Genomic DNA, 139,423 nt, shown 5'->3' on the forward strand with positions numbered 1-139,423 from the left:
ACTTCACAAAGACGTATGCATTAAATTTGGTTACATTACGAAAATGGCCTATTGGTTGAAATAACATTTTTGTTTGCTTCACTCGCTTGTGAAATGTATCAATTGGATGGTTGAAATTCAGCCACCAGGCCTCGCTCCCACCCCCCCCCCCCCCCCATGAAAATATGGAAAATATGCCCATGATTTCAGAGCTCCAATGCACATTTTTATATGGGTAAATGCATAAGAAATTGCATTTTGTTGGGTTAAAAATGCAAATAAATATAAAGGGATTTCATTGTTTGCCCTTGGATGCCATAATACCTGACCACAGTCAACACCGGTGACTGAATAATCTCAGTTAAACCATGTTAAAAAAGGTTTTAAACAATTGAATACAATTAAATCATTACAAACACATGTTTAATTTGTTATCACAACAATGTTATGAAGGAAAGAAGAGATTGTTTTTACTAACAGGACACCTTATATTAATCATCAACTGATACTGATGAGTACATGTGACTCTGTGTAATGTACTGATACATCACATGATAATCAGATCACAAGTGTCATCTACTCATTCATCACATGGGGGAACACACACGTGCCAACATTGTCTCATATTATCACCCTTTGACTGACACACAAAGATCTGAATTGAAAATCAAAGCTCAATTGGTGTGCCAATATTCAATGAATTCTCATACCGTACTCGCATTCTCCCTTTTTTTCCACTCAACTCATTATCTCCTAAATTAGTTTGTGATGAAATTATCCTAACTGCCTCATTTACATCAACAAGAAGCAGGAATTATGCTTGAAAACTCTCATTTCAAGTCTTGCTGAATATACAATACTTTTACAAAATCTCAAATTTTGCTTCAGATAACCATATGTATCTATAATCAAAGATGAGTAGGTTTCAGGCATGTTTTGTATTCAGGGTCTTTCCTTGAATAATGTTAAGTCAACAGAAATAATAGACAAACTTGAAATAAATAGACTGGTAAATAGCGTTCATATTGTAATCTCTTATAATTCATTTTTATTGAGATACATTTGATATAAGGCAACATAGTAAAGAAAATCATGGAATGATATCAGATCGTACACATTGCATAAGAATTATTCTTTTCAATGAAGACGTGTCTTTACTAGCTATGATATACAGTGTGTATCAAAGAAAAGTATACCCAACTTTGGTAGATTCCCAACTGTGTGACCGTGAATTATTATATTTCATTTTACCGAGTAACTAATATTCTGTCCAGTGAACCCTTATTTATAACTACAATAGAGAAGTGAGATTTTACACATCATGAGACAAGAAGTTAAAAGGATGTTAGACCTAATTTAAGGATGTCCCGTGGATATGTAATGAGATTATGTGAAAGCTTAGATACATTGCATCACTTTAAACAATGAAACATGAAGTAGAATTCAACTTTTAAAAGGATCTAAGACCAAATTAATGCATGCATTTGTTGCATCAGCCCAAACTTGGTACAAGGGAATTTTGACTCCACTTTAAAAAAAACCTGGTGCTCAGTCATCCCCGGCAGAAGAATGATGAATAGAGTATCATTAGACAGAAAACAGGTTACCTGTAGTCTTTACCATGAAATACGGTTTATATCACATCAATTATTACTCTTTAAAGGCATCGTTTAACAATGTTAAATCTGAGATGCATGGCCCTATGTGTTATCAGTGTCTGTGATATGGTGTAATATTGAAGCCCTAAAAAAAAAATCGCGCTTCAAAATGATCAAGAAGTGCCTCAAAAAAGTAAAAATCTTTGTGTGACCACTTTTACCATACTCGTTTTCCCCAATAGACTGTAGTGTTATGAAAACGGTTTGGCAAACGGTTTTCAAACTTTGTAATTCCAATTATAAATATCTTCATAATCAGACAGGTGATCGGCTTGTAAAAGTCACTGGGTTCCTGACTGACTTAAAGGTTTATAATTATCATTGCAGCATGAGCTAAATCCAAGATTTTGTTTCAGAATCTGAGACAAAGTTACCAGATCCCTTTAATTATAAGCTACTAAAGTTGGGCATACTTTAAAAGAAATATGTACCGTATATCTTCATATAAATTTACTGTCACATACAGACTTACAAATATATTTGTATATTCTCTTATATTTCATTCAAATTCATTCAATAAATGATTTCAACACAAGTGATTGCTAATTTGAGTTATAACATGCATATAATCGTAAAGGAAATAAATTTGACAATTTTCAGGCACCTTATACTCATAATTATGTACACACTAAATGTTCATATTGATTGCCTTATAGTGTCAAAATATATTTATCTGACATTTGTATTTTGTACCATCTTTCTGAAAATGGTGCTCTTACCGGTACTTCCATCCCCTGACGGTAATACCCTCAGTCTGCAGAAATTTGAGAAATTTCATTCCAGATATTTTTTCATTAGCTTGAGAGTGCATTCAAATTGTCTTAAATGTTAACAGCAGGAATTTTCATCACCACTGCACAAGCTCATAAATGTCATGAACCATGCACTGTGATTAGCTATGCATTCAACTACAGACTGAGAATGTTAAACTTATCAATATCAGCTAAATCATCAACCAGTGTTTGGAACTGAATCATGTAGCTCATAAGTCTTGATGACAAAATTAAACTGTCTCTACAATAAGCCAGTTCACGGTTGCAGTCTGAGCATGAGCAGATAAAGGTCATTGCAGAACAAATTTTGATATGCACGGAGACGAAATACTGGATACGTGCTCATGAAAGTTATGTAATCATTATTCATTAATGCACAATCAGTGCACTCCATGATACACAGGTGGAAGTATTCTTTAAAAAGGGGTAACAAAGGCTATTTATATAACACCTCCATCGCTGTATGAGTGATTATTTCAAAATGTACAAAGTGGGACCTTTTCATGTTTTTGAAGATCTGTGGATATTCGGGGTCATTGCAGTAATGTGCTAACCGTGAACTGGTCTATTAAATGGTGACAGCTTTGCCCACTTGTTTTGCTCACTTGCAAAATCTTAGATATTCACAAAGAAATGGCTTAGAAATAGTAAAACATATTTATACAATAGGAAACTCAATAATACCATGCAGAGCTGTGAGAATCTTCATACCAGGGTTTGTATTACAAAACATATCTACATAAGTAACTAAAACAAGATATAAGATGTCCACATATACAAACAAATGTCTTCAAATTCAATGTATTACAAGTTTAAATCCTTACCCGGTTAATGCAGAAATAAATTAGCCATGTATTGCAGTAAAAATGCTTCTATGTATCTTAAAAAAGGATTAAATATGATTATATATCACATGAAGATGAACTACGATATGTCGTGTATAATATACATCTACAGAATCTATACAAATTGTACATGAATACCTTGTTAACAAATAATGAATTGACATTCATTTTTTAAAATTTTTTACTTTTACTTTCATCTGTTCCATTCAATTGTCAAAAGCAGATTTACAAAATAAAAAAAATCTTGATTTCCCGCAGCGGTATTTCCTTCTTTTTCCCCCAAGAATTCATAATATAACAAGATATCAAAGGAATGGTACTAATGACATTTTGAAGATAGTCTGATAGCAGTCTGATACATGATGAGTAGCTAAATGATATGGTTAGCCACAACTCTATGGGATTCACTTGAAATTACATGTACTTTGTAGCAATTATACATAGGATTCCAGACTTATTCAAACCACAGTATGACAGAATAGAATCCTTGTAACCTACATGTAGTCTTATCGTAAGAAAACACTCATTTCCTTCTTGTTAAACTCTGACAACTTTTTCTTCCAACTTCAGGGATTGTTTTATTGTATGTCAAGCCACAGTAAGAAACCATTTGATTTCAAAGTTTGTAATACACAATGTACAGTACTACCTCTGCAAGAAGCAGAGAAGCACTAGCTTGCTTGCGTGTACAAAGCACTATAACAATAGCGTGCATGCAGCCTAATGGCAGGCTATGAGTTAAGTACATGCACTCACCGAACCTACAACAAATAAATCAATACAATGATAACCAGTATGCTACAACATGCAATCATGGGTGTCTATGTAACAACAAATTAACTCTATTGGTTTTTTGTAGCCACGGATTAAGAAACATTGTCTGATTTTCCTGAATCGTTTATATCTTGACTAACAAAGAATCACATAAATATATCTGTAACATATCTTTAGACTTGAGGCTTGTTCAGATATAGCCTAAAAAGCCACCACCTTTTTTTAAAACGTGTAAATGAATGACAACTGCGTGGAGCATAGAACTTACATGTATTCACCGACCTCTGTGTTATAGGATAGAGAAATGTGAAGTGTATTACACTTTACATCATAAAAACAAAACGCTGTGGCTGAGCCGCGTCATATCTGAACGGCCCTTTAGGAACCTTGAGAGTAGTCCACATAAAAATGACATATAAAAGGCAAAACACTGGTACAAAATATAGAATAATATTTACATCTGAATGTGAGTGTAATGAAGTAGGCAGTTGCTTTTTTAAGGTCCCTATCGGCAAAATATGAAATGTAAAAAGATCATTATGTATGTGAGTTTTTAAAAAGGCCATTGTTTTGATCTTGTAATAGCACATTTGTGAAACATATACATTGTTGGTCCAAAACCAAAAATGGAAACTACTGCATCTTGTCTCCTAATGTCCAAGCTTATCAAATGCTCTCACATTTAGCTGGACTCATGGTTTTGATGCTCACAAAATTTAAGGAAATGAATCCTAATGGGACGCTAGTGCTGTGCTGGGGCGTGAACCCATGGTCACGTGTTATACCACTGGACTAGGACACATCGGTTTGTTTCAACTATACACATGGACAGGCACTCCTTTAATCATAAGATACAGAATTTTCCATTGCAATAAGCATGGACATAACATTACATCCAATCAAATGGAAGGTGGCTTGTTTGATATACAAGACAACTTAATGTTGAGATCAAATTATAATAGTATATAATCTTATCATATAATGTCAATATCTGAACTGTACAAAAATCTCATGAATATTCCCATACTTCTACAATTTAGTAACAGCTACCAACACCTAAATCCTGTTTCTAATCCCATCATATCTTCCAGTTATCTCCATTTCTTCTTTCCTGAAAATATGTTTCTTACTCTATTTTCCCCCTTTTTATCTGCCTTTACATCATGACTGTATTTTTCTTTCATTATCAAAGCACTTTCTAGAAGCTATATTTCTAAATTTTCAAATACGATTTGAGTAATATATAAGTATATGTAAATGTGTCAGTAAAGAATTGAATTGATATCAGACACTGGCAGAAAAAGAAAGAAAGAGAGAAGAATAATTACAAAAAGGAAAAACAATTAAGTGAATTTAGCTTCAAGTTTACTTCATGTCAGGTTGAAATAAGAGGATGTTAAATCTTGCGTAATATAGATGTCATCACTGCAGTTAAGCAAGGCAAGAATGGATACCGTAAGCACCAAATACTGCAGTAACATCAATCATTGTGGTTATATGTGAACGTTAACTCAAAACCATAACAATTAATATATTGCAAATGCCCAAGAAATTGACTACATTAATTATTCAAAAACCAAAACCAAAACCAAAACCAAAAAAATGAAAAAAATGAAAAGGGTTATTATCATTAAATACAACCTTTAAGTGAAGCAGTTTGTTACAATACCACTAAACCCTATTTTATATTTCTTTCTAGAACTGCTGAAATTCATGTTGTTGCGTTAGAAAAAATTATAATTAATAAATAACTAATATGAAAAAGAAGATCTAAAATGTGTGTTCATCTCCAGACTATCTCCCCCAACGGAGACTTAAATCACACACTATAAATTCAGCTACATAGATGCTATCTGCTTTGCTTTGCTCACACAAATTCTTATCATACCTTTTACAGGACTGGGAGACTACTTATGAAGATGTCACTAGTTGGTTATAGCAATTTCACAATAATATTGAGTTGTGTCAACAATGAATGTTTTTAAGCAAAGGATTATAATTATAATCATCAGCATCACTTCCCTTTTAAAATGGTGTGAAATTTGTTCATGTTTAAAATCTATCAAACTCTTATTATCAAGAAATAATTGCACTGAAAATATGTTCATTAGTTAAAGGATGTTGGCTGCTAAGGCAGGATTGTTCCCTGATGTGCACAAATCTAAGAGAGGTGCTTTTATTTGTGTTAATCTGGGGATTGTTCAATATGCGGTTGACCTAAAACTTATACTTTTGTCATCCGCAAGCTTCCTGGTTTCTAGTGATAATCAATTGGCCATACTTGTAATTTGATATGGCTGTCTACTTTAAGGTATTACCATATTATAAATGACAGTTGGTCATGCCAATAGTCCCTTGCATATTGGCAAGTCACATTGGCACACTGCTGCCCAGATGATCACCATGTAAAACACCTAGTTTTAAGCAAATCTCAAAGTTTCCCGACTATTAAACCTTTCAATGTGACCATGTGGAGAAGGAAAATCATGTGCTTTCCCAGTTACATTACCCATAGCATTGGAAGAAATTCATAATAAATGGAAATGATAATAGTGATAATAATACATATATCTTGCTCTCAGCTATTCTCCATTTTCCCCATTATCAGTTCACATAAAGTATAAAACAAATAATATTGCTATGAACTGGTGTAGGGTGAAATCATTGAGTTGTAATACTTGGAGGTAAACATTACATAAACCCCCTTTTACAGTCTGATGTTTGCAATTATGAATAGGAAACAAGCATTTCAGATTTGCAGGTGGGCGGTTTGTATATCTATCTATGACTCAACACCATACTACCAGTGATTTTTAGAACAGGGCATTTTTTCATGAATCATGTTTCACAGTCATTTCCTCTTAAACGGATATTGAATCTCAGTCTTCAGAAAATTCTTCTATATAACTGTGTGTAATCTCCAATACTGTGTTCAACACAAATAAGAATAATAAATAACTTTGACATTCTTTTATCTAAGTTGACATTATCTCAATGTCATTTGTATTTTCTTCAAAAAAATCCTGAAGTTCCATCTAGAATCATCATTTTTTTCTCTCTAATACCCCTTTCAAACTGGCCTGATTTTCATTGGATGCATCCGAACGCATCCGATGAAATGGCCACTATTAATGCTACAGAGGAGAAAAAGCTGATTAAATAGCCGATGAAAAGAAGAGAAATAGGCGATTAAATTCTCATTCTATCGGTGTGACACTGATGAAACAGCTACCGTGAATGCGTTCGGGAGAAAACAGCGATTAAAATGGTCAAAGGTCGCAGTATACGCGCGCTTTATCGTAACCAGCTGTGTTTGTTGACTTATGGTTGAACATGCTGCATGCCAGCTAGATGGGGCGCGGGCTCAATAATTACGTTATAATTCTTCACTTCCGGCAAGGGCTCGCCACAGCGAGTGAATTTCACTGGCAGTATGGAAGTGACAGCAGGAAAAAATGGCGGTTTCACCTTTGTTTATATAAGGAAAATTCAATCTGTATTTTCATTGGTGTGACTCCGATAAAAGCCAGTTTGAAAGCAGTATTAATGTATAAACTTGAGGGGAAATCAGGTCTGTATATAGAGTCTGTCCCCAAGACCATAAAATATCTCGTAAAATAAGTCTTAACTCAGAGTTCATTTCCTTCTAGCCATCCAATACAACAGAATAATAGCATCACTTCTAATTATCAACTTATAATTAGGTACCTTTTGCTGTAATATATGGTATATATCACGCTTCATCTTTCTCTAAACTCATAAAATAATGATAATGCTTTCTCCATCCTCGTTTACGCATCGTCTCATCTGAGAGAGAGAGAAGGGAAGAGAGAAGAAGAGGTTTCCATGAAGATGAGGTGTTTCTATCATCAACTCGATGAGGCGTTACGATTCTTCAACAAGGCCACGTTGTGAGCAAAGCTGGCTGCCTGGTCCCGCATCTGCTCTGTCTTATCCTCCAGTTCACCCAGCTTCTCACCTCGCTCCAGGGCAGCCTGCACAATGGGGATGGGATGGGGTGGGTTAGGGGTACGATGGGGTGGAGGCGGGGTGGAGGCGGGGTGGAGGTGGGGTGGAGGTGGGGTGGAGGTGGGGTGGGATTAAGAATGTCCGGTTTAATAAGGGTGTAAGGGTTTGGTAATGTAAAGCAAGATATAATAATGCATAAATGAGATTATAGAAGGGGAAGATATGTTTCAGATATAGGATTTGATGTATTTGTTAACAAAGCAGAATTATGAAGAAAATATAAGTAAATTGGGTAATGAAAATAGAAAATAAACAATTAATGAAAGAGGAATTGAAATGTTATATTGAAGAGGATAATAGGTATACAAAGATGGAGACAGAGACAGAAAATGACAAATAGTGGAAAAGAAGAACAAAGAATAAAGGAACATATAGATAACATTATAGACAAAAACAAGAGATACTTGTCACAGAAACAGAAAAATGATTACCTTTTTGGATTGCAGATAAGTAAAAAAGAAGAAAAATGATTGCAAAAACATAATACAAATTACATTTACATTCGGTAATGTTAAAGGTGGGATGGAAATTTTCATCAAATGAATGGAGAATTCATCATCAGATCATAATCTAAAGCTACAATCTACATGATAAAAATGCTACATTTGCAATTAAGACAGTCCAGCTCCTCATGGGAATCATTGTCTTTCTACTAAATTGCTAAGTGTTATGCTTATTAGTGCATGTATTATGGATATATTCTAACCATATATGTAACGCATCATATGCCATGGGATATTAGGTCTATAAATGTTTATCAATGTGGATGTTGGGGAAAGAAATAAAAATATAAATTAAATGTAAATATTGTTAATCACATAAATCTAAATGAATTGATAAGCCATAGATTTATAACTTATGACCAAAAATGAGCATGAGAATAAATGATTGAACAGCTTCCTAAATGATAGGGGGTATCCATGGCTGGTTCGCAAACGAGTGGTGAAGTGTAAAACATAAAACAACTATTTTTAGAATTTCTCAAATTGAACTTCATTTTCCAAATGAGCATCAAAAATAATGTCCAAATGTCAAACACCAATTGAATATGTAAGTATTGGCTGAGATATGACCTTTTGAATAAATAGATTTCCTATTTTGCTATTTTGCTATTTTGCTCTGGTTCATAACATTACGAACCAAAGCAAAATAACACTGAGTTCTAGCTATAGGAAATCTATTTATTCAGATGGGCATATCTCAGCCAATACTTAACATCAATTAGTTTTCAACACTTGGACATTATTTTTGATGCTCTTTCAGAAAATGAAGTTCAATTCTAAAAATTAATTTTATGATGTCACAGTTTTGGTACTCTATAGGGGGATTCCATTAAATGTGTTTTAGATATTGATTGTCTCAATTAGAGGAGAAATATCCCTTGATATATGACCATTGCGTGAACAATGTTTCTTTCGGTACCTAAATTACAATGAGAACCAATGAGAACCAATGAAAAGGTATTTTTGTGGGTCATAATATTTCTTTCATATTAGGGGAAGAGGAAAGAACGAAAAACATTTCATATTGCAGGAATGGATCCAGGATTATTTTTAGAAAGGGGAATAAGGTAGGGTGGTGTAAAATATTGTTAATACTCCAGGGAACATGACTTTGGGAATAGTGCCAGAACTAGTAGGAGTGATATATTACATGCAGTACTGCCAGGGCATGAATATTCTGCCCCCTATCCCCATAATGAAAGTGATTTCAAGAATCCCTATGACCCCCCCCACCAAATTGCTCATTGGGCAGGGGGTGGGGTGGAGGAGCAAAAAAAAATCATTAAAAGAACCCAAGGAATATGATATCGGTGGGTTGGGGCATACTGTCAGATTTAAAAATAAATATATATATACCAACCTTCATTCCCCCCCCCCCCATATAATTTCAATGAGGAGGCTGTATGATTTGGTTTACCCCCCCCCCCCCCCCTGCATTGATCTTTGATACCGAGCTACGTATAATTAACTAACATACATGACCCTGTGATTTCCATACAAAATAAGCTAGTAACGATAATCACCACACAATATTGTGCACCACAGTACCCTAAATATTTTGTCGGAATGTCCTGAACAACATACACAGAAACATAAAATTATTTTCTTTCAAGAAAAGAGTAGAAATCAAATAAAGTATTTATAACACAAAGTCTGGTACCTCAAAAGAAATGGGCAGGAGGTAAGGATAGAAACAGAAATAGAGAGGGAAAGAGAGAGTGAGTGAGTGAGAGAGAGAGAAAGGGAGAGAGAGAGAGAGGAAGAGAAAGAGAGAGAGAGGAAGAGAGGATGGAGGGCTTAATATGGCCTACATGTACCTGTCTTGGGTCTGGAAATCCTTGTGAAGACTTATGGCTTGCTTCCTCCTCCTTCTTCTTCTCTAGAGCAGCAAGTTTATCTGTCATTCAAACCACAATAATAATTATAGGTCAATTATATGAATATACTCTACTGCGCTCAATACAAGGTATCATATTTTTACTCTGGCTGAAGCTGAGCTGCCATGATAAGGCGCTAAAGCATTTCAAGGAATCAAATTCCTCTCAGGTATCCATTTACATCACATGGGTTGAGAGTGGTAAAGAAAAATCAATGTCTTGCCAAAGGACATTAGTGCCACGCCGGGACTCGAACCGCTGACCTTGTGATCGACTATCCGGTGACGTATCCACTCGACCATGACACCTCTACCTTATATGAACATGATGCCGAATCAAAATAAGACACAGCATACACATCACACAGTTTGCTTTATTAACATATCTCATATATTAGAAGCAAGATTGTAGTATTTGAGAAATAATTGTTTTAGACAAATGAAATGATATTGATTAAAGAAATATATACATGCAAAATTTGAACTCTAAGGGCAATGTAAGTCAGTAGAAATGCTTTGTGCCAATTTTGTTCTTATTACTGTTTAAATATTTAGGGGCTAATTTTTTAAAATTTTAAGTACGAATAAAAGGATAGTATACATCAATTAAAATTGAAGCACACATACATGTACAAATGTACAAAGTCAATGATAATATATATGTGCATTATCTTCAAGTCTCATGATTGGTGTTCTCTCCTTCTCTCATGTAACCCTAAGTTTTGTCCTCATGCCTTTTAATGGCTGACTCTCCATCATGTGATCTCTATTTCTTTATTTCTTTCTTTCTCTCTCTCTCTCTCTCTCTTCTGCTACTTAGCCCTGATGACACTTTTCCCAATTCTTTTTTTTCAAAGTTAAGCCGTATATTTCTCCCTTTAATTTGTTCTCTCTCATCCCTCTCTTCCTCTGGTAATTTCATTTCATTCTATTTCAATTATTTTCCTGTACCATATGGCATCACTTCCCTTACCCCTCCCTTTCTCCCCCCCCCCCCCCTCTCTCTCTCTCTCTCTCTCTCTCTCTCTCTTTCTCTGTACCATTCGCATCCTGGATGCATATATTATACATGCAATTCTCTTACTGTATGATTTACAAATATGGCATCATTTAATATGGATGTACAAGTATCCATTGTATTTGGCTTGAGGGCGGCTAGTTATCCTAAAAGCAGCTTCACATTACTTACCTCGTGCATATTTTGACTTCATGCGCTCTGAGCTGACCCTTTTGAACTGGCCACTGGGAGATGAAGTCTCATCTGCAAGGCAAATCAGAGAAGGACAATTGGTCAATACATACATCTACATGTTTTGTCATAGATCATCCACAAAATTAAACCTGTCTTAGTGGCTACCATTCTATAAAGACCACCCATCTCCTAGTATGATCACATAGAGTGTCTCCTTTTAGAAATAAATGTGCATTTAGAATATGTGTAGAAAGGGAGAGAGAAAGAGAGATGGTAGGAGGGAAAAGGAGAGAGGGGGTAGTAGAGGAAGAAAGAGAGAAAGGAAGAAAGAGAGAGAGAGGAAGAAAGAGAGAGAGAGAGAGAGAGAGATGGGGGAGGGGGGGGGGGAGAGAAAGAGAATTAAAAGAGCAAGGAAGACACACGTAAAATACCAGAGTGAAATGACCAAACCTAAAAAGTAAAGCAGGGCAGAGAATATAATAAATTTAAAAACATACACAATACACAGGCAAGTGAACTTCTAGACATACATGTATATCATATGTAGTAATGCAAGGCCCAACAGGACACCACTCAACATGGCCCCTAAAAGTTAACTTAAATGGGACCCCTAAATCTGGATTTCTAAAAAAAGGGCCTTTATGCAAATCTGGATCCCTTATTGAAATTAAGTTAGTAATAATAATAATAATAACTATTTCTTATATGGCGCTTTTTCAGGAGGGCCCTATCAAAGCGCCTTACAGATATACTATTACCCCGGTCATCGGATTCAAGGCTTACCCGCACACAATGTATGCACATTCTCCACTCCCTGGGGAGCATTCCAGCCAGGCGTCATTTTTACAAGCGCACACTTGCTAATGATCTAAGCACATTAGCTTTCGCATCCTACCGGGTACCCACTTAACACCTGGGTGGAGAGTGGCAAATGTAGATCAATGTCTTGCCAAAGGACATTAGTGCATACATTTTGGTCAATGAAACTAGCTAGAGAGAAAGCAAGAAAATTGTCGATTCTAAAATATATAAGCCACAAAAAATACAAAAAGAACTCATGTTTTAACTTACAGAAACCCTCATCCACACTTCCAAATGTACATCTAATACAGAGCATTTTCAACCTGACGATACAGCAGCCAAGTTCAAAATAATCACAACAAATTAAGTAAAATTTTTCTACATGTACATGTATGTCCACCCTGTGCTAGCTATTCAATTTATCTACATGTATTTGCATAGAATGTAGATTCATCTACACGCCACAACAACTTTGACTTGAAGGTTCTGGAAGAGAGCCAGTATTGTGCTTAGCAACTGTCAAAGGAGGTACACAGCTGCTTGTTGCTGATTTTTTACTAAAAAACGAAGATTGAGTCACCTTCAAAGTGTACGGTATATTCAGAAAGTGACACCTGAACCACATACATGTACTGGGTATCTCAAATGTGTTCATTCAGGAATTGAAGTCCCATAATCTTCCAACTTTAAACTTCTCCCTGCCTGCATCTCCATAATTCACTTTCTAGAAAAGTGTAGGGTTGCTGGGTCCCTAATCAGAAACTTGTTATACACAATTTTTCTGGACACTTGATGAACATCAATGACAGCCTACATGTCTACATGTACCTACATTACTTCACATTTAAATGAACCTCTTGTTTTCCCCCAAGAGGCTTTACAGGTTGAAAACTTAACCTGTACTACACCCCTGTACATGTATGTACCACTATAGTCTACGGACACTTACTGCAAAAGAAGTTTTAAAGAAGAAAAAAAATTCAGTCAAGTCATTGACTCACTGTTGAATTAGGCCAACTTCCTTATGAACAAACTTGACAATACATTTTCCTGTTTGAAGAAAGAAAGAAAGCCCATTCCAAAATTAAGTGGGTTTTGATAAAAACACAAACTTGAGAGAAATTGATCACTAAAGGTCAGAGTGAAATTCCTGACAAAGCAAGCTGAACAAATTTGAGAATCCAAAGTCACTAAATGATATCACTAATTTAACTTGTCATTTTAACTTGTCATTATAAACTCAGTCAAATCTAATTTCCTTTGTTCTTTAAACTAATATTCTGTCAAAAGAACATTTAAAAGGATGTTGTAAAACAAAATGAACTTGTACATGTATTATATAGCCATATAATATACTGCAATAGATGTTGCATTATTAATGAAATCACAATATAGTACTAACCCATGGTAAGTTTTCAGATGGGAGTTTAGTACTGATTTGAAAAGAATCTGAATGCATAACATTTGATCATCAAGTTCTTTTTAAAAAAAACTTCTTTATCCCCCTTTGATCCATTTTCACAGCTCTACTACTAACATCCAGAATATTTTGATGGAAGTTTCTTAAATTATAATAATAATAATATGTCTTGTTTACCTAGGGTAGGCTCCTCAGTATTCACACTGTTCTCCCTGAGGGCCCTGCAATTATATCATAACCCCAGCTTTAGCCGAGCTACCTTGAAAAGGTGCTCAAGCATTCAATGAATCCCTTCCTACCAGGTATTCATTTACCTCACCTGGGTGGAGTGTGGCAAATGTAGATTAATATCTTGCCAAAAGACATCAGTGCCGAGCTAGCACCTGGAACCATGTGATCCACACTCTACAAAACTATCTTCCTAATTTTATGTTATTCTTATATTAATAAACAAAATGAAAATTAGACTTGTCACATTCCAGGCTTTTTTTTTTCCAGCCCGCAAAATTTGGATTGCTGCAGATTTTGAGTCCCCTAGTCACAAACTTGGAGCTAAATTCCTATTTTTATTTTTGTATTTATTTTTTATTTTATTTGATAGGTCAGAGTTTTGAAGCATGTCTTGAATAATTGAATATAGATCTACCAAACACAATCATCACAGAGTGATGTAATAATGTCTGCTCAAATACAAGAGGGTCAGCCACAATGACCAAATTCTCACTTGTACGTGTATGTATGGTATCTTACAGATGAATATAGAGCTTCAAGTGTTTTTAATTACGGCTCAACAAAATGGAACAAACAGCATTTTGTCTACTCGTATCCAAATGCGATCAGACATTGTTCAGAGACAAAAGTGCCTTGATATTCCACTTTCATATACCGTAATACTTAATTAATTATTCTTTGTATGAAGAGTTGACTGGAAACTATGATATCAAAATGATAAAATGGAATCACCTGATTCACAAACTGGTATATAGTTCCCTTTAACACATAGGTAAATATAAAGCACTATAATGTGCTTGAATCTTTTGGTAATTAATGCATATATACTGTACTCCTTCGATACACAATTGCCATCTGGTCACCATGTTCATGTATCTACATGTATGTATGGCTACATATACACGTAGTATGGTATCTCAAAGTTGATACCAAGAGTAGAATATTAAAGGAGTCGACATGTGAGGCAAAAAGACAAGACAACTAACACCTGCAGGGAGAAGGATACCTGATATACTACGAGCTGATCAAAGTTATGTAATCATTATTCATTGATGCGACAACGGTGCTGGATACTCGATATGATGAAAATGGTGTACAGGTAATCATTATTTATTGATGCACTCACTGTGTATTCTATTATTGTAGATAGAAGCTCATACAAGTTATGCACATAGATGTATGATGCATTCAATGACACACAAGTTCAGGTAACCTTTTCAGTAGGGGAAGCAAAGGCTATATTCATCCATCCCTTTTTGACAGGGATTCTTCTCAATTATTCATTGCATCTAGCTGCGAACTGCATGAACACAGCTCCAAAAGATTAACATACATATATTTATAGAGAAAGAAATAGGGGGGGGGGTGGGTTGTGAACTAAAAAGCAGAAAGGGCAAACTCATTTGTTTTCTCTTCCTTATCAAGCGAGGGGGATTACAATTTGTTCTTAAGCCAAGGACAGATGTAGCTCAGTTGTCATTAATTATTTTTACGGATTCAATAATAATGTACAGTAGATTATCAAAAAAAGTGCCAAACATTAATCAAAATTAAGCCTTCAACAAGGCTTCGCTCTTAACCAACATGAATATTTTAGTTTATCAGAATTTCGGGAATCAAGATAATTCCCATTCTAAAATATGTGTTTCTTAGAGCATTTTAAAGGTAATGTAAGGTTTTGGGAAATTTTGAAAATTGGATGGATAATCATTCTTGAAAATTTGATATATTTGGTGGCCCTTTGGATGTATTACGAGTAAATTTTTGAAAAAAATAGAAACTTATATGTATCTATATAAATTAGAAAATGATAAATTTTGATTATACTGAAAGATAAAAGTATCTCATTTTTCTTAATGTGAACCTTTTTGGGTGAAATTCTTCATATGTTGTAAGTAAAGTGAGAACTTGAGAAGGTATAGTAAACATCATGCAGCCCATACAAACATAGCAATACAAAATACACACTTGTGAGTGCCTGCACACAATTACATACATAGGCCTACATGTTGACAGACATAGAGATGGCTGTGATGGTTACAATATCAACATAATCATAATGTATAAGTAGCCAATCTAAGCTATCCATGAATACAATTATAAAGTATATTTCCTGATGCCTTTAAGCAGTACATAAATTACATGAGAAGCTCTAATTTGCATTCAGAGCAATGAAACGTGATACGACCACCATCGCATACATCACAACCATCGTATAGTGTGCATGTTTACACCGTTTTATTAGCATGCATTTTAAATCATCTCCAGTTTCTAGACTGCCGCATTGTAAATGAGCCAATTATACCCTGGTACACACTACTGTCATCAAGTGTGCTCATTAACAAGGAATAAGAGATCACACAACAACATATGCTTACTCATTATACAGATAGATGATGATCACTAGAAAAGAAGAGAAGATGGCACTTCCAGCGCTCGATACACAAACACCACAGATCAGATATCAAAGGTCCTCCGTGATAATAAACGCCCGACAGGAGATAAAATATGAAGAGAGTACGTGGTAAAGGCGAATAACAGCTAGTGAACATGGGCTGATATAACTGCGGATCGAGTAAGATGTGTGTATCATCACGCCTGATGGGGTGCATGTAATAGGAGCGGGCCTGGTTATTGCTTATTTACTAGAGGAGAACAAGTTCATGCCTGGATGAATGGAAAGCATCATGCCTACCTTCAAAAGGCTCAACAATGAATCTCTCCCTTTCCATTTGAAATATGAATTAACAATGACCATCTAACCTGTTAATCAGTCACACACAGCAATTCATCAAAAACTTTTTTGAACGGGCATGCATGTATGTCTTAATTTGTCTATATCAAAGGTCTTTGTGTTTTTCTCACAAGTTTGACCAAAAAAAGCAAGTTATCTGTTGCAATTAGTTATGACAACTGATCATTTTTAGTAAATTCCAATCAAAAATGAATTATTAATGTGAAATCTGAAGCTATTGCATTTTATTTTAAAATGTGGATCACAAGTGGACCATACAGTGTGTCATGGCATTTTGGATTCATTATGCACTGCATTGAAAACTGTTTTCCCTGAACGGTTCTATGAAGCTCAAGATCAAAGTGTACCTGATACCTCATTTGATTCTGCCGAGATTGTGTTCAACTCAATTGAGAAACCAATGGGACCTGTACTCTTCCCTCCACAGGGTTTTTCCATCTTTTCTTAAACAGTGCAACAATGACAACAAGTTCACTGAATTTAGATTAATTGTTATGTCATTTTATTTTCTATCTAAGGTGGTTAAAGGAGGGGGGGGGGGGGTAAACTGGATGATTATAAGAAATCATTTTTTCCTTGAAAAGTTTTGAAAATAATATGCCTATTATTTACGCACAATGTAAAGCAGCTACATGTACATGCAAGTACATGTATTATAACTTCCACAAAATGTACATGTTCAGTGAACACTGTATCTCTTTCATCAATGAGAAATCACTTGAATATATTTCTTCTTGAGGTTCAGTTTGAATAAGCTCCTGAAAGAATGTGAATTTGTTATATAAAGTAACAAGATCAAGCAAATTTACACAAGTGCCAAGCCCTTCCTTACCACCCCTCACAGCTGAGATGAAATGCAAACATGTTTTATCTACAAAGAAAACAAATAGATTATACTTTGATACCAAGAACACTGAAACCTGTGCTAAATACACACATGTAGTATCTATGTGTATAGTCCTATACAATTAATTACTAAAACTCCAGTTTCTTACAAGTGAATTCCCTACATTAGGCAAGTTGATCCTCTTTAGTCCTTAACACTGCGGCACACTGGTTGCTTGCATCTGACTCCGAACAATTTCATGAAGCTAGCCAAATATGAAGTCAAACAAACAAATGAATAACTTAATAAACAAACAAGTAAAAGATAAACAAACAAGTAAAAGATAAACAAACAAGTAAATAAAAAATCTAAATTCATAAATTGATTTATTAATTAATAAAATAATAAGTGAATACATTAATCAATTAATTAATGCAAGAATAAACACACTGATTAATAGCTTGCTTGGTAGATTGCTAGCCTCTCCCCCCCCCCCCCCCCCCACTCCATCTTGAAAGTACTCATCTACATGTACACATACATGTAGTATTGTAAGTAGTAAAAAGAAAGAATCCTCCCCCTCCTTTTCCTTGAAAGTAAATATGTCATTTTTAACCTCAGAGGAAATGTTTTTCAATGATTAAAGTAAATGTAATTTTATCCTTTGGTGCAAGTATCAAAAACAGGAAGACATTTAAAACAATAGAAGTGTTATTTGTTTCCTTAAAAGATAGTTTCTGTACAGGAAAAAAAATGATGAAAAGCTACCGGACGGTATGCCTCGTACAGTATGAGCACTGCATTGCAGGGCCCCATTGTACTAGTACATGTACAATTGTACATAATAACATAGATTTTCTACAAAAAGAAATCTGTTTATATTGTCTGACATCGAAAGTGAGATATGCTTATATAACAATGACATTTAAAGTACATGTACAAGTGCTCTACATGTACAAAAATTATTGATTAATAATGCACGGCTGTCCTCCTTTTAGCTGCCTGTATGCTCCAGTTAATTAGCTTAATTGGCTCTCTAATTTCTATACAATTACAGTTGTATGTGTGTGACTGTAATATAATACAGTCACAGAGCTTGTACTTCTACTCACGGAGATGTTACTTGTTACTCATTTTAAATGCATGCAATGCCCTATGAGGAAAAAACATCATGCCCCTCAAAACTGAAGATGCTCCTCTTTAATAATCTAAATGTACTCAGTATGGCATTCAACTATCTGCTACTTTGCATATCTTATCATATCTTTTCATATCTGAACTAATAATGTTAAAGGTAATACAAAGTTTTGGTATTGGGTCATGAATTTGGTTCAAATGAACATATTGGAAGCATATGCGATCCTACAATATTCAGTGATCGTTGTAGCGGTTGAAATTGAGTCTTAAGTTATGGAACTGTAAAAAATAAACACTTTATGTTGTATAGCTCCCTCTCAAGGTCAAGATATAAATTAAGCCATAAAACAATGTTTTTGGACTAAAATCGACCAAATGGCTATTTCCGTTTGGAAATAATATACCACATCTACATATTCTGAGATTTTCATGGTCGCAGCTACAACTGTATGGCCGTAAGCGCTATTTGAAATTTATCAAAATTTACCGGGAGCACCGGTAAATTTTGATATTCAATTTTACTCAAAAGCAGAAGTGTTTTAGAGGCTAATTTTTCTAGTGCTTATAATACATCCACAGGGGAATCCAAATATATCAGAATTGTAAAGAATTACTATCCAACCAATTTTCAAAATTTCCCAAAACTTTGTACTACCTTTAACAAGACATGACCTGAAATCAAAGTACATGTACATGACAAAGTGTAGACAGGCTAAAAAACAGTGCATTTTTTCTTTTTTTTTCCTTTCTTTTCTGAGCAAAAATTTTCATGTTTATGCCAATTTGTCGGGGATTGTATATTGCAATGTTTTTGGACTAAAATCGACCAAATGGCTATTTCCGTTTGGAAATAATATACCACATCTACATATTCTGAGATTTTCATGGTCGCAGCTACAGCTGTATGGCCGTAAGCGCTATTTGAAATTTATCAAAATTTACCGGGAGCACCGGTAAATTTTGATATTCAATTTTACTCAAAAGCAGAAGTGTTTTAGAGGCTAATTTTTCTAGTGCTTATAATACATCCACAGGGGAATCCAAATATATCAGAATTGTAAAGAATTACTATCCAACCAATTTTCAAAATTTCCCAAAACTTTGTACTACCTTTAACAAGACATGACCTGAAATCAAAGTACATGTACATGACAAAGTGTAGACAGGCTAAAAAACAGTGCATTTTTTCTTTTTTTTTCCTTTCTTTTCTGAGCAAAAATTTTCATGTTTATGCCAATTTGTCGGGGATTGTATCACAACATGCATTTTGTGCAAAGATTCAATGACACACTTCTAAGAAAAAGTGGTCTAAATCTAGTAATCTCTCTTAAGAAGTGAATCTTTACAAAAGCAAGAATCAAATGCAAAAATTTAAATACCTTTTTCATTCAGGGAGCTCTTCTTGAAATTAAGCAAGTAAAAGTAAGATTAACTCAACATTCTTTTATGAATACTTTTATTTTGTTTTGTTTTGCTTCTTTCAATGAAGTCTTTAGTCTTTTTTTTAACAACAAAATTAATTTCTCAGTCATTTTGAGAAATACCAAGATTTAAGATTGTTGACAAGAAATCTTTAAATATCAAAGATACTGTGGGGATATGTAAATACTTATTTCTTTGGAAATAGGAGCACTATTTTCCACCCTAGTGAGTAATGACTACTGTATTCAGAAGTATTTATTTATTTATTACTTCACAATTTTCTAATTTTGGAAAAGATATACCGGTATGGAAAAGCAATGGGGAATGTGTAATATGTAATAAGGCCTATTTAAGAAAATTTAAGAAAATTCCAGTCGCCAAATGTACATTTATAATGTAATTAATACTGTTAACAGCTAGATTGCCTTTTTGAAGAGCGTCCTGGTCCTGTGCGATCATAAGTTAATACCCTGGGTACTTTGATATAACTTTACGACTGCCCTAAATATATCTACTGGTATACTGATTACCAATCTGTAGGTAAGAACTTAGAAGGCTGGAAACTACATGTACAATTGTGTACATGTATTGCCAAATGCCCTTGTTATTTCTTGCAGTGAGACTGTTTTTGTGAGAAACCATAAAAAAGGTGTTCTGATCAGGGACCACCAAGAATAGAGGGCAAGTCCATCGTGATATTGAGTTAGTTCTCACTAAAGCACAAAAAATAGAGAAAAAACCAAAAGGTCAAATGACTATTGAAGACCCTATTTGTAAAGATAAGAAAGATATGAATTTTTAAAGTTAAACAATGAAACATGAATTGGCAACTCTGATACATCTTCTGAGGTTCTGCCCAATTTAAACGTACCTGTACCTGCATTGTACAAACTTCATAAATGTCCATTTTCTTGGTTATAGAATAGTCTTATATGCGGGTTTTGTGCAACATGTGCAATAATTATATCTAGGGTGGTAAGGGGGCCTGTACAGTGTATGATTGAAAGTTAGAATAATTTATATTTGAAGCTTATCTTTCATATGCAGTAGAGCAACATGGAAACCTGTACATCAAAAGCAAAGCATTTCAATGAGTGGTACATATTAATTAATGAACTTAATTTATCTAAAATAATATACTGCACCAGTAACTGAAGAACTATAGGAAGCAATTCACAAGATAACTCCACACCACGGTCACCACAATTCTTTCAACAAGGTTAAAAATGTACCAATCACCAAAACATGTTTTGCTCTTGATGTAAGGGGTTCCATGTTGCTATACTGTAGTCAAACTATGAGCTTCAAAATAAATTACTTTGCAGTTTAAATACATTCCCTGTGAACTGTAAAATGACTGGTTGAGTACTAAACGTGCACTTACACACTCGCTTAGAATAGGGAGTGCATGCAACCCAAGTCCGAATCGCATTCTGTCCATTCTACGCAAGGTTTTACCTGTATTCTCTATTTTCTTCATACTCCTTCACCGCTTTAACGCCAGGTAAAGTTTGTTGTAGGTCATTTTATACATTCAACCTATAGATATAATTTTTTCTTCTTTAGGTAACTGGTACAATTTAAAGTTTGAGATACATGCACATTGTACATGTATGTAATAGACATGTACCGGAATTCATTTAAAAATAGGTACCAAATACACTTACATGAATATTTGGAGAATTTTGATAGCATCTCATTTTAATCAATGCTATGATTACTGGTACTACATGCACATTTGTAGTCCTATAAATAGTAATATTGTGAAATTGGTACAACCATGCTTTAACTTCCATAGTAGTTAACCTTTTTATGGAACTATAAGTGTTTACTCTGTGTGTAATGTATATCTTAATTATGGTAGCAGGAAGAAAGGGACCCTGCATAAATTCCACAAACTTCCTCTCGTTTCAGATGAGTACATACAGTATGGACATACAGAGTAAATTTAACTAATCCTAGAAACTACCTGAGGATAAGGGGCCTTTACAATATGAGGAGCACAAAGTTTAAAACAAAAATTAACGATTATAGTTTCCTTATGAGTTATCCAATTTTACTCAACTTTTGTTTGCTCTGTTTCTCTTGTTTTTCTGCATCTATTAAGAGCAAATTATTTTGGAATGGACTTACATTGTAGCCTTTAAGGACAAAAATGAAACCTTTCAACACTTTTGAATGAAAACAGTAAAAATATGTCAAAACTGTTTTCCACTACATCTAAATTAAGTTTTTATTTTTTGACAAATCAAGGCCATTAAAGCTTAACAGTAGTTAATCAAAAACACATTTCCACTGCACATGCAGCTAGCTCAAGAAAGTACATCCTTCCACTCGACTGACCGTTTTCTGAGAAAAAGTACATGTACAGCTGCTGTCTTGCTAAGAATGAGCTAGGTATATCATTGAAAGCGATATCAATAAACAAGGCTACCATTTAGATATTAAAGACAGGGATCAGCATAGAGTCAGTTTGTTAAACACCAGACTCTTCCTGCATGATTTGTATCTGGCATACAGCTTGCAGAGGAAACAGATGTACCCTTTTAATAGGCTACTACTTGTTAATGGTTACATTCAGATATGCTTGACATTTGTTTAGTTTTGATTTCAGAAAGAAAAAAAATGCCCAACTGGAGGTGTTTGTGTTAAAGTCTTTGAATGATACAATCATGTACACTACATCCTAGAACCTCATTCCACCGATTCCAGAGACAATAATAATAAAAGTACGCATGCGGAGACATTGGCGCCATTTTAATTTACGAGTAAACAAACCACTGACCTCTAGAGGTCAGTGATTTACGCCAGTGTCAGTGGTTTAAGATAGCGCCCATACAAATATGATGGGGGCGTACAGCGCAGGCAATGACGCAACAATGCATGTGCATTTGAAAACATTGATGACGCAATGTTTACACGCATATTAAAATGGCGTCCTTAACCGTAAAAGGGTGTATTATAATACAGCTGCTGGCTGAGGCCTTTCCACTTTGTGGCATGTTTCTCAAGATATCCTACTTACAACTCTGTTCACACTTGTTTTGTTTAGCCCCGAACTAGCCTTAGCCCTGGACTAACATTTCGGCTTTTCACACACATGGTTTTATTCATTAGGGCATTTTCTGCAGATGCGCACTTGTTCGATCGCATGGTCGAACGGTACAGCAGCAGCACAGTAACCCTGTAAGTTAGAGCTATGATCGAATTGGGGGTTCGGCTCCTGATATCGGTATCAGATCGGCAGATTGGAAGGGAAATCTGATGATTTTGTTTGTTTGAAATCTGCCTCCCAAATTACCAAAATTTGAAAATTTCGAGTATTCTAAGACCTAAATCTCTCATACCTAGGATAATTCTCTCATTTGAAGTTGTTGTAGTCCATTTTTAAAGCTATTTTCATGCCACTTCAGAGATAGCACTTGTGCAAATAACCCCCAAATATGCACAGATCTTTTACACATTAAGACATCCCTCTTTAAGTTTTAGAATCACTGCCAAAGTGATGGAGACAGGTGCTTCATGAATACCGGTACTGTGTTTTTTTGCCCTCTAGTAAAGAATACTTATGCCTTTGCATCATAGAATGTACTACCAGTGCATAAATGAATAATTATTACATAATTTATAAGATCATGTATCAAGCAGTCGTCTCAATGGGGTTTTGCAGGTTTGTACAATTGACCTGTATCTGCCCATGCGCAGCTCCTATCCAAGAAGTGACTTAGTATCTTGAAATAGCTGAACAAAAGATTAAAAATAAAAGCAAAAAAACTGACCAAAGGGACAATCCACAGAAATGAAACCAATGTCAAATGACAAACATGTAAAGTTGCATGAGGTTTTTAGCCTACTTACTGGGACTTGATGAATCAGCTCTTTCTTTGGTATCACCATGGCCTTTTGTCTCCTCTTCCTTCTTCTTACTATGGATCATCTTCTCCATCCCTTTACCAACTTTCTTCTTGGCCTTCTTCATATTCTTTCCTGCTTTTTTCATGAAGTCCTTTGCCTTGGTTTTTTTCTTTCCGGTTGAGAGATCTTGAGTTGATGATCCTGGGGATGATGGCACCAGGTGAGTCTGCGATCCTCCTCCAGACCCAGTGGATGATGGGGCTGCTGATACACTGGGCATCATCCGTAGTATCCTTGCATCCTCACTTTCCTCCTCGCCTAATGAGTGACATGTGTCAGATTCCATTGATTCATTACTACCATAAGCAGACGTCTCACCTCCAGGTGGAATCAACGGAACGTCCACTCCTCGTTCCTCATAGTCCTCTGCTGTCACATGTTTGTGATTGTCCACTGTCGGGCTTGGAGTGGAAGTTCTAGTTTTCTTTTGAGCTGGGAAGGCACTAGTGACTCTTTGGGCTGTTTCTGCAATCTCTGCCAATGTCCTCTTATCCGGAGACGTCTTGGAGCTTGATGTCTCTCCATCTTTTATGGTCTCTGGCGATTTCACACGGGCTGACTGTGGTGGTTTAGTGTACAAAAGTTCAGAAGGTGATTTTCCGGGAGGCGAGGCTGGTTTTGTAGCAGGCGTCTCTTCTTGAATAGTAATAGCACCATAAGATTTCCTGGGACTTGCTGCTGGGGAATCGTTCTTCTTCACGAGTGAATTCGGTTCCTCCTCATTTGGAGGCCTGAAACAGCAGCACAAGCAGCTCATGGTTGGTTATTTCAGCTATGGCCTCTGAGAAATGTCTGAGCTTTGCATGACAGGATCTTGCTTCAACATGCTGGGAGCAACAATCTATATGGTGAAAAAGACAATAGATCAAAGGATGAATCATAAAACCACAAATTACATCTTAATTTTTTGTGATCATGTGTATGGCTGGCATTACTTGAATCCCATGACTATATTGCACAGGAAATAACACGCTGGCTTTTTGACCCTGAATTCTTGCCAACGACATCAAACATTTCCTTCATGTTCATTAGTACTACCAGCATTTAGTAACTACACGTGTGGTGTACAGTGCTGCTAATTCAGTGATTAGCCTACATGTAAGCTAGAGATCAAGGCATGATGAACCATAGGCCTGTCTTCATCAGGCTCCAGATTGCCAAATATCCCGCTATTTCAACTATCCTGATCGCAAATTATCCAGTTAATTTGCGTCTTCATCAGCCCAAAATTGCAATTATTGAGATATTTGGTCGAGATAATCATCCCAAGATATCTTGGGCTAGTTTGCAAAATATCCCGCTATTTATCAAAATATCCCATTATTTGTCCGGTGCATCTTCACCAGCCCGAAGATTTGCACTAGCGTAAATGCTGAGCAAAATATCTCAAGCTAATTTTTCAAGCTTGAGTTTCGAGTTTCGAGGTCGAATCTCGAGCTGATGAAGACGCGATTTGTAACTTCTGGATCATTTCCCAAATCAGAAATAGCAGGCTATTTGGCAATCTCGAGGTGATTGAGACATATACCTCATGAGGCAGAATATGGTTTATGACCTGCATGTAAAATAAAATGACAATTCAATATGGTACATGCAGGTCAATTACATGTAATCACAACCTTACTGACATGATTATTGAAGAAATGGTATGGTCTCTATTGAAATGTTGTCTTTTTTATCAGACCATTTGCACTCTCATAGCTCATTTACCAGGTACATGCAGGTTGATTTGTGATTTAGATCATGCTTTCTTCTTGAAATAGAAAAAGTGCAAGAATTGTGAAGCTTTTTTATATATAGATGTTCTTTCATCATATAGTTATCTGATTTGTATGTGCTTGAGTGCTGCATGTGCGGTTTGTGTCTTCGTCTTTGGGTGTGTGTCAATGGGTCCTTGAGTGTGTATTTTTTGTTTGTTGGTGTTTTGCGAAGTTTGCAAAATCCCCTTTTTGTATAGCTTTCAGCAATCGGATCTAGTTATAGTTATTGGGGGGAGGGGTCGTTTGATTAATTATTTTTTTGAAGGGGAAGGGGCCCACCTCCTGGACATGTGTGCCCATCACCACGAGAATGCCCACTGCCGCTCATCACTTTTTAAACTTTTAACATTTACTATTGGTTTGTAACGTGCACTTTGTAATTTTGTTTGTATGTATCTATTTTTAATATTTTATTTTGTATATCTTTAAATGTAACAAATGTAACAAATGTGCAATTCAGCCTTTGACTGCTAATCATTTGATGAATAAACTCTTTTTGAATCTTGAATCTTGAATCTTGAAAAACTCAGGAACCGACACTTAAAAGTTAATTGTTAGTCAATCTCGGTGTTGAGAAGTTTTTCATAAAGAGTTTTTGATCAATGAATGGTAGGGAGGGTAAATCTGCTTGAGAATAGAGAGTAGAAACTGGGCTGATCTAGATCTTGTGTGTGGAAATCAAAGGTTGCATTAATCATACCACTCAATTCCTGATTCAAAATGAAATTGAAAAGTCTATATACATGTACATGTACATGTATAGAAACAACAATGGACATCATGTTTCCAAATTCCATGTATGCAGTTTCTGCATCTCCCTTTTTTCATAGGATGAAGAGGTTGACACTTGAAATAACCATAAAACAGTGTACATGTACATACTATAGTGACTAGTCCAGGTTTAAACTTGGACTATAGTTAAAACATATTTATGAATACTGGCCAATTGCTTAAACAAGAGGTTTTTTTAAAAGTTGTTTTCGATGTAAATTGACCTCTACAAACTCTGACCTCATCTATTCAGTTCATCTTCTAATTACATACACTCTAATACATAGACAGTACACGCTGAAAATCTCCGCAACAGGATTACAAAATGTTTTTTTGATAACACGCTCTTCACCTTAATCATGAAACCATGTAATCGTGTAGATTTACACGATTGAAGACTGTCGCTCTGAATCGTGTAATCTTGTAATTTAGTGGGATGATTCGACCAGCTGCAACAAACATGTAACCATGTAATCGTGTAATCGTGTAGATTTACATACATGATTGAAGACTGGAGGACCAAATTCAACTGACCGACAGACAGTGATTCAGCCTTTTGTGTGCTTAGTTTCTCTTTGGGGCAGGGGAGTTGAGAACAATGACGAGCTTTTATTAAAAACTTCAATCAAAACATTTAATTACCGACATGATTATGGTTTATTGCGAATTTCATTATGGGCTGTGCCTATTGAAAACAGTGTCATTGTCATGAACTTCGCGATTGATGCCTCACTTGTTCATGCAAAGGCCGATTACATGATATATCCATCGACCTGAATTGAGAAATCATATAATCTTACACGATACATGTTTACACGATTTCAAATTTCGCTTATGACCACAATCACTAAGCCAAACGCCATGCCATCAGAACATATTGTCTATTTGGAACCAGAAGGACATTGACCTCTGGAAAATGCTGAGTTACAGCCCTTGTAACTCAAAACAGATAACATCAAGAAATTTCCTAATCTACTGTGATGTTCCATAAACTTGGGGTTAAACGCAGGTTCTCCTTTCATCCCTTGAAATGTAGGACATCATACCATCTGTCCACATTTCTAAAATACACTGCGCAATCAACAGGGAATAGTTCTTTGTACTTTCATTTCATATGAAAAATTATGTCAGAATTATTTGCATTAACCTTGAAAGAGCCTCAGATGTTGACAATATGTCCATTTTACCTTTTTAGAGTGTACAGATGTTACATGGGCACAATGTACATTGTACATGTAAAAACAAACATTGACTCAAAACAAGGTTAAGCCTAAACTTAATAATTGTTTACTTGCATGATTTGGTTTGCATTTCATCTCAGGAAGGCATAATAAACTCAATACTACATGTAATCTTAAGTTCAGGAGATGGAAATGAGTTCTGAAAAAAACTTGCTTAAATTGTTCATTATGCAGTAAATCGATGGTTTGGATCAGCACAAATAAATGTTTTTTTAAAAATATGCTGGGAATCACATCAAATAAAACCATTAGTTCCACTGAATCACTGATCAACATATGGTCAGGTCTATCAGCTCTTCTTTCTTGTAATATTCATTTGCTCATTACTGAGCAATTTTACAGTTTTACGAAAATTGTTTTGCAAATTTGATCAAACTGAACAGTCAGTGTAAGTCTGGTTTGAATATGTGAATTATGTATTTCATGTTATCACAACTCAAGATTAACTTTAAAACAATGCTGTGTGATTATCACTATTCTCATAAATTAAGATTTACATTACAATAGGTTGTTTATGTCATATTAGCGCTCATTCAATATAGGATTTGCATAGGCTCTAGATCTAGAATTACACAATGTGTTTAGGTAACGAATGGTTACTCTTTTCTTCCTAAAATACAACTACACTATACATGTAAGTATGAAACAAACAGAAACAGTCAAAGTACATCACATAAAAGTTTTTTGATGACAATTACAAACTTTGTGGCATAGAAAGAGTCAATAAAGCTCAAAGCATTCTTATTCTCCTTTTGCTTAAAAACCCCTTCTTTCTTAACAAAATGTAGATGTACTGGTAAGTAGACTTTCAGGGCTTAAATTAATCCAAGACCACCAAGGCCATGGCCGTGGATGCCCCTTTGATTGGCCTCAATGCCCCTCTCATTGGCCTTGGAGATTTTTTGTGCCCTTTCCAATTCTTCCTATTTGTGCTGTAATATAGGAATGTGCCCCACAGAAAAGTGGCCTTGCCCTAAAAATATTGAAATTTAAGGCCTGGACTTTAGATGAAACTGGATGATTATTGATTTATAAAATGCATCAAAAATAAAAATATAGTACTATTGATCAAACTAACGTTGGAATCCAGTAAGACTAACTTATACAATGGTTAACTAACATACCGGTACAAAAATTTAAAATTCCTTTTATATTTTTAATTGCTTAATGAAATGAGTTGTTAAAATTAGTTGTCTTTAATAACAGTAGGCCTAAAGTTAGATGGCTCTTCTCGGTTGCTTTTCTTCATGACCATGCCATGGTAACAAATCTAAATCTACATGATCTAACTGTTAACTGTTACACCTGTAGTTCTTTAAATTTCTCAAAAACACAAGGAATAAAACAAATGTGTCTGTGTCAGACTGTGAGCATTGAAAAAGTCAGTTGTCTAGAAGAATATTACAGCCCACAGGTAAGACTTCTATTTATTAGTAATAGTGTAGACCAAAATATCAGTCTAGGTCCATTGATTTCATGTGGGATTTATATGTAATTGTAAATCTAGATCTATATTCTGCCGAGATGTTTGCCTTCACTGGAGCTTTGTCTAGCATCTCGGACGGGGTCTGCTCGCGATTTATAAGAACCAATATTTTTAACAGACCGCTATTCATTTAGTTATGCGTTATGGCCGGATAGCGGTCCTCATATATTAATGCACAGAGAACTTTAGCTTACAATTAGCGCATGTGCAGATCGTTCATCCGATCTCAGCCTCATTTTCATAAGTTGGCGCCTAGCCTAGCCGACATGGGCCCTTCAGATTGGCTATCGCTGTTTTGTGCGAGGAGCAAGCTTGCGATTTTCAGGGGGGTTTTTTATACCAAAATTATGATGTATTCACTTAAGTATTTCACTTAAGTTTAATTAACCTAACTATTTTTTAAGTTCTCATTTTCGTCATATTTAAGGTACAAACTGGAGATATATTCTGAGATGTTCGTTGATTTTTCTATTTTATGTGTTTGCAATGCTGTGTGTGCGTCAGTTATATGTATGAAGTGCGTCACCTGTTTAAAGCAGGACGTGTCAAAATCTGTGGTGTGACGTACTATTACATATTGATTTTGCCATTGAACTTAAGTTGCACTTATGTTAAGTAGGCCCTTTCTCACTTAAATTCGCTCAATCCGCAAAGTTCTCCGTGTAATGGTCCTTATGGATTAGCGGCCGGTCCTCATCATCTTACTAGTTATGGATACTTACTAGCGAGCTTTACCCTCTTAGTCTTGGACTTGTCTTCATCTTAATCTGGATTTAGATTTAGAACTGGTGTAGCTTGTACAGCATCCAAACTAAACTTAACTTCTTAAGTCAAAAGATGTTTTACTTAGGGTTTTAAATCCTCAAAAGTCAAAAGAGTCAAACTAAAGGCTAAAGCCAAGCCCAAGGCAAAGCCAAAGGCAAGCCAACAAATGTTTCTGTCTAACTTTAGTGTGGACTAGGTCTCGAGTCTATGTCTAGATCTATGGCCATGATAGGCAGACCAAGATACAGAATTTTTAATGTAGGCCACTTGAACAAGGTCTACTTCGACTTGGACGGACGAGACCGCAGCTGGCCACGTACGGTCAGCTCAATTCGCCAAGGCCGACGGCCAGGGGAGCAGGGCCACGGTGGTAGGACTACAGCAGGTAAACCCGCACACATCGATTGCCATGTCAGGGACCGACTACAGCACTGCAGCCTGCAGCCACACAGTCAGGTATTTACAACACTTAAAATAAAGTTGTTAACTTGCAAACAGCAATGATGTCCCAACTATATACAATGTCAAGGTCTTTGCACTTTACAATGATCATATTCATGACAAGCAATTCATTTATTGAAATGATCTTTCTCCTTTTAAATCAAATCAGAAAACTTACCGAAAGAGTTGATCTCGTCTGCATGCACCGCCCACAACCATTTACAAAGTACATGAGCGTAAAAATTGACAAACTCATGAATAATAAGTATAAAACAAACATCAACTTAGATGAATATTCATTTCCGTCAAAACGCTCCAGACAAACTCATGAACTAGATTAACACATTTAAGCAGGCTACACTAGCGCCCAGAATGGATTAGTAATTGAAATACAAGTTATAGGGATGATTTGATATTGACAATCTAGATGAGGATGATACTGAGGATGATAATGATGATGATGATGATGATGATGATGATGATGATGATGGTGATGATGATGATGATGATGATGATAATTATGATGATGATGATGATGATGATGATGATGAGATGATCTTTTGATACAGATTGAAGAGTTGAAATTTTACCTTAATATTCTGATGCTCAGTGATAATTAACATCGTTTTAACTTTGGCCCTAAATAAATGAGTAGAGGCAACATGATTTAAAGGTACTATGTCCGTTTTGCAGCCAACCTCAAATTCTGTCGAACTTTGCAGGAATTATGAATATGTCATGTATGTCCTATCTGTGAAATTTAAACGTTAGCCGTCCTCATATTCATATTATGCAAGGAAACCCGTTTACTTTCTAGACTTTACTGTCAGACTCTATTGAGTGACTGATCGGCTGGCTTTTTTTTCTTCTTTGGTAATAACATACATGAAAAGAATTGTAAAGGGTACATGAGCATTTTTCTACATCAATAACCCACTTCTTGTGATTAAACAGATTGTATCTTTGCGCAGCATAAAACGTATGACCATTCGGTACAATTGTCTGAAAATCAAGACTATTACTTTTGGGCTCTATAGCCCTAAAGTCGATTTGACAACTAATAGTCGTTATTTTCCCACGGGAAGACATTTTCAAGCCCCACCTTTTTTAGGGAAGTTCTAAATTAGCATTATCTTTCAAATGCAGTTGGAATTTCCAAGATCGGTTGAACTTTTTTTTACCCATTTGTTTCACCTAGAGGTCCAGACAACTCGCCACAAAGACAACCCGCCCCAAGACAACCCGCCACAATACCCTGGACATCCCGCCACAATACCCTGGACAACCCGCCACAATACCCTGGACAACTCGCCACAGCCTTTTCGGACAACTCGCCACACTTTTTCCCATCATGATTTCTAGATCTAAAATGAAATGAAATTGTCATTTTTCATGATTTTCGTGCTTTTATAAACACAGTCATTACAAAGAATAAAGAATAAAGTTGATTTCCCTAATTGTAACAATAATATATATTGAAATGAAATTGTCATTTTTCATGATTTTCGTGCTTTTATAAACAGTCATTAAAAAGAATAAAGTTGATTTCCCTTGTAACAATAATATACTTTTGATCTAGAGGTCTATAACAGCTGCATTTTTCTGTCCCAGAATTTTTTTATGGTAGGATACTGGAAGCACTGGCGTACTGATGGGGGGGGGGGGGGGGGGGCAGGTAATATTAGAATGTAAAGATACGCCAAAGATACATAGCAGCATATTCCTACCATTAAAAAGTTTCCTGAGACATGAACTTAAAAATCGTAGTCGTAACTCGTAGTCGTAGTACGCCTGGCTTGGGTTCGTCCAAAATAGATTCTTGTTGCAAGCGCAAGGAAAATCATCTTTATTCTTTAGAACAGCTCTCAAAATACTCACAATTTCCATGTTTCCTGTCATAACTGGGTTTGTAAAAGCACGAAAATCATGAAAAATGACAATTTCATCTAAGATGAGGGATTTTAGATCTAGAAATCATGAGGGGAAAAAAGTGTGGCGAGTTGTCCGAAAAGGCTGTGGCGAGTTGTCCAGGGTATTGTGGCGGGTTGTCCAGGGTATTGTGGCGGGATGTCCAGGGTATTGTGGCGGGTTGTCTTGGGGCGGGTTGTCTTTGTGGCGAGTTGTCCGGGATTCGATTAGATGTATGTGCTCCCCCATTCAAACTCTGGCTACGTGCCTGGATAATAGATTCTCAGATTTGATTTGCCAGTGTTTGTTTTGTGTGACTGCTAAAATATGTATGCTACTATGCTTATCAACTAGGGAACCTACGCCCTTAAGTCATAAATGACAGTAATGAGGATTAATGCCCCACAAAAGGGAACTAATATGGCACATATTATCATACGGTTTTTATCCTGGGGCCTCTCATGCACAGTTACGAGGCCATTGCTTGGCCACTGAACCATGACTGTACTAAGCAGCGGGGGTAGGGTAGGGGGCAGTTCCCACAAATAAAAAAATAAAAATAAAAAAGATGCAATAAATTATCAATAATCCATTGAAGCCCCCCCCCCCCCCCCCCCCCCCCCCCCCCCGGCATAACAAAATCATCTGTACGGCCATGCATTATCGCTCAAGGCACACAGAAGATTTTTTTCTGTTGGGGACCGGGGGGGAATTCAATGAATTATTGATAATTTTATCGCATTTTCTTAAATAGTGTGTGTATTTTTTGTTGATTTGTTTGTTTGTTTTCATTTGTTTTCACCTTGATCAAACCAGGCCAGGGAGCGATCCCCTATCTACTTTCGACCGTCGACTATCGGAAGACTCAGCAGAGCAACTCATGAATATTCACTCATCCGCTCTGGTATGGTACTTATTATTCATGAGACTGTCCATTTTTACGCCAATCGTAACATGTAAGTGTAAACAAGATCAAGAGTCTGGGCTGGCAAATCAAAATCACGTCAAGCTTCAAGTCAAGGTCATCATTCATTCTTTTGCATCAAGCCAAGTTATCAAAGACAAGCTACTTTTTCAAGGACAAGGCAGGTACCGTATTTTGTGATTTTGTGAGACTGTAGTAGTGATTATATTGGTAATGATAAAATCCCATGAATTGACGATGCCATGGCCAACACGAGGGAACATCTCTGTGCAGTTCCGCCGCGGCCGCGGGGCGACTCTGCTCCTTCGCAACTGCCACACTGGTCTGGCGGCGCGGCGACCTTGCGTTTACTTACTTAGTCTTAGATTGGTGGGTTGGCGTCAAATTTGAACTTGGCAGCTGCTAGACCGAATTTTTCTGTCTCTTTCGTTCGTTAGCCTCTGATTTGGGTAGGGTCGGCTCCTCTCTTTAGACTTAGTCTTAGAGACATAGGGTCTGCTGTGCAAACTTTATTGGCTTCATCGAGCCACCACAAACTAGCCACCAAATTTGGACTAAAAATGTAATTTTAATTTAGCAGGCTCATATCTAGACCGAATTTTCCGTCTCTTTCGTTCGTTAGCCTCTTATTGGGGTAGGGTCGGCTCTCTCTTTAGAGACGGAAGCCGTTTATACACATGTCCTTGCTAACGCCACGGCCAGTTCTGGTCGTAGCGTTTTGCCCCCAAAATCCCCCAAAATGTCATTTTACCTCGAGCATGTTATATTGTAAATTAGGCCTAGGCTATAATAAATCAGTTCCACTTACCAACTTGACTGAAATAATCAGTTTAAATAGTCCCTTTTTAGGAAATTATGGGTCAAAATCGGAATCCATGTTGAAAAAGATTTTCAAAATGGATTTCGATTTTGACCCATAATTTCCTAAAAAGGGACTATTAAACTGATTATTTCAGTCAAGTTGGTAAGTGGAACTGATTTATTATAGCCTAGGCCTAATTTACAATATAACATGCTCGAGGTAAAATGACATTTTGGGGGATTTTGGGGGCAAAACGCTACGACCAGAACTGGCCGTGGCGTTAGCAAGGACATGTGTATAAACGGCTTCCGTCTCTAAAGAGAGAGCCGACCCTACCCCAATAAGAGGCTAACGAACGAAAGAGACGGAAAATTCGGTCTAGCTCATATCCAATGCATTAATTCTCGAAAATTAGGCCTAGGCTAATGATCATCGGTTCGACTTACACCAGATTTACTGTATGATGCGTTTATGGGTCTTTTTTTGGATTTTGAACTCTGTGTTGAAATTCTTGCAGCTCAGTGTATTTTAAACTGTTACTATCAATGGATGACGTCGTCTTCCTTCAATTTGCCTTTGATCTAGATTTCTCCTTGATATTTTCAACATTCTCACCTTCAATCTAAGATATATTATACATTGATTCAACAGAGGGACAGATCATAGAGATGATGACCGACCTCAAACTCAAGGAGAGATGATAGATCTTTGTGCTTGCCTTGACAAAGATGGCCTTTTATATCAAGCCACCAGAGGGGTTTGGAGCCCTTGAGAAGCTGAGGGTTTACGCCTTGAGACGGATGAACTTCCTTATTGAGGTGTTAAAATGTGCTGAAGCAACTGACTTTCAGGTACTCTTGGAGAAGGGTACGACTGCTGTACACTCTGATTGTCTCATAGAAGGGTCTAGGAAAGACAGGATTTCACACTTTCTATTACGGTAAGTTAAAACATCCTTAGGCTTATGGACTAGATGTTGTAAAAATGAAGGCTACTTTTTATGTCATTGTTGCATGAAGAAACGATTACAAGTACTTGATACTATCATACCAAGAAGAAGAATAAAATAAATGATTAGACCCGATCACACACCTTCCTCAATCAATGACCTTGTTAAGTCACATTTCATTGACCCGATAAGATGGTAGACCCAACCAACGGAACACCTCTGGTCATAGAACTAATGAATCTTGTTGTTACAAAGGTCTTATTTATTTCAGGTGCCAGTTTGTTTTACAATTGTATTAATATTTCAGGAAGCATTCCAAAATCAAATATAATTCAAATGAAATGAGTTATATCTTTGAACTGGAATGTAATGCATGATCATGTATGATCAACATGTCAGATACCAAACACCAAATACAAAAGCCTCACTTGAATTCATAATTATGTAATTGTGTGTTTTGTTCCTGATAGCCTCGTGTACAGTTCTGATGCAGAGCTCTCCTCTTACATGTTGAAGGCTGAGACGGAACTCTTCTGTCACAGGTTTTCCTGTATGAACTCTGAAGAACTTGTCAAGTTCTTAAAAGCCACCCATCGCTTCCTATGTAGACTTCAAAGACATCAAAAACTCCAAGAACTGAACTCTGCCTCCACTTCCCAAGGATCTCGTCCAAGGCCAGTCGTCCTGTCCTCCATCTCAAGGTCTCGTGAGGCATACTCCACTGCTGTGAGTAATCTCCTACATGTCTTGAACCTGATCCTTGAGACTGCAGGATCCTGGAAGCTGGCAGTGAAGCTGTACATGGACTACTCCTGCTGCGTGTTTGCTGTTCCCTTTCAACATGCCTTGTGTTTGGTGTCCTCACGTCAGGTCATGTTAGATAGAGGCATGGCCTATGTGTCGTTCTCAAACCTCCACGTCGTACTTGCAGCCATGTTTGAGGATATTCTTCAGGAGGGTATCAGGGTTGCGCGTTACGTTCCTCAGCATGTCTTGGAGGATTCCAGAATGAGGAGTATCTCAAGAGAGGTCCATGCAGCTTTCCTAAGAGCTCAAGCAGGATCTGGGAGCAAGACCATCTCTGTTCAAGGTAATGACATTTTTGTACCTCAGTCACAAAAAAGACTGACAAAAGACCAAACAAAATGTAACATGACCCTGTATACCTGTAGCAAAGAATCAGTCAGCTTGGGGTTGGTGTGGAGTCAGTTTATTTTTGGTAAGGTGATGTGACTATGGTATTAGGATACAAGAATTTCATATCAGACAATATAGCCCTAAAAATTCTAAAAACTATCAAATTTACAGTTTGATATATTTTCCTAATTTCCAGGCTGCAAGCATTTCAGTTTTTTATTGTAAAATAGCCTGGAAAATAGGTAGACTTTGGACTTTAATAGATGTTAGACTAAAAATAGACACTTCACCGTTGTACAGTAATACTTCTTTCTAATTCTGATTGTATTTCTATCAAGTGATATTGCCTTAGATCAGTTGCAGTGATGACTTTTAGAAATTCTTTTCAACGTTGCTTCCTCTTTGTTTCTTAATGCAGGAGATGGGAAGGTCATCAGAGAATATGAGATAGATCATCTTCATCGCTTCTTTCCACCATGTATGAGCCATCTTCATCGCACACTAAGGAAGAAGCATCGGCTGAGGCACTTCTCTAGGGTATGTTCAGTGCTTTCAGTCCATTGCCTGATTCACAAAGGTGGTTTATTGTAATCCATGACTTAAACATCCACAATCATGATTGTGTGTGACCTCCTATCTAATGAACAGACAATATATTTTGTTTATACATTTGAAAATGCTTATTTCAGGCCATGGTGGAGGTTTGAACCATCCTTTAGACCAAGTTTTAATTAAACCTCCTTTATGAATTTGCACTTTTGGTTACACATTTGATGTGAATTTCAAGAGAGGTGAGGCCAGGTTATCCTCTCTTTTTGTGTTTCATGAAACCACACTTAAATTCTCTGTTTTATTTTTAGATTTGATATAAAATATTTTATGTGAGTACAAAGTCACATGAATTTATTTAGTAATGATGTTTCAGGAAGAAAAGACAAGGTTCCTTAGTCTAAACTTTCATAGTTTACACAAAATCTATATTCCATGGCATAATTGTCCATCTTTAGGATGAATTATCACAAGACTATATTCTAGTTTGGTGTGAATTTGATTGTTGGGTCGTAAAGCTAGAATACATAAAATTTGGGTATGTTAAATCCTTAAAGGGATCGTTTAACAATGTTAAATCTGAGATACACGGCCCTACTTGTTATCAGTGTCTGTGATATGGTGTAATATTGAAGCCCTAAAAAAATTGCGCTTCAAAATGATCAAGAAGTGCCTCAAAAAAGTAAAAATCTTTGAGTGACCGGTTTTACCATACTCGTTTTCCCCAATAGACTTTAGTGTTATGAAAACCGTCAGGCGAACGGTTTTCAAAATTTGTAATTTCAATCATAAATATCTTGATAATCAGACAGGCGATCGGCTTGTAAATGTCATGGGGTTCCTGACTGACCTAAAGGTTTATAATTATCATTGCATCATGAGCTAAATCCAGAATTTTATTTCAGAATCTGAGACAAAGTTACCGGATCCCTTTAAAGGTAATACAAAGTTTTGGGAAATTTTGAAAATTGGGTGGAAAGTGATTCTTTACAATTTTGATATATGTGGATGTATTATAAGCACAAGAAAATTTAGCCCTTAAAACACTTCTGCTTTCGACAAAAATTGAATATAACAATAAATTTCAAATAGCAACTATGCCCTACAATGGTAGCTGTGACCATGAAAATCTCAGAATGTGTAGTTGTGATATATATTTCCAAACGAGAATAGCTAATTGGTCAATTTTAGTCAAAAAACATAGCTTGATGAATATCTTGACCTTGAGAGGGAACTATACAACATAAAGAGTTTATTATTCACAATATCATAACTTTAGACTCGATTTCAACCGGCGACAACAATCACTGAATATTGTAGGATCGCATAATCGCATATTAATACGTTCATTTGAACCAAATTCTTGACCCCATACCAAAACTTTGTATTACCTTTAATACTGACATGTTTAATTCTTACATAGTCTTACGCATAGAAGAATGGGTTTTCAAGCAGTGTTGATTAATGTTTTTGTTTCAATCATTCTTTGCATTGTTTAGATCCAGTATACACTCTTCTTAAAGAACATCGGTCTACCCATTGATGATGCCATTCACTTCTGGAGGAGTGAGTACTCCAAACCATCTCGTTGCCATGACAACCGAGTTGGAGGATGCCAGCACTCATGGGCTAAAGATGAGAGAAGGTATACATACAACATCAGACATCTGTATGGGTTAGAGGGCTCCAGGACCAACTATAGGGCTCACAGCTGCAAATCAATTCAGGTAGGTTCATGTCGTAATATACACATGATGTTTAGGTAAATTAAGTTATGAAAGTTGGGAGCTGAGATCACTGCATGGTAATGTAGGTGAATCTCAGTCTTACAAATGGGTCGTGAACATGAGGGTTTTTTAGGAACAACTTTTCTTTTTTTGTAAGCCTAAAATTGATTTCCATTTTTACCATTTGTACCTTTTTCCTTGAGGCTGTACTACGGATATATATTGGATAGCATGTTGTAGTATGTCCACTCAGCAGTAGAATTTGGAAACCTATTTTAGTCATTTTTGTCTCGCCTGCGTAGCAAAAAGCGAGAAATAGGCGCCGCTTTTCTGGTGGTGTATAATTTTGAAAGTATAAGGTCTTATTCAATGAAACTTAGACTAAAGGGTTATCAAGTATCTCCAATTATGTGATCAGTCTTTCAGGTCACGAAGTCAAGGTCATTTAGGTCAACAAACTTAGACTATGTTGTGGCACTTCAACAAAAACTTAACCAAAAGTTAAGATATTGAATTGTTATCATAATTTTGAAAATATACATTTCTATTCCTTGAAACTTGAACATGAACAGGGGTTATCAAGTATCATCAATCATGTGATTAGTCTTTTAGTTGACAAAGTCAAGGTCAAATGTCATTTCAGGTCTGCAAACTTAGACTTTGTTGTGGCATCAACATCAAGATTTTGAATTTTTATTTCATTTCTGTTATTTGTATTTTTAGTTAAAATTTCATGAAACTTGGACACAAGGGTTATCAAGTATCATAAATCATATGACACAAATTCCAGGTCACATAGTCAAGGTCAGAGGTTATTTTAGGTCAGGATTATGTTTTTACAACTAAATATGAGAATTAATAAATCAATTTTTGTTATTTGTTCATATTCCATTAAAGTTATTAATCTTGGTACAAATTGTAGTAAATAATTCTTCTCATGATTCTTAGTCAAGGATCTCATTTCAAGGATCTACTAATGGGCCACCCTGCCTATAAATAATGTCCCAACCTAAATATCAAATTGGTAATGCAGGCGAGAACGCCGAGAGCGTCTCCCTTGTTATTGTAGAAGCCTGTGGGGAGGTTATCCTACATTTGCATTAAAAAATAACATTGTCAATTTCCCTACATGTCTAGTCTAGTGTTCATAACTGCCAGAAGACATATTTGTTATCGTGTGTGTTCATCCAATTTTGTTCAAACATTCATCAATCAGTTCTCTAGATTTTTCTGCTTTCATTGAAAGCAAGTTGCCATCAAGGTTGGATTTCCCTCTAACTTCTAATCTCTTTGCCTTTAGATGATGCAGCTTGGATACGGTGAGGAAGGAGGATGCCCTTTCAAGCATTTTGATGATGCAAGCTTTCAAGGGCTGATGGACATAGAGGAGATAGTAGGGCCAGAGAGAGAAGCAATTGCTTTCGAGAGACAGAGGGGGAAATACAACGTAGCTTGCAAGAGATACCTGCATGCTAAGCAGTCACAGATCAGTAGGCAATGTGATAGGAGAGCAATGCATCAGCCAGGAAAGAATTCAAGTTATCATAATGACGGTAGTTTGGAGTTAGAGGTAACAGGAGGTATCTCTAAAGATGGACTTGTGAAGCAGGAGAGGCCTGCGAATATGAGTGTAAGAAAACAACACATTGCTTTGGTACTTGAGTCAAATGATTCATTGATAAAGAAGAGTGATGACAACAGTGGGGAAATGAAGACTAATGATTTGCAACATACTGGATATGGAAGCGAGTGCCTGGAAAGTTCACTTCATAAACGTTCAAACAGTTGCCAGCCATCGTTAAATGTAGATCCTGCATCTGTATGCGATAGCTCAAAAACCTCTTGCCATATCGCCAATGAAGAAATAGCCACTGTAGAAAGCAGGACAGATTTTCCTTGTAAATATGACTGTGGAGATATTCCCTTGTTACAATGCAAATCATCAACTGCTAATGACATGTGCAAGGGAGCCAAATGTAGTTGCCTCAGACCATTATCAATGCCAGATGGTACTATGTCTAAAAGTAAGATTAAGGAGAATGCTTTAAAACGAGAAAGTGCAGTGACTTCTGAAGATGGCCGAAAAGTACCAAAAATGACATCAGCTTTGATTGAATCTAATGTCATCGTGGAAAGTGCAAGAACTAACCACGAAGCTGATGTGAAAGAGAAGTACATAATGCATGAATTTAAATCAGTAATATTGCCCTCATTTGGGAGAGATGTGGTAGAGAGTCCATCAGACATAAAGTCTAGAGAAGAGGTCTCGAGTAGTAAGATAAAACTTGAAGAAGATTTGAGTGGTTTAAGGCTTAAAGTGGAAGAACTAAGTATTCTTAGACCTTCCAATTTTTACTATAGTTTCAGAAGAATGTTGAATGGTTTGAATCAAGACAAACTTGGGTAAATGCCTGAAGAGCACTTGTTTTACTTCAGATCTTCAAAGCTTAAATACCAGTAACACCCAGCAGTTTGTCAACAAATTTTAGCAAAGTTTGGAAAACTAGTATTACTAGTATAAGATATTTTGGTGTCCTGATCTCAGATGGCTTCAAGTAGTCTTTCCACATCTTAGCCACCTGTAAGAAGGCCAACCAACAATTAAGATTTGTTCATCAAAATACCAGGTGAGGCAAAAGTGTAAAGAATTCCAAAAGAGAAGACAGATGTCTAGTAGGACAGATAAACTCAAACCTATGCTTTTATCTTTGTAGTTTAATGAAGTTAATTGAAGAAACCTAATAATTAATTTTGGTCATTTTGACCTATCTTAGATCAATGTTGTATATGGAGTATATAACAACTTATTGTTTTCTTCAATCAACTGGGAAGAGAATGTCAAGAACTGGAGTGGACTAAAACTGCAAGAGTGCACCAGAATGGCAGAAGATAGAGTGAAATGGAGAGATGTTGCAATCAACCTCCGAACCGGAGAAGATACTTTGATAGATAGATAGATTGTTTTCATAGGGCTTTTTTGATACTGTGCAATTTGTAGCTGCAATGTGCATGATGTAGTTCATATTAAATGTATGCAATTATTGATTTAATGCAAATGTATTCACAATTCTACATGAAATACATAACTACCTCAAATGTCTTATTTCTATGCTTTCGTGTTCAATTGTAGAGCAACTTACTGAATACAGATCATTTAGATAAGAGTTTTGCATTCAACTTTGCCAATTATATTTTGGTTTTCTGGTAAAACAGTAATGGTTATAAATCTTTTGTTCGGTCACCAGTGACTGTGTTTTGCAGACGAGACCCCAGTAAATATTTTTCCCTTTTTATGCCTCCGTTATGAAGTATCCCGAGGCATTATGTTTTCGGGTTGTCCGTCTGTCCGTCCGTCCGTCCGTATGTCTGTACGCCCGTACATCCTGTACTCGTGATCGCGTTATCTCAAGAACTGATTGATGGATTCCTGTCAAACTTAAATCGTGTATGTATCTTGCAGAGCCAATAAATTGATTAGATTTTGGGGTCACGAGGTCAAAGGTCGAGGGTCACAGTGCTCATTATGTATGCAAAAATAGCTTGTGATCACGTTATCTCAAGAACCGATTGATGGATTTATGCCATACTTGGGTCGTGTATGTATCTTGCAGAGCTCATGAATTGATTAGATTTTGGGGTCACAAGGTCAAAGGTCACAGGGCTCATTATGTATGCAAAAATAGCTTGTGATGGACGGATTACCATCAAACTCAAGACATGTATGTATCTTGCAAAGCCAATGAACTAATAAGATTTTAGGGTCATGAAGTCAAAGATAAATGGTCATACACGTATATATGAAAAAGAGCTTGTAATCACAATATTCTGAGAACCTGTTATAAATGGATTACAATTAAACTTGATTTTGAAAGATTGGTTCTGTTTTGGTTTGTGAAATCGCTTTATGTCGGAGGCATCATTTTCGATTGTGCGCAGTCAAAGTTTCATCTAGTTCTTTAGAAGACAGCTTGCACTCGATTTTCTTTAAATGGTGTCTCTAGTGCTAATCATTTGCATATAACCCCCAATACTTATTAAAGGCATACACAGCATATGAATTACTGGTATATTGACAATCAAGTAATGACAAATGAGCTCTTTTTAAACAAGAATTCTTGCTAAGTGCCTGAAGCTGACACAAGGGCAGTATTAATATTTGACTATCAACAGTTATTTTCTCCTATATTGTTATATATGTATATAAGAATTTTGAACATTATTATCACAATATTATGAATTATTGTTGGCAATGTACTGAATAAAACAAAAACTGATGAAGATAACTGTACTTAAAATGATTTCTAGTGACATTTTACACACATTCTATTACATCAAACCCGTCAGGTTTAATGAATACGTCCCAGCTTTGAAATGTGCAGAAAAGAGGTATATTAAAGGTATTATGTCCCATTTGCAGGCCAAGAAAATGAAAAGGTTAAATTCCAACGGCATTATAAAGATAATACTAGTTCAGAACTTCCCTCAAACGAAAGGGCTTGAACATGTCTTTTAGTGCGAAAATAACAAGCATTAGTTGTTGAATCGTCTAAAGTGATTGCAATCATTTTAGTAATAGTTTCATTTTCAGACCCTTGTACCAGATGGTGTATGTTTTGTGCTGCGCAAAGATTCAATCAGTTTAATTTTGGCCTTTACAAGAAGTGGGTTATTGATGTAGACAAATGCTCATGTACCTGTACAGCTCATTTTACATGTTTACCAAAGAAAAAGAAGAAGTCAGTCGGTCACTCAATAGTGTCTGACAGTAAAGTCTAGAAAGTAAACAGGTTTCCTTGCATAATTTGAATAATACCTGCACAGCTCTACAGAATTTGATGTTGGCTGCAAATGTGACATAGTACCTTTAAAGGCAATTTGCAAACAGTTCACAAACATTTTGCAGGACGTAATGATCAAGAGCTGAGAATATTTTTGAAAGATCTGTGCTGGAACTAGAGAAAGAGGGGAGAGATAGAAAGAGAATGAGAGAGAGAGAGAGAGAGAGAGAGAGAGAGAGAGAGAGAGAGAGAGAATAAGTGGGTGGGGCAAGGTGTTGATAGTAAAAGTTACATTTGGAGAACAAGCAAACGGCAAGGTCAAGATATCTCCTGTAATATTGTGGAGTTTATTGAGGGCGACATTTCGCTACAGGTTCTGGGCAATGCATAGGTCACTCTTCCAGGTTGATTTATACTTCATAGCGGTATAGAGCAAATGGGAGCGTGGCATGTTCGATATGAGAGCCCATTTAAAGATACTATGTCCCTTTTGCAGCCAACATCAAATTCTGTAGAACTTTGCTGGAATTATGAATATGTCATGTGTGTTCTATCTGTTAAATTTAAATGTTAGCAGTGTCCTAATATTCAAATTATGCAAGGAAACCCGTTTACTTGCTAGACTTGGTGGCCAAAATTAAACTGATTGAATCTTTGCGCAGCATAAAACGTACGACCATTCGGTACAATGGTCTGAAAATTCGACAACTAATAGTCGGTATTTTCCCGCTTAAAGCCATTTTCAAGTCCACCTTTTTTCAGGGAAGTTCTAAATTAGTATTATCTGTCAAATGCCGTTGGAATTTAACCTTTTCATTTTTTTGCCCTGCAAATGGGACATAGTATCTTTAAATGCATTCTTGTCACTTTTCCATATTGTTTAATTTTAATATTGACCTAAACGAAAATATATCAGGACGTAAAGCAAAAGCAAAATCTCAGTATGATGACTGAGCTAAAAACTACCATTTCTCTGAAGTACATATATAAAGAAAATACATAAAATAACAGGAAATGCACAGTATATTGAGGCGGTTGTTCAATGGTACAAGTAGCACCTAAATATTTATCTGATCCTTAGCAGTGTCTGTATCTAAAGAAAAAAACAAAAAAAACTGGGATTGCAGCTGATTTCCCCTCTAAAAAACAAACGCATGATATTAAGGAGTCTGTTTCATCAGGGACACGGATACTTTCAGGAAGGCGAAATATCCGCCCTTATGGCAATATTACGGACATGCTTCTTTATGTAGGTCCTACGTGGAGAGAGAGAGAGAGAGAGAGAGAGAGAGAGAGAGAGAGGGTGAGAGTGAGTATGGGAGAGGCAATGAGGAAGAGAGTTTAAGAGTGAGAGAGAGAGAGAGAGAGAGAGGTATGAGGAAAGTGGTATAAAAGGGAAATGCCGTATAATCATGGTATGTTCTCGAAAGAAGAATAAAATGCACAAAAATACCAAACAAAGTGAAAGTGAAAGGAATAACGATTGCGTTGTGTTCAGTTTTAATAAGGTGCTAAACGTATTTTGTTTGGAATTATTCGGCAACCAGCCACCAACCATTGCAGGTACCAACATGAAGGTTATATTCCTTACAGTAGGCCTACAGCTCACCCTGTGTTTCTTCTGCACGGCAGGTAATGTATACGATTAATCTCAACCCGTTTTTTTTTTTGTATGAAAGAGGTATTTATGTCGTCTTCATTTATCAGATGATATACAGTCACTGACTTCTTTGTAACTTTACTCTCATCGTCTATCACCCCTTTTTTATTTGTATTAATAGGGTATTAATAAAAACAGTGGCTTTTTGTGGGGGGGGGGGGCACTATACCCTCCCCTATGAAACCCATTAGACTTATCTAAAATGTACACACACATGAAATAAGTCTGGAGTAAAAGCCGAATCGTGTGCATCTTATTATCAAGGATATTAAGGATTGTAAAGAAATTAAACGATTATATATTGTCTAAAATTCTGGTGAATTTGTTTGAAAACTTAAAAAAACAAGAAAAATAGAACAAACATGCAATACTGTACGATTTCAATAAATGAATGCAAAAGTTTAAGAATAAACATCTATACATATTATTTTCTTACACTTTCATTGTGATGTTTCATATTGTGCAGGAGCAAATGAATGGGATTCTTGTGAAGGAAGATGCGGTGCATTGTTTGATGGCGATCGAACAAATTGCCAGTGTAATTCCGTTTGCGTGGGATTTGGTGATTGCTGCACCGACTTTCTTCAAATTTGCACTAGTGAGTATATATATAATGTTATGTCGAAGGATTTAGTACAAAAATACAATCCTACACTCTAAACACATTCGGGTAAATTACACCAAAAATTTGGTAAAATTGATTCAATACTTGGTGATGTTCTAGCCAACAAACATGCATAGGCCTATTCCTTTTATTGAAGAAATAAAGAATTAAACATTTCAGTAATAACAAGTAATCACAGGTGATATAAGAGCACGTATAATATACAGCTGAATACATCAGAGTCAAACTTGGCTCTGTATTTAGTGATGGCGACGGTTTATGTTGTCAAGAGGACCAAATACGTACCCTGCGCAGGATTGGTGAAGGTACCAAACTCATAGGTGGAACCAGGCGCGTACGCAGGGGGGGGGGGGGGGGGGGGGGGGGGGGGGGGGGGGGGGGGGGGGGGGGGGGGGGGGGGGGGGGGGGGGGGGGGGGGGGGGGGGGGCCCCCCCCCCCCCACACCCCCCCCCACCCCCCCCCCCCCCCCCCCCCCCCTTTGGTATTTTTATGTCCGCCACTGTAGATATGCTACATTGACTCTCGGGCACACCACACACTCGCATCCGTATCATAACAAATAATGTTGGATGTATTCCATGTTAACACGCGTACAGCTAACCTATTATTATGCACCATATTGTCTGTTTTTATGCCTCCGCCACCGAAGGTGGTGCCGGAGGCATCATGTTTTCGGGTTGTCCGTCCGTACGTCCGTACGTCCGTACGTCCGTCCCGTTTGACCGTTATCACAATATCTCAAAAACCATTTAAGATTTAAACTTAAGACTCGGGAATAGTATTTATCACCATAGGAAGACGATCTGATTAGATTTTGGAGTACGTAGGTCAAAGGTCACAGGTCACAGAGGTCAACTTATGAAATTCCTTGTATTGAGTTTGTTAGCGCGATATCTCAAGAACCATTTGAGATTTAAACTTCAAACTTAAGGATAGTATGTATCACCATAGGAAGACGATCTGATTAGATTTTGGAGCACGTATGTCAAAGGTCAAGGGTCACAGAGGTCAACTTATGAAATTCCATACATTGAGATTGTTATCATGATATCTCAAGAACCACTGGAGATGTAAAAACTTCAAACTTAAGGATAGTATGTATCACCATAGGAAGACGATCTGATTACATTTTTGGAGCACGTAGGTCAAAGGTCAAGGGTCACAGAGGTCAACTTATGAAATTCCATACATTGAGATTGTTATCATAATATCTCAAGAACCACTGGAGATTTAAACTTCAAACTTAATGATAGTGTGTATCACCATAGGAAGACAATCTGATTAGATTTTGGAGCACGTAGGTCAAAGGTCAAGGGTCACAGAGGTCAACTTATGAAATTCCATACATTGAGATCGTTATCGCGATATCTCAAGAACCACTGGAAAATTTTCACTTCAAACTTAATGATAGTATGTATCACCATATCATAATATCTCAAGAACCACTGGAGATTTAAACTTCAAACTTAATGATAGTGTGTATCACCATAGGAAGACAATCTGATTAGATTTTGGAGCACGTAGGTCAAAGGTCAAGGGTCACAGAGGTCAACTTATGAAATTCCATACATTGAGATTGTTATCATGATATCTCAAGAACCACTGGAGATTTAAACTCTAAACTTGTTTAAATTGCTCTATAGCGGAGGCATCATTTTCGACTGCGCGCAGTCAAAATTCCATCTAGTTTTTATCTTTTTTTGTTTGCTTATTTTTTTAAATCTCTATTTGTTTGCTTGTCTGTTTTTTTTTGTTCATGTTTATTTCTTTGCTTGTGTGTTTGTTTTTGTCTGTGAAGGCATTCATTTGGATGGGAATAATCCTTTGGAAGGCTTGGTCATCGTTAAAGAGAAAAAAAGGGACGTTGGTTATATATGTCACAACGGTCTATGGCTCTTGTGGGAGGCATCGGCTGCTTGTGCAGACCTGGGCTACTATGGGGGTGAAAGTACTTCTACTGATACCTCTGTGGACGTCGGTTCGCTACCTATATTGCATTCATACGTGAAGTGTAATCAGGGTATGTATAATGATTTAAAGCATTCATGTTATGAAAGTGGAGCAATATTTTGATCTATTCACCTCTATTTTAGTTTGCTCGCAAATCTCATTCTCAGCTCTTTTATATTTGTCTTTCCCATCTGTACGTTTTTATTTGCTGATTACAACAACAGCACACAATTACTTTCGTGGGTCAAACAATATTGAGGGGTACAGGACATCACGTGGAGTGAGGGGCAAGGGTCGCAAGAGGTGGATGAACTTCGAATTACCAATGCCTCTGAAGAAGCGGCGGGGGGGGGGGGGGTGGGTGTCATCTTCTTTTCTTTTTAAAAGTTCCCGTTCCTCCTCTCCTCTGCCTTTTTTTCACCCCTTGTTTTCGTCATGCGATTGGTGAGGAGGCACGTGCCCCGTGACCCCTATATAGCTACGTCACTGGTTGTTACGCCGTATGATTGTGCTCGTTTCAGACGGAATCATTATCAGCGTCTAAAATATTGAAATGATCACGATTGAAAAATAGGGAGAAGTGTTACAGGAAACTATAGTTAACCAGGAACCACGAATCTGGCTCAATAATATTTTCTTTAATTGTTATGATTATGATTTACAATTAAAAACTCTCCCCCTTTTCATGGTAAAGTGACTTAGAATAATATAACATAAATTAAAACCGTTAATTAGATATAAACAATATATTATAATCCAAATCCGAAACAGTTTATTGTACAGAGACCAATAAGACACCATGGTCCAGATATATTGAATTCTATCCCAGAATACACTTAATCATGTTGCTCCCTTTACTCATTTAAAGCCAACTTTGTCGACTTTTCAGTCTTTGCCATAATAGTTTTTCATCCCTATTATATTTTTTAAAATTACAATCATAATTAATTTCATCATCATCATCAACATCACCTTCATTATTCTTATATTTTACACATTCTTTCAGTTTTTTGTCCATTCTGCTTAATAATAAATTTGTTCATCTACTTCATAAGATTTGTTGGGGGCTGTCAAATTTTCCTTTGAATGGTAATCTTTCTTCCGTGTATAATTGTATAAAGTCTGATGAAATATGATACTTTCACAATTTATCTTTTCTTTTTCTAGCTATGGTAATTGTATATATTTGCTAATTAATGATTCATTCAGTATTTTGTGTTTGTTCTCTTCCTGAATTTTTTAAACATTTATAGGGAATGCAGAAGAAAATAAATCAAAGTAATCAAATCAAATGATACGATTCAACATATTATTCTCTATACAGATGCAACGCGTCTCAATCAATGTGAATTCATTACTAATGTAACTACACAGGATTTATGTGTATCAGATGCACAAGATGACTGCTGTATGGGGCTCTTGGGAGTCAGATGCACTAGTAAGTTCAATACTCATACTCTACCTCTTCATTCTTACTTAATGACGTAAAAGGACCATTCCCTCCCATTAATCAAATGTTTTCTCACATTGAACAAATCTCTCCTTCAATACAACTTTCGCATCAACATGATCAAGAGAAATGTGAAAATGCATACTAAATCTCTGCTCAACAAATTTTCCCTAGGGATTCGATGTATATAATATAAAGATGATGATGATGATGATGTCGACGATGATGATGAACATATTAACATTCATGCCAGATTTGAACACAAATGTTTTGTCAGACTTCCGTGTCTATAAGAAATGTAACAATAATAATTGGATTTATAAGGCGCCTTTTCCAGAGGATCCAAGACGCTGTTTCCTGAGTCAATCAAAAAAATTAAAATAATTGTGAAGGTAAGTTCTCAGAACTTTTTTTAAAAGAAATGAAATGAAGTACTTATTCACAGAAATACAGGGAGTCTATTCCATTGGCGTTGGGCAACGGATTAAAAGGATTTGAAGCCAGCCTAGTTTCGGGATTTGGGAATGAGTTAAACGTTGAATCCTGAATTTTATTTGGTGTGATTTGCGTCTTTCATTATAGATCAAACCGATGATGAGCTGACAAGCCCATCAACTACTGTGCAGATGAAGACAGGTGATAATCATGAACCAAGCACGAGAAGTACGTGTTGATTCGGGATATTGGGGGTGTCTTTTTTTTTTTTACTAAATTGTCTTTTTGTTTTTACTGTGTATTTTTGTTTTGTGTGTAAACGTTTAAAAGGAAAAAATATCAAGTGCGTCATTGTGGGATCATTTTAAAATATCAACATGATCAAGAGAAACGTGAAAATGCATACTAAATATCAGCTCAACAAATTTGTCTTAGGTATTCGATGTATAAGATGATAATGACGATGGTAAAGGTGATGATAAAGAAGATGGTGGTAATGATAATGATGGTGATGATGATTATGAAGATAATGATGATTATCATAAGATCATGATGATGATGACGTTATGATGATGATGATGATGATGATGATGAACATATTACCAATCATGCTAGATTTTGAACAAAAATAATTTATAAGAAATGTAACAATAATACAAAATAATAATTGGATTTATAAGGCGCCTTTTCCAGAGGATGCAAGACGTTGTCCTCTTTAATAGTCAATCACAAGATTAAGAATAATTCTAAAGGTATGTTTTCAGATGTTTTTTAAAAGAAGTTAAATTAAGTACCTTTTTACAGAAATGCCGGCAATCTAAACCATAGGCATGGGGCAACGGATTAAAAGGATTTGAAGCCAGCCTATTTTCGGGATATGGGAATGAGTTAAACGTTGAATGCAGAATTTTATCAAGTGTGATTTGCGTCTTCATTATAGATCACACCGATGATGAGCTGACAACCGCTATCACGAAACTACATCTATCAACCACATCAACTTCTGTGCAAAAGAAGACAGATGGAAGTGATGAACCAAACGCGAAAAGTACGTGTTGATTCGGGATATTGGGGTGTTTTTTACGTAGTTGCTTTTTTGTTTTTTACTGTGTTTTTGTTTTGTGTGTAAACATTTAAAAGGTAAAATTATCGAGTGCTTTATTGTGGGATAATTTTGAAATATAAGTAAAGGCTCTTGACTCTCAAACGAGAGGGTTTTTTTTGTTTGTATTCAAAGTCGCAAGAAGTATATGAGTTGTATGAATTTAGTATTTTCATTACAGCATAAGCCAATTCTGGTTCCAGTACCATTAACCTTTTATCCATTTTTAACCCCTTATTCAATTTCACATAGGCCTATCATTTTGTGTCCGTGTCTTGAATTTATCTAAAGACGTATTGATAATGAATTTTAAATATTGTTTTTCATTTATACAGGTGTACGTGCAGTATACATATACATCATCATCGGTGTTGTGTGTGTCCTTCTAATCACGGGTGTGGTTTTGGTTGTGGTCGTCAGATCACGGAGGTAAGGAGTCGACATTTTCCGAAATATTTTCATAGATTACTGGATGAAATTCTACTTCCTCATCATGCAATTAAAAACAAAAAAAATATTGCCATCATTTTATTTACCTGGGAGAAATGACAAAGTACTTAAGCTGGAACGCTCACCCTTCTAATTAATTCAGAGCTAAATTTAAAACTTCATTGCTTCGCATTAGCCATACTGGGTATTCTGTATAGTTATAACGAGTTCCGAGTTGGGAGGTTGTCTTGGATAATATTATCTTAAAATGCAAATGAGTGAAAATATATTTTTTTAAAGGGATTTATTAGATCACTTTCTTTGAGGTTGAATCCACTCCAATGGAAACCAATCGAAACAGTAGTATACTTTTCGAGAGGCTGTTCCACTAATATTGCTTTGAATTTCCACTCCAACACGCAGTGATCTCTATATGACTCAAGTAAACCTCATCATCATCCCCTTATACCTCTTTGTACACAGAAAAGGCAGAAAGCAACTACGCAATCCACCTGCTACCGATCATCCGACCGTCGCCATGGGCAACGTAACTTCTGTCCAATCAGCGGACAGCGCACCGACCCCGTTCCTCGCACACGAGACGCTGGGTGTGAAGGAAAACACGTACGCATCGGACCCTACATCGTCGCATACATATACAGGAGTGAATGCGGTGGGCGATACGGGGACCAATGAGGGGGGAGAGGATGAATATACTTATGTGGATGTTCCTCCTGTACATAGTCCATCGGAAGATCTTCAGCATACATACATGGATGCTGAAGTCCTGCTCGTGACGTCACGTAACATATCCAGCGATGACAATGATTACGGGTTAATTGATAACGTCCTGTATAAGCAATTCTAAGATAATGCATGGAGTGCATTAAATGGTTGTGCCGAATGTTTGTACAATTTGAATAAACGTGTACCTAATTAATTAACGAGATAATTAACGGGATGTTGAAATACGACCTCCCCCCCCCCCTCCCCTAATTTTTAACAAGAAATGTATTATGTAATGCTAATGCAATTTCTTCTCTTTTGCATATAATTTGTATACAATTTCATCAATCAATCAATCAATCTTTATATCTTCAGATTATGAGGAAAAATAGCATTTTGATTGAATATGTTCTCATATCATGCTACCTGTATCAAAGATAAATGTGCCAGATATAATGCTAATACGTCCTTGTTTCGTATGAATCTTAGTGTAAATAATGAAAGCAACCAATCGAGGCTAATGTTTATCTCTGTCTTAAACGAAGAGAGAGAGAGAGAGAGAGAGAGAGAGAGAGAGAGAGAGAGAGAGAGAGAGAAAGAAAGAAAGAAAGAAAGAGAGAGAGAGAGAGAGGGAGAGAGAGAGAGAAAGAGGGAGAGAGGGAGAGAGAGAGAGAGAGAGACAGACAGAGAGAGGGAAGGGGAGGGGACGGGGTGAGGAGTAACACAGATCTCTGTTCTATTTTGACAAAACAAAAAGAGAATTGATAATGCAAAAGAGGTGCATATAGGTACCACAGGTATTACTTATAGCATTTACAGTTTTAGCAACCTGCCTATTCCTGGAAACGATTCAATAATAACAACACCCGTGTAAGGCCCGGGTTATCTGTATTTAATATATATAGTGTACCCATTTACATAGAGTTTCCTAATTATGTATCATTTTGTTGTTGTGAGATAATTCATTTGAAATTATGTGTCGGTACCTGGATCTAAAGATTGCAACTTTCAGAAGAGGTTATTGGCCATAACCGTGATGTGATAGAGAATGCTATACAAACGCGGGTCTAGGATAGTCTGAATGAGCGGAGGGGGCGGCGAAAATATTAAAACATCGAAATGTAACTTTTCATTGTACAGTATATAGTCGTAGCATATATTGTAACAAAATTGTTGTTCCCTTTTTGGCTTCGCCTTTTAAGCTCAATGTGTTGTATAAAAAATGTATTCTCTGATGTAAGGAAATTGTTCAGTCGAGATATTTACTTTCAATGGTCATTTGAGTAAATACCTTACTTTATAAAAGGTATCAAGTTTCTCACACAAAAAAACTTGAAAGAAATTAGTGAACATTTTTTCCTTGTATAGTGCGTACACAAACATTTTGTAAAGTTTCTTCAAGGGTTGTAATACAATTAATCTCTTGTATACTTTGATACATTTTTCTCTCTACATTCTTGATCTCATTGTTTGTTATAAATAAAGCTTAGTGAGAGAAAATGAGAAAGGATAAAAGAGGGAGGTAAAGTCAGAAAGAGAAAGGAGTGAAAAGTAGATGAGAGGAAGAGAGTGAGAGAGAGAGAGAGGGAGAGAGAGAGGGGGGAGGGAGAGAGAAAGAGAGAGACAGAGAGAAAGAGAGAGAAAGAGAGAGAGAGAGGGAGAGAGAGAAAGAACAGTATGAGTTTAAATAAACATGTATTATTCGATAAAAATTCAGATTGAAAAATGTCTTTATAGGTGAAATAACAAAAAATGTGCTACATAAATCTTAATTTATTTTTTTATATTTTTACTACCATTCAGTTTGGTTTGTTTTAGGCCTCCCTTTACAAACGTTACTTGAATTGATATCATAAGACAATGAATCCTTTGTTTATATATTAGTACACGGCTCTTCATGGCAAAATGTTAACGTATAGGCCAAGCTCTGGTAAAGGGGAAGGAAAAAAAAGAGAAAGAAGAAAGGTAGGGGATCGAAATCAGTTGCGATTTTTCCGCCAACAAAGATCAGTGTAGATCAGGGGGGGGGGGGGCACTGGCGTACTGATCGGGGAGGGGGCTCGGGGGAAATAAAATTTAAACGTTGTTTATTTCTAATTCCATAACGGTGGTTTACACATAATGCTGAAAAGATTTTTCCTCATTTATTAGTATATTATACATTTTTATGCGTTTGTTCCTAAATGTACAGCCAGGCAAGAAATATGCTTCTTGAGATGCCTACATGTTAGGGCCCGCGAAACGGGGGGATAGGGAGCCTCCAGCTCCCTCCCACCCCCCTACACTTTTTTGTAAAAATATATTAAAGAGAAATAGAAAGAAAAAATAGTTAACCGCCAGTGTCACAACAAAATAAGGTATTAAAAATGCTTATCTGACCGCAATTAAACGCCTAAAACATCTGAGCTTTCGGGGGCTCTGTCCCTTGGACCCCGCCTAAGGCCCTAAGACGGACCCCTGGATGCTAATCTGACGGTGATTTAATGCCTTAAACCCCTGAGTTTCCGGGGGCGGACAAGGTATCAAAATATGTTCATCTGACCGCAGGCGCGTAGCCATGGGGGCGTTTGGGGAACGGCGGGGATCAGGGAGGTTTAGCCCCCCCTCACCTTTTTGAAAAAATATGCTAAAGAGAGAAAGAAAGAATAGTTACCTGCCAGTGTCACAATACGGGGGCTATATTTAAAAATAATTTTAAAATATTTAAAAATCTATGAAACAAATTCAGAAGTTTACACATCAAAATATGAGATGTATGCAGGACTGCACACCAACAGGGATTCAATTGTATTTCGATGTCATGGGCCCTTTAAAGGTTATTTATTAATTTCCAGAGTTGAGTAAGCTCAACTTCTTGTTGTAGCATACTCAAATATGCTGATGACACTGTAATTGTTGCTCTTTTGTCCGATCGGGCGAATGATTCTTTATCACAAGTAGACAAATTCATTCGCTGGTGTGATGATCATTACTTAACATTAAACACAACCAAAACCAAAGAAATGGTAATCGACTTCCGTCGGAAAGGAACAGACCACGAGAATGTGATCATTCACAATGAGTCGATTGAACAGGTTGGAAACTATAAATATCTTGGAACTGTCTTAAGTGACAAATTATCATGGAGGGATAACACACAATCAGTGTATAAGAGAGCTAACAAGAGGTTGATTTTTCTGCGTAAGTTGAAAAGTTTCCATGTTGATGCAACAATCCTGACCCTGTTCTACAATTCAATAATAAAGAGTATCCTGGTCCTGCTTTTCAATAGTATATGCTCATTTGGCAATCTCTCAAAACAGGACAAGAAGAAATTGGAAAGGCCACGTAAAATAGCACAGCGAATAATTGGGGTAGAGAGTCTCATTGTACTGAGCAAATTGTTGATAAGGTCTGTTCAATCATGAAAGACAATACTCATCCACTTCATTTATATTATTCATTTAATCGTTCTGGTATCCTACTTCGCCCCACCCCAACCCGCCTTTCACGATTCAGATATTCATTTGTACCCGACTCTGTTCATAAATTCAACTCACAGGCTAAACGTTATACTTCTGCGTCGGAAATTAATGAATACTGAAACTATTATGATTTGAAATACCAATGATCAAGGCTTAATTTTGAAACTCATGATTTGAAGTACCAATGACCATTTTTGTCGCTTCTTTATCTTTTGCATGTAATTGTTCCTTTTGTCTTCTATTTCTATGAACCTTATGTACTTATTTCTTGTAATAATGTATTTTCCTGAATATTACTGTAACGTCAGTGGAAACCAAATTTCTATGTAATTTGTTTACAAAGACCAACTAAAATATCTTGTATCTTGTATCTTGTAATCTGGTCCGCCCGCATTCGTCGTAACATATAATACATAACTCATGCACCTGTACTATTTCACTCCACATCTCTCATAATTTGAACTAATCTTCAAGGCGCGTACGCAGGGGGGACATGGAGGGAAATGAGAGGGCCAAAATAAGAAAAGAAGGAGAGAGAGAAAAAAAAGTTTCCGAATTCCAGCTGAACTCTTTAAATGATGATTTCACATTTGGGAAACCGAGCAACATTTATTTTTGTGTTTCAGTAATCTTACGCAGCGTGATTTATGGTATAGGTAATGATGGTGGAACTATTAAAACAGTAGATCGTTGTTCGTGAACAAATCATGACAGGCCATTACATCAGATTAGTCCTAATATCACACAGCCGCAATCTTTCAATTTTCTATTACCAAAATCAAAATATTACGATACATATTTTTCTTAAGACTCTTAGAAACAAACATAAGCTGGTTTGAAGGTGATATTGACCAATACAAGTTGACGATCTATTTTACATGTCTAGTCCGAGCTTATGATACAAAGCTATCTAACAAGTTGACTCAACAGTACGTGCATTACGTCTGTATTGTAATGATAACCTGCGTGTCCTAGATATCATCCATGACATTGGTTTGTGATGAATATTATTCTTAAACGATTGGCGGAACTCAGGATTAGAAATAGAATACACAATCGGGTTCATACATGAGTTGAGATATCCTAGCCATGTTAATATTTCATCTGTCTTCGAGGAGAAAGAGACACACTGCTGAAAGGAGCATACAAGAAGTCTGAGGAAAAATGGCGTCCAGCAAATCAAAAAAAGGCCAATGATTGTACCAAGCATGAGAGCAGCTTTGTGGTGAGATTGATGCTGACTGTTGACCCGGAAGTCTGTTAGTGACCTTGCGTTGTTCTCATCATTCGATTTGCCTTGTGCTAGACGACCCTGACGTAAGTTTTTAGAGCGCGTTTGAATGAGATGAAATATTCGCGCGTAAACGAAAATAAGAATTGAACTCGGGATTAAAAAATCGACAAATACAATAATGGTTGAATATGTCTCGTTGAAAGCATGTTCGCAGAAGATAAATCCTGATAGATGCCATCCCGTAAGATTCTCTTCCTCGTCATCATTTAATATTGTAGCGTTCAGAGTGTCATCTGACGATCGTTCTGCTTTGAATTTACCTAAAAATATCGGCACGAATGCGCACAGAGCCTTGAACATCCATACTATGATACTTATCACCAGAGCAAGTTTGTTTGTCATCCATCGTTTGTATTTAAATGGTTCCTTGATATGGAAGTAACGGTCAAGACTAATCACACAGAGATGGATCACAGATGTCGAACAAAACGTGACATCAAATGATATCCAGGTCTTGCAGAATATAGGACTGAAGATGTTCCGATGGACGATGTTAGTAGACAGCGAGAAGGGCATGACAAGAACGGCTAACAACAGATCAGCTACTGCCAATGATGCTATGAACACATTACTTGGTGTGCGTAATGTAGCATCCAAACCAACAGATATACATACTAATAAATTCCCGGCAATGGATGCGATGATGATGAATATAAGCACGACGTCGATGACTACCACTAAATAATGTTTACTTTCAGGATTTTCCCAGTCTGAGTTCAATTCAAGGTTAGATGATTCATCCATTATCGGTTTGGGCGATTGATATAATAAAGGCCAGCACACAAAATAACGTCTTAATACAAAAGGACAGAATATATTGTTTTCCTAGAATACCGGTTTAATGGAAATAGAGAAAATAACAGGTAGAGCGTATTCTTCTCCCCTGTCTGCCAGCTATCCGTTTGGGCGTTGGCGAATAGTTATTGCTTCGTTTTGTCCAACAAAATCAAGTGTGAGAGATGAAACGGGTAATGCAGTCATAAAGTCATCAGTCAGAGCACGTAATTACATGGGATATATGCCCTTCATATGTCTTTCGAAATTAGCAATTAAATCTTTGATGTATGCACGCTGATCAAAATGTAGGTAACTCCATGCACCTCCCGCCTCTGCTATCTATTTATTTTCTTATGCGAAACGCTTTCGCTGTCGCCATACATTGTATACACACCACTCGGTCGCTAGTTGAAGTACACATCCCGTATTTAAATAGAGATTGATTACCGTACTGTGGAGTGCTTTGTAAACATAGGCCCTAATCTTGCACATGCAATCCCCACCCAGGGGCGTCGCTAAAGGGGGTATGTGTGTCATGTGTGCAGTGGCGGATCCAGGGGGGCCCCCTCCCCTGGGGAAAAAACGTGTAAAAAACGTTAATTTAACCTCTCTTTTTTTGGAGATGGGCCCCCTCCCCTGGTGCTCAAGGGGGGGGGGGGTGCGATTTTTTTTAAATTTTCGTGAGCCAAAAAAAAATTAGTGGTACCTCCCCCCACCCACTGCGAATTTTCGGCCGGCTGTTTCGCCGCTAAATATTTTCTCACGAATTGGGCCCCCTCCCCTGCCGCCGGCTGGACCCGCCCCTGCGTACCCCCACCAGAGAGCCGTGACATACAGACATGGACGTACACCCACCGGAGAGCTGTGACATACAGACATGGACGTACACCCACCAGAGAGCTGTGACATACAGACATGGACGTACACCCACCGGAGAGCTGTGACATACAGACAGAGAACAAAGGGGGCAAATGGTCACATCAGGCATAATTAATCGACGTTATGCGACCCTTTGAAATACTGATCAATACAATATTGATCAACTATTTTTTGTTAAGTGTCAATGTTTATTGCAACGACAATTGTTTTTTTACATAAGACCGGTGTTAGTTCGCTTTAGGTCTAAACTGGCAATCGTACGGAAATTGGTAAAAATAAGATAATTCTAATTCAACAAACTTGATGAATACTGTTTTAATATTGGATGCTATATGAAGATTGTTTGATTTCATCACAATGAATTGGAAATGAAGCAAGAAAGGCCCCGACTTAATGCATAATGTTGGGATTGATTGAAATTGATAAAAACTCGATATCAATCGCAACTCTATACATACGAAATAGGAGTTTGTTACCTAGCAGTTGATCGGAGAACTTGCGATCAATTCTGATCAATTATATTCGGTACAGAAAAAATAATAAAAACCATCTTTTTCTTTCTGATGCTTAGAGCATAAAACGGAGAATAGCAACAAGAACAAAGCTTCTGAGAGCACAACAACGTGTCGTGAACTAGAGGCACTCCTCTGGAGGATTCTTACCTGGGTAAGAAATAGATCACAACATTGTTGTCCTCGTCATCACCATCCTCATGATAATCATCATCAAACAACAGCGGCGCCTCTCTGGGGGTGGGGGGGGGGGCAGGGACAGGGGAACAATGCCCCACCTCTCCCTTAAAGTGCCCCTCTTCATGTAGGGAAAATGTCCCATGTTATTTCAGATAGGTGCCCCTTTTTTCTTTTTAATAGGTTTCCGATCTAAAGTCTTATTAATTATACCACATCAACTCTTCAACTCTTTTAATTGCCCCTATTCTTTTGAGAGGTGCCCCTTCCCCTTGTAATAAATACCCCCTTTGACCCTTTCAATATCTGATGAGTGCCCCCCTTCACATCTGATAATTGCCCCTATACTCAAATCTGAGTCTCTGTCTCTGTCTGTCTCTGTCTGTCTGTTCGTCTCTCTCTCTGTCTCTCTCTGTCTCTCTTTATCTCCCCCTTCTTTTCTTTCTTTCTCTCCTCCTTACCTCCTCCCCCTCACAACAAACCGCCTCTACCTGCCTGCACCAATCCATGCCAACCGGATTCTCCAAACGGATATTCGTCTATGATACTATCAAGAGTATCGGATATATTATAGCCGAGTTTAGGTTGAAACTATAAGGGGAAGCCTGTGCAGACCAAACACAACATTCCTCCACGCAGTTTAAACATGAGTCAATACGGGATGTCACAAATTTTGTTCGGGCATGTCAACGGGCAGGAGATAACCGTTTCATTCGAATCCTGCAGGTTTATACTGACGTACATGAGTTAGGTTCGTTGTATTGGTAGATGAAGCGTTGTATATGGAGAGTTTCAGCAGGTCTTCCATCTCACTAATGTACTAACATGATGAAAATGCTGTATTCAACCGTTTTTCTATCGTTGTTGTGGATACACACATCTGTGGAAGGTAAGTTGAAATTATATTAAAAATATTACTTAAATTATTAAACTTTAAAAATTGTTTCAATTTGTTTTTATGTTTGTTATTAGTTACACTGAGCCCTCATCCATCACTGTGGCAAGCGACCGTCATGAATGAATGGCTCTACGCTTTTATAAAGACGATAGCAACGATGATAATATTTGGTTTTGTTTGCTATCCCAGGGAAAGCGATTGTTATCACTGTCGATAGATTCAATTACAAAATTTATTGTAAATTATATTTATAATTGGCCACATTTTTGTTTTGCGCAGCCTTTTATCTCTTTCCATTTTTCTTTACTATATTCACGTGCATACTTGTCTTGCCTTATTATGATTTTATATCATCTGATGTACACCCCCCCCCTCTCTCTCTCTCTCTCTGTCGATTTCTCTTTCCTTCTTTCTCCCCCTTTTCTTACGCCCCCTCTCTCTTCTCTATCTCTCTCTCTCTCTCTCTCTCTCTCTCTCTCTCTCTCCATGTCTCTCCGTCTCTCTCTTTCTCTACCTATCTATCTGTCTATCTCTCTCTTTCTCCTCCCCACCCCCTCTGTCACTCTATTTTTTTTTTCTCTCTCTCATCACAAGTCGACTAGCTGTTCATGTTCCCTCCTATTGGTTATTTTCATGAATTATCTCATTAATTTTGGGCGACAAAGTCGGCTAACGGTGACTACATATACAGCGGCACATTGGTATGCGGCTTCTCTCACTTGAAATGTATGTTATCATTGAAATCAATGAAATCATTTGTTATATAATTATAGCAGGGGTTTGTTTGTGTTTATTTATCGTTGTTGGCAAAGGGTTGGCAACGGAATCTGTGTGCTTCCGCTGAAGATGATTCGATAATGATGGGAATTTACGTCTTTAAGCCTGTTACCTTACATTCAAATTGCGTTAAACAGAGGCCGGTTCGATTCAGTTGTTTTTCCACAAAAATGTTCAATTCAACCTCTGTATTAAATGCAGAAGCGTTCAGATTGATAACCAGTGTAATGTAATGAAACGAACATAAATTTAAATGATCATAATAGCTTTTAATAACACATTGAATTGCAAGAGAAAGATGTCGTGTTTTAGAAGTTCGTGTATGTTGACACTCATGTTTGTTTCCACCGTATTCCCCATGGACAATCACCCCCCAAAAATTCCCTCCGGAAAACTAACCCTCAAGGACAATAACCCCCCCCCCCCCGAAAATTACCCCCCCCCCCCGTAATTTGTCCTAGGGGTGATTGTCCTCGGGGGTAATTTTTTCGGGGGTAATTGTCCTTGGAGTGGTTGTCTTCGGAGGGTAATTTTCCGGGGGTAATTGTCCTTGGAGTGGTTGTCTTCGGAGGGTAATCTTCCGGGGGTAATTGTCCTTGGAGTGGTTATCTTCGGAGGGAAATCTTCCGGGGGTAATTGTCCTTGGAGTGGTTATCTTCGGAGGGTAATCTTCCGGGGGGTAATTGACCTAGAACCATTTTTCACAAAGGGTTCAGTACACTTTTCGTTCATAACAAAACGAAGAGGTAATACAATCGGACGTGTGATGTTATTCGGAAACCATCGAAACAATACCGATACCAATTATTGGGCATACATGAATCATTATTGTTTGTATGTTTGTTTTGTTTTTTTGGCAAGTGGCACCTCCCCTCATTTACCCCTATTTTGCTTTTCTCTCCACTCTTCTTCCCCACTCTCTCCTTTTCTACTCTTACACTCTTCCTCTCCTCTCTCCCCTCTCTCTCTCTCTCTCTCTCTCTCTCTCTCTCTCTCATACACTCTCTCCCTCCCTTCCTTCTCGGAAGAGAACCAGATTATAAAGACCATTTATCTTCCTATTGTGACCTTTATAGAAACAGTTCACTGTATTGGATATAGGCCTACTGTTAGATATCTTTAATACGTAATCTCCAAATTGGTATAAATCAACATTTAAAAAAAACACTAAAAGAAAATAATTATTCGAGGAAAGTTTGGCAAAAACAAAACAATACCTAAAACAAAACCAATCACCATCAAATCACATCACATTCATTCCTACCCTGAGTGACTCAGTGCAATCCGTTAAACGAGGAATTTAGTTCAATTACTGGAAGTGAGGCGATTGTTCTGTTACACGGCCAGCAACCAAAGTTAAAGGAAAACGTTCTCAAACTGTAGAAGTTTTCTTTGCATCTAAATGACAAGCATACATGCACCATGGACCTAATCGGTTATCATAAATCTGATATTGTACAGTGTAATATTAAATGAGGTAACGATAATAATTCCCCATTGTGCTTACGTGTCAAGCGTATACCTGCAAATACCGACTGAATTAATTATTCGTGGTTCAAAATGTCAACTTCATAAAAATTTGTAATGTAATTTTAAATTATAATTTTGCACTTGGCTGTGTGAAAAACGTAGTCACTCTCTCTCCCATTGATTATTTGCTTTTTGTCGTGTTTTATGGGGAGGGGTCAAAGAATTACAAAATAATCTTCACATAGGCCTAGGTCTAAATAAATTTGCAAGTGAATGATGAATAAACATACAGATAAACAGATTTGTAAAGTATTGAATAAAATACTTTTGACAATACGAACCTGCTTAAGTTTTCAAAGTTGAGATAATTAAGTATAATATAAGTTGTCAATACCAAAATTAGAGGTTTTGTAAAATGGTGAGGTGATGTATCATCAGATAATAGTTCCTATTCGTTCCTACACACAGAATGAGGAAGATCTTAATGTCGTGGTTATATAGAAATCCTTCTCCCCAGGATAAAACAACATGCCATACAGAATTAAGCCTCAGAGGTATGACAACTTTACCAACTCGAGATTCACATATAGTTTTAGTGATCTCAACTTTAAGAATTCATAATTTCTTTTCACTTTTAAGCATTTTCTTTCAAAATTTCTTCTGCCTGTTTCTAACATTTTTTTCTCTCCAGCTTTCACAAAATTCAACTTGTGATAAAGGTAGCATTGCCCTTTAATGGTGCAAATCAATCATCGTGTATCAGATCTAATTCCGGGATATGTCACAATTGCTGATCTAATGAGGCCTTGACACAATAAACTAAAAGTATGAGTAAAATATCGAATGATTATTGTAAGCAAGATCAACGATCCCTATTTTATCACTAGGGTATTGAACTAAATAACATCATAATCATTCTACAGTACATACACACAAAGAAAAAAAACTGAGTGAGGGGATGCTCTCATAACTCAAAACATAAGCTTAGCCCTGTTATTGCATGAAAGAAAAGAGTAGTTGAAAGTGTGGTTAGCAAGTTTTATCTGAGAACATAATATAGATGCTAAATTATTTGCAGGCCATAAATATGAATAATCAAGGTATAACAAAAGTCGTGAACTGACAGCTCTTCTAGCTACTTGGCAGAGTACCATATTTCAGTTTGAAATCTGCGGGAACTGACCAAACATCCTTGTTAGAAGGTCAATACTTTATATGGATCAGTCTGTAGACGATGACCAATGCATGGTCACAGAGGATATTCTTATAATATTACTGTCAGGATAAGTCTCTTTCGTTAGACATACGGAAAATTGAATTACAAATCATGTATTAGTGTCCCTTGTCCGCTTCGAATGACGATGTTCCTCATTTCACTTCAGAAGATCATGACAAAGACAAATAGAACGTTGGGGTAAATTGGAAGTAGGCTGTAAAACAATAGGATTATGAGGTTACAATACTCGTATGAACTATGTCATATTTCATTTCTAAATAATTATTGAGTGTAGAGATATCTCCTTGCTACGTTACACTTGTATAGACTTGACCTCATGAACGATTGACTCGGCTCACAGTTTCTCATAATTGGTGAAGAAGATGTACAAGGTGATGTGAACAAAATGTCAAATGAGAAAAGGGGTTTAAAATATGTATAATGCAGAAGAAAGATGAGTGGAATATGCAAAAACATATTGCCTTCATCAAAGTATATTCTACTCATCAAAGGGGCAATTGTAAAGCGATGATAGAATGAACGAACAAAAAGAGAAGAGGACAGGAATAACAAGTAGATGATAAAATACGTTGAAATGTGCAAAGTGAGACGAGATGCGCGAGATGAAAAGAAGACGAGAAATACTAAACGTGTCTATAACAAAAAGAAAGAAAATGAAAACCTCAAACAGAAAATGAGTTCAAGTAGATGACACGCGGAGTGATTTCGAAAGCGACCCCACTTTATCCCTAGAAAATAGCATCCTTTTAAAGGTATCGGTATATATTACTGAGTTATGGTAAGGTTGAAATTATTATTTGAAGACATTTTGATATACTGTATATCAGACAGCATGCTAATCTTCCCAGAAGTAATTTGGTCCAAAAATGAAATAACAGCTGAATAATAAGGATCGAGAGAGGAAGTAATCGGGCTGCAGATCATGATGTCGATAAACCCAGTTTGCCTTTCTGCGTTGATGGTTTTCAGTAGGAATGCACAGTATCCGATTTTCTTATTATTTGAATACATAATCGTAATTGTGTAATGTTGTTTCCAGTATATCTGACATTCACTGAATGATGCTTAGTTCAGAATTCGACTCGTAGACCACTTCTCTCGTTTCTCCTGACCAGAACCTCAAGATCCCCCTTTAAGATGTTGATCATCATCCCGGGCCGTACTTAGCCTCCAGGACTCGTTGCCCTTTAGAAAGGGGACGGAAGAGGAAGTAAACCTGATGAGGACCGTATCATAAGACAGCCCTGCCCTTCCGACTTTAATCATGAATCTTGTCTGTATATAGTCTACAACATGGAGAGAGACAAAAGATGCTTTCTCACTAGCGAAGTTATAAGAAGTAGAAAGTTACCTCGATCATTCCATTTTACCATGACAGTGATATTTGGAAACTTCATGAGAATAACTGTATACTAACCTCTCCTCGACGGTTCATAATGTATTACAACTATTGCTTACCGATATACAGATATAAAAACGAATAATTCAGACATTTAGTGGTCAAATTAGAACTCGTCTTCCCCATGTCGTACAAACCAAAAGTATTGCAGAAAAATATGAATGCTTATGTATTCCACTTTAAATTTATATTTATACAAACACTGCACTAAAAAGTTCGTAATCGATTGCGTCATCAAGGAGGGAGGGCAATTTACCCCACACCGACAAGTCCTGTCCCTACCCTATCCCAACACTGGCCCCATTCAGTTTAAAATGCCTAATTTGTCACATCCTCATATTTCTACTTGACCACAACATCCCATTACCCCCCCCCCCCCCCTCAATTTAAAATCCTTGTACCGCCACTGGGTAAGCTGTATGCCAAATCCTTGTGAATCGCTATTTTGGCTATAAAAATGCGATAAATTATTGTAGTGGATTAGATATTCAGATTTTGATTCAGTTAGAACGAACCTTGATCGAGGTTTGATGACGGGAGATGATTGAATGAGCACCCCCTCCCCCCCTCCCCCATTGTCTAATTATAGATGTATGATAGCAATACACGTAACGACCGTCGGCCATTATGTGGTCAGTCAATTACAAGGTTAAAAAACATAAATCTACAGATGGGTGTTTTGCCAAGTTTATGACAGATCAGTTTGTACCGCCATCTAGCTGAACCATAATGGCAACATACAAGTCTAAAATTTTATTTGAAAATGATGTCGGGCTAGGTGGCTTTCGATCTTAAAAATAGTACAGAACAGCTATTATTGAATGTGAATAATAATTTTTTTTAATAGCATTTTGTGGTTGTTTCTCCTGTCTATTACAAGCCTTGGATTTCGGAGGGATATTTCTTCAATGTGTTTACAATTACTGAACTTTATTTATTTATCTATTTATTTGTTTATTCATTTATTTTTTCTTTTTACGAATGTGAGATTGCCCTTAACTCTTAATAGGCTCAGGTAAAAAAAAATGGTTTAGGGTCAAATTTTTCTATATTGTTTTATGTCTCTACCTGCTCTATTTTTTTGTCTAATTCATTATACAGAAACTACGGAGTTTTAGTGATAGAATTTGATATCAATATAATATAAGTCTTATTTTGTCTTTAACACAGCTCACACATGCAGAGGGAGGTGTGATCTTGTTGTCAATTATGCAACATGTCAGTGCGATAATAAATGTATCACTAATGGAAATTGCTGTCCAGACTTCTGGTCCACATGTCTAGGTGAGTAGTTCAAACTACTTTGATAGTTACAGGCTGTAATGTTATGAGTAAAGGGGTATGGATGTTAATTGAGAGAGAGAGAGAGAGAGAGAGAGAGAGAGAGAGAGAGAGAGAGAGAGAGAGAGAGAGAGAGAATAGGAGGAAGAAGAAAGAGATATAAAGAGACAGGAGGAGGTAGATATAGGTAGATAGATAGATACATAGAATTACAAAAACAGAGACATACAAAGAATGAAAGCTGTGCACATACTACAGCAAGATAGAGAGAGAGAGAGAGAGAGAGAGAGAGAGAGAGAGAGAGAGAGAGAGAGAGTATTATAGGGATAGTGGTGGTTATTTTACCTGACAACTAAAAGAAAGCAGTAAAATGCTTTTTAGTAAGCAACCAGAAGACCGACGGCTTAAGGTCCTCTCCGACGAACCTGGTAATGAGGATTACTGCCTTACCAAAGGGCACTAGCGCGTCGACTTGGTTTCGAACCACTGCTCTACCGACTGAGCTGTAGGTGAAAAAGAAGTATGAGAAGGGGTGGAGAGAGAGGGGATGGGGATGGGGCGAAAGGGAGGGGGGGGGGGTGAATGTAAGTGATCAGAGGCACTGATACACTCGAGTTCACCTATGAGTAGAGCGATAAGAGAAGACAGGTAGACGGAGAGAGTGTTGGATGACAGGAATGAGGAGGGAGATAACTAGTGATGAATGACTACAGGAAATTAGGTGACAGCTTTGAGCATAATGGTGGCCATGATGACGCTATCAGAAGGATAGATACAGAGGTAGTGGAATGAGAAAGAAACGCATGTGATAAATATCGAGGAGAAAAAGAGGCACCTAGAAAAAATGTAGCAAAGAGTTAGGAGGAGAGGGTAGAGAGAGAATGGGACAGAACGAGAGAGGGAGAGACAGAGAGAAAAAGAAAGAGAGAGAGAGAGAAAGAGAGAGAAAGAGAGAGAGTGAGATTGAAAGAGGGGGTGGGATAGGGCGATGATTAAAATGTACAGATTGTCTTTGGGAGAGGTATGTTGCATTTCTAGTGGAATATTTAAAATCGTTATGAGATTGATAATTTATTCAGCGTTATGAATAATAAGCAAATCGTAATACGTTTTGGATTAAGTACAGTACTCTCTTTTCTGTGCCATTTACATACAGAATTTGAAATACATTTTAATTGTACACACCACATTTGACATGTTTTAAAAATTAATTATGGTCCCCATCTCCCCTCCCCCTCCCCCCTCTCTCTCTCTCTCTCTCTCTCTCTCTCTCTCTCTCTCCCCCTCTCTCTCTCTCTCTCTCTCTCTCTCTCTTTCTCTCAACCTCTCTCTTTCTCTCTGTCCCTAATCCCCTCTCACGTTACAGATATAAGATTAACAGGCGGAATCTCTCCGAATGAAGGCCGAGTAGAGCTCGTGTTGGGTTCGGAAAGCATCGGGTCGATCTGCGATGAAGGCTGGTCTATAATGGACGCTACAGTTGCCTGTAATCAACTTGGTTATCCTGGAGCAGCGCTAAGAACTATGGGAGAAGTTTTTGGATCGGGGAATCTCCCTTTAATTGCCTCAACATTTCTGTGTAATGGAGGTAATTATTAATGCAGCTCCTTTAAGATATCATTGTAATACCATCAATGATATAGACCCAAATTTTGTGTTTAGCATCTATCAGAGTATTATTTTAAAGCGAGAAATGTTCATTATTATGCAAGAAGTCAACGACCTGTCCCAGAGTCATTTTTAATATGAAGCCCGATTTTAACTTGTGTTCAACCAATTACTTCAAAGAATTGTTGTTTATACGCTTTACATGTATTTTTATTCAAACTGATTCATACTTTAAGGTTTCGATTCCGTTGCTAAAGATACAATTCCAGGCATAAAGATATATATATATTATCAGTGAAAATGTCTCTTCCAATCAGTCATTCACAATCTTCATATTTTCTTTGTTTTCAAATCTTATATATCTTAATTCTTTGCATGGTGTCTTTTAAAATCTCTTTGTTAATTTCTCATTTATTTTTCTATTGTCTTTTTTGATTCACGCCCCCCCCCCAAAAAAAAAAAATGCATACAGTTATAAAACGTTTTTTTTTTTTTTTTTAAAGAATAACGCAATCTCTGTAAAATAAAATAAAACCCTGCTAATACATGAGGAAAACTACAGGAAGTATAATTAAATAGATGATATACTGTCCGTGTGCTTCAGAGTTTAGAAGATTTGTCAACTTGACCAAACTCATCATGTAATATTTATTTGGCATGCGATCAACGATCACTTTCCTATCCTACATCTGTCACGGTCAGATAATATCGAGATAACTTCCTCTAATATCTATGGTTCATGTTTGTATCCTGATCATAGATGAGGGTAAACTGACAGACTGTCGCTACACCAAAACCCGAGGCTTTTGTCCATCTGGCGGTGGGGCTGGAGTCGTTTGCCAAAGTGAGTAGTCTCAATGGAGCATCCATCAAGATGATCATGTAGCTATTAAGAAGGGGCATGGGGTACGGGCTCCTGGTCGAATTCAGAAATAAGTAGTTAAGAGGGAGAGAGGGAGAGCAAGGGGGAGGTTAAGTAAAGTATACGACTTTCTCCCTCACCTTACCTTCCCTCGATTGCTTTGTTCGCGCGCATTCAATCCACCTTCCATGGCAGGGATACAGCCCCTCTCCATGGCTGGACTCATGCTATGTCCCTACATCAAGATCTAGCAATTCTAATAAAGTTGGCAACCAGTATCTAAAAAGCAGACGATGTTATCTTTGTGTGACATTTTCTTGACGTGAAGTACTGTTGTCACGTGGAAGTAGGATAATCACTTGCATATTCTGATGATACACAGTTGGAGACACAAAAGGAGTCGGATGCCCTCATAACAGAGTACATATCTTAAGACAAAGAGATCCGCCTTTGATTTAGAACAGGGAACGCTCCCATGTCTTATATTAAAGATGACGAAAATCACTGTATATCTGATGAAAAATCATGACAGACAATAGGAGCAGAAAAAGAAAGTTCAGGGACCAGACGTTTTTGAAGGGAGCTGGTTTTTAAAAGCTGTTAAGTTTTATGTGTCCAAACTATCTGACGAGCCTAAAATAATTAATTTAATAAATAAAAAGTTTTGTTTGTCAAAGTGAAATGAAATTGAATTTTATTCATTTTTTTCGTGCTAATGAAACCTCCTAAAAGAAATGATTTATTGAAAGATCTTTCAACAATCACCTAAGTAGTTATACCTATTTGTCATGAATTGAACTTAAACAAACTGGTATGGTGACCAATTTTTACCTTGTCTGGAATATCGTGCTGTTGTCGAAAATGGTAAATGAATAAGGGGAGCGAGGCAGGGGCACGTATGGGAGTTTTGTATGTACAACAAGGGCGGAAACTTTGGTCAGAATGCTACCAACGGTCTGCTTACGTTTACTCAACATTCTGTGTCATTCTTTCACAGAGCCTGGTTACCAGGGTTGCTTCGGCCGTTCGTCTTCTTCCTTACTCCTGCGAGACAACCATCTCTCTGATAACCGAATGACTGGCGACCTCTGCATTCAACATTGTGATAAGGGCAAGTATGAGCTGGCTGCCGTACGAGCTACTGACTGTACGTGTGGATTAGGTATACCAATAGACAGCGACTATTATCACGACTACAGATGTCGTATGCCATGTCCTGGCGACTCACGACAGGTCTGCGGAGGATACACTGAGGGAAGACTAATGGTCTATAAGAGTGAGTGACATCATCAACATGGTTTTATTAATAAAAATGTAACAGAATTGTGTGTATGCGCGCGTGTTTAAAAAAACGTAGGCGAAATTCGGCGATTACAAAGTTTTGGGAATTTTCGAAAATTGGGTGGATAGTGATTCTTCGCAATGTTGATATATTTGGATGTCCCTGTGGATGTATTATAAGCGCTAGAAAATTTAGCCCCTAAAACACTTCTGCTTTCGAGTAAAATTGAATATAAACATTTACCGGTGCTCCCGGTAAATTTTGATAAATTTCAAATAGCGCCTACGGCCGTACAATGGTAGCTGCGACCATGAAAATCTCAGAATATGTAGTTGTGATATATAGTTTCCGAACGGGAATAGCTAATCGGTCGATTTTAGACAAGAAACATTGTTATATAGCTTAATTAAAACTTGACCTTGAGAGGGAGCTATACAACATAAAGAGTGTATTAATTATAATTTCATAACTTTAGACTCGATTTCAACCGCGACAACGATCACTGAATATTGTAGGATCACATAATATGCTTCCAATATGTTCATTTGAACCAAATTCATGACCCCATACCCAAACTTTGTATTACCTTTAAAATTGAAGATTTATACATGATTTTCTTTCTTTCAAGAACGATTGACGACCCACTTTTCTTTCTTTTTTCTTCAGCTAATACCGGGTTTTGTAGACACCCTGGAGATCCCGCCAATGGCAAACGACAAGATGACTACTTCCGATTCGGGGCAAAGGTCAAATTTCGCTGCAACACAGGTTATAAACTGTTAGGTAACACTACAATACAGTGCATACCACGTGATCAGACTCAACGGCCAATCAAGAGCCTGGCTTGGGATGGTATAGCACCTGTTTGTATAGGTAAGAATGAACAATTTACATCAAACCAGTAGCATAAAATTAAGTATCAAAACCTATACAAAATATAAACAGCTCTTGTATTGGGCCATATATAGGCCTATGTATATGTATCTCATGCACAAATATTATTTTAGCTCGTTAATCACTGTTCTTGCATAAAAGCAATGATAATTTTGATAAAATAATAACATTAAATAAATATCAGTGTTAAAAATTATTGACTCTAAAATTAGGCCTTAATGGAAAAATTATTTTACTCCCCCCCCCTCTCTCTCTCTCTTTCTCTCTCTCTCTCTCTCTTTCTCTTTTTTCCCCCTCTCTCTCTCTCTCTCTCTCTCTCACCCCTCCCCCTCTCTCTCTCCCCCTCTCTCGACGCCATTCGATTTGGGGGAGGGGGTCTGTCTGTCTAGGTTAATTAAGATGACAAACAGTATAGCAACTGATTCAGAAATTGCAGCTTATCCCAACGAAATGTTTTATACAATTTTAATAATTGCTTACTGGTATCAAACTCTTCTTCTCCTCAAGGAAATGGAACATCCATCCAGATGCCAGGCCCTTCAAAAGGAAGTAAGTATAGATCTCTATCAAGTTTAAGAATTTAAAGAAACCTGATGCACCGGTACATCTTTTTATCAATCGCATATAAAACGGTAGTCTGCACTACATTACGATGATTGGCAAGATAATAATATGTTTAAGTCTTATTTTGAGGCTCTGTCTGTTGCTTTTCTTTTTTTTGGGAAAATTCTAGTAAATAGAAAAATGACTTTGTCATCAACAATGCTCGGTAATTTGTTGTTTCAAATGATGCGGGTATGAAGCACACTTAAAAGTTTTTGAAATATGGTTTACCGACAGTCGAATCGAAAATGGTTGTGTGCAGTACAACATCATATAATCAAATGATTGACAGTTGTGGAGAATTATTTTTGGGCGATAATAATGTCAATTAGTATTTTACACATAGGATAATATAATGTTTTCGTTGAGAATAGCAGGAAAGCAGTACATGACTGTATACTTTTCTTTGTATCTTACAGCAGGTGGCGTTAGAAACATCATCATTGGCTTAGTAGTAGCCTTCCTCATCATTCTCATTCTACTCATTCTACTAACAATATGGAGGATGAGGAGGTAATCCATGTTCCTTGAAATCAGGGGCGTAGCGGGACTAGTGTGTGTGTGTGTGGGGGGGGGGTGGGGGGGGGGGACTGGGCTGTCGGGGCTAATTTGCAAACAAGTAGCCATTGATTATCCAACAACCCAAAGTTTCAAAGTCGTCATATTGTATTTTCTATTGCTACAGTTGAAAAAAAGATGGTCGTCAGCTTTTCAATGTTATCTCCAACTCTCCCTTTCATTTCCAACTTAGCAAGTAAGAAACCAAGAAGAAAAAGTTATTACCTCTGCAGTCATTTTGTTCCTTATCGTTTGCATTTTCATTCTTTAGTTTTGCCGTCTTCCGTTTACCCCTTGAGATAATGCCCGAAAGATTGGGTTGAAGGCGTCCCATGTTATTTAGCTCATTATTTTCATGTTCTAGATTCGACATCATACTTTTCAACATGCTGAATAGGCCTATTTGTAACGTAAATTGGTCAAGTTTATGCCTTATCCTCATCAGTTTTTAAATAGCCCTGTAAGAAAGCACATTTTTGATGTACATGTCATCGTGATTTTAGTCCATATCTTCCTTTTTTTAATAATGCCTCGTTACTTTATGTACATGGGTCTAGAAAGATGAACAAAGAAGCACCACCTCCACCAGCCCCAATGCCGGCCTTCAATGACTCGCCACCCAAGTCTGACCACACGGTACAAGCCAACGCCGGTGCTCGCCCGGTCTATGCCATCCTCACACCCCGGTCAGACAGAGGAAGTAATACAAGCAACGCGGATAAAGGCGCCAATAACAAATTTGGTGGACAAAATAAGAACTTTAACAAGTGCATGCCAGCCGGATACTCCAATTCCGGTCATGGGTATTTCGCGACGAGTCGGGAAAATTATGTCATGTCACCGACGATAGATTCACATTCAGGCACATCGGGAAAGGTGTTTTACTCAACTAAGATCAAGAATAACATAGACTATCAATGTGAATAATAATACCCTAACATTCAATAATCGGTTTAAGATAAAATGAACAAAAGAATTCCCGACTGAGTCAATCGCCTGTGACAACGGAAAAAAAAAATCCGAAAAATGAGAGAACGCGTGTTTCAAAAGGAACAGAATGTAGAGAGGGTTGAGAGAGAGAGAGAGAGAGAGAGAGAGAGATAGAGAGAGAGAGAGAGGGGAGAGAGAGAGAGAGAGAGAGAGAGAGAGAAGGGGGAGGGGAGGGAGACAGAGATAGAAAGAGGGAGGCAGAGATGATGACGCATTTACAGATAGGATGATGGTTTTATTCAATACTCTTTGAACCCGAGGGATTGGACAAGATGAAAAGAGAAATAAAATAATCTTCATTGATATTTTGTATGAGTTGTAGGAAAAGTCAGCGGAACATCTGTAAATATCTACTTACCTATGGCTATGCATCTGCCTGGTGCAGATTATTGCTATCCGGATATTAAATTTGAATATTCTGTCTACTGTTTGTTGTCAAAATGTATACTCGCATGATATAAATTCATATTCTGTTTTCACGTCGACTCTATGTTTATATAAATGCATTTAATTTTCATCGTGTAACATGATGCATTTGTACTTTAAGAATGTAGTTTATTCATTAGAGTGGGAGAGAGAGAGAGAGAGAGACAGAGATAGGCACAGAGAGAGAGAGAGAGAGAGAGAGGGGGGGAAGAGCTGGAACAGAAGCCTGCCTTAGTAACGAGGTTCATAAAATGCATTAACATGATTAAGGTGAGATCTTCTTGCCAGATTTATAAGTATTATGGAAACAAAGTCATTTGTAACTCAAAGCAGTAAATCATGATTGTGTCTAAAATCTTTTATAGCGCTGTACATATTAATTTTGTAAATTGATTAGTTCTTTTATTCATTAGAATATACAATTGTAAAATAAAATCGCAATAATAGATTAAAGGGAATATAGCAAATACTATACACACGGAACCGACTTCGTAATGTTTTGTAGAAAGGCAATTAAACTTGCGATTCTAAATAGAGCACGGTTCGTTTGTCTCCTCATTCACGATAAGAGCATGAACATGGATATACGAAGAAATATGATAGGACAGACAAATGGGAGATGGAAGCAGAGCAAGAGGGGGAGAAGGAGAGGGAGAGAGAGAGAGAGAGAGAGAGAGAGAGAGAGAATTGAACCATACCATGCCAACAAGAGCCTAAAATAATCTATCAGAACAATCCATTGTTGTTTTTTTACTTTCGGTTTTGTTTAAGAGGTAACTTTCATTACAAATTAAATCATTTATTTTGAACACAACCAGACTAAGTTATGAATAGGTTCTCAGAAACAAATCCCAAGGAGCAGTGTCATATGTCAGAGCTGAAGGGTAGGTATCATTGTCATAATGAATGTGAAAGCGAGAGCAAAAAACGCCAAGAGGGTTGGCCATCCTTCATTATTATTTAATCGCTTTTCCTACGCCCACTCATCTATAATGTTGATTTATATACCACATAATATTTGTATCTAGTCCAGTCATGACAATAGTGAGAATCGTATTTGTTAAATGTATGACATTTTACTGCATTGTCTACCATAACTGAAGGGAGGGGTGTTCCTGGTATATTTCAAAACGTTCGTCGTCTCCCCCTGATAAAATAAATAAATACATGTGATAATAAATCTCCATATAATGTGATGTTTAAATCTTGAAATCACATGCACTGCATATAAAAAAAATGGGTATATAAGACTGTACACTAATGTGGCATGCAAGTTTGGTCCAAAATTTTATTTCCATTTATTATCGTCATATTTTAAATGTACTGGTACTTTTGGAGCAGTCCTCTTCAGGAGACATTTCTTATGCAAATAATTGCATAAAGTTTGATGAAATACAATAATTTGATAATTTATCTTTATATTGTTTATAATAATCGGAATGTATATTTGCTAATTGATGTTTAATTATCGGAAGGTACTTCTTATTTTTGTATGTTTGTTATGTTACCGCAAATTGTTAATTTTTATAAGGAGGGCAGAGGAAAATTAAATAAATCAAATAAAAACGAATTCACTTTAATATACTTCAAGATTAATGAAAAGAAAATGAGAAAGCACACACATTATTATTTTCACTTTTACCAGAACTCAACCTCCTCTTTAATTCGCAGTGTTTATTATAAAAATTTAAACAGGTATCAGGTTTAAGTTTTGAAGCTCGTATATAGATAACGGCATGAAATGCTACAGTGCAGAATACCTATTACAAAGTGCCAATGTCTGTCATCCTAAGTTGGTAAACCCTCTTCCAAATCCGACTCTATCCTAAGAATTGATTATAAAATGGCCCAAGGCGGATGTAAGCACCCTTGAAATGTACTTTAGATGTTTTTTTCGCATTTCTGAATGAATATAAAAATAATTATATTTTACATAGCGTTTAAGTATATTGAAATACTGATCTAGTGTGTGTTTTTGATGTATTTACTAATTACTACATTGTATCGATGTTTTGCTGTTCGTAACAACGAAGATTGGTTTCATCAATGCCAGATACTACCTTTAACGAGACATCTCTGGGAACATACGGGAAAGAATAGTTCTTAATGGTTGATCTAGTTTCGGAATCACTTCATCAATCATTGGTCAGTACATTTGTTTTGTCTTCATCTTAAGGAAGTATCTTTTGATAGCTGGGCCAGGGGCATCTCAGGACTATTTTAAATGGGGGCGAGGTGTCGGATCAAAAAGATTCGTCATGTTTGATCAGTATGGTTTCGAACAAGACCCCCTCTCCTCCCCGCCCCACCCCACCCCAAGAGAATAAAAGAGATTTGACTTGAAAAATAATTAAATGGGGGTGTGACACCCCCACCCCTTTGTCATTCGATGCCCTTTAGCTTGCTTTTCAACAGAAGCGTGCATTTGAACGATGGGAATCTCGGTCATATTTATGTTTTAGTTTCATTTGCTGTAGTACGCATGCACGTGTGTTCTAGGGGCGACGCCTTGTCTAATGCCGTCAACTTGAATCGTCGCAAGAAGACAGAATAGCTATTGAAGACGCTGTTATATTCAACAACCCTTCGCCATATAACGCATACATGTTAGCAAACCACCCATTTTAAGGACAGTAGCAATCTCAGTGGTGGCATAATAATGATAAAGATCATGATTATAGATAGCTTTATGTGCACCAAGATACTACGATGGGACCTCAAGCAGAGGAACATTTTCTTTGGAGTCGTTGTGTCTTGTATGCTTTCATGCATGTTTTGTCAAACAACTGCTAATAGTACTATGTCTACAAGTAAGTATATCAATATGAATTAGTAATGATATTTGAGGTCGTATTCACCTCTTAATGCAAATGCGTTCGCTATAATTATGAAGCAGATTTGAATCATTTACGTAGTCAACCTCTCATGAGGTTGCTAACCACAAAGATATATGCTGTATTAGTAACTTGTTAAATATATACATAAGAACTATTATATGGGATAATTATCTTATCCGTCTTGGGTAACGGCAAATTAAATTGTGAGCTACTGTTTTGGTTTAGTAGTCTTTTATATTATTAATCTCTTATCTCTTAATTCGTGTTTTTACCCGACAGCCACAACCATGCCAGAGCCTGTAACAACTCCCATTACTTCAGACGTCACCACTCAGCCAAGTAAAACTTCAGGTAGGTATTGTTATTGTTGTTATTGGACAACCAAGTGAAGCGAACGAGCGTGGTAAAAATGAAATTTTGATATACAATAGGATACATATACGGGCATCTTGTTGCCCGAATGTGAAGATATTCGGGCACCTCGTTGACTGATAATGATTATGTAGGTATTGAGGCACTTTACTTTGGAGCAAGCGAGGAAAAAGACATTTAATTGTCTTTAAAATGTTCTTGTTGAAAATACCTAGCGGTTTCTAATATTTTGTTTTCACGAAATTGACGTTTATTTCATAATGGATCGAAATATAGATGTTTGATTAATTTACGCTCGCGCTACCCCTAGAGATGTCCTGCGGCGCCCCAGGCTACCGCGGCACTCCGGTTGAAAAACGCTGCCTCATGCAATTACAGACCGAAAAACTACAAAAAGCAAAACAAAAATATAGAAACATCCATCTAAAAGCCATAAATAGATATCTGGGTTAATTTTTGTATTTTTAAGACGTATTTTCCGGGGGTAATATTATTTTTCTAGTGGTATATAGGGCCTAAGTCTGAAGTCGTTACGTTTCGCAGGCGATATAATCATTATTCAACAATTTCGCCTTCTCGTATGACTATTAAATACTTCAATCACGACATTCTTTTCAGATATTCATATTCCCAAATTAGCGCTTAGAGACATTTGTAGTTAGCGCCCTATAAAAGTGGAATATCATCATTATTATTATTATTATTATTGAAAAATGTATAAAGAAGTCAGATCACAGTTGAGTCGTTTTATTACAATAAGGAGGGGATAATTTTGTAACCACTTCTATTGCCAGTGGCGAATCAAGTCATGTGGGGGCCGAAGCGACCACGCCCTCCCCCTTTGGCGGCCTACAGAATAAAAATGGGAAAGATAGATCGATGGAAGAAAAAGGAAAGAAGGGAATGGAGAAGAAGATAAAAAATGAGAGAGAGAGAGAGAGAGAGAGAGAGAGAGAGAGAGAGAGAGAGAGAGAATGAGAGAGAATTGATTTCCACCAAACAAAGTAAGGGGAGCAGAGTAAGTTTAAAGGGATAGATTCGAGTTTCTATCGCTCAAGAAAGTTATCTCAAATGTTCTGAATCGCTAAAACTCGTGAACGTCCATGGGCTTGGTGACAGGCCACCTAATTATGCAAGAGGAAAACATTTTTGGTGTACATACAGTATTCACATCCATCCTAATTTTTGATATTCGTCGTTGCTTCATACTTGAAAACTTCTCATAATGTTGAATAACATGAAGCTTTTCAAATTGAGTGAATGACACCATTCAGTATGAAATATTTAGCTTATATATTCAAATGCTATAAAGCCCAGATCGTCTTTCTTCTTTGTTTATGAGCTTTCGAAACCATAATTCGTTCCTGTTTTCACGAAAGGGCGGTGGTGAGGAAAATCCGCACGAAAATTGTTTGCGATTTTCATTCGCTACCGTCACTTCGTGAAAATAGGGACGAATTATGATATGAGGCTATTTTCAAAAAATAAAAAATGTCTAAAAATTGATGATTATTTTTTACCAACACGATTTAGAAACAGTTTATACATGAAACACGATATTACAAATATCCAACAGTATTTTTGTTGAAAAGGTTACGCGTTTGTTACAAGGATACCAAATAATGTGTATACATGTACTGTATATACCATCACTATCGGTGAAAATGTGCTACCCTGTATAAATGTCAACAATTAATTAATGAATACATTGTCTTTTTTTCAGCGGCACCCCCCGATGTAATACAATATTTATCTATCGCGTCATCAATGTTGGCTGTGCTCATCATGGTTACGTTATGTATATGGATAACCGCATATGTGCGAAAAAGGTATGTTGGTACAGTGTATAGTAAGGTAAAGTGAAGTAAAAGCTAGTATAGTGTTTACATTAACATGACTTTCAATTTCTAAGGTTGAGGGTTCGAATCCCAGCATAGCTCTAGAATCCTTTGGCAAGAGATAACTTTTGCCACACTCAACCTATGTATAATGGGTACCTGATATGCTTGAACACTATTTACTTAGGCGGATCGTCCCAGCGTGAAGGTTATAACGCTTTAATGAGAAGCCAATATTATTTGTAGTAGTACATGTACTTCAGATTTTTAGACAATATTCAACTCAATTACAATTTATAATAGCTTCAAAATAATGACAAGAAAATTCAACAGCAGATAAACCGTTTGTTATAATCTTTATATAGGTTTTCCCGCTCAATTTAGATTTTTTGTTATTCAATTTAATGTTAAGAGCATTCAAATTCACAATAGTTGTGATCGCCATTGCAAATTGTCACTCGAATTAATTTTCGGTCGTTCAAATTTGTTGTTCATGCAAGAAGCTCTTCAAATGAGTCATGTCAATTTAAGTAAAGAGCATACGATTTGACGAATAATTATTCACTTTAATTTTCTCTCATTCTAAATTGTTATGCAAAAATATGTGTAAACACCCCTGGCAAACAGAGGGTGTTTTAGGTGTTCAAACACCTCCCCCACCCCTGGCAAAAGGGGTTGTGTTTTATTTTATTTTTTATTTTTTTTATTTTTTGGACGTTGGGGGGGGGGGACAAGGAGTATTCACCCCCCCCCCCCGCTTATTCACCGGTGGCTGGCTCGCCACTAAATATTTATCAAGAATTAGGCCAAAAAACACCTCCCTTTAAAAAAATCCTGGCTACGCCCTTAGGTCTACAGTGTTCATTTTTGAATGCACGAACATTGCAATTCAATGCACAGAATTTGAAATCACACGAAAGCATGGAAGGTCGCGACTTCGTATGCACTGTAACGAATTTGCCGCACTAAAAATAAATCGAATGTGGATAACGAATATTGTCCTAAATTGTAATCATTTTGCAGAAGTATTAATTCGGATGCTTTTAAATTGATTCGCATGTCTCCAAATGAATTCCATTGCATTGATTTAAAATTTGAAAGACCGATATCAATCGTAGGACGATAACGCGTGAATTTGAATACATACACCTTTAATTGATTATATGAGTTTATCGAAAACCTATATCATTGTACACTGTATTTTTTCAACATAGTCTTATTTATTGATATTAAAGGTATATGTATTCAAATTCACACACTATCGTCATACGATTGATATCGGTCTCTCAAATTTAAATCGAAAGAGATATTGGTAGCATTGCAATTTCAATTGATATTACGGCGTGTAAGTTTGATGGTAACAGGTACAATAATTCAGTTATCCCACCCTCCCCTATGCTATATAGGAGCCGAGGACCCAATATGACCTGGTCACCACCACCCATCAACGTTCACCTTCACGGCATGGACAGCCGTTCTCTATCTAGGACACCTAGTCACTACAGATCCCATCGGACAGTGTCAGAATGCGACCAATTAGACCAACCTTCTGCAGAAGACAAGTCCCTCAAGAGTGGCGTACATACATACAACGTGATCGAAACCTGCGTGCATGGACAGGCGAATGGAGACAACACCGACATGCTCACCATAGACGGTAAGAGCCTAGAAGACGACGGGACAAGATCGAACGAGATCTCCGGAAAGATATCAGATCCATTTTCTATGATCCCGAATCCTTTGTACCGGACAACATCATGTGTGATGGAAAGGAAAAATCCGTTACCGGCATTGCCACCGCGCGGACATCGTAGCACTGGCAAGGATCCGAGAAAGGTTGGTCAGCCACAGCGTTCAGTCCCTGTAACGGATAAGTCACGTGCACTGAAAAGCCACGGCCCTTCAGGTAACCAACCTGAACGATCCATTCAATCAGTCCGGTCCAAGTCATGCGATCCTCTCCGATACACTGATGAGCGATCAAAGAAAGAATGGTGTCTTTTAGATAGCCTTGATGCACTTGACAAACTTGACAGACTGGAAAAATCTCCGATAGATGATGTCTTTGGTGAACCAGATTACTCCTTGGTCGGGAATATATCAGGTAGATCCAGGTCCTACAGTCTTTTCCACCTACCCCGCAAACACTTTGATCCTAGACCAAACCCTGCATCTGCAGTCGTACCCCGACGCGGACGTCCCGTAGCATCCAGCTCTCAAGGACTCAATGTTGCTACCTGTGTGTCGGCATCGGAGCGGTATGAAATGGTCCAGAATCCTTTATGCCAACCCGTATCTTATAATCTACTTGACCGACCAGAGAAGACACGCGCAAGAGAGACACAGACAGCAGGTCACTTCAAGTCCAGTAGGAGTGGTACGAAGTGTGACCAACGTTACATCGATGATGAAGGTTATCAAACCATCACGGATGCTGGTGATGAGCATTGTCGAGTAGACAAGAGATACAGCGACGTGAAATAATCATATCATTACTTTCATTTGATCAGTGAATAAGGGGTTGGGGGAGGGGAGGGGAGGGCACTGACGATATCTATCACTTTTTATGAAAAAAATTATCATACTCATTACACTCCCCCCCCCCCCCCCATTTCAGACTTAATTGAACGAATCACTTGCTTCCAATATTCCAGGATGAAAACATCCTTCATGCAGGACCAAATAGCCATGGTATCAGTAAAATACCTCATTCAGTTGATTGTCACTTCATACACTCATTTTCCATAAAACACTTTCACTATAAAATAACACCCGAAGTAATCGACAAAGCATTAATCTAAACACACAAGTCGTATGAATTTGAAACACAAGAGGATTTTTATTATAGCACTTCTTATGACAATGGACGGAGACGTATTTCTAACTCTTTTATACAAACGCCTTATTAAAACACAAAGAGGAGCAATACTAACAAAACCAACAACAACAAAAGAAAGAAAAAAGCTTGGATATGCTAGAGTATATTGTGAATACAACAAGAATAATAAGATGGATACTCGGTGAAATGAAAGGCCCATGCAGAAAATTACAAAGATTATTCGGTTCAAGAAATCACCGAAAACAGTTAAACTATCAATTAAATGTCGAGGAATAGCAACAACATACTAAAGTCTTTCGTCTTGCATTCATCGGAGTGAATTGTTGGAATAAAAAGAAAGCGAAAATCAGATAATATTGGCGGAAGTTAATGGAACAAAACGCACAAAAAAGGGGGAAAAGAAAAAGCTTTAGAATGTCTATATTCGTTGCTATTCTTCAATTTTGTAGTACAAATCATCTCTTACATTAAATTCATCGGGCAATTACGTCCAATATATTCATTCTTAAAGCCCAAGTCCACTCCAAAAGTAACTTACTTTCAATAGAACCAGAAAAATCAGACAAACCAATCAAAAAAAGTTTGAGCAAAATCGGATAACTAATAAGAAAGTTTTGAATTTGTAATGACATGAAAAGCTTTGAAAATCACTACACAAATTGGCAACTCACTCATGAGTCTGTGACGTATGGTCCTCACTATCCACTAATTATTTTCTTTATATTGATAATATAAATTTCCTATTTTCACCCTAAGAATCTTATTTCTTCACACCAGCAGCCAATTTAGATTGTTAGTAATATGTTTTTGTGTGGATACACAAATAAAGAGTAATTTTTGTCCAGATAAATCATGAAAAATTGAATTTTGATAAACTATTTATATAAAAATCAATAATTATGAAATACAATATTCAGAAAATAGTATCAATTCTTCAAAATTCATAAAAAATTCTGGGAAATGTCATGCACGCAATGATACAAATCATATAACCTGGGCAAAGGCATGGGGAAATCCAAGTTTTGGGAGATAAAAAGGGAAATTAATGGGATTAAACTATATAAAGCAATTGATAAGTTGTGAGGACATGACGTCACAAACTGATAACGATCTTGGCAATTTGTGTTGTGATTCTCATTGTTCCATAGTTTTACATACTTTTTCAAAAATTCATAACTTTCTTATTAGTTATCCGATTTTGCTCAAACTTGTTTTGATTTGTTTGTCTGATTTTTCTGCTTTTATTGAAAGTGAGTTATTTTTCGAGTGGACTTGTCCTTTAAGTTACCACCACATGTAGATGTTAGTATATGTGAGTACTGCATTAAATCACCAGCACTGATAGAGCTTGAATCATACCAAATATGAAGTGAAATGGCACATTAGATGTTCAACTCCATACTACTTGCTAACGTATGGAACACCAAAAGACAATTACATTCGACTTTGCCCCTGATAAATTGCACGTCCTAGATGTCTTCTGAAGTGATATTCAGAATATTATCACCATATTAAGAAAAAATGGAATGAAATTAAACATGAAGGACGGATAATCAAGGCATACATTTTGTCCATCCAGACCCCATAGCACTTGTTGAATCATGACATTCAAATAGCATTACAAAATATATGGCCATTTGATTTCAGAAATGAGGTTTACCAGTACTCTTTGATAAAATCTTATACCAGAAGAAGTGTATATAAAGTCAATATGAAAGTGTTATGGTAACAACTGCACATATAAAAACGATATTATAATACAGAAGTATAAACTTACACCTATTTACATAACTATCCACAAGTGATATTTTTCACCTGTACATGCACATTTTATGCAATTACATGTAGCATCTCACAAACAGAAATTTACTTAGCATTTTGTATATTGTACAATCTCATTGGGTTAAAGTACCTTTGTCAAAAGAGTTTAGCTACACAACATCCACTTCTTGTTAATACTTTCAAACAAACCAAACAGAAATTGCTGCTGCTTCCCAATATAACTCTTGTTCAGGATATTTCATTGTTCAATGACGATGAAAATTATCAATTAATAAAATGTCTTTTGAACAACAGTCCCATGACGTTATAGTGTTTTTGAAAGTGAAACTTAGCCGCAATATAAAATCAATTTATCATATAAATGTCACATAGTTATAAAATCTTCTTTGTATAAAAGTGCATACTATGATATAAAACAAACATAAGAGAGGCATTAAAAAATCATTTGTAATGTACTTGAGTAAAATAAAACACTTAAATACTTGAAATAATGAAAGAGCAATTGACTGTACATATATCTCTGCAGCATGCATATTTCAGAGTTTCAGGTTCTATGCGTGGGCACAAAACTTACAATAACAGTATATTGTTTTTTTTAAAACTCCATATAAACAAGGTATTTAAACACTACGGATGAATTGATATCAAATACCAAAGAACCACATGAGTGTATAACAAACTTGTTACAACTTTCAGATTAATAGTGAAAAATGAATGTATCTCTTGTACCTCAATCACACCATCAAAATGACTCTGGACCGACTTCAAACCAACTGATGTTGGTCACTAGGGGAGGAGGGGGTAAGGGGGTTATATATTTGTTGGTTTGGTGTGTAGTCAGTCAGGTGTTGGTCACTGGGGGGAGGAGGGGGGAAGGGGGTTATATATTTGTTGGTTTGGTGTGCAGTCAGTCAGGTGTTGGTCACTGGGGGAGGAGGGGGGAAGGGGGTTATATATTTGTTGGTTTGGTGTGTAGTCAGTCAGGTGTTGGTCACTGGGGGGAGGAGGGGGTAAGGGGGTTATATATTTGTTGGTTTGGTGTGTAGTCAGTCAGGTGTTGGTCACTGGGGGAGGAGGGGGTAAGGGGGTTATATATTTGTTGGTTTGGTGTGTAGTCAGTCAGGTGTTGGTCTCGTTGGTTTGACTGAGGTATTAAGGTAACTACTCTTTGTGTGCGTATGGATGTGTGTGGGTATTTGAGGAAAAGTAAATCGTAATCATCATCGTTGCTTACACTACATAAGTAGCACAGTGCTTTGTGAGAATCATGATACCCATGTCAAACACTGATTCAAGACTAACAATAGAAAAAAAGTTGTCATGGGAAGAAGGTGTACCACTGTCTAATGTTCAACATTCTCTTCTTATTTCTCTCAACCTAGTGAAGTGAGATACCATTTGTAAATAATATATAAATTATACTCTCCCCGCTGGGGTAAATTGGAAGCTCAATATCAATAGAGTCTACCTGCAGCTAACACAAATATATTAATAAAAGTCTACCGGTATACAAAAAAAAAAAAAAAAAAATGTTTATATAAAGCAATGTTAATACAGTGTGTAACCTCATGTAATACACAATCTAATAGTGTGATAAACTGAATACTGACCAAACAATGTGAATATGCTTTGCTTGAAATAAATAAGGCACCTGAGTAGATGATTGAGTTTCAATTTATTTCTTGAAACAGCTGTCAAATTAAAAGAATATCAACTCTTTAAGTGTGAAAAATACTTTGGTTGAATTAAAAGAAGGCACTTTAACAGAAAACTGAGTTTTTATTTATTTCTTGAAGCAGCGAGAAGACAACTTGAAGACATTCGATGTTCAGATACTTGGTGGTGGTGGTGGTTGTTTGACTATCAATATATAACACAGTTTCTAGGTTATGAATATGATAAAATCTAACTTCCTTGTTTTTACAGGAAATAGTTACACACAAAGAAATATAGCTTTCATTTCAGACGGAAACTGAATTCTTCCTCATCTAGACACATTGGGTATTTATTTAATTATATATATTTTTATATATATAAATATATTTATCTATTAATTCATTTTTATTGGTTGATTAATCAATCAATTATTATCATTATATAATTAATTTATTCATTAATTTTGTTAGTAAGTTCATTTAACTTTCATCAATTTAATGTCATAAACATATACATCTTTTTATTTCTTTTTTGGTCACTTTACAAACACAGTCTTTCGTTTTAGATTCCACAGTATGAATTTGTTGCGATATGCATCTTTTTCCAATGCACTCTCTTTCATACTTCCCTTTCAGAATCCTTACATTTTGAATGATACTTGAAACGCATTGTTAAACATAACATGAATATATTCTTCAAGTACTTGAAACCAATCAGTGCTGATCGATTCTCAACATTTGATAGCTGCCTACATGTATGTACACTATTCAAGAAAACTGTTACCACCTACGGTGCTTTACCACATCAGAAACAGCACAGTAACATGACCATATTATCTACAGCACATACAAACAAAATAAGTTTGCCTACAACCAGCTTAACTTTATTTCATGTAAGAAAAGGTAAGAAAGAGAATTCCCTATCATGGATCCTTGTTAGCTCCAATGAGAATATCAGATGTTACCTCACACTCATCCATCACCTTGCAGGATTTGGTGAACACAGATTTAATTCTCACCTCTGGCATATCAATCGGCCCAACGTAGCGTATTAGTTCATCTGGAGAAGCTAGTCAATGCATGGTCCAAGATACATACAGTTACATACAGCTCTGATGAACTCACAAGCGATGAACCTGTGAATCCACACGAATGGTCCTCAGTTTGCTGGTCACCACTGGCATATCAATAAGCCCAACGTAGCGTATCAGTTCATCGGGGGATGCTGCATGACCTTTCTCTTCCCGCCATCGTTTGACGACAGACATGGTGAGGGCGTCTGGAGTGGATCCTCTATGTGACCTCTCCATCAAGGTCATGACATCCTTCGGGAAGTGAAAGACACGCATCAGGTCATGGGCCTCCCTCTCTCTCAGGTTAGCTGCCACACATGTGAACATCTTGCACAGCAAAGCCTCTGAAGAGAGATAAACACAATGCAAATGACTGTCTTGTGTATCAAAATACGTGTCCTAGAAATTGAATGCAGCTTGTGAATTAGTTGATTATTCAATATTCAATCACTTTCAAGGATTACATAAGAGGAAATGTGTTATATTCAGCTTTAAAACAAAATGCTATTGCTAACAAGGAAAGCTACTAATGTAAGTAACTTAACCCTAATAAGGCCGGGGGGGGGGGGGGCATTATGGCCCCCCCCCCCCTCCACGATTTTTCTGATTGCTCGGGAATGCATATGGATGGCGCCCTGCCGCTCGCTGACTTTTTTCTGTCGAATCTTGCGCAACTTTTAAAAGATTTTTTTTTTTTAATCGGACCTACGGTTACAAGGTCACGTGACCTTTTGTCTTTGCATGTCAGCCCGAAAATCGCTCATTTTCGTGATTTGTGTACAAAACATATGGAAAAGTCATTTTTCCTAAAAACAGATCGAACATGGGTTATTGGGTCTTGTTTAAAGTTTAGGTGGTTGTTTTGGGAGTCAAAATAGTTGAATTGTAGTAAGAAATGAAATAAAACAACAAAAACAATTAATACATAAGTTAAAAAAACAATGAAATACATATGAAATTATCAAAACAAGGGATAACAAAACAAGGGATAACATAATATATAAGGAATAAGCTGGCTCTTCCAAATTTTTTTGTTGTATTTTTATTCAGAATGGTCTAATGAATATATGTAGTGAAAAAGAATGCATAAATATGAATAATATATGATTTGTATGACTTTATTTGCATAAATTACCATAAATATGCAAATGAGTGAATTTTTTCAAAAAAATTGAAATTATCATATTATTCCATACACTTCACTTGACATGCGTGCAAATTTTCGCGGCGATCGGCTGCTTTGCGGCCAAGATCTTAAGGGGGGGCCATAATGGCCCCCCCCCCTAGCCGTACTAAGACCTCAAATAGCCCGGCCTTTTTAGGATTAACCCATTGGGTATGGGAATTAGATCGTTCTTGTACTAACACTTCAGTTGATTTCTCTTGTCTTTCTGCACGGAAACTCATTTGTCACATGCCAATTTTGCACTGAACATTAGGCACCAATTGACGTAAGGATTGATCTGTGCAACAAGATGGATTTGCAAGATTACATATTGTCGGTCTTGATTAGCTCCATGAAAAACTTTATACCAACAGCATGGATTATTTTTATCCTGGAAATAATTAAACGATCTTTAAGCTTTTGGTATATATCTATTCTATAATAAATACAATGTCACTTGTGTGGCATATAAAGATTTACCCTAGGGGAATGAAAGAAGTCAGTAGTCACTGATGATAAAAGTGATTCCTAAATATCAACTATATTTCTTTAACATTTATCATATTTGTCATACGTCAGAAAACAAAGGTTAAAGACATCATGGAGAAAGTCAGAGAATCAAAGTGGAGATGGGCTGGGCATGTAGCAAGACTTCAGGACAATAGATGGACAAATAGTTTAACAGAACGGCAACCAAGGATGGGAAAGAGAAGAAGATGAAGGCAGAAGAGAAGATGGAGAGATGACCTAACATCATACATGGGAACGGCCACTTGGACTAGGACAGCTAGAGACAGAAGAGAATGGAAATGTTATGAGGAGGGCTTTGTCCAACGTCTGGATGAACTATAGCCTGATAGATAGATAGATAGATATTGAGGTAAATTATTACTTGTGTAACCAAACACCAAACTCACCCTCTCTTTCATCTGCTTTCCTGATAAAGCTGGTGATTTGGTCCATGGCACCTCCTTCACATACCTCACTTGGTGGGTGAGCCAGAGGATTGGTATCCAGCCTCAACACTCGTAGCTCGCTCAACATCTCAAAGTTATTTGGCAGTGACTTGATTCGATTTCTTTCAAGCTTCAGAACCTCCAGGTTCTTGAGCTCACAGAACACCTCCGGGATGTCCATGAGGCAGTTGTCTGAGGCACAAAAGATCCTGAGTTTGGAGAGGGATCGAATGGTGTTTGGGATCATGGTAAGGCAGTTGTGCTGTACATAGATCTCTTCCAAGTCCTGGCAGTTGTAGATGGCAGGCTGCAGGAAGGATGCCTTCAAACCCTTCTCCTGGATGAAGTGAAGGATCCTGAGCCGCGAGATGGTCCAGATCTCTGGAGGAAAGACCGGGAACTGGTTGTTTGAGAGATCCAGGGCTTCTAACCGTTGGTACATGCTGACCTCTTCACAGATCTCTGTTATCTGATTATCTGACATGCTGAGGGAGACCAGGTTCTTGAGCGTACACATCTCTGGAGTGATGGCTGTGAATGTATTCTCGTTAAGAATGAACTTCTCAAGGTTCTGTAGACGTCGCACTGAAGCAGGTACTGAGCTGATGAGGTTCTGACTCAGATCTAAGAATTGAAGAGTCCTCACTTCACATAGCTCCTTTGGGAATTGCGTGAGTCTGAATATGAATTACAAAAAATAAAAAATCAGTATGACCCATCTTTTGCAAGCAGTTGAAATTCATGACATACCAACCTTAGCATTTTACTGCTCTTACACGTCTAATGAAAATATAAATTGATTCATTGATTTATAACAATTTGTCAAAAATTTTGTTAAACATTTTCTCAAACATCTACATACTAAACAAACTGGTTTCCAGATTAAACCCTTAGCTTTCTCACCTGTTGTTGGTTATGGTTACACTCTGAAGAGATTTCATATGCTTCACCTCACTGGGTAGTCTACTGAGAAGGTTCCTATCAAAGGACAACTCTTCACATTTACTGAGAAGGCAAGCACCAGGTGGAAATGTAGAGATCTGGTTGCCCTGTAGTGACAGCACATTCACCTGCTCATAGAAAAAAGGAAATAAAATGAGTAAAATAGAATTGATGTCCTGGTTTTTCTATTGACTTTCAAGGACATATATGCCTATTAAAGTTTTTTTTTTAAATGCACATGGTACCTAGAAGTGTACTATGTGTATGTGCAGTACATATGTAAGTTTGATACTGATTGTTATCATATCGTTGTTATTATTTCATTGGTGATATATTCTACATGTGAATCATTACAATGTGATCTCAATTCAACTCCCCATGAGTGTGCATGCATGTGCACAATATCATAATAAGCTAATTCTTGCTATCGCCAATATATTACAAATACTTGTATGTATAACACTCAGGTCTGCGCACCAGAAGTATGTAAATACCGTAAGTGGCTTGAAATCGCGTCCAAGAGGCCAACCCGGGGATTTGTTTATGTAATGGCGGTGCAGATCTTGCAAGAAGAGATAGAATGCAAAAAGAAAAACAACCAAACATACATACCCCCCCCCCCAAAAAAAAAAAAAAGAAAAAAAAAAGAAAAAGAAGACAATAATGATTATGCATCCCTTTACACTTGGCTATAAATTAAGATTTGGTTTCATACCTGCTTTAGACTAGCAATCTCAACAGGTAGTTCTGACATATGGTTGTTGGACAGATCCAGAACTTGAAGCTGTGACAGGAGCGATAGGTCATCAGGGATTTCAGTCAGCTCATTGTTTCCTGAAGAAATGAATGTAAAAAGAATACATACATGTAGATCATGATCAATAAAACAAAATTATGCTGACAAGTACGGGTGTATGTATCAAAATATTGTATCTTATATTATCCACATTTATGTTACATTAATTTGATCAGAAAACAAGATATTATATAAGCAGAACATTTCCTATTTATTTGGAATAGCAACATCATAGTATTGATAGAAAAATGAGTTGTACCAGAGCAGCAGCTCACTTAGATACCAAGTAATTGGTAAGAATTTAACGTTTGATACACTTTCCTGTCTTAATAAAAATATGATACAGTATTAGACAAAATAGTGGGCTATTTGGCCAACTTGGGCTGATGAAGAAAGACCTAGTGTCCTTAATATAGTTTGTAATAACAGCATTGCAACTAAAAGAAAATAAAGATAAATCAGATAACATCACATACCTACTAAGAATTCTACCAACTTGTAAAGTCTGTTCATGTTGTCTGGGAGGGATGTTAGCCTGTTTGAGCCAAGACCAAGAAATACCAGATTTAAAAGAAGACAAATCTCTTGCGGAACGGTGTTGAGCTCATTGGTACCAAGATCTAGAACCCTAAGCTTAGTGAGCTTCTGAATCTCTGAGGATATCTCCTGGATGTGATTCTGACTGAGGTACAGTTCCTCTAATTCTGGGAGCCAATATATTTGGATGGGGAGGTAGAAGAAGCTGTTCTGTTCAAGATGCAACTCCTGCAGGTTAAAGAGGTACTCGATGTCTGCTGGCAATGTCTGAAGGTAGTTCCCACAGAGACTGAGCTTTACGAGCTGATCCAAGAGGCAGACTTGTTTTGGCAACCACTTCAACATGTTGTTGTTCATCTCCAAGACTTGGATGTTGCGGAGATGTGAGATGTTGGCTGGCAGACTGGTCAGTTTGTTTTGGGAGAGAAAGACGCAGATGAGTTTCCGCAGGTGGCAGAATTCATTTGGTAGGGCAGTTAGTTGATTGTCGGATAGGTCAATTTGCTGCAACGAGGACAGCATTCTTATCTCTGTCGGAATCTCTTGGATTTCATTTCCACTCAAGTCTAAATGTTCCAACAGCGGCAATGCACAGATACTCCCGGGGAACTCTGTTAGCGAGCACTCCCTCAATGTCAATGAATCTAGCTGTTGAAGGTAGCTAAGACCAGATGGGATCTCATAAAGAGGTAAACAAGTCACTGATAAGTAATTCAAGAAGTCCAGTTCAAAGGTATCTGGAGGTATTACACTGATGTCCTCTTCTGATAAATCTAGGCAAAACCTGCCGTGAGTATCCCTGTATACCAAAGTACTAACATCTACTGGCACTGGTTCAACATTGTCTTCTTGGGGGATTTCTTGACTAACTTCAGGTATGTCATCCGGACCACATGTCTGCATATCTGAATCCACAACTGCATTTACAGGCTGAGGTTCTTCGCCTGAAGTCAAAATGATTTCATTTGCATTCTCATCCTCTCTTTTCCCTGAAGGGTCTTCATCTTTCTTTTCATCATCTCCATCAGGCTCTTCTGTATTCTGGTCTTCAGACTCGTTTTCAAGTTTTTCTTTTTCCTCAGTCTCCTTACCGAACTCTGAGAGAGCTGCATCATCTATCTCCTCAATTGTTTCCAAATCCATGGCTGATGTTTCCTGCTCAGTCTACACCATTTCAAGAGATTTCTAAGAAAAAAGAAAAATAGACAGAAAAAAATGATTGAAGATCTGGGAATACTATTTTATGTAAAACACTGAATCATACTAATTTTTACAAATCTATGACTTTAAAGTCTAGAATATTTCCTGTTAGAAGAGATCAACATACCTCACCTTGCTCAATGTTTATTACAGATTTTATCAAGACATTGACACATTTTTAGCATCGTATCAGGACGATCTCACCCCCCCCCCCCCCCGGACAATCACCCCTCTGAAAATTACCCCCCCCCCTCCCCCATTTATTAAAGAGGAAGTCCACCCTGATAATAAGTTGGTTCTAATAAAAGGATTTTTTTTTTTTTTAGGGTAGTGGGGATTTGTCCCCGGGGGGGATAATTGTCATAGGGGTTAATTTTCTGGGGGATATTGTCCACAGGGGATTATTTTCAGGAGGGGGGGGGGGGGGGGGGGGTAATTGTCCTAGAACCACTTAGCAGGGCAAGTATGCACAAAATGTATGTTACTCCACTCAGACATACATGTACATGTAAGTGTAAACAAGAAGAGTGTGGTTATATATTCTTTATCATCAAAGCCAACTAAACTTCAAGAATGATTTTTTTTATGAGAGGAAGAAGGTGCAAATGATCATCATCTCCTGCTTTGCCCCTGATAAAAAACCCAACTTCAATTTCATCTTCAACATTTCCCACCCCGCCCCTCGATCAGCCTCACTATTAATTCCTTTGCAACAGGAGGATCTGAGAGAGTAAAAGAGCCCTTGAGGCTTGAAAGAAACTATTCAGCATTGAGAGTAAATCTGATTCTACTTAGATATAATAAGACTACTGTTCATGGATTTCACTATTTTGTTAACAATCAGGCAGCAACTCTTTTGACGTTGCCCTCTGGGCTGAGCTGAGTTACAATGTCTACGACTATGCAGTGCCATTGTCTTTGAACTTTACTATAAGATTTTTTGTCACAAAACTTGAATCAAACACCAACTTTTTATCACCATTTTTTAATGGTTTTTATGGCGATAGAAATTTACAACAAAATTGTTGTTCACTTTCAGCAACGTTTGCTGCCTTTTCTCGTGATACTAAATTGTTCTTCAATTTCATTTCTTGCTTCTGAAGTTTTGGCTTTTCTGTCTCAACTTCATTTAGTGACACTACTCATTAGTCTTAATCTTATTTTTAGATGACATTAATCATTATGTCTTTGTTTATAGACCCTAGATCTAGGTCTAGATCTAGACCCCTTTTGCTTTAATTTTTAAATTCAATCATCAATGAGATTTTTCTCATGAAAATTGTTCTTCATTCAAAAAATTTATCTTCAAATTATAATTAAGGCCAAGGGGATAATATGAAATTAAGCATGAGAGGATTATAAAGGACATTCCTTGTTCAGTACCAAGTCAATTATCATCGACCACTCCAGCAAAGCAAAGTCAGTGCATTATAAATGCGTCATTGACCTGGCTCCCCACTGTACACGATTATAAGCGAGTGGGACTACACGAAAGTTTCTGGACAACAGGCAAAAGTACTTTAGCAAACTTGGCTATATAAGGGACAATTTTTAGAATCCGTACATGTATAATAACGTCTTAAGCAGTTTGTTATGATATAAAAAAATAGCAACAAATAAAAGCAAAGAGATATTCGCGTACATTACCACTCCATGTACAGACGTAAACAGAAGACAGCGTATCGTCTCTCGGCAACAACAGAGCAGAGATAGGTCATAGGTCGATCATCAACGATTTGGATCCGGGGGCGGCGCTGCATGCACAGTACTTAGTGGGCCAGGGAAAAACAAAAGTGCGCCAAAACTCATTTTGGTGATTTATTTTTTTCAATTTTTTTCTTGCCCAGTTGAAAGGTAATACATTGAGGAATACCTCAGTAAAATATTATTTAATAATCCTACATATTTACAGTTTTAGTGCAAAAGTGACTTATTTTATAAATCTTTCAACTTAACATGAAGTTCTTAAGTTATTGATATGAAATTGCTCTCACATATATTCCTGATAGTTCATTTCGTTGCATGAATGGGTTAAAATTAATAGAAACACAATCTTCATGATATATCATAAAGTAATTCACTGAAAAATGGACTAAAATGATTATCCATGTTTTTTATAAATCCAGAGGAAATCTTTAGATCTCCGCAGAGTTCCGCTTTAATTTTAATACCACCATTTTGTCTGATGTCTAAGCTTTAAGTTGCCCGATCTTGCCTATAGCCAATTTCCCTTGCCCCATTGCCCCGAAAAATGTCACGGTGTTTTGGGGGTCCGTGGCTGAATCATGAAGGATTCGCGGTCATAAATCACGGCGTTTGGGGGCGCGTGACTGTCTTGTTTAGACACCGCGGACCAAAATAAACACATTTTTCGGGGCAATGTTGCAGGGAAAACGGCTCTAACATAATAACGGGCACAATCGGGCAGCCAATTCTGGTATCAACTTAAAGCTTAGATATCAGAGAAAATGTTGGTAATAACATTTAAGCGGAAATCCCTGGAAATCCAAACATTTCCTCTGGATTTATAAAAAATAAATCCCCAGAAATGAGTTTTGGCGCACTTTGGTTCCTCCCTGGCCCACCGTGCGCTGGCTTGGCCCAATCTTCATATTGGGTGGGGGTAAATAATTTCCTCGATAACAAAAGATTATATCATTTACATCATCACCAATGGCGACGTGCAAGCTTTTTTTCTTTCTTTTTGTTATCATTTGACATATGGCAAATTTGTGTACATATTTTTACTTTTAAAAAAAAAATCCCCGCCCCGTCCCTCTCACGATTGCCATGCCCATAGATGCACCTCAGTGATCATGACGCCAACAGATCTTGAGAGCAGGCACGTAGCCAGAGTTTGATGTTTGGGGGGGGGGGGGGGCGGGGAGGGGGGCACATACATGTAATCGATCGAGGAAAAAAAAAAGTTCTAAAAAAGTTCAACCGATCTTGGAAATTTGTTGGGGGCACGATCCCCCCGTGACTATGTGCCTGCTTGAGAGGGCCTTGACTCGATTGCCGTTTGTAATATACGGGGATTATAATGATTATGATTTTCTTTTGTTAATGCCCAGAATGAGTCCAATACCCCCTTTAATCACTGTTCTGTTGTAAATAAAGTTGTTTACGGACTTTTTTCCTTCTCCTCGAAATATCTTACCGAACGATTCTCTCTCCTATGTGATCTGTTAAACACCTCAAAGACCAATACATTTGTCATATTTTGTGTTTCTTCTGATAGGAGTAAAATCGTGTGTTGTATTAGTATAATAATATTGATTGAAGAATGATTCACTGGAGGAAAGCTTTATTGGACTTCGTTTGATTACTAATTATTGTATTGAATGTAAACGCAATGTACATTAAGAATGACAGAATAAACAAGGTGTATTGACAAACATTATTATCTAAATTTATTCAATACAGCAATGTGTCAGGATTAATATTATTGAACAACTCCGAGCTTTTACTCTTAAAGGCCCACTGCACTACTGGTAGCTACTTGCGCCCTCTATATAACAAACAATGCCTAATCGGTGACCATTGGTCCCCCATGATCCTCTTTTTCTTATGTTAACTGAGAGCTGAGTTGATGAGATAACCACCTGTCTAGTGACCTTGCAGAGCGGTCTAATCCCTCCTGTAAACTATACGGCAGATAAGCTTTAAAGAAGCAAAGGAGAAAACTTCTCAGTGCCTAACAAATAACACCCCATACAGTTACCCCTCCCCCCCCCCCCCCTGCGACAATAAGCGAGTTCGTAATTAGGATTTGCGCATGGGCAGATAAAGGTCATTCGTACCCAAATTGTAAAACCATTGAGACGAATACTCGGACCGTGCTCATTAAAGTTATGTAATCAGTATTCATTTATGCAACAACAGTATTTTATCTGATACACAAGTGGAAGTATTCTTCTCAAGAGGCAAACAAAAGGTATTCATAAAGCACCTCCATCACTTTGACAGTGATTATTCTAAAATGCACAGGTGGGAAGTATCCATCGTGTCTAAGATCAGTGGATATGTTGGGGTCAAGCGGTCCAGAGCTATTTACGAACTCGCTTATCACCCCTGGCTGACATCAACACCAAGGGCAAGTGCGCTTAGAGATTTCCCCTCGAGTATTTACCCCCCAAAAGAGCACCCCTCGTTGTATTTTTCTCAAACACGATCGCAAACACTTTCGAAACTATCAACCCATTGCCATCATGAATCTCGTTCGTCACCTATTTAAATGTGCGAAAATTAGAATTAAATCAATACGTATCACGCAATCTGAACTGGATTTCTACAGGATATACATGTACCAAGCAGGCTATTGAAATTGCCCTTGAGTTGATTTCTCGAAAGACTGTACGATCGTGTTCTCAAACTTACACTAATTTCTTTTGCCATTTCATTACCGAGACCAAATTTATACAAAGGATCAATAATCGTATACAGTCATGTTAAACAGTGCATGTCCATCCCAATACTAACTTTTTTTAATAAAGGAAAATTCTATGAATATTTTCAGTGACAGTAACACATTGTTAAAAGGTGAGGCTTGATCAAACACTAATTGGCAACCCCATGATTTTTGCCTGCAGATCCCTATTAAATGTTAATAGTGAGAGGAATGGAGACTATCTCTCTTCCTGGTCGTTAAAAACGTCATATAGAGGGTGCACGTAAAAAACTCATGTGGCAGATGAGTAAATAGATTATTTAATATTTTCTTTTGTATATAAATTATTTTATTGAATCGAACCATCCCTATTTCCACGAAGTGACGGTAGTGAATGAAAATCGCATACAATTTGCGTGCGGATTTGCCTCACTACCGTCACTTCGTGAAAATAGGAACGGTTAGCAAAGTATACACTTTCATCGTCTGATCACAATCATATGAATAAAAAGGTTTGATTCTTTTTAAATAATGTATATGCAAGATTAAGATGCAACGAGTATGTAAACAGTAATACAAAACAATAAAAATAAAAAATAATATCGTAAGACTTTCATGATACACAGTCATGTAGAAAGTCTTACGTATACACAATACGTACGATTCATAAAGCATTATTTTTAAAACCTTCTAATATTCTACATCAAGTGTTTCATCAACTGTTTTACAAATTGTGTATTCTTTCGTTTGCCTCATAGCCCGGTAGCACAGTGCACGGATCAAAATGAACGAGGTTTGAATATATCTGAGTATTGGAAATTTCGGGGAGGAAGCTATTAATATATCCCAAAATGGACGTCTGTCTAGGCCCTTTTTGCTGCATATGGCCCCTGGGGCCAAGGCCTGCAATTGAGCTAGAACAAACGAGCGAATATTTTACTTGGGCCAATGCTACAATAAAGGGCCTTTAGGCCACATTTGTTGCCTCTGGCGGGCCCTAAGCACCGGAGAATTTGTCTGTGACCATTCGTGTAACTAAATGTATTTTGGGCCCTATTAACCAATCCCAGGGTCATCATACAGCAGGGGGGGGGGGGGCAAGGTATCATCCATATTTGGATAAACTAGCCCCCCCCCCCCGAATGTTCCAATACTCAGACATTGGAACATCGTTTGTTTGATCAAAGTGCACTTAACTGGGCTGCCGGGCTATTATGGCATTTCTGTAATTTATCTTCATTAAAAACATGTTCATTTAGAGTTCGCTGTAAATGGGTATCCGGCATTTCATATTTTTGTTGAAGATCACGTCAATGACAATATATAAAAACATGTAGGCATCCGTCTGTGATCCTAAATCGAATTATGGATTAAATGCGTACTCCAAAATGATCCAAATCATTATAATTAAGACTTTGGAAGTGGTTAGCAATATCATTTTAAAGAATCAAATGTAACTCTACGAAGCACACAATGGTCTAAGTATAATGTAATAATGTGAACTATGTTTCACATAATACCGCATATGATATACAGTCATGATATATATATAAAAACATATTATATACATTATCAGCAATTAATAATTAAACGATCAACGCTTAAAATTACATTCACAATAATTGAAATACATTACTGAAAAGCATCATAATTCTGATGTGTTATCGGCACATAGAATCTGATAATTCATCATGAAAGATGTCTTTAGGGAACACCCTAAAGACATCTTTCACGATGAATTATCAGATTCTATGAAGATAAAAGCTGTATAAACTATTCTAGTTTGTGCAACAACTTTTACCAGTTTTTTTTTGGTAACTTCAATAACAATTATATTGTGATATGTCTTTAAAATTTACTTTGATTCTGTCTTTCGAAATGAAACAAATAATAATAATAATAATAACAATATTAATGAAATTAATGATGATGATGATAATGATAATAATAACTTTTCAAGCAGAAACTGCAAACACACCCTCTAGTTTAGATAAATTTTTACATTTTGGATTAAAGGCACACTGCCATACTTGTAGCTACTTGCTCCCTCTATATAGAAAACTTCCCTAATCGGTGCCTGTTGGTCCCCCATGATCCTCTTTTTCTTATGTTAAATGAGAGCTGAGTTAGTGAGATTGCCACCTGTCATAGTGACCTATATGGCTCTCTGTGTGGTCTAATCCCTTCTGCCCCAGTAGTGGTGACGATCTTTAAGACCTTGCCCACCTCCTGCTGAACCGACCACCGAAAATGTATTCGTTTATTCTTGAAGGAACAGACAAATTAACTAAAAAGTATAAGAAATATTAAAAAAAATAACTGATATGAAGGGGAAAGTTGTTTTATATTAATAGGGAACTAAAATGTGCTTTTGAACTATTTCACTCACAATTCGCTTTTACCCTTTTAGAGTGTAATTTTGGTATTCAAAATTATGAAAATGATTTAAAAGAAGCAAAGGCTATCATTTTGATATCACCCAAAATGGGCTACCGTCATCGCATATTCTCATTGATGGTCAAGTTATGATTGATCTAGTGTAATGTGATAACATGCTGGCGGTAATAAGGTGTCAAGACTTTGCTTGCTCGCTTGTCCTACTGCACAGTGTGTCGTGTAGATATAAGATACGTGTATAAGCACATGCAAGACTAGAAAGGCATCCTTTCTGAATTGGTGATCAAACATTTTTGTCGGCATAAACCTTTTCTCCAAAAACATATACATTCCATACAAAAGTGTACAGTGAATGTTTTATTTCAAAGCGACTAAACAAAGAAAGTCTAATTTGAGATTGATGACCAGTTTAAAACTATCGAAAATATTTCACAGATCTACTAATAAACTTATACCATGATATAAACGTAAAATCAGAAATCCAAAGATACGTGTTTGACATTCAAACTACATTGGTGTCTGGATTTCTACGGTCCTGATGGTCACAGAAATTTGAGCGATTGTAATATATTCAAAAATACCAATCTCAATCTTCAGGGAGAATCCGAGAGTACACTGGTGTGTCAAGGTTTATCGTGCCACATCATGATCGCAAAGACTTTCGACAAATCAAGCTAATGTAAATGCTATGGCCTTTGTTCATCATCAAAATGTGCGAACATGACAGTAATGAGACACAACCCCAACATATTGGGGTTAACAATGGTATATTGAAATTTCCTTTGAATTGACTCTTCGAATTAAAGTTTTTCCAACTGAGTTGGGCCAACTTTGGCGAACGTTGCTGAAAAAAATACCATTGCTGATACACAGCCATTTTTTTTTCTACACATTTATAATCTGACTTGTTCCTCGATCAAAGTAAGGAAATTATAATTTATATAGAATCACGTGCTTCCATCTTCGGATCCAAATAACTGAATTGTCACTGCTAATCGTGTTACAAACTTTAGTTTCAGTTCTTCTTATTCGACTTGCTGTTGACGAAGGTACTTTCGCAGGGGGTCATTCTACATAGTAGAACTTGTGTCTATTTTCCCAGCCTATAGTGCACCATTAAAATCAAGAGGAGTCGATGCACGTCCCATATCGCTGTGGTCTCCATCAGAACATCATCTTCATCAAGACAAAAGGTCATCAAAGCTAAAGTGTAAAAATCTTAGCTTAAACCGGTAACCAAGGTAACGTTTCTACCGCGTCGGTTCGCAGTCACGAATCGGGCATCCGAAAACGACCGAGGGTGAAGATCGAAGCCAGACTGACAGCAACAGCAATCCATACTGTCACAGGATGACATCTAGCGCCCTCTGTCGCTCTTCCCACAGGCAGGTCGTTACAAAAATCAGAATGACAGCAAAAAACACATACATAATGTGAGGAAGCATTGACGAGACACTGTTTATTGCCGCTTCGTGATAATTCGTCCATACAAAACGTGTCCAACATGCAACTCCGAGTCATTTGAAGCACTTCTCGCGTACCGGCTGTGAAAGAACAATTGGAGAACGCGAACAAATTAAAAACATAAGATTTTACGAGATGTCAATTAGACACAGAACTACATTAATTTTCCCATTGGTTTACATTAAAAAAAACACACGATCGCAAATACTTTTGAAAAACCAACGTTAGGCAATTTCAATAGCTCTGTCCATCACTTTATAAGGTATGCACAAACAACGACGTAATCCGAACATGATAGGATATACAATATACAATAGGGTATTGAGTTGATTTTTCGAAAGTATTTGCGATCGTTTTAAAAGCACTGAAGACGAACTATATCAATTCATCCTCAAGTAGTTACTAATTTAAGAATTTAAACTAAAGGCTTTGTATGATACAAAATTATGAACAACGAGCAATTCAACAATATGAGATTTTAAAATACTATATCAGGTTGTTTACAAACAGGTGTTCACAAGTCGAAGGAATTTCCCTTTTATATTTCTGTTTTGAAAGACTGACCTCTTATCAGTATTGTCTTAAAAATGATTTATTTAAAATATAAATTTAAATTCTACACATATAACAAAAGAAAGGAGTTGTGTTCAAAAGCATTCTTTCTTCAATCATACATGTATAAGGACAATTTAAAGCCAACTGACAGATGGTTATCTCATCAAATCAGCTCTCAATATTATTAACATAAGAAAAAGAGGATCATGAGGGACCTACAGACACCGATTGGGCATTGTGTGCTATATAGCAGGCCCAAGTAGCTATATTTAGTACAGTGGGGCTTTAAAGAAAGATAATGAAATGAAAAACTGACCTTTAAATTTGACTTGTGTAGAACATGTTCTTGTGCCCACTTGGCATTCATCCGTTGTGCTGTTTGAACCACATTCTTCATGACTTGATGATAAAGGACATTTGAAGCACTGGAGAGGATTCACTAAAAGAGAAGAGATAAAATATATAATGGTGAGCGAAGTGGGACGAATTTTCCCGGACAATATTATTTCCCTGGCCAACTGCAAAGGGCTCCAGACAGTTACCAAGGACATATTCACGCCTAAAAATCTTTCCATTTACCAATCCGACACCTACACAATAAACAAATGCACTGAGAGGCCCAAGTTGAAGTTATGGATCCAGGTAGCACTGTCGCCGAGGAATTCATAATTTCACTACACCAATAGCACATTGATCTTGATCGATTGCATATCTATGACGACGTCCATGGTATAGTGCACTATACCATGGATGACGTCACGGTGTAGTACTTTAGTTCTTATCGCCGTCATCATAGCAATGTTATGTTTGGTCACATGGTGCTATGTTGACCAATCACTGAACAGGATTTCATTCATCAAAAATATAATGGATAATAATCCTAAGTAGGTTAAATTGTGCGTGGTATTATTGTTCGGGGTAGTTGTCCTAGGTGAACTTTTCCAGTTGTAATAGGCCTACGCGGCTTGTTTTTTAATCTTATACGAAAACTCCACAATTCCCCATTAAAAAGCGACTTGTACAATCAAACTATATTTATTCAAAGACAGTATCGCTCTTTATTCAAAGTTTATTTGTAATGCTGTTTTAAATGACTATAGCTCATCGTCAAAGAAGATGTTGACAGGGTGAATCTATTCATGTTACAAGGTACACCTGTATACAGAACCTATACACTTCCCGCTTACACTACGCCGATGCTAAAAGTTTCTTTACGTCACAATATTCATGTTTTCGATACATCGATCATAATTATTTGTGGTTAGCCGCCCCCCCCCCCAATCCCAAGAAACCACGCCCCATATAAAAAATGCACAGAAATTCGTTTAGTATGAACATCGATCCACTACGATCAAAAGGTTCAAATAACTATCATTTTATTCTTGTTTGACAGAAATGAATCGTGATTACTCTCAGATCAATCTTATTAATGAGAGGCTCAGATCATTACAAAACTACTTCTACTTCTACGTTTATGCTGGCCCTCATCTAAGTCTACTATAAAACTCTGTACCATCTACTTACATTGCAGATGGAATACAAACAGGAGAAAAGAGTGATGTGAGAATGCATTTCCAATGAATCCCAAGGTTTGTATAACATGTCAAATCGGATGTAGAGCCAATTCTTACTGGGGACGGTTACATCTGAATTCAAGATTCGATTATCCTTAAACTCTCTGTTGTTCTTATCGATTTTGATCCGACATAAACGGGTCAGGACGGGTAGAGAAGCGATATTTAGGTTGAGATGCCAAACTATATAATGGCGTTTATATAAATAAAAAATGGAGTTAGTCCACAGAACGGATTGGGTTATGGCCGATGTCGTGGGTATCCATCGTTCTGCTGATTATAGTTTTGATTGGCACAGTAAATCTATGCATTGAAAGAGATGTTTAATCCTCTTTTAATGCTTTTAAAAATGTGACATTAATTGTTATGGGGTAATTTTTGCTTTCTCTATCAGACCTGTGATGGAAGGGTCTTGTCATTGACATTCTCAGATGATCGAAGAGGGATGTGATTGCACTTTATTATTTGTCAATAACTTGTGTATCGTATTTTAAAAAAAATTAAACGGGGAAAAAAAGCTCGATATAACTCGTCAGTGATAGGCGCCTAGGTGGTATATGATTACAGAATCCTTTACACACTTCAGACAACAGTCATGTTCATTTCAGGCTTATGTGCTGGGAAGATAACGGCCTGCTATGGTTGTAGAGGTGGCTAGGTAATAAGATATGAATACAAATCAACCAACAACGGTCAACAAACTTCCTAGACCAATAGGTATAATAACAAAGCGCAAGCAATAGTGCACCGTGACCAGTTTAAAACATATATATATTTGTGCAAGCTAGGTCTGTTCCTTTAAGTGTCGGTAATGACCATAGTGTTATTATGTTGAATAAACCTTGAAGACTCCATCTGAATACTATATCATTTTTAATTTGGTAGGATTTTTTTCTGAAGCTTCACTCTATTTTCTTCTATAGGCCTTCATTAAATAGAGAGTATGTGGTTACTTTCCTTAATTTCACATTGAATAATGAGAGAGTCGGAGATTCATCCACGAAACATTCCTTGTTCACTTTCACAAAGCTTAAAGAAAGGAATTTCCTCGTATTTCTAAACGAAGTCTGAGATTATAAAATCAATCTCAATCAGAAAACCCAATTGAACGCATCTTAGATCGCTTCCAGGTATACGACAAGCAGAGAAGATCGAAAAGAAAATGGCGTAAGAAACTCGATATTGCCTAATGCAGGATGAGTGATAAGGTGAACGGCCTGCAAGGCAGAGGATCATCCCATTCATTCATTCCTTGCTGATTTATCGTGTAGTATTCCAGGTTTTAAAACAAACAGAAGTAAAAACTAAGTAAAACAAAGCCTGAAATAACCACTTAAAATAATTGTTGAAAAGCAGATCCGCACAGAATATCTTGCATCAAAACAGAAAGAGGTTCTTCGTTTTTCTAACGTCTTCAAAAATTATAAAACATTACGCTTGATTTGGAAAACATGGAAAATGTATGAGATTTGTATGGCGCCAAATCCACTTGTAATCAAATGCTCAAGGCACATTAGTTCAACAGATGAAATTACATTAAACAATAACATTATAGTACAACATGAGGAGGATAACACATAAAACATTAACAAAAAGAAGGGAACGATTATAGTTAAGAATAAAATCGTTGTCAGTTTAATCTTTTAAGAAATTTACATTCGAAGAATTAAAAAAAAGATTTTGATGTAAGTACGTGAACTATTAATCACCGAGCTTAGATGCACAAAACTGTCTAGATTTGAGATACATACGAATAGAATGAATTTTCTCTGACATATCAAGCAGCTTTCTTTCTGCTTAAAATGAGTATAAGATTCCAACATTTGTTTGTGGACCACGATCGATAATGGTAATTGTGCATACCCAAAGATGGCGGATAATTTATCCACAATCCGTGCATCTGCATTCAGAAGCAGGGCTCATAATACGTTCAGACCATGCACGGTACCATATACTTAGAAGGACTTCACATATTAACCCGAGGCATGATGCCAAATTCATAACTGCGCTCATCAGGAACACCCACAAGACTTCAAGGGTTTTGCAGCCTCTTTGCTTTGGAATTATAATTTTTGTCAATCAAATCATAGATTTCTGATAATACGACAATGCCCATTCTCTCTCTCTCTCTCTCTCTCTCTCTCTCTCTCTCTCTCTCTCTCTTCTCCCCTCTCTCTGTCTCTCTGCCCCCCCCCTCTCTCTCTCTTTATATCTTCGCTCTTTCAATTTTTTGTTTAGGTTAAAGTCTCCCCCGAATGCGTATACTGATACTGCATGGAAAATGAAACATCTAAGCAGTGCCAACATATTTCCTTTTCCAAAATGGAGGATAAAATAATACTTTCACAACTCTTAAACTTAAGACTCATCATCGCTAAGAGGCCACTAACCCGTAAAAAGCGATGGCACTTGCAATGTTATACATCAAAACACCCCCAAGACAAATCATTGATTAATAAATCGCAAATGCATCCATCCTTGTATTGATATACCTCAGGCAATCTTATTTCCATTTCCAATCCCAAAACTGAACCTTTTTATAACGAAGTGTGTTCTGAAGTACCAGTGGGAGATACTTGATAGTGGCAAAGAGTTCGACTGCTGTGTTCCATCTGTTCAATAACATACTCGGATCAATATTAGAAGGTTTTGACGGATTAAATTGCATCGCGTCCATGAAGGAATCATTTTCTAAAGCTAGAAGTGTTCAGCTTAAAAAGAACGCACTTAAAATAATATCATGTTACACTAAAAGTCTATTCAGAAAGAGGGGAGTTAGTAGTATGAAATAAAGAAGGCGCTAAGATATGAAAATATTGGCACAACAGGTGATACAAATTATTACATCCCATATCCGCTTATAAAACGTTACCGATATCCTTCCACACAAAAGATTCAATCAAAAAAAGTGACTTAAAACAAGAAGCAATTTGAACATAAATCGGCGGCGAAAGAAAGGTAAATTCAAATCGTCCAAATTATAAGCAAATCCCGATAAACAATGAAATTGGTATCAAGGAAGTTCGTTTACATTTGGCTATTCAACACTGCAAATCTTTAAAAAAAAAAAAACCTGTTATCAACTCTTTCCTTTTCTTGACCCCCCCTCTCTCTCCCTCTCTCTCTCTCTCTCTCTCTCTCTCTCTCTCTCTCTCTCCTCTATCTTTATTCCTCTCTATCTTCAAGTGCATATCTCTCCCATCTTTTTCTCCAGTATCTCTCTATCTGTCTCTTCTCCCTCTTCCTCTTTCTTTCTCATTCGCTCTCCCCTATTTATCTCTTTCTTTCGTATACACATCACCATCCCTCTTTCCTCAGTTAATATCTTTCACTTTCTCTCTCTGTCCCTTCCTCTATTATCACTTGGTCCTTATATCTCACTCTTTCATCAGTAACTTGTCTCTCTCCCCTTTAGATATATCACCTATCCCCTCTTCACCTCTCTCCCTTCCACCCTCTCTCCCTCCTCTCCTCTTTCTCTCCACTTCTCCCTGTTTTTCCCTTTCTCTTTTTACATCATTCTCTCAAGCACTCCCTTTTTATTCATGGTAACCCCGTTGAACGAAATGTCACAAAATGTCATGTAAAGCAACAGGAAATAAGAATGCATATGACCTCTTTCCGACGGAACAATATAATTGCTTTTAGCATTTTCTTAATTTCATTCGATTCTTTTCTCTTTCCCCTACTCTTTCCCATTTCGGCTCTGTCCCATTACATGCCCTCCCTCTTTATTCCCCCCTTTCCCCATCTCTCCTTCTCTCCCTCTCTCCCTCTCTCTCTCTCTCTCTCTCCCACTTTATCTTGAATTTTTCTTTTCCCTCATCGCTCCCTTCCTTCCATTTATGTTCATGTATGTCTTCAGTGTTCCTGTACGTTTTGCAAACCTTCTCTCTCTCTCTCTCTCTCTCTACGTATCTATCTATTAATCTATCTACCCCCTCTCTTTCTTACTTTTCTGTCTTCGTTCTTCTTTCGTTCTGGCGTTCCAATTGATCAGGAGATGTTCCTGATTATAATGGTGGTCAGTTTACAAGGTCCTTAATCTTTGCACATTCGTGACCATGCAGCCCAGAAGTGACTTCTGGTCCCGACTGTCAAACGAAAATCCGGCTAGGAATTCGCATCAGTATCATCATGTACTATTTCTCTGTATAAAGCAACTAAAGATTGGAAGTTAACTAAATGAAAATTTACGGATAGTCTTTGCCATCACCAGAATTGTCATTATGATTGGAATACTCACGCAAATATTTATACAATTATAGCGAAATCTATTCTGGTTATCTATCTTATTTTCTTTACTAAAAATAAGTGTTTTTCTACAGCATCATCTAAGATTTCTTCATTTATTTGTCTATCCATGTTTGGAATAGTAAAAACAAATGATCTCAAATTTGTGATAGAAAGTAAAGCAAAAACGGCATTAAAAAGAAATTGCTAATGAGTAGTAGATGTGAATACACACTTATAACGCTTTATATAAGTTCCTGCTTATTATGTTATTATCTCTATTTCTTTATCTCCCATTCGATTATGGTAGCAAAATAATCATACATCGTAAATGTTTAGATGTATTATTTATCATTTTTACTTTCGATCATTAGGTCTGCGTATAGTCTGTATTCATAGGATTTCTTTATATTATAATTGTTTCATCAGATCCAGATCGATAAAGACAATATTCATTTACGAGGACAAATGCGCATGCGCTTAATATCCCAAGGGATATTATATGCCGGGAAGAACACCTGGCAATCGGGAGTCTTAAGTGGCTGATAATTCATCAGTATAAATCGATTGTTACGAATGAAAACAAAGATTGCCTAATGGTACTGGAACACAAGCTAATCTTACATTCAGTCAAAATTTATCCTTTGCCGAGTAGAATTCTAACCTTTTCCAAAATTACCAACATCGAAGCATCGTCTCATTTAACGGAACGATATTTTCTACATAATCAACATGACCCTCCTCTCTTCTCTTCCTTTTTTTTTTCTTTCTTCTTTCTTTTTTCTCTTCCTTTCTTTTTTCTTTTTCTTTTGTTTGTTTGTTCGTTCTATGTTGGTGTGTGTTTTGTATACTCTTGTACTTGTTATGTGTTTAAATGTTGTGTGGGGAGGGGGGTAGTAGGTGTTTTCTAGCTCTTTATCTTTTTATATATATATATATATTTATTTTTTTTGTCTCTAAAGGAAATTGAAGAGGAATATAGGTTAACAGAATATTGTGGAAAAGAAATAATTTGAGATTCATAATCAAACTAGTCAAGAAAATAGTACAAACTTTATTTACGATTTTTTTTTTTTTTTTTTTTTTTTTTCGGGGCCGGGGGGTGAAAATATAATTTTGTTATGTGAATATTTTTCATTTGTAAATGTGTAACTTTAGTTGGAACCTTGTATGTAAATGTAAAAGTTCATTTGCAAATTTATTAAGACCTATGTTAAAATTATTTTGTTAGTTTGTATACAATGTTATAAATTATGTACAATTTTTCTTTATGAGAGAAATAAATAAAAACCTATGAAATTTTTTTTTTTTAAATGATGTGAATCAATAAAATAAAGGCAACACTAACCCCAGTAATCTTTAAAACATATTTTAAATAAAACATGATGACGGAACGATGACCTTATCCCTATAAAAAAAAGAATGACAACATTACGCTTGCCTTAGTTTAAGGGTAGAATAATAATCAAGACTCCCTAAATGCCCACAAGAAGGTCATTTTCTAATAAGAAATGCTCTCTACCCCTACAACCCTAAATGTCAGATCATGCATAAACTCTTGGAGCTCCCAATAATATTTTGGAAGATGGATATTATATTCACAGCGGTGCGGTATTCACTTACAATTTACATCATGCTTTTGGTTAGCAAACTGGCAAAGGTTAATTCAGAAACAACGACGATTGTAATGTGTACACACACAACATTTGCTGTTGATTATAGGTTGCCAGCCTTATTTTACCTTATAACTCTTTTGAAATGTATTTCGTTTAATTTTTTATTTTTACATTTTGTTTTTTATTTTGTTTTTTTTAAATATAATAATGATAATAATAATAGTGAACATTTATAATGCACCATGTCTGTCAAAAATGACACTCCTGGCGCAGTTGTGTGGAAGTTGTTTAATTGTGGGCAAGTAATTCAAAAAAGAAAGAAAAATACATATCAGTTACAATTATAAATACAAAAATAAAAAATATTCCGGCAAGAAATGGTACATACATACTTTGCGCTCAATAATCTTAGGGACTTAAGTTGATATGGTTGAACAAGGTTTAACCTAATATACCGTTTCTGGTTTTCGGAATAAGGACATTATTAGGAACAGTGATTATATATATTTGATATTTTATTAACAAACATACAGAATATATGTATTTTTCTTTGTCTATAATTGCACTTTAAATGAACACGAAATATGCCTTGATTTAAGAATTTGCAGATTGCTCATAAGTCCTAGAGAAATGAAGAATAACAAATTATTGGCCAAATAGACAACAACATGCAGTTTGTAAAGTCTAACGGCCGCGATCAAACGAAAAATATTATGATATTGGAAGGTCAGATAAACAAAGCCCATATGATTGACGAAGAGTGTGTACACGTTTGAATGAACATGACAGAACAATTTGAGATAATACTCAGATGATTATTAAGCTTTAACAGCCAATCAAAAATGAATAAGCTACAGCGTAATATTTTGTGAATTATTATGCCATCATCTATCTTTCTTTTTCCCTATCTCTAATTCTCTGTTCCTCCATCTATCTATCATCCATTAAGCTCATCTCTTACTATTATAGGCAGAGGCTTCAAATTGGTAAAAGATGTGGTGAAAATAACGAAACTTTGACGAATGATCTTCGTCTAAAAGCACATCCCTATTGAAAATACTAAAATGATGCAAACATTTAATGTACGACTTCATGCTTTTGTTAATAATGAGGGCAGTGCCTGGAAAAGAAAGAGTTTCATCAAGATAACAATCCCTTTCTACACGTTGATGGCGATTGAATGATGATAACACTAGAAGGGATATTTGTTTGGAACGGTATACCGGTAATGGAAAGGAGCAATATTGTTTAAAAGAATTGGCATCTCTATTTACCAGAAACAATACACATTTACAGTAACATTTCTATCGATGTATTTAATGCATTATAAACACTTTAAACAGCAAGCTTTCGGGACTGTATAAAGCATGTGACGGTTATTTCCATGCCCAAAGAGAAATGCTTTACAATCATCTGTGATTCTATGCCGAGGGGGGGGGGGGGGGGGGGGGGGGGGGAACAAGTCAAACAACACACTTGAATTCGGCATAGGGATGTCGTCAAAATTGACCGAATGATAAAGGTTAGAAGGAAGGTTAGAATTTCACATTTTTGAAACCAAAGACAACGAATTGCCTATCAAATCAGACTATATTCCATCGAAGTCATTTTTGCGATCAGTTTTATTTAAGGTCGCCATTAACAGATGAAGTTGTTCCATTTGAATCCACATTAAATAGAAACTTTTGTCGTGATTTTTGTTTACGAATTATGAATCACATTATTTCTCTTCCCCTTTTTTTCTTTCTTGTGGCAAATAACCTCAAAAGATAATTGATTTTTGCTGTATCCCGGCAGCAACCACCTTTCTACTGTAAGCATCTTTCAGATATCTTTCGCGCCAAGGAAGAAAAGGACTGGTGTCGTTACCATGGAGCAATTTCTCTGTGTCTACACCCCGCAGGACAGCATCTTTCGATTCAAAGACTAGAGAACGTCATGATGATCGCTGCGAGTGTGAAAAGGCCCTAAGCTGATTATGAGCACATGATCGTGGACGACGGGTTTGGTGAAATGTCACATAGCTCCTTGCACATGCTCGAACAGAGACGCATTGTTAATGAAATAGCCTGGCTCCTCAGCCCGTCGACATGGGGTATTAATACCGAACCTAATTTGATCAGTATGGGCTTAATCAAAAGGGTCACACATGCTGTCGTCCTGAATTATGTGCTCAGGTTTTTATGTGCTTCAAGGAAACATGTCCAGTTGGAGGAGAACTATAATTTGATAACCTCACATCACACTTGACTCAAATCGATATCAATAACCCGTCCGACTGCATGTTGGCTATGTTTATTAAAGAGGAGGTACTCATGTCATGTGATACAATCATATAGTATTTCATTTAAGAGCAAAAATTCAATTAATTTTGGAGACAATCCCGTCATTCAAATTTCACCTTGACATAGTTCTTGATTGTTAAAAAGGGTCTGGGTATATCAACAAAATCAAGATATAACAGGTTGTATTATGATGTGCAGGACATACATGTACCTAAATGAGAAATTATTATTATGAGTCAGGAACGTGTAACTTCTCAGAATGCCACACCCAAGTTAGAAGTAGGCCTATGTGGTGACGCCGAAACATGCTGAAATATTGCTCTTCTCAAATGTGAATACATAAGCCACGTCAACGACGAAATAAAACGGAAATATCTAAAGTAATGCTGCCACTTTTTATCTACCCATTGTATATAGGCGAAAACGAAATGTCCTGCTATGAAATAGAAGATACAATAAGCTCAAACATATAGCAATTCAACTGCAGTGTTTGATAATACAGATCCCCCTAAAATATTAAAAGTCAAATACTAAAGCCAATAATATAAGGATATAGAAAACAGGGCAGCGCCGTAGAAATATGACTAGATAATATTACTTGAATAGACAGCTGATCGCGACATTGACGATAGTCCCCCATGTGTGCATCTGCGAGGAGACATTAATTAATTTCAAGGAACCACATTGACTCATTGCAGTAGGGATGGATGATCGTGTTGCTCAACGTTAAAGGTTCTGTTTAACAATTTTAGAAAGCTTTCTTATGTGGCTTCGTTATGATGAAGTCCATGGTTTAAAAGTATATATATGTATTTTTTTCTTCAGACAAAACAAGTATCGTTGCTTCGTTAGAATAGGATTTTCATTGGATTGTTATAATTTTCTCAAACATATTGAGAAAACACACCCGTGGTGCTGACTTGGCTTAAATACGATGCACTGCGAGTAGGAATATTCAAATTTCAAAATCTGTACGTGTTTGTGTGGGCGTGCATTATGTGTATGTGTGTTGGGTATGTGAGAAAGAGAGAGAGAGAGAGAGAGACAGAGAGAAAGTGAGATGGCGGATACATAGGATTTTCTAGCGGTCCGAAAATTCTGGGACAAGAAAAAAAAAAATTATCAGCCCACCTCTTCCGCATCTCCCTTACTTTCTTTGCTACCCCTATCTTTTTTGGCAGGAAAGGGGGGGGGGCTGGATCCGCCACTGGAGAAATAGAGAAAGAGAGAGAAAGAGAGAGAGAGAGGGGGAGGGAGAGAGAGAGAGGGGGGGAGGGGAGATATGGTGTGGGTGATTCGGGTTTAGGCCACTGAGCAAGACTCTTTTGGATTAACTCACGATGTGCTTCTTTCGTAGGACGAGAACAGCCGCCATTCTTTAAAGACGTTGCCGTATTGAGTTACGACTTGGATTGAGAGTTTGGTACATTGCACCTGAATGCTGACACTGCATTTTCGTCAGAGCTGGCATTCATTTCGCTCTTGTCTGGCAATCTTAAACCTCCCAGTACCCTTCTATTTCTATAGGACCAGCACATTCGAGTTTCCTGGGAATATGAACTGAAGACCATCTTCATAATTGAGAGGCGATGTGGGAAGTATGCAAAGAGCACCAGAACGAGCAAAATACAAGAGCAAAAACAAGATATTAATTGAGACGATGCGAAAGCATTCATAAAACCGTGCTGATAGAATACGTCAGAATGTTATTGAGGAATTATCAACGAATGATTCTTTGAAAGCACCCTTTTTGGCGTAGGATTAGACAAATATACTAGAATTATATAATGTTTGGATAAACTGTTAATGTATAATAATTTGGAAGACACGTTGTGGTACTGTAGATCAGGGACAAGCCTTTCTTGCTCCCAGACTCGCTCAGTAGGTTTCTTTTGCCTGAAGTATCAAGACCCCATCTTACTCATTGGCAACCCTCACATTATTATAGAAGTAGTTTAGAGCGATCCTCTATAATAATAATATATAATAATAATAATAATAATAATAACGTTTTATTTACCCAGGGTAGCCACTTCAGTTATGAAACTGATCTTCCAGCGGGCCCTGCATAACATTATGTTATTACTACCCGTTCTCCAATCTAATATGCTGAGCGCCTAGCTAGAAGGTAGAAGGTCCCATTGTTTAAGTCTTTGGTATGACTCGGCCGGGGATCGAACCCACGACCTCCCGTTCATGAGGCGGGCGCTCTAACCACTGAGCCACCATGCCCTATGAAGATCCCAGTATAAAGACAGTGAATTGATGTGGATGTGACATAGACAGTGTACATAATAATCTGAGTCAAGCCCGTAATGATTGTGAGCTTCTTAGAGCTTCTTGGCAAACATGACTGATCGATGTGGAACGGACGGTCTGCTTCTCAATGTCATAACATTAGTACACACCTTGCGAGCTGGGCTCATCATTCGTGTTTCCTTTGGAGCGAGTCAGTATTCAGAGGAATAATAATCTTCGGAGAAATAAATATTTAAAGGAATTTACTACATAAATATTATTTGAAGGTGAAAGTGGTAATTTTTTTTCTTGATTTAGTTGAGAATGTAGAAAGAACAATCCACAAAAGATCTAAGAGAAATGATAATGTTTCGAAAAGGGAAAGATTGTATATATTTCCATTTAGAATGAAAAGAATTCTATTCAAAATAATCCTAAATTCATAGGTATCATGATGCCTGAAGGAACACATTCAAAGGAATAGAATACAATTCCCTGCCCGTAAAGTTTTTCCTAATTCCACATCTATTTGGACTGATCTTGATGTATATTAGTCAAGGTTTATCGTTAAACCATGGACTTACTAGTAAGTCCATGGTTAAACCTAATCTCGTTAGTATTATATTAGCGTGATAAGAATTTCATGTTGTGTTATTTAAAGGGAAATCCAACCCAAGTAGACAACTACTCTAAACGAAAGCAGACAAATCAGAAAAGCAAACTGATGAAAATTGTATTACATCTGACTAAATATAAGAAAGTTATGAATGTTTGAAAGTCATAATCACTATACGTATTGGCACTTCAAATTGGCTGAAGCGGTAATGTCAATGTGATGTATTGCCGGACTACTTTCCCATCTGTTCCAACATGACTAAAATTAATTTTTTTTAATAGTTCATGGCTCAGGAGGGTCTAATTTTTAAGAGGACCTATAATAATATGCTAGCGTTAATATATTTTGAGTAGTGCCCCAAAAGAGAAGGAAGTTACGAGAAAAACAGAAATAAGTGATATTTGTGTACACGGTAAAAATACATTCATAACTTCCTTACTATAGATCCGATTTATTTCAAACGTTTGCCATTCTATTTCTGTTATTTTTCTGCTTTCATGAGATCAACTTATTACAATGGTTGGATTGCCCTTTAATGAATATCAGCTATTTACCTGATGAAGAGCAAAAGGTGAATTTTTTTGTAAAATGAATGAAAGCAAAATGATTTGCAGATATAAAACATATATTTAGAAGGTTTAATTTACTAGTGTACATACCATAAACAGGTGTTTCTCCATCTTCAAAATATTTTTTTTACATTCACACTCTCTTTCTACTCCCTCTCTATGTATGTAATTCGTTCTCAATATTTTCTTATTTGCCATATAGAAGCACCGTTTCCTTGTGCACAGTTCTTTCTCGTCTATCTCGTTCTTTGCTCGTTATTATCCCTATGTTGTATACACTTCACGTTCTCATGTTTAATGTTCCATTCTCGACTTTGTGTGTATGTAAATGACATTGAACGTCATACTATTCTCTAGGCAGTACCCTGGCAACCATACAACCCCCTATAGCACAGCCACAGCATAATGTGTAGGGGTGTACACATAATGTAATGCTAGGGAGAGGCAGGTGAAATACCACCCCCCCCCCTCCTCTTCACGCTGTCAAGTCTATTCTTCATGTTTTGTGTAAATGTTAGTCGACCTTGGACGTCATTGCGAAGCTGCCATACATGACATTTACTGTCTGGGCGTTACGCTGGCATAATTTCCTATAGCACAGCAAATGTGTTGGTGTACGTATGCAGGTGAATAATGTGTATGCATGCGTGGGGGGGGGGGGCAAAATACTAACCTTCTTCTCCGTCCATTTTAAAAGCATCTCATCTCATTTATTACCCATCTCGCAAATGATTACAAATAAAGCACAGACTTTTAACATGGATGGTCACTATTTTAAGATACCATCTAACTTTAACACATATTGAAAAAAATCAGTCCAAAATGCCATGGGAAGCAACAACAAATGAGTGGTGTTAAGGGTATGACATATCTGTAGAACTATCCCTCTACTACTACTTAAATTCAGACTACTCTTATTGGAAATAAAGTTTCACTTTCCCATCACGGGGCGCTGTTCTTTTAAATAAACTTTCGGAGGTGTAATTCTTCTGACATTAAATACAAATTAATAAATAATTTGTCTGTTTTCACGATCATAAGAAATGGAAAAAGTATTTTTAAGTGGCTTGACAGCTGCACAGGTAAGTACAGTTTTCGATTCCGATTTCGTTTTTGTGCATTTTTAAAGTTAAAGACTTGCTTGGTAAACTTTTCCTATCAAATAATGTGTTCTCATTGTTACGGTTATAAAGAAAACACAATTCTACCAAGGATTACGCTTCCTTATCAAATCATTTGCTTATATGATACATAAAACTTCAATGCCATCATTTTATAAAACTTCGTTATAACATGTCACCCAGCGTTCAGTAGATAGGGTCACAGAAACAGTAGAAGAACGGCATTTGTAACCTCAGGCGATAACTGTGTATCTCATACGCGTTTTTCTTAAACATATCCCGAAGTCAGGGTAGAGGAAGGAAGATAGATAGCTTGAATTCAATTTACGGATACCGACAGAATACCCCATACTGGAAGAATAAGGTTAGGATAATTGAATTACCCTGAGGCTTACATTTTGTTTGTCTTATCCTCATTTTCATCTCCGATCCAATGTCTTGTCCAAATTTAGCTCCAGCATGCGTTCAGGGACCTCAGGTGGCAAGTACTGTTTCTTTTTACTTTGGCTGGTGTTTCCAGTTTCCATTTTACATTTATTTACAGTTGTTTTAGAACTGCTCGAGCACTAGTTTTCACCTTAGAAGGTGAAGATGTGGTGTCTCCCATTCGTCTCACTACGCTTTCCCCACATCGGTATGATAATGAATTGCAATGGATAAAAAATGAGTTGAAATATATAAATGTCATACCGCTTAGTTCCTTCTGACATGTCTGACAAGTTCTACAACTGTTTAACTGACTGTTTTCAAAAACAGGAGTTGGTGAGTAGCAAGCATAAATCTTTTGCACTTTTGAAAAATAAACCCACGCCAAGACCGTGTTTCTCTATTCGTGTGTACACTATCTTGTATTCTCGACTATTTTCATACATATATGATTTCCATCATGTAAATTCACACCATCTCATGTTTTGCAATCAATATCTCCCACTCTTTGATGTCACTCTCTTGCTGATACAATTTTTCCTAGTTATCGTTCAATCTTAATCGGTATGTTTTGTCTGAATACCATCACCACCAAACGTCACAGATTTCATCTTCTATCATCTGAGAAATTGGTGACGTTTTGAGTTGATAAATGGCCTCGGGTGACGAAACAAGCTTCGAGTAGACTGATAAGCATTTTATCTGTGTAAGATCAAAAAGGTTTTAAATTATGAGAGGCATATAGTACATCCTCACGTAAGAGGATTTCTCGGGGCTTAAGATATGAAAATGGGATGATAAAATATTCGGAATACACTACGTGTGGAAGTCGTAATGGTAGTCAGTACCACCACTCAACGTTTTTTAGTCATAACATTTTAAGAAAATATGAAATGATGCATTAATTATAATTCGCTAGGGGATAATGATTTCTCATATTGCTCCCCTTCGAATCTCACATCGTGGCTATGTGGCTACTTATTAATAATTCTCCTCTCGGTATTTGAAGGCGTGTAAATCTTCCACACGAGTAAAATGGGTTAGATTTACACCCAAAAACGAGACAAAAAACAAAATCTGCGAGGATGTACATCACAATGTAATGATGTTCAACTCACTTGCTTTACACTTTAAAATGTGCCTTTTCGCACAATGAGAATTATTATGGTATTAATTCTCATTGTGCGAAAAGGCACATTTTTAAGTGCAAACTTGAACCTTTCTTTATTCATGTGTACTGTTTGCTTATCGATTTCTCCCTTTTGCTCCCCATATCTTCGCTAAGTCTATTAAAAGGTGGCTCTTAGATTTGTGGCTACTCACACATCCTCTCAACCCGCTATAAGCTGCAGGTGTTATACAATTTATGGCGCCTTTAATGTAGATGGAGTGCCCTTTATAGGCGCCATCTACCCAAAGCAATCATACTGCGATTCTGAGTATGTGTGATATATTCGACCGAAATGAATTGTGCCGGTATCTCTATAGTACTTTAACACCCCCTTGTCAACGATTTAAAATCAATATAAAACAACTCCTAAAAAGAATTCTCGAATTAATCGCCCGAGTCTTATATATTCAAAGATTGATAAGCTGGATATTTTTTTCTTCATATAAGTGCGCCTTGGGCATCTGATTTTAAGTGGAACGGTGCCTTACAAGTCTCATATAGCATATATTATTTTTATTATTATTATTATTATGATCATTTATATGGAGTAACATGTTATGTAGGCCTATGTGTATCACGTCGAATTATCTACGGTAGATGATAACACACTACATGACTTTTGTGTATTTGATCGACAGGATTAACACAATCAATACAATGTATCAATTGATTTCGTATTTAACTCTTCTGTACTTTGTATTTGACTTGTCAACAAATAACAGTAACAATACATACATCCAACCATTTGACAGCATGTACAGTCGGAGTATTGTAATAATCTATATCCCCCTCTATTTCATATTGACGCATGGTATGGATGCTAATCCCACGTACTGTCAAGTAGCAACACAAAACCGTTTTGACACGTAGCAATAGAAGGTTATGGTAAGCTCTGAAGTTCCCAACATTGGTATGAGCTTGTGCATGAGAAATGCATCTTTTATTACAGGCTTATATTACGCAAGCATTTCCATTATTGGGAGGATGGATGAGAACATTTTGAATCATACTGTAAGAGTTAAAATTAGACTAATTCTATTCTTGTATTTGTTACAATTACTATTTGTTTCTCTAGCCTCTTCTCTCTATACATAACCTGTTCATTTCACATCATAATTTTGCTTATTCATTTACACATTCATTTACTTCAATTACTCATCCAATTCCTTCCTCATTTCATATCCTCTACATACCAAGTTTTCCATCTCACCTGGTATGCTCCTTTGTTCTCTTCTCATTCTTTACTCATGGATCTTAGGTATTTACACTGCTACTTATCATTGGTACTCTTCTCTTTTTCCTTCTGAATATTCAGTTTTACTCCTAAATCTCATTTTGCTATTGGTTTATGATGTATTCATTTGAATATACTTTGCTTTAAAAAATTCAGAATGATGCTGCATAGCAGCCTACAATAAAAGACAGACAGACCTGTCCTCGACATCTTCTGAGTCAGTCGTATTGATTTCAGGCTCTGCTACTTTTAAGTCGGAGATTTACATTTAGGAGAGAGGATTTATTTTGAGTTTGGCAGTGGTTTTTGGATGATTGGTGTTTTAAAAATATATCGGTGAGAGGTTATTTATATTAAAGATAAAGACCACTTATGGTCATGCGATTGCATTGTGAAAGAAACGTTGTGGAATCGATCAGAAAAGGTTGATCATCTAGCATTGGTGTGTACTGCAAGGTTCTGGAATCATCAAAATGATAAGAAATTTGGCCTAGTCTTCGTAAAGTTACAAGCACTGTACACAGAAAGATGTATATGGGACTACGCACACGTGCGCGACACGTGCGTTTATGATCTCTCACAGTCAAATAGATAAACTAATTTACCAAATATATCAATTAGTAGGCGGTTTCCCGGCCAAATTTGTATCATCATGTATTATTCAAAATATGTTCTTTCACATGATTGGTAATAAGAGCTTCCATTTCATTTTTTGAAATTCGGGCGTTTCCAATACTGGTCTTTACCTTTAATTTACAATACTAACAATGATTTCATGCAGGATGTAAGTGCCTTCTATAGGTTTTAATGTCAATTAAATGATGTTATATTTCTTGTATGGAACATTGTGGAAATGAACTAAAGAACCCCACATACATGTTCTAAACATTGATAAAACAATCACAAAAAAGAAAAAAATATACATTTGAACGAAAATCAGTAGTTTGAAATACATGTACAGTCAAAGCTTTGTATAGGCCCTTAATTATAAACAAAATAATGGCTTGTACTTGTAGTAACACAATTTATGTATTGTGTATGAAAATCAAGCTAAAAAATAAGTGACCTTCCCAACTACCAATGAAAGGAAAAAATATGATGAATCGCATTTTGACTGACAAAGGGCTAGGAACAAAATTCATCGGTTTCCTGTGTTAAGACGATACCTCTCCGGTTAAAAGGAAATCATTCACCTGCCGTCTGCGCAGATGGTGATACTTGATTCTAGGTAACTGGACTACACAGAAATAGATATGTTATCTTGTTAGTGGGTGGAGTGTGTGCGTGTGTGTGTGTGTGTGTTGTGTGAGTGCGTGTGTGATGTGAGTGATGGGATAAAGTTCATTTCATTTATTTCCACAATAACAGCAAATAAAGTTACAAAGACTCTCACTAAACATAATCATTATGAGAATAGAAAGAATTTTTTAAAAGATGATACAAAAATTTGGAGATAAATTAAGTTATTTAAGTGGTAAGAACAATAATTGCTAGCTGTATTGTGGAGGAAACCCGGAGAGCAAAGCTTATAATTCAGGTTCCATAACATAGATATCACAATATCATTAAATATCAATAGTAAGAGGCATAAAACATAATACCTTTCAGTATACACTGTTGTTTAAAAGTAACGGAATGTATATAATATATAGATATTTTCACGAAGTGACGGTAGTGAAAAAAAATTGCATTCACTTTGCGTTACGATTTTCCTCACTACCGTCACTTCGTGAAAATAGGGACGATATTTATAAATCTGGGTTTACAAGGCACTAAATACGAAATAACGTCTCTGAGCGCTGTACAACTATATACAAAGGTTCAATTTATTGAACTATTGTAGAAAATAGCCCCTCCCCCTCTCATGATTATTGTTGTTATATAGGATTGTATGTACAGGTGTATAATATGACATACGCGTAGCATCAAAGAATTCACAAACTAATGACTATTCAATCTTACCATTAAGGTTCTGCCATGCCGCAGTCATTTCAATGGATGGCTGCTTTTACTTCATAATTTAGTCAAAGGTTACCGATTACATGTTTGTGGGGGTGATTTTCCTTTGAAGTCATAGAAACAGGGTTCACTTTGTCTTTTGAGAAACATGTAGATAGCTCTGTCCTCGTATCCCAGGGAGAGCAATCTATCTCAAATACTCTTGAGATGCCAAGTTTAGTCAGTGACCATGGACGTATTCTATCAATCTTCACGTTGTATATTTGGTTTCTTGACACCTCACTGACCTCAGCCAATTCTAATGAAAGGATCAAACCAATACTTTACATTGAGATAAATAAACAAATATATAATTATATAATTCGAAATGATTTTAGAGACAATGTAATTCTTTCGTGTTAGCAGTGGCATTAACTACGATCAGCAAATTACTAAACAGTGTAATCGTGTGAAAATAAACTGTGATTCGAAGTTTTAAATACTCAGTTTTTGTGGTAAGATTGATTCTAAAAGCTTCAAGGTAATGGCGAGTTAAGAGCTAAATAATAATAATTTTCTCATAAGAATTCTCGACGTCAAAAGCATAATGCATCAATCATGGGCCTAGGTCGTTTATAAATGTTTGCTCTTTTCACGAAGGCATCTAACTTTTTAGTTATTGAAAGTTATTGAAACAAACCTATGCCCTGGATGTGTTAAAGAGAAGGTTGAGTTCTGGGAAGAGGTGAAAAATAATTTGTGAGCATTACTCATTCTTATTATGCAAGTGTGGAAGAACATCAGTTAAGACATGTTCCCTGAAAAGCATGGCTCTTCAAATGCCTTCATATTCTAAATATGCATGTAACATCGTAAAAATCGGGGGGCCGGCTTTTTACGTCACGTGTTCGTGTAGTCCCATATACATCTTTCTGTGCAAGTGTTTGTAACTTTACCAAGACTTGGCCAAATTTCTTATCATTTTGATGATTCCAGAACCTTGCAATACACACAAATTCTTATATGCTAGATGATCAACCTTTTCTGGTCGGTTCCACACCGTTTCTTTCACAATGCAATCGTAAGACCAGAACTCAACTTCATCTTTAACACCGCGGGGAAGGCAAAAAGGTCGTACTATGTTCATGTGTCGTCAAGTTTCCCTTTAAAGACGGCAATCCTTCTATGTGAAAGCACCGTGACCCGCATCAATAGTTCACTTCGAGAGGAGAAGTCAATTAGCCATTATGCCTGCTTTCTCATCAGTCAGAGTCGTGTGAACTCAAACCTATATATTTAATTACATTCAGACAGGCGCCAGTGTATGACGATCAAAAAACATGCAAGAACTCTTATCCATTATGGGATGGATGTGACAGTTTTTAATTTCCAACCTTTCCATCATAAATTCAAGTCGGCATTTCGAGAGTGTTTCCCTCTCTCTCTTATTTCTTTCTCGTCTGCACAGAAAGTAATTTTGTTTAGCATGATTCATCATGATTCAAGCTTTCATTTATGTTACTTTTTCACGCTCTGGGATAATCTTACTTTCTTTGTTCGTTTCTCATTTATATAATTTCTTGTATATTCCCAAATAAAAATATTTTCGACTATTCACCTATTTATAAACATGTTCTCAATATGTAATTCGTAGCAGTGATTTCATACTGAACCATCCTAACTATCACTTTGTTCTCACCATCCGATTTATCCTTTCAAATGCGCATTTTCATGTCTTGGTCCAAAAAATTGGCAATGGTTAACACCATATGGTATATTTTAGGACCAAAGTTTTATGTTATGTTGCTACTACTATATTTTTAACATGAACAAATATAAGAAATCTGGCCATTATGTTGGACCTTTACCAAACCTAGCTTCTGTTGGAAGAGATGCTTTGCAGAAAACCCACCCCAAGCTCAACACATGATTTTATGTGTTACAATCCCTGGTAAAAATTAAGACTGTACGTCTCATTTTACAGATTCCTAGACTAGTTACTGAGAGAAAATTTGACCAGTGTGTATTCAACCAGCCTGTTATGCTGTACAACCGAGCTCTTCAGCTTCATTCAACGGAAGTTAAAACCCCGTTGACACGAAGCTCAATTCTCTCTCTTGATTCTGACAAGCAGCAAGTGAAAGCTTGGTAATTAGCGGAGAGTTTCCACTGCACGGCTTCACAGGAAGCACCATTTTCTTTTAATGTTCACCGCCTCTACTGAAAGCAAAGACAGTTTACAGCTGCCATTAGATACGGTCGTTATTTCAAGTGATCAGAGCATTGAAATAAAAATCTGTTTTCGTCACTACACAGCAGTGGAATTTATCTTCTTTAAAAAATATATAAGACTAATCCTTCATGTTTAAGGAGAAATGTACTTTCAGTTCTTCATATAAATAAGAATTTTTAGAAATATTACGATTACACGATAATTTTACCTTTATATCTACAAAACGACTTCGAAAATATCAAAGAAGCCGCTCTGTACAATTTGGAAAAAAATTCAGCGATTGATTCTCGACTGTAAAGTACAATCATGTGCAGAAGATATGATGTACTATGAAAGTAGTAACCCATGTCCGTGCATGATTATTGTTCATCTGTTCATGAATACATACTCCATCAGAATAATCACCTCTCTCATACTCATGCTCATAAAGTACGCTACGCTATTCAGTTTCCAGGCAGAGGCCAATTTTGCTCTTTTTTATCTCACGATGCATCAGAACATGACTTGTATAAAGGGCTTGAACCTTGCTCGTAGAATTTTCCTACTTTTTAAGTACTAGGGATATCACTGCGTTAAAAATGGGGCGGCAATTTCTTTTCATGACCGGGGGGGGGGGGGGCGACGAAATGCGAGATTTTCTACAATATCTAACTTGTACAACTTGACGATATTATGTAAGGGAGCGTAGCGACCGAGTGAGGAGATTTTTGCATTGTATTAGTCTAAACGCTGCACTCTTGGGCCCCCCGGAGCCTAAAAGTCTGTTGCAAGTCTTTAGTCAGTATTTGCTATATATTTTTTTGCCCTTTTTCAAATTTTCCGGGGGTGGGGGGACGTGTCCCCGTCCCCCCAGCAACGCCTCCATTGTACGTTATATTCATGAAGTCCTATAATGCAGAAGTCTGTAGATGCTGAACTGAATTGTGAAGTAGCTAAAACGTTTCGGGCTTGTCATTCATCAGCTTATGGCAGGAGAATGTGACAGAGCATTTCAGAGTCAAACCGTCCCACATGTTTAAAAAAAAAAATTATACGAAACAGGAATTTATCGCATGGTAGTATAAGAGGGCGGCTCGATGAAGATGACCATGATAATATATACATATAAATGCCAAGATATTCACAGTTCAGTGTGATATTAAATGTCGTCACTGAACTGACATTTAAAACACTAATTCAAACAGATATTTTCTCAGTTTGCCGACGATAATCCAAGGTTCAACGTCACATTTATTTTCTTCCATTTTTCATATCAACAAAATACCCATTTAATAGATTGGAATTTTTAGATACATGATTACATGAGCGATCTTAAGAGCATAAACAGTTTGAACACAAGGAAGAAGGCATAAATCCTAAAAGCATAGGCTTGTGTCAATTTCGCAAATGAGACGGCACTTTCCCCCTATAGTCAACTGCTTGCTTGCACTAAGACAAAGCAGAAAATGGCATATTTAACTTCTCATAATATTTTGTTGTCCCTTGTTGTCCCGGGAAGACAATATATTTCAAATGGGGCAGCCCAAGCTAATGTAAATATGCCAACAAAACGTCTAAAAATAGTAAATAAGAAAGATAGATATTCATGATAATTATGGTATTATTTACTCGGGGTAGCCTCATCGGCAAGACAACTGTTCTTTTCACCAGTAAGTCCCATAGTGAAATGGATCGAGGTATGTATACTTGTTTGATTGACGTGCCTTTCGTTGGTCATTACTGTGTTGTAATCACATCACGATAACTGTGTTCATAATAGGAGCACATTACTTGCATTCTTCGCTACGATCATGATGATGAGGGGTAGGACATCGTCTCACCGGGGGTATGTAATGTAAACAATGCACCCGATGATGAGGGCCTCATTGCTCACCCTCCAAGCTGTCGACATTGATATCATCCTCATGGTCATGATCTTATCTATCCAAAGTTAGTCGGTCTGTGGTCTCGTCGTCGCCAGCATTCTATACTCACGGACCTGATGACTAGTCTGCAGCCAAAGACTCTCATTCAAAACTGTTCATTTGAATCTTTACCACTAAAGCCTTGAGCGGAGCCTGGTTCTATCAGTCTCTGACTGTATCCGGAGCCGCTAAAGTATATGCAGTATGCTGTCAGCCTAGTGTCTAAGTGCAGACAGTGTTACGTCATGATGGATAAGGGTTTGGGCCTGCAAACTACGCGATGATGGCGGAATTTATAATCCTCCAGACATCCAGACATACCACTGATTTATATTACAAATCGTCTGCAGACTCTGTACTATTTGAAAAACAGTGATCTGACGTTTGGTCTAACGTCAAGTGCTTTATATCGTCATGAGTATAGGGTTAGGGTTGAGTTGCAGTCGACTTTTAGTTTAGGTTAGGGTAGGGTATGTTTCCCTGATTAGGGTAAGGGTTAGCTAAAAGTAAGGTATAGTACTGGGTCCAGGGTTGAAGTTGGAATTGGATTAGTGTGGGATATTGATCGCGGAGGAACCGTCGCAGGAGCATGTGTTGTTCAACCGTAAAAAACAAAATCCCTTCTATATCATGCAACGTAAGATTGGTCTTTGAATTTACAAATGTAACCTTCTGACTGGTCTATCGTTGTCTCTTTGTTAACCGGTTAGAATAGATATGGAATATTTTTAATGGAAACCCCAGTCCCTCGCATTTAAAGCATTTAATTCGTTTGAGAAGGCCAATGCCCCTTCAATTTATATTGTCATAAGGATTCACAAGATCTCTAAAACAAGGCATGCCGTATACTATTATGTTTCAAGAACGCACACGCAAAATGCATCCTTTCAATTCCTGGAAAAGGCGATAACAATATCAAATCGATGATGTATCATGTAGCCGATGCCACCTGGAACTTAAAGGTGAATTTAATACAAAATTATTTAACAAGGTGAAATTGTATCCATACAATCAATATAAAGACGAGAGTTTTTATCGCTCCGTCATGTAAATGGATTCGCCAGGCAGATGATATTCAAAACCGATTCGCCTCCTACTTAATGCTCGAAAGGGCTCTCATGATATACGCATTCCAGTGTGACATGGGTTCCAAGAACCACGCCAATTATGTTTTCCCCACCTGGTGCATGGCTGAATAATGAAATTAAAGAGAAGCCTGAGTTGTGTCAAAAGTTATCGATATCTGGAAGCAGTATTTCTTACTCTCAGTCATTTAATGAAAAAACAAGACTCTCTCTCTCTCTCTCTCTGTTAGCATTTGGTAATTCCAAAACCTTATAATACACGACCATTTCTTATCAACCTATATAACATCTACACATTTTCTTCCACAATGAAGTCGTCACAAATCTAAGTTAAATTGGACGGTAATCATTTAAATGGCAAACAACCAGAGAGCTAGCTGGGTAAGAGAAGGATATATTAGTATAGGCCTATACATGCATTTACAATGGTATAATAATGTAATGTACAGTTGCGATGTCTAAAGCCCACCGCACACTATACGATCTGGTGATGCGATCCGATTTTGGAAGAATTCATATAGTAGCATTTGATATGAACATTGAAACTTCTAAAAGCTTAATGATTGATGAATATAGCAGTCATGATTAATCAAATTGAAAAGATGGATTGGAGGGAAAGCTAAATCGGCTCAGAATCGTAGCGACGTCATACAATTAGCGCGATTGTTCAAGTTCAAGTTCATTTTATTCAAGTTCATTGTCTACGATTTGAAGCACATTCGGCTTTTATTCTGACTAGAAAGATTAAATACATTGCAATTCCGGTTTATATAATAATTGTTATCATTATTTAGAACCTAGATCAGGAAGATGATGTTTGTTTAGATTTCTTTATCTAAAATAATTGTATTTTCTTTCTAATATCGGATCGGAGGAAGATGGTACAGTTTGGGCGTAATAGATACCACTTTATAAGTTAAGTACAACTAACCTTTAGCTTGTGTAATTGGTAATGAACCAACATGATTGTCCGATCAAAAGTGAGCTCTGACATTTGAGCTCGATCTGTATCTTGCAAAGTAAACTAATACCGCAAAATGCAAATATCAGAGGTTATCAAGTATACTGTCCACTGTGATGTTCATACATTATTATGATTAGTGTTAACGTTTCACCCGATTTTAAGTTGAATTCAATAAAATAGTTTTTTTTTAAGCTTCTCCTTTTTCTATTTAATATTTCCTTTTATTCCATATGACTGAAAACACCCTTTTCAAATTTGATCCTGAAATATTATCTCTGGAAATATGTTGTTATGTCCTTTTGTATAAAATGAACATACTTCATAAAAACGAAACAGGTTAGTTTTTTTCACATTGTGGAATTTGTATGAATTAAGTTTGTTAATCATAAAGTTGCCAGTCTGTGTATGGATCTATACAATTACAGAATTTTGAGCTTTTTTGGCTTCAAGATTTTATTTTCCCACTTCCACTAACATTTTGATTTTCATGTTTCTTGTTTTTATTGACATTACCTCAGCACTTCATTGAAATTTCCTACGAAAAGAAAATGAGTCATCCTGAATTCCATGTAGTATTATATTCGTTTCAATGAAATGAACCCAACAGAGCTTACATCCTATGGTATAGAAAGAGTAAGGTTTAATTGTTATCTCTTGGAGCCTCACTAGTGCAGTTGTATTATCGAATTTTTGGATGTGGGGTTATTACGAGGCAGATGTGTTGTTCTGGGAGGGTACTCCGGAGGAAATTTCGACGGAAATGCCGATACGAGATGGAGGGGTGTAGAAGACACGTCTGACTATATTACTACCCAGCCATTTTTCCTGCTAATATACTGTGCGCCTAATTATTAAATGTAATTCCGCTTCACAATGTATTGCATCACATTATGAGTGTTGTAAAGGGTTCCTTTAGCCATAGAGCTGATGATTACTTGTCAGTGTCATTAATAAATTAGGCCCATTCTAAATGTATTTGATAGTTTAGCACTTTGCTAAGTGAAAACAAAATGAATAAAATCAACAGTAATAATAACAACAACAACAATATCATCACTACACTGATAATAGCAAGTGTCAGAGGATACTGTCATTTTAAATTTACTGAAGCCATTTACATCCGTTTCTTGTTTTCTGTTTTGTTTCTGCTTACAGCTGGATTCATCAAAAGATCCTAATGACTAAAGAATTGTTATTCACGGATTGCATCAATGTTTATGATACCCGCTTTGCATGCAATTAGCCTTAGCGATATATAAGCACTGAGTAAAGGCCATTATTTCAGAGCAAAGCGTCCTATATTATCGTTTATCAATCAGTTCTGATAATAGTTTGGGCCGACAATCAAAATCCACTAACTGCGACACTCGGATTCGAACCCCAGTCATGAAGACACATTAGCTGACCACTAATCTAATCCGTTTCTCCTATATGAGTAGGCTACAAGAAAGTCTGGTTTCATAATTTCATATATTCCTTTTCTTCAGCAACGATGTATCTTAAAGCATAAATTGCCATGCCTTTCTTATGAGCTGATAATAGTTGATGAGCATTACATTTACACTACAAAATAGTCATTCAAACTAAGGTGCTTGCTTTCTATGTTGAGTACCAGGTGCGCCAGACAACATGAGCTTATAGTAAGTGCCCCCCCCCCCCCACTCCGGGTCGCAATTTTTTTTTCCAAAACAGGTTTGCCAATGCTAATATTTCAGGTCATCTGATTGGCTGATATGTTACGTCATTAGCAATGACGTAACCGGTGAGTGATAGGGTTATAGAAATCATGCAGAATCACCTTTCATTAACCCATCGTTGGCTCAATCGGCAAGGTCAGCGTAATAATCTTAGAGTTGTGGGTTCAAGTCTCAGTTTATTCATTTTTTTTTAACTTTATAAAGTGAGGCAAAGCAATAAAAAATCAAAGTCTAATTGTTTGTGACCTCTTTCCAAGCTGCTGATGACGTAGAACATATCAGCTATTGAGAAGAACGGAAATATAAGAAATTGCAAACCTGTTTGGGAATAAAAATTTCGCCTCCGGGTCGGAGGGAATATGCGTGTTCCCAAAATCAAGGAGTAGGCCGGACTTTTTCGCGCTACAAAGTCCGGCCCTCCATTGACTTTCACACCGGAAAAGAAGTACCCTAAATAACACTGAGTGGGTAGGGAGGGGGGGGGGGGGAGGAGCGAGTGGCCACGATGCTTGCTACCGCTTGAGAATGAAGATTTTTGTAATGTGAATCCATCCAAGTTAGTTCGACCTTCCCCTTCTCTCTCATGGTTACTCTGAGAAGCATGCTGGTGCATCACGGGATACAGCTGCGTAGCATCAATTTGCCCCGCAAGACGGAACACAGAGAGAAAGAGATTATAATTTGTTTAGATTATATTAAACGGATCAGACTTGGAGGCGTGTATTGAGAAAGAAAGAAAGAAAAGAAGAACAAAAAACAAATTCAGATTTAAGAGACTCTCGAGAGGCCTTCAATAATATGATTTGATTTCAATCGTCATGATATAGTTCAAGGATAATGAATGCTGTTATCATTGAAAAATATAAGATAATCTATATAATAATCTCGCCGTGGAAAAGAAATTACATAAAGACTTATTTATTCAGTTTTATTCAAAAACAGGGTAGTCTTTTCAGTGCCAGAGGCCTGCTTTACAAAAGAGCCCTGTACATACAAAAATTTACAAAAATAGAATACATTGTAGAAAACAAAGACATTATATAAACAACATACCATAAGAGAACTAAAACAACTTAAAAACTAGATCAAAGTGAACATAAGGCCTGAAATATTAAACATTTAAGATATTATTGATACAATACAAAATACATATACAAATACACATGCCATAAAGAACAGACATAAACCTCAAAAGGGTAAAAGGTAAGAAATAAAACGACTACAGACTACACAACTACAAACAAACAAAACTAACTGTAATAAGTCATGATATAACATTAGGTACCAGTGCATGCATTAAAGTGGAGGGAGTGATTTAATTTGGTTTTTGAACATTTGGAGTGAATTTGCCGTGCGAATATGAGTCGGTAGATTGTTGTAGATGATGTTGGAGCGATGAAAGAAAAAGATCGTTTTTTAAATTCAGTCTTGGGTTTTGGGATAATAAGGGATTTAAGGTAGAACATAGTAAACTGGACGTTTGCAAGCAAAAGGTTCTAAATAATAATAATAATAGACTTGCCACCCTGACACCCTCCCCCCAAAAGTCAACCAAACACATTTTCAGCCTTGTGCGCCACTGTAGCAAATAGCATTTGGCATAATCCTATCATTTCTATATGCAATACGATTTCGTGAGAGTCTTTGCGATGATGTTTTATACAAGCAGACTTTGAAGTAATAACAGCTATTCAACGTTTTCTTCAATAATTATTGTGCATGCATCTCAGGTAGTGTTACACGAATGCTATATTCTCACTTCCTCCTCTTCATACAGGAGATGAAAGACATATTTCTCTTAATCACTCAGGGTAGCATCATCAGTACTGCTCTTCCGTAGAGCCCTGTATTTATTATCACCCCGGTATTTACCAGGTACCCATTTAATATAGGGCCAACCTGGATTAGAGAGGGAGAGAGAGAGAGAGAGAGAGAGAGATAGAGAGAGAGAGAAACAAATGTGTTTCATGACATAAACAATTTACATCATTTCCATGAAATAAACATAATAGTGCGACATCCCCTTGTGTAGCATCCATTATACATGATGTCGATACATGACACTCTTGAGCAAGATGAGACATCAGCTGAGAAGTAATTACTTCCTGAATAAGTGGTGGGAGACAATTATTCATAGAGCTTCGAAGACAGAGCCAGAGAAGTATTCCATCAAAGGGTTGATAAGCATTGGGATTGTCTCCAAACTAGGCGCGATAGCTCAGTTGGGAGATCAGTGGTCTCGTAATCTGGTGACCCGGGTTCGAAATCAAGGCGATGCGCTATAGTGCCCTTTGGTAAGGCATTAATCCTCATTACCAGGTCCGTCGGAGAGGACCTAAAGCCGTCGGCCGTCTGGTTGCTTAATTACAAGCATTTATGCTTTCTTATAGCAGTCAGGTAAAATAACAATCACCACTAATCTAATTGTAGTGTATTATGTAGCCTATCCAAGTGATCACCGGAGTTACTTTTTGGTTTGAATATAGCATCCCTCCTCCGTTAACCCTATTCGTTTCCCCCACCCCCTCTTGCCTGCAGGAAGCTTTCTATGCAGTCATCTTGTGTATTATCTCTAGTAGAAACGAACCAATCGATCTGGTACAAGATGCATCAATAAAATACGCTTTCATCGAATCGACGACCTTGACAAGCATTACGGCTTCTTTACCTCAAATATCTCATCAACCACAACGTCATCACTATACTCATTATTATCTAACGAAGATGTTAACATATCGTTTTTTACTTGTCCTTTTTTTTACAAACTTGATATCGATGCTTCAAAATTATGTTTATAACATTTCATGTGATTTGATTTAATTTCGTTGTGGAATTATTATTAAAACCTCCTAGTTTATGAGACCAACCCTCTGAACGGATATATTTGTATATAAGTCGAACATTCTCTTTGTGTACAGAATGGGTAATTTTTTGTTGATGTATTTTTTTGGGTATCTCTTTCATCTTACTTTAAAACCCTCACATTAAAGTCACCCAACGGCTCTGCGCAAAATATCTTCCGATCAAACGGGGTAATGATACTCTCTTACTTCTTTCTTTAATACTGTTATTACTCGCAGTAAATGTGATAACTAGCCGACTTCTACTGGAATAAACTGATAGTCTTATCGCTAAAAATTCATTGGATTTCATACTACGGAAAATACGCAGAATGACCATTTCAGCTCAGATCACTTCGTGTTCCTTTTGAGCTGACGACTCACACATAATACAACGACCATGGCAACGTAAGCGCCTTGGGAATCATCAAAACTCACATTCTATTTGTTTTGTTAGAAAATTAGCAGCAGCCATTTCATTTCGGTATGGCCTTCGTGGATTCAATTATAAATGCCTGTTCCAAGAGAAAGGCCATCTCTAATTGGATAAATTTACCTACATTGCCATATGATTGGTGAATAAATCTACTGATTCCATTGAATTACGGTCATGATGGACTATGACCTCAAGGCTGTAAGGCCATCTGGGCTAGCGATAGCCAGAGAAAATGGACATACACATTTAAATCTGATTATAGACGTACTTGCTTTTCATTTAAGTTTCTGGTTTTAATGGATCTAAGATAAAGTTGTTTTTTTTTCTCCTTTTTTCCTCCCTTCTTTTTGTTTCTGCAAAGGGATTATATCCACCACTTGAGCTATTGAATTTGTTTGCTTAAACAGTCTATAAAAAAGAACCCGAAAATGTGATGACCATTTTCCTCTTTGTTGATAGTTTTTGTTACTTTTAAATTTATGCCTTTTGCTCGATTACCTTTTATTCTACTACTACTACTACTACTACTACTACTACTACTACTACTACTACTACTACTATTTCTACTACTACAACTACTACTACTAATACTACTACTATTGAAATACACACTGTTGACCAAAAAGTTTGAATAATAATGTTGGTCTTAATTTACCGGGTGCAAGCCCAAAATGTATTTACAGCAATAATATTGAAATTTCTCCAAGGAGGCCTAACATTTAAATTTGTTGTCTCACTTCTTTCAAGAACTGATTGTGACAACATGGTTAGTCTTGATGGTTACATTTTATATCTCCTACGATTGATCAATCTCCACGACTCTTTAAATTGATCAATAAAGTTCTGTGAAGATACATTTTCTATTAATAGTAAACCCTATTGTTACAGTTTCATAAAAAGAGGCAATAATTTTGTTGTTGTAAATTTACAGGCCACATTGTACTTCTGGCTACCACGAATTCCACGATATACTGCTACTTTAGTATTCGTCCAATTCCTCCTCTCTTCGCTTCTCATGTTACAACAATGTTGTATGTTGTCCCGATCATACCCATGCATAATGATAACATACATAGCTCACATTCTATAAAGGAACCACGGAGGAGCCAACTCGTAATATAATATGTCGCTTCGTCTACAAAGCTAGCTGCGTCGGACTGGTACAGCCTAGTAGTCTTGAGTAGATTCTTGAATGCAAAGAATTCCTGCTTGGCCGCTGGGCTACTCCCTCATTAAGTGGAGGATAACAAGCTATAATGATGTCCAAGAATCTCAGGACATACATACAGTGGCATGTGTTGGGATTGCTGTAGCCTACCCCCCCCCCCCCCAATCTCCCCCACGAGCATCATCGTATGAAGCATGATGGATCCGAGTTTGTTTGAGTAGGTTGAACTTGAAGAAAAAATAATCACAAAAGTCATGATTGCTTAAAAAGTTGTATGAATCAATTTTTCAATCAATATGATAATTTGTGTTCATTCAGTATCTACGATGTCTTGTTCCACGTAATTGAGGCATGAGTGAAAACCTTTTCGTAACCTGAGTTGGAGCAACAGAGGTATTTCTTTTCATTCGAATACTCCACCTACATGTAAGTCAGTGATAATGATGTGGTTTCTCCCCCCATTAAGCCACATAATGATGACTCGCCTTTGGAGAGGTATCTGGCATGAGGTTTGTCCGAGAGATTGATGAGTTTCATAAACCGTGGCGTAGTTACGATAGACATGGGCCGGGAACGCTTCCCCCCAAAAAAAAATAAACAAGAGGGAGAGAGAGAGAGAGAGAGAGAGGGGAGGAGAGAGAGAGAACGAAAGAAAGAGATAGAGAAATAAAAAAGGGAAAGAGAGGAGAAGAGAGAGAGAGAGAGAGAGAGAGAAAGATGAGAGAGAGAGATAGAGAGAAAGAGAGAGAGAGAACGAAAGAAAGAAAGAAATAGAGAAATAAAAAAAGGAAAGAGAGGAGGAGAAGAGAGAGGGAGAGACAGAGAGATAGAGAGAGAGAGGGAGAAAAAGAAAGAGTGTTGTGTTTTTCATTAAATCACTGACAGTAAGAAACACTGCCTCCAGATATCGATAAACTTTTGCCATAACTCAGGCTTCTCTTTAATTTCATTATTCAGCCATGCACCAGGTAGGGAAAACATAATTGCTGTGGTTCTTGGAACCCATGTCACATTGAAATGCGTATTTCATAAGAGCCCTTTCGACGATTCGACCCCCCTTGCACACCCTCCCTTGCTCGACGGCCGTGTTCTATTCCATTTCATTCACCTATTAGTGGTAAGACCAGTGCCTCCCCCACACCAATGCTCCCTTCATAATGTTGAACCCACGCTACACCACTGGGAATAGAGGTTTCATTTTCATTCTATGAAACGTGGAAAATAAATACCTGTCAACAGTAATTTCCTCTGATATAATATCTAACGCACAATACGCATACCATTCAGATGATTGACTTGTAAAGACATTCATCATACATGCATACTTGCGTTGAGATTATTATTGTACTGATAATGCATGCACTTCAGAGCTCCAAGAGCGTCACAATCTGCCAGACTCTGGCACTGTGAAAATATCCATGTTATCATCATTAATATCAAATGAGTTTGTGAACAACATTTTTGTGCTCCACCTTCGAGAGCGAGCTTCATGGAAGAAGTAAAATAAACATCAATGTATCTCCTCGAAATAATATAAACGACAGCCAGTACTCGTCTTGTGGCTCCAGACCTTCACTGTTGATGCTATGAAATGTTTGAGTCATCCCTCAGTTCCCGACAATGAGAATAGACCGGAGGAACTAATCATGTGTAAATCATATTATCTTGTATTGGATTGACCCGTTCGTCTGGAATAATCGTATTATGAGTGTGCGTCTTCTTCATTATGTAAAGAAAAAATATGGCTACCATATTTCGTAGCTGAATTGCATCTGTGGATGATTCAGTATCGATCGGTTCGTGGTATGTCACTTCAAAATTGAATTCTAGTATATTTGGTTTGATTTGATTTTTATTTCTGCATTTTCCCAAATATAATAATTGAATAACAAAGTAAATATAAACGAAAGTTATAATACAAAATATACAAACAATAATAACTTCATGTCATTTTACATATACATGTATATACAACGAAACTTAATATTTCTATAACATATTATTATAAAATGAAAGTACTATCCGAACTATCTGTGGAAATATATATATAATCATTTACAGGCAAACGATATTTGAGTAACTATCATCTTATATTCAGGCTATAAATTGAGCGCTTGACATTTCTTTTAGTAATGAATTTATTTCGCCTATATGTTACTAAAAGTCCAATTCTTTAGCTTTAGTCACTCGCTTTTCATCATCATCATCAACAACATATTCGTTATCATCATCATCATCATTATCATCATCATATTCTACTTGTTAGTTATTTTTCATCTTCTTTTTAGATATTGGGAAGTAGATTTGGACAAGAGACGGTACCTTTACCAAACTTCTAACAAAATATGCCTGTCATCTTTGTAGCTCATGATTAGTTTTCACTTCTCCCCACAAATTCATTTCCATTTAATTTTGCCAAGTTAATCCGTCATTCATTTATAATTGGACCTATTATGTGTGTATTTGTTTATGTGTTATGATTGTCATCTAATTAGACATCCTCTCAAATAATATGATTAAATAACATTAATTGAACATTTGTAAGCACTTAGCGTTGAAAACCTACCTAAAGGAACTTTCTTTTAAACCGGAATAAAGTAAAACAAACAATCAAACAAACAAACGAACAAACATTTGCCCATTTTCACATCGGGATTAGATCGAGTGAAAGCACTGCATAGAATATGCATACACGTGACATGGCGCCATGGATCATGTTGTCATGTCATGTTGTCATCACAAAAACATAAATCGATGAATATGAAAAATGCATTAGTGACTTCGTTCCTAAGCAACGATGAATTAAAAAAACATAAACACTTACCACTTTGGATAAGATGCATCACATAAATACACACATAGGTCCAAAGAAATTTCCTCCAGTCCGCCATATTTCGCCAAGTATTTATGCCGCCAAATAATATACACTGGTCGTCTGCTCTATATTGCCTCGTCCACGATCTCAAAAGCAGTGGCACGGCGTGGAAACCAAGTACATGATTGTGTGCTTTAAGTACATACAAATCCGTTCAGTGATGTGAGCGTAATGCTTTCTGATCGTGCTCCCTATCAAATGGGGTTTGTGGTATTGAAGTGGTGCCGGGGAAGATTGCGTGCTCTCGTGTGCGTAATGAAATAGGAGGGCACACGGATGCCAAGCCTGTGTCCCTAATGTAAGAGCATATATTTTGCCGCCACGGAAAGGAGGGCGGTTGAATACTTGGGACTGCACGCTGGGAGAGAACTTTTACTGCCGAGGAAATGTTGACAAGATATAGCAACGGAGTGTCTCATTACAGAGTTGCAATAACACAGTGTGAATCGAGCTTACATGGAAGATATTGCAAAGATATTGATATGAAACAAAAGGGTAAATTAATCTGATAACTGGGCCATTGGAGGCATCGTTAGAATGTTTGGAATGGCAAGTGGGGTGGGGATGGTTGGCAAATATATATAATTTGCTGTAAAATGAAATGGAAAGGGTCCACACACTGAACCTCCTGAGACGTTTATCAAAGATCACACAATTGCAAACAAACTGTTCTAGAAAACCAACAAGACACGCCTCTAGGAAATCGTTTATGCTCAAAATGTGGAAAAGGGAATTCTGAAGCTCTCCTTCCCTCCCCAGTAAAGGATCTTCGCATTTTGGGTGCCTTTACACTTATAATTTATCTGACAAACATGAAAATAAGCTGTATAAAGGGGGGGGGGGGGGGGAGGAAAAAAAAGAAAAGAAAAAAAAGGGTAATCACTTTTTTTTTGGGGGGGGGGGGATTTGGATGTGCTTCTCTTGTCTCATGTTCGATCTTTACCTTTTCCATTCCAATGTCCATCAAAATTACTCATAAACTATCTCAATGAGACATATCCATCTCAAATTCTTTAAAGGAAGCAAACAGATGAGAATTTGTTTATAATGCTGACACCCATGAGCTTTGTATAGCCATGTATAAATTATGAAATAAATAATGGTAAAACTGTAGAACTGATTGAAAGTCAAGACGAGACTACTTCTTGCTCGTACATTGGGAGATTTTTAATCCACAGGTTTAAAACAACTTTCCCATGATCATCCGCCACGCTATCTGTTTATTGACCACAAGAATCGAGGCAAAATATTGTACTCTGGCCTTAACCGAACCCTAATACCATTTGCAGCCAACATCAAATCCTGTAGAACTTTGCAGGAATTATGAATATGTCACGTATGTCCCATTTGTGACATGTAATCGTTAGCAATGTCCTAGTATTCAAATTATGCAAGGAAACCCGTTCAACTCTAGCCTTCACTGTCAGACACCATTGACCAAAAGACTTCTTTCTTTTCTTTATCAATAAAAGCCATAAAATGAGCACTTGCATACATCGATAACCCACTACTTGTAATGGCAAAAGTTAAGCTGATTAAATCTTTGCGCAGCACAAAACGTATAACCATACGGTACTAGTATCCGAAAAATTTTCTACGCATAATTTTCGAAACGCGTTGCGAAAATTCCTCATGGTCGATATAATTCCACTTAAAGGCAATTACCAGTTCACCACCTTTAATCTATCTACATCCTAACCATGTCCCGATCAGTGATGTTTACAAAATTGTTGCCTCTCACTTCGTAGGCTTCTCATCTGGTAGCTATACTAATTTCCACACTTTTATGGATGGCGGCATTACCGGGGGGGGGGGGGGGCAAGAGTGGACATGCTTAAATATAGGATTTCTCGGTCACTTTCGTAAGCTTTTCATTCGTTTTGATAAAAAGTTCATTCAAATTCGCGAAATAAAGCTGCCGGCGTGTTAATTACATTCAAAATAACACTTTTTTCATTTGATTTACTTATTCGGTCAATGGATTTAGCACTTTTTTCGTTCAATTTAACAACCGCTTACAAATGCGCAGTTTGCATTCATTTTCGTCAACAATGGCAAATCGGACGTCCGTACCATTCAATTTCACTTTGGGTCATTCTAAATAACAAAGTTTTCATTCACATTCGCCTATATTTAGAAACCTATGGTATACATGGTATATGCACATGTTTCTCATCTAAATTAAACAAATGAGTTATATAACATGCCTAGATGTCTTGCACGTCAACATGTAGAGGGTTAAACAACTCTAGATATAAGATTAGACATCATCTTACTGATGTTCTCATCACGGACTTTATCGTACTCGGTCATCTTTTGGAAGTGATTTTACGTAGACGAACATGATAATGTAATGCATGATGTAACTATGATCATTAACATTATAACCAAAACAAGATTTCATATTATATACGTGTATTCTTTAGTTTATGTCCACATGACATGAGTTATTGAGATGTGCGCGCAGTGAGAATACAATGTATCAAACTCATTAGTGATTGTGTAGCGTGATCGTGATTGTAATTGAGATGGTGATTGCGATTGTGACTGAGATGGTAATTGTGACTGTGATCACGATCATGATTGTGATTCAGTGTGATGGTGATTCAAATTTTGATGTGATTATGATTGTGATTGAACTGATACTCATAGATTGTTCTTAACATGTTCAATACAGACTAAATATAATAACACAAATATAAATGGCTTCAAAGACATTACGAACATCGAATAAATTATCAAAAACAAAACAAAACAAAACATTAAAAATAAATCAATGTATAGAGTATTGATACCCCCCCCCCCCCACCATTATGGTACGCCACTCCAATAAATACAACCGTAGTCTGTAAACACACACTTTGCATGCACTTATATCATTGCATATTCATAAAAAGACACTCTTGCTTAGTTCCATACTAATTCTATATTAATGTGGCTAGGTTTTATCTACTTAACACATGATCGTTCAGTTGCTAAATGGTGATGACAAATAACAAGTTTGTTGCTTACCAAATCATACAATTTGAGATGGATTTAGCATGGAACTAAGCTTGCGGGGTTCTATATAACCATACTGGGTAAGACTTACATGTTTAATTTGTCTGCAAAACGTGTGAAACTGTATGCAAAGAAACGAATTTGAATTCACGGAAGACGCTATTACGTAATCGCGAATCGTTTCGCTTTAAATTGAATGAAAATGTTACGAAAAAGAAACACGTTTTAATTCGAATGAAAATGAAATGTTTTTGAATGATCGTTTTAGGAATTTAAATGCTAAAAAACGAATTTGAACGAAAAATAACAGCTGCGGTGACAGAATCGGCGAAATTGAATGAACATAAAAATAATTTGTGTGGCCAACTTACGAAAGTGACCGAAAAATCCTATAATAAAAAAAAATTCACATTTGGGAGGCACAACACAAGGCTTTCGAGAAATATGAAAGCCTTTTCCTCTCCCCCTCTCTTGTTTTTCTTTCTTTTTGGCCTGGAGATTTTTGGACACAATATCACATTTAAGGAGAAAGTGAACTTTTGTCCATTTGTCTTTAGCTCGTCAGAGATGTGTGTATCATGTACCCCTTTGTGCCACCATACTAATTTAATAATACATGTATTATCTGGATGTTTAAATGACCAAAATAATTTATGTAATGATCATAGGACTATCGTATTGTATATCTGCTATCACAAATTAGAAAAAGAAAAACAAGAAAAAGAAGGAAAAAAAAGGAGAGCATTTCCTGATTTTCCTAGGCCATGTTCTAGTAGAAGAGGAATATATCCCAGGCAGCAGGGCAAATGGCATAGCAATTAAAGTCTGGGGGGGGGGGGGGGGTGAGACTTATTGAAATTATGAAATGATTTAGCGTGTATATGATTAGTATAAGAGTAAGTGCAATCTCTGTGATTATTGGTTTAAGAAAAGATTTTATTTTGACTTTCACCAAAACTATGAGCAAGGGCGGCAAAATAGCATTCGGTAGGGGGGGGGGGGTGGCCTGTGGAAGGCTTTTAATTTCAAGTACAATTAATTTCCCCTCCCTTCAAGATGGACAGTACTAGATAATAAACCACAACATGAACTACAAATTACCTACATGTACATTAGTTACATTCCTATTATAGCCTCCTCTTGCAAGTTCGATAAACATGAAGCAACTACTTTCCAAAAATGTCTATAGCCTTGTGTTTGAATTGCGCAAACATAATGACATATTACATAATCTGAATGTGATTTCTAAGGGACGTACAATAGGGTATTAAAATAGCCTTTAAGTTTGTTTTTCGAAAATAGTGTTTAATATGTATATTTGATAAAAAGGGAAAATGGAAAATGGAGTTTAATTTTAATCTAGCACACAATGCTCTTATGTGAGTTTCTGATTGTATTATGTTTAATAACAGAACTGTTTGAAAAACTCCATCAACACAGGCAAAAATTTCCCATTATAACACATAATCATGATAAGACAAACAACAGGCCATGCTAGCATCGTTCAAATCTTTTCTTTGATAGAATTCACATTTAATACAAGTGCATGAATATAATTCTAGTAACATATGAACTTTACATTTAATTTGATACATGTATATATGAATCAAAGAGAGAACCTGATGCCTTGATAATGAGTTTAGAATCTACTATAAAACAACATAATAGAACATTGAGCAGTACACAAGATTTTAACTCACATGACATTATGCCTTCATAATTCATGACCCAAATCACACAAATATATGAAATGATGAACGTTATTTCTGTACTCCTGTATCTTTAATGAAATTGATAATACAAGACTTGATTAGCATATGAAACCTGGTGTCTGCATTTTTTGTAATTTGGTCTTAAAATATTTAAATTCTTGACATAGGATTGGAATTTCTTTTTAAAAAAAAAGTACATTAAAAAATGTCAGTACCGGTAGTTCACATTTGTCTTTTCAGTCCTTACGTGAACCTCTGTGAAAGCCGTATATCATTTAGAAAGCATAGCCAACACTTAACACTTTTTGTTGATCCATATTTGATACATCAGGGTAAAATCTAACAAATGTTCTGTTCTAAACTCAAGCTTCACGAACGTTTGTAATGTAATATGACTTGAAATTGCAGCCAAAGTTGACTCCCAGTTCATCTCTCTATATTAAAGACCATTAAAATAATCCCCTCCCCCTTAAGAATAAATACTACACGGATACAGAAGCTACTTTCTATGTTTCTCTTGGGTGGTCTTAAAGTGTCTCAATCACCTGAA

General features: G+C 36.8%; 6 protein-coding genes across 9 annotated transcripts; 3 read left to right on the forward strand and 3 right to left on the reverse strand.

Moving 5' to 3' along the window:
• Positions 1 to 3,807: 3,807 nt before the first annotated feature.
• Positions 3,808 to 30,906, reverse strand: LOC593646. 2 transcript variants are annotated; one of them, XM_011678851.2, is made up of 6 exons: positions 30,779 to 30,906; positions 24,080 to 24,977; positions 11,627 to 11,698; positions 10,379 to 10,458; positions 8,765 to 8,802; positions 7,932 to 8,024 (listed from the first exon to the last, which is right to left on the reverse strand). In XM_011678851.2, the coding sequence occupies exons 2-5, from the start codon at positions 24,891 to 24,893 to the stop codon at positions 8,797 to 8,799; spliced, it is 972 nt and encodes a 323-aa protein (XP_011677153.1). In that variant the 5' UTR covers positions 24,894 to 24,977; positions 30,779 to 30,906; the 3' UTR covers positions 7,932 to 8,024; positions 8,765 to 8,796. The 2 variants fall into 2 exon arrangements, with proteins under 2 accessions (XP_800773.1, XP_011677153.1); XM_795680.5 differs by lacking the exon at positions 8,765 to 8,802 and having other exon boundaries at positions 3,808 to 8,024.
• A 2,434-nt stretch (positions 30,907 to 33,340) lies between these two features.
• On the forward strand, positions 33,341 to 41,676 carry LOC100889028 (probable DNA primase large subunit). Of its 2 annotated transcripts, XM_030974677.1 has the most exons (6): positions 33,341 to 33,597; positions 34,887 to 35,175; positions 35,655 to 36,274; positions 36,740 to 36,858; positions 38,370 to 38,597; positions 39,898 to 41,676. In XM_030974677.1, the coding sequence occupies exons 2-6, from the start codon at positions 34,964 to 34,966 to the stop codon at positions 41,002 to 41,004; spliced, it is 2,286 nt and encodes a 761-aa protein (XP_030830537.1). In that variant the 5' UTR covers positions 33,341 to 33,597; positions 34,887 to 34,963; the 3' UTR covers positions 41,005 to 41,676. The 2 variants fall into 2 exon arrangements, with proteins under 2 accessions (XP_030830537.1, XP_003729212.3); XM_003729164.3 differs by lacking the exon at positions 33,341 to 33,597 and having other exon boundaries at positions 34,623 to 35,175.
• A 3,099-nt stretch (positions 41,677 to 44,775) lies between these two features.
• LOC100889106 lies at positions 44,776 to 52,009 on the forward strand. Its single transcript, XM_030974781.1, has 8 exons — positions 44,776 to 45,007; positions 45,502 to 45,633; positions 47,459 to 47,680; positions 48,935 to 49,048; positions 49,643 to 49,723; positions 50,436 to 50,543; positions 50,933 to 51,026; positions 51,510 to 52,009. Exons 1-8 carry the CDS (start codon positions 44,788 to 44,790, stop codon positions 51,892 to 51,894), a joined length of 1,356 nt encoding a protein of 451 aa, XP_030830641.1. The 5' UTR covers positions 44,776 to 44,787; the 3' UTR covers positions 51,895 to 52,009.
• A 3,625-nt stretch (positions 52,010 to 55,634) lies between these two features.
• Positions 55,635 to 57,424, reverse strand: LOC115919991 (dopamine receptor 1-like). The gene has a single exon (XM_030974782.1). The coding sequence runs from the start codon at positions 57,252 to 57,254 to the stop codon at positions 56,127 to 56,129; it is 1,128 nt and encodes a 375-aa protein (XP_030830642.1). The 5' UTR covers positions 57,255 to 57,424; the 3' UTR covers positions 55,635 to 56,126.
• Positions 57,425 to 59,391: 1,967 nt separating this feature from the next.
• LOC100892252 (scavenger receptor cysteine-rich domain superfamily protein) lies at positions 59,392 to 72,836 on the forward strand. Of its 2 annotated transcripts, none has more exons than XM_030974783.1 (9): positions 59,392 to 59,744; positions 65,807 to 65,920; positions 67,284 to 67,505; positions 68,286 to 68,369; positions 69,385 to 69,663; positions 70,336 to 70,542; positions 71,071 to 71,112; positions 71,586 to 71,679; positions 72,286 to 72,359. In XM_030974783.1, the coding sequence occupies exons 1-9, from the start codon at positions 59,681 to 59,683 to the stop codon at positions 72,287 to 72,289; spliced, it is 1,110 nt and encodes a 369-aa protein (XP_030830643.1). In that variant the 5' UTR covers positions 59,392 to 59,680; the 3' UTR covers positions 72,290 to 72,359. The 2 variants fall into 2 exon arrangements, with proteins under 2 accessions (XP_030830643.1, XP_003725934.2); XM_003725886.3 differs by having other exon boundaries at positions 59,393 to 59,744; positions 72,282 to 72,836.
• A 10,998-nt stretch (positions 72,837 to 83,834) lies between these two features.
• LOC100892990 (leucine-rich repeat and death domain-containing protein 1) lies at positions 83,835 to 92,850 on the reverse strand. The gene is made up of 6 exons (XM_003725894.3): positions 92,775 to 92,850; positions 89,872 to 91,117; positions 89,315 to 89,433; positions 88,561 to 88,727; positions 87,619 to 88,334; positions 83,835 to 85,880 (listed from the first exon to the last, which is right to left on the reverse strand). Exons 2-6 carry the CDS (start codon positions 91,073 to 91,075, stop codon positions 85,585 to 85,587), a joined length of 2,502 nt encoding a protein of 833 aa, XP_003725942.3. The 5' UTR covers positions 91,076 to 91,117; positions 92,775 to 92,850; the 3' UTR covers positions 83,835 to 85,584.
• Positions 92,851 to 139,423: the final 46,573 nt, after the last annotated feature.

Source organism: Strongylocentrotus purpuratus, unplaced genomic scaffold, assembly GCF_000002235.5.
Source record: "Strongylocentrotus purpuratus isolate Spur 01 unplaced genomic scaffold, Spur_5.0 spur5_scaffold_7, whole genome shotgun sequence".
Lineage (NCBI taxonomy): Eukaryota > Metazoa > Echinodermata > Echinoidea > Camarodonta > Strongylocentrotidae > Strongylocentrotus > Strongylocentrotus purpuratus.

Coding starts and splice junctions, on each gene's coding strand:
- LOC100892990 (XM_003725894.3), bottom strand. CDS start 91,075: ATGGATTTGGAAACAATTGAGGAGATAGATGATGCAGCTCTCTCAGAG. Junction 89,434..89,871: donor GTTGGTAGAATTCTTAGTAG/GTATGTGATGTT, acceptor TCATTTCTTCAG/GAAACAATGAGCTGACTGAA. Junction 85,881..87,618: donor GAAAGCAGATGAAAGAGAGG/GTGAGTTTGGTG, acceptor ATCTCTCTTCAG/AGGCTTTGCTGTGCAAGATG.
- LOC100889106 (XM_030974781.1), top strand. CDS start 44,788: ATGGTATGTTCTCGAAAGAAGAATAAAATGCACAAAAATACCAAACAA. Junction 45,008..45,501: donor GTGTTTCTTCTGCACGGCAG/GTAATGTATACG, acceptor CATATTGTGCAG/GAGCAAATGAATGGGATTCT. Junction 45,634..47,458: donor CTTTCTTCAAATTTGCACTA/GTGAGTATATAT, acceptor TTGTCTGTGAAG/GCATTCATTTGGATGGGAAT.
- LOC593646 (XM_795680.5), bottom strand. CDS start 24,893: ATGAGCTGCTTGTGCTGCTGTTTCAGGCCTCCAAATGAGGAGGAACCG. Junction 11,699..24,079: donor AGCTGATTCATCAAGTCCCA/GTAAGTAGGCTA, acceptor TTTGCCTTGCAG/ATGAGACTTCATCTCCCAGT. Junction 10,459..11,626: donor GAAGTCAAAATATGCACGAG/GTAAGTAATGTG, acceptor TTTGAATGACAG/ATAAACTTGCTGCTCTAGAG.
- LOC100892252 (XM_003725886.3), top strand. CDS start 59,681: ATGATGAAAATGCTGTATTCAACCGTTTTTCTATCGTTGTTGTGGATA. Junction 69,664..70,335: donor AAGACTAATGGTCTATAAGA/GTGAGTGACATC, acceptor TTTTTTCTTCAG/CTAATACCGGGTTTTGTAGA. Junction 71,680..72,281: donor ACAATATGGAGGATGAGGAG/GTAATCCATGTT, acceptor ACATGGGTCTAG/AAAGATGAACAAAGAAGCAC.
- LOC100889028 (XM_030974677.1), top strand. CDS start 34,964: ATGGCCTTTTATATCAAGCCACCAGAGGGGTTTGGAGCCCTTGAGAAG. Junction 36,859..38,369: donor GGCTGAGGCACTTCTCTAGG/GTATGTTCAGTG, acceptor TGCATTGTTTAG/ATCCAGTATACACTCTTCTT. Junction 38,598..39,897: donor ACAGCTGCAAATCAATTCAG/GTAGGTTCATGT, acceptor CTTTGCCTTTAG/ATGATGCAGCTTGGATACGG.
- LOC115919991 (XM_030974782.1), bottom strand. CDS start 57,254: ATGGATGAATCATCTAACCTTGAATTGAACTCAGACTGGGAAAATCCT.